Source organism: Echiichthys vipera, assembly GCF_963691815.1.
Source record: "Echiichthys vipera genome assembly, chromosome: 11".
NCBI lineage: Eukaryota > Metazoa > Chordata > Actinopteri > Perciformes > Trachinidae > Echiichthys > Echiichthys vipera.
Genome location: NC_139836.1, coordinates 31,464,448 through 31,608,626, shown reverse-complemented (window position 1 = coordinate 31,608,626; position 144,179 = coordinate 31,464,448). Strand labels below are relative to the sequence as shown.

Genomic DNA, 144,179 nt, shown 5'->3' with positions numbered 1-144,179 from the left:
AACCCTCATTTACAGCCTTTTCAGGCTCTGAAACGCTTAAAGCCACGTTCGCATGGAAGCGACTGTAACTCCGGTTCAGAAGCTTTCCCATACAAATCTCCCAGTAATACAGGTGCAAGGCAGCCTAACCATGAAGAATATGTGGTTGATTTCACTTTTCAATAGCATTTGGCCGATTTACACGTGAAATGTCGTTTCCAGCCTTAAGGAGCAGTTAAAGGCTTCAAAACCCTCATTTACAGCCTTTTCAGGCTCTGAAACGCTTAAAGCCACGTTCGCATGGAAGCGACTGTAACTCCGGTTCAGAAGCTTTCCCATACAAATCTCCCAGTAATACAGGTGCAAGGCAGCCTAACCATGAAGAATATGTGGTTGATTTCACTTTTCAATAGCATTTGGCCGATTTACACGTGAAATGTCGTTTCCAGCCTTAAGGAGCAGTTAAAGGCTTCAAAACCCTCATTTACAGCCTTTTCAGGCTCTGAAACGCTTAAAGCCACGTTCGCATGGAAGCGACTGTAACTCCGGTTCAGAAGCTTTCCCATACAAATCTCCCAGTAATACAGGTGCAAGGCAGCCTAACCATGAAGAATATGTGGTTGATTTCACTTTTCAATAGCATTTGGTCGATTTACACGTGAAATGTCTTTTCCAGCCTTAAGGAGCAGTTAAAGGCTTCAAAACCCTCATTTACAGCCTTTTCAGGCTCTGAAACGCTTAAAGCCACGTTCGCATGGAAGCGACTGTAACTCCAGTTCAGAAGCTTTCCCGTACAAATCTCCCAGTAATACAGGTGCAAGGCAGCCTAACCATGAAGAATATGTGGTTGATTTCACTTTTCAATAGCATTTGGCCGATTTACACGTGAAATGTCGTTTCCAGCCTTAAGGAGCAGTTAAAGGCTTCAAAACCCTCATTTACAGCCTTTTCAGGCTCTGAAACGCTTAAAGCCACCTTCGCATGGAAGCGACTGTAACTCCGGTTCAGAAGCTTTCCCATACAAATCTCCCAGTAATACAGGTGCAAGGCAGCCTAACCATGAAGAATATGTGGTTGATTTCACTTTTCAATAGCATTTGGCCGATTTACACGTGAAATATTGTTTCCAGCCTTGAGGAGCAGTTAAAGGCTTCAAAACCCTCATTTACAGCCTTTTCAGGCTCTGAAACGCTTAAAGCCACGTTCGCATGGAAGCGACTGTAACTCCGGTTCAGAAGCTTTCCCATACAAATCTCCCAGTAATACAGGTGCAAGGCAGCCTAACCATGAAGAATATGTGGTTGATTTCACTTTTCAATAGCATTTGGCCGATTTACACGTGAAATGTCGTTTCCAGCCTTAAGGAGCAGTTAAAGGCTTCAAAACCCTCATTTACAGCCTTTTCAGGCTCTGAAACGCTTAAAGCCACGTTCGCATGGAAGCGACTGTAGCTCTGGTTCAGAAGCTTTCCCAACCAAATCTCCCAGTAATACAGGTGCAAGGCAGCCTAACCATGAAGAATATGTGGTTGATTTCACTTTTCAATAGCATTTGGCCGATTTACACATGAAATGTAGTTTCCAGCCTTAAGGAGCAGTTAAAGGCTTCAAAACCCTCATTTACAGCCTTTTCAGGCTCTGACACGCTTAAAGCCACCTTCGCATGGAAGCGACTGTAACTCCGGTTCAGAAGCTTTCCCATACAAATCTCCCAGTAATACAGGTGCAAGGCAGCCTAACCATGAAGAATATGTGGTTGATTTCACTTTTCAATAGCATTTGGCCGATTTACACGTGAAATGTCGTTTCCAGCCTTAAGGAGCCGTTAAAGGCTTCAAAACCCTCATTTACAGCCTTTTCAGGCTCTGAAACGCTTAAAGCCACGTTCGCATGGAAGCGACTGTAACTCCGGTTCAGAAGCTTTCCCATACAAATCTCCCAGTAATACAGGTGCAAGGCAGCCTAACCATGAAGAATATGTGGTTGATTTCACCTTTCAGTAGCATTTGGCCGATTTACACGTGAAATGTCGTTTCCAGCCTTAAGGAGCAGTTAAAGGCTTCAAAACCCTCATTTACAGCCTTTTCAGGCTCTGAAACGCTTAAAGCCATGTTCGCATGGAAGCGACTGTGACTCCGATTCAGAAGCTTTCCCATACAAATCTCCCAGTAATACAGGTGCAAGGCAGCCTAACCATGAAGAATATGTGGTTGATTTCACTTTTTAATAGCATTTGGCCAATTTACACGTGAAATATTGTTTCCAGCCTTAAGGAGCAGTTAAAGGCTTCAAAACCCTCATTTACAGCCTTTTCAGGCTCTGAAACGCTTAAAGCCACGTTCGCATGGAAGCGACTGTAACTCCGGTTCAGAAGCTTTCCCATACAAATCTCCCAGTAATACAGGTGCAAGGCAGCCTAACCATGAAGAATATGTGGTTGATTTCACTTTTCAATAGCATTTGGCCGATTTACACGTGAAATGTCGTTTCCAGCCTTAAGGAGCAGTTAAAGGCTTCAAAACCCTCATTTACAGCCTTTTCAGGCTCTGAAACGCTTAAAGCCACGTTCGCATGGAAGCGACTGTAACTCCGGTTCAGAAGCTTTCCCATACAAATCTCCCAGTAATACAGGTGCCAGGCAGCCTAACCATGAAGAATATGTGGTTGATTTCACTTTTCAATAGCATTTGGCCGATTTACACGTGAAATGTCGTTTTCAGCCTTAAGGAGCAGTTAAAGGCTTCAAAACCCTCATTTACAGCCTTTTCAGGCTCTGAAACGCTTAAAGCCACGTTCGCATGGAAGCGACTGTAACTCCGGTTCAGAAGCTTTCCCATACAAATCTCCCAGTAATACAGGTGCAAGGCAGCCTAACCATGAAGAATATGTGGTTGATTTCACTTTTCAATAGCATTTGGCCGATTTACACGTGAAATGTCGTTTCCAGCCTTAAGGAGCAGTTAAAGGCTTCAAAACCCTCATTTACAGCCTTTTCAGGCTCTGAAACGCTTAAAGCCACGTTCGCATGGAAGCGACTGTAACTCCGGTTCAGAAGCTTTCCCATACAAATCTCCCAGTAATACAGGTGCAAGGCAGCCTAACCATGAAGAATATGTGGTTGATTTCACTTTTCAATAGCATTTGGCCGATTTACACGTGAAATGTCGTTTCCAGCCTTAAGGAGCAGTTAAAGGCTTCAAAACCCTCATTTACAGCCTTTTCAGGCTCTGAAACGCTTAAAGCCACGTTCGCATGGAAGCGACTGTAACTCCGGTTCAGAAGCTTTCCCATACAAATCTCCCAGTAATACAGGTGCAAGGCAGCCTAACCATGAAGAATATGTGGTTGATTTCACTTTTCAATAGCATTTGGCCGATTTACACGTGAAATGTCGTTTCCAGCCTTAAGGAGCAGTTAAAGGCTTCAAAACCCTCATTTACAGCCTTTTCAGGCTCTGAAACGCTTAAAGCCACCTTCGCATGGAAGCGACTGTAACTCCGGTTCAGAAGCTTTCCCATACAAATCTCCCAGTAATACAGGTGCAAGGCAGCCTAACCATGAAGAATATGTGGTTGATTTCACTTTTCAATAGCATTTGGCCGATTTACACGTGAAATATTGTTTCCAGCCTTGAGGAGCAGTTAAAGGCTTCAAAACCCTCATTTACAGCCTTTTCAGGCTCTGAAACGCTTAAAGCCACGTTCGCATGGAAGCGACTGTAACTCCGGTTCAGAAGCTTTCCCATACAAATCTCCCAGTAATACAGGTGCAAGGCAGCCTAACCATGAAGAATATGTGGTTGATTTCACTTTTCAATAGCATTTGGCCGATTTACACGTGAAATGTCGTTTCCAGCCTTAAGGAGCAGTTAAAGGCTTCAAAACCCTCATTTACAGCCTTTTCAGGCTCTGAAACGCTTAAAGCCACGTTCGCATGGAAGCGACTGTAACTCCGGTTCAGAAGCTTTCCCATACAAATCTCCCAGTAATACAGGTGCAAGGCAGCCTAACCATGAAGAATATGTGGTTGATTTCACTTTTCAATAGCATTTGGCCGATTTACACATGAAATGTAGTTTCCAGCCTTAAGGAGCAGTTAAAGGCTTCAAAACCCTCATTTACAGCCTTTTCAGGCTCTGACACGCTTAAAGCCACCTTCGCATGGAAGCGACTGTAACTCCGGTTCAGAAGCTTTCCCATACAAATCTCCCAGTAATACAGGTGCAAGGCAGCCTAACCATGAAGAATATGTGGTTGATTTCACTTTTCAATAGCATTTGGCCGATTTACACGTGAAATGTCGTTTCCAGCCTTAAGGAGCCGTTAAAGGCTTCAAAACCCTCATTTACAGCCTTTTCAGGCTCTGAAACGCTTAAAGCCACGTTCGCATGGAAGCGACTGTAACTCCGGTTCAGAAGCTTTCCCATACAAATCTCCCAGTAATACAGGTGCAAGGCAGCCTAACCATGAAGAATATGTGGTTGATTTCACCTTTCAGTAGCATTTGGCCGATTTACACGTGAAATGTCGTTTCCAGCCTTAAGGAGCAGTTAAAGGCTTCAAAACCCTCATTTACAGCCTTTTCAGGCTCTGAAACGCTTAAAGCCATGTTCGCATGGAAGCGACTGTGACTCCGATTCAGAAGCTTTCCCATACAAATCTCCCAGTAATACAGGTGCAAGGCAGCCTAACCATGAAGAATATGTGGTTGATTTCACTTTTTAATAGCATTTGGCCAATTTACACGTGAAATGTCGTTTCCAGCCTTAAGGAGCAGTTAAAGGCTTCAAAACCCTCATTTACAGCCTCTTTAGGCTCTGAAACGCTTAAAGCCACGTTCGCATGGAAGCGACTGTAACTCCGGTTCAGAAGCTTTCCCATACAAATCTCCCAGTAATTACAGGTGCTAGGCAGCCTAACCATGAAGAATATGTGGTTGTTTTCACTTTTCAATAGCATTTGGCCGATTTACACGTGAAATGTCGTTTCCAGCCTTAAGGAGCAGTTAAAGGCTTCAAAACCCTCATTTACAGCCTTTTCAGGCTCTGAAACGCTTAAAGCCACGTTCGCATGGAAGCGACTGTAACTCCGGTTCAGAAGCTTTCCCATACAAATCTCCCAGTAATACAGGTGCCAGGCAGCCTAACCATGAAGAATATGTGGTTGATTTAACTTTTCAATAGCATTTGGCCGATTTACACGTGAAATGTCGTTTCCAGCCTTAAGGAGCAGTTAAAGGCTTCAAAACCCTCATTTACAGCCTTTTCAGGCTCTGAAACGCTTAAAGCCACGTTCGCATGGAAGCGACTGTAACTCCGGTTCAGAAGCTTTCCCATACAAATCTCCCAGTAATACAGGTGCAAGGCAGCCTAACCATGAAGAATATGTGGTTGATTTCACTTTTCAATAGCATTGGCCGATTTACACGTGAAATGTCGTTTCCAGCCTTAAGGAGCAGTTAAAGGCTTCAAAACCCTCATTTACAGCCTTTTCAGGCTCTGAAACGCTTAAAGCCACGTTCGCATGGAAGCGACTGTAACTCCGGTTCAGAAGCTTTCCCATACAAATCTCCCAGTAATACAGGTGCAAGGCAGCCTAACCATGAAGACTATGTGGTTGATTTCACTTTTCAATAGCATTTGGCCGATTTACACGTGAAATGTCGTTTCCAGCCTTAAGGAGCAGTTAAAGGCTTCAAAACCCTCATTTACAGCCTTTTCAGGCTCTGAAACGCTTAAAGCCACGTTCGCATGGAAGCGACTGTAACTCCGGTTCAGAAGCTTTCCCATACAAATCTCCCAGTAATACAGGTGCAAGGCAGCCTAACCATGAAGAATATGTGGTTGATTTCACTTTTCAATAGCATTTGGCCGATTTACACGTGAAATGTCGTTTCCAGCCTTAAGGAGCAGTTAAAGGCTTCAAAACCCTCATTTACAGCCTTTTCAGGCTCTGAACGCTTAAAGCCACGTTCGCATGGAAGCGACTGTAACTCCGGTTCAGAAGCTTTCCCATACAAATCTCCCAGTAATACAGGTGCAAGGCAGCCTAACCATGAAGAATATGTGGTTGATTTCACTTTTCAATAGCATTTGGCCGATTTACACGTGAAATGTCGTTTCCAGCCTTAAGGAGCAGTTAAAGGCTTCAAAACCCTCATTTACAGCCTTTTCAGGCTCTGAAACGCTTAAAGCCACGTTCGCATGGAAGCGACTGTAACTCCGGTTCAGAAGCTTTCCCATACAAATCTCCCAGTAATACAGGTGCAAGGCAGCCTAACCGTGAAGAAGATGTGGTCGATTTCACTTTTCAATAGCATTTGGCCGATTTACACGTGAAATGTCGTTTCCAGCCTTAAGGAGCAGTTAAAGGCTTCAAAACCCTCATTTACAGCCTTTTCAGGCTCTGAAACGCTTAAAGCCACATTCGCATGGAAGCGACTGTAACTCCGGTTCAGAAGCTTTCCCATACAAATCTCCCAGTAATACAGGTGCAAGGCAGCCTAACCATGAAGAATATGTGGTTGATTTCACTTTTCAATAGCATTTGGCCGATTTACACGTGAAATGTCGTTTCCAGCCTTAAGGAGCAGTTAAAGGCTTCAAAACCCTCATTTACAGCCTTTTCAGGCTCTGAAACGCTTAAAGCCACATTCGCATGGAAGCGACTGTAACTCCGGTTCAGAAGCTTTCCCATACAAGTCTCCCAGTAATACAGGTGCAAGGCAGCCTAACCGTGAAGAATATGTGGTTGATTTCACTTTTCAATAGCATTTGGCCGATTTACACGTGAAATGTCGTTTCCAGCTTTAAGGAGCAGTTAAAGGCTTCAAAACCCTCATTTACAGCCTTTTCAGGCTCTGAAACGCTTAAAGCCACGTTCGTATGGAAGCGACTGTAACTCCGGTTCAGAAGCTTTCCCATACAAGACTCCCAGTAATACAGGTGCAAGGCAGCCTAACCATGAAGATTATGTGGTTGATTTCACTTTTCAATAGCATTTGGCCGATTTACATGTGAAATGTCGTTTCCAGCCTTAAGGAGCAGTTAAAGGCTTCAAAACCCTCATTTACAGCCTTTTCAGGCTCTGAAACGCTTAAAGCCACGTTCGCATGGAAGCGACTGTAACTCCGGTTCAGAAGCTTTCCCATACAAATCTCCCAGTTATACAGGTGCAAGGCAGCCTAACCATGAAGAATATGTGGTTGATTTCACTTTTCAATAGCATTTGGTCGATTTACACGTGAAATGTCGTTTCCAGCCTTAAGGAGCAGTTAAAGGCTTCAAAACCCTCATTTACAGCCTTTTCAGGCTCTGAAACGCTTAAAGCCATGTTCACATGGAAGCGACTGTAACTCCGGCTCAGAAGCTTTCCCATACAAATCTCCCAGTAATACAGGTGCAAGGCAGCCTAACCATGAAGAATATGTGGTTGATTTCACTTTTCAATAGCATTTGGCCGATTTACACGTGAAATGTCGTTTCCAGCCTTAAGGAGAAGTTAAAGGCTTCAAAACCCTCATTTACAGCCTTTTCAGGCTCTGAAACGCTTAAAGCCACGTTCGCATGGAAGCGACTGTAACTCCGGTTCAGAAGCTTTCCCATACAAATCTCCCAGTAATACAGGTGCAAGGCAGCCTAACCATGAAGAATATGTGGTTGATTTCACTTTTCAATAGCATTTGGCCGATTTACACGTGAAATGTCGTTTCCAGCCTTAAGGAGCAGTTAAAGGCTTCAAAACCCTCATTTACAGCCTTTTCAGGCTCTGAAACGCTTAAAGCCACGTTCGCATGGAAGCGACTGTAACTCCGGTTCAGAAGCTTTCCCATACAAATCTCCCAGTAATACAGATGCAAGGCAGCCTAACCATGAAGAATATGTGGTTGATTTCACTTTTCAATAGCATTTGGCCGATTTACACGTGAAATGTCGTTTCCAGCCTTAAGGAGCAGTTAAAGGCTTCAAAACCCTCATTTACAGCCTTTTCAGGCTCTGAAACGCTTAAAGCCACTTTCGCATGGAAGCGACTGTAACTCTGGTTCAGAAGCTTTCCCATACAAATCTCCCAGTAATACAGATGCAAGGCAGCCTAACCATGAAGAATATGTGGTTGATTTCACTTTTCAATAGCATTTGGCCGATTTACACGTGAAATGTCGTTTCCAGCCTTAAGGAGCAGTTAAAGACTTCAAAACCCTCATTTACAGTCTTTTCAGGCTCTGAAACGCTTAAAGCCATTTTCGCATGGAAGCGACTGTAACTCCGGTTCAGAAGCTTTCCCATACAAATCTCCCAGTAATACAGGTGCAAGGCAGCCTAACCGTGAAGAATATGTGGTTGATTTCACTTTTCAATAGCATTTGGCCGATTTACATGTGAAATGTCGTTTCCAGCCTTAAGGAGCAGTTAAAGGCGTCAAAACCCTCATTTACAGCCTTTTCAGGCTCTGAAACGCTTAAAGCCACGTTCGCATGGAAGCAACTGTAACTCCGGTTCAGAAGCTTTCCCATACAAATCTCCCAGTAATACAGGTGCAAGGCAGCCTAACCATGAAGAGTATGTGGTTGATTTCACTTTTCAATAGCATTTGGCCGATTTACATGTGAAATGTCGTTTCCAGCCTTAAGGAGCAGTTAAAGGCTTCAAAACCCTCATTTACAGCCTTTTCAGGCTCTGAAACGCTTAAAGCCACGTTCGCATGGAAGCGACTGTAACTCCGGTTCAGAAGCTTTCCCATACAAATCTCCCAGTTATACAGGTGCAAGGCAGCCTAACCATGAAGAATATGTGGTTGATTTCACTTTTCAATAGCATTTGGTCGATTTACACGTGAAATGTCTTTTCCAGCCTTAAGGAGCAGTTAAAGGCTTCAAAACCCTCATTTACAGCCTTTTCAGGCTCTGAAACGCTCAAAGCCATGTTCGCATGGAAGCGACTGTAACTCCGGCTCAGAAGCTTTCCCATACAAATCTCCCAGTAATACAGGTGCAAGGCAGCCTAACCATGAAGAGTATGTGGTTGATTTCACTTTTCAATAGCATTTGGCCGATTTACACGTGAAATGTCGTTTCCAGCCTTAAGGAGCAGTTAAAGGCTTCAAAACCCTCATTTACAGCCTTTTCAGGCTCTGAAACGCTTAAAGCCACGTTCGCATGGAAGCAACTGTAACTCCAGTTCAGAAGCTTTCCCGTACAAATCTCCCAGTAATACAGGTGCAAGGCAGCCTAACCATGAAGAATATGTGGTTGATTTCACTTTTCAATAGCATTTGGCCGATTTACACGTGAAATGTCGTTTCCAGCCTTAAGGAGCAGTTAAAGGCTTCAAAACCCTCATTTACAGCCTTTTCAGGCTCTGAAACGCTTAAAGCCACGTTCGCATGGAAGCGACTGTAACTCCGGTTCAGAAGCTTTCCCATACAAATCTCCCAGTAATACAGGTGCAAGGCAGCCTAACCATGAAGAATATGTGGTTGATTTCACTTTTCAATAGCATTTGGCCGATTTACACGTGAAATGTCGTTTCCAGCCTTAAGGAGCAGTTAAAGGCTTCAAAACCCTCATTTACAGCCTTTTCAGGCTCTGAAACACTTAAAGCCACGTTCGCATGGAAGCGACTGTAACTCCGGTTCAGAAGCTTTCCCATACAAATCTCCCAGTAATACAGGTGCCAGGCAGCCTAACCATGAAGAATATGTGGTTGATTTCACTTTTCAATAGCATTTGGCCGATTTACACGTGAAATGTCGTTTCCAGCCTTAAGGAGCAGTTAAAGGCTTCAAAACCCTCATTTACAGCCTTTTCAGGCTCTGAAACGCTTAAAGCCACGTTCGCATGGAAGCGACTGTAACTCCGGTTCAGAAGCTTTCCCATACAAATCTCCCAGTAATACAGGTGCAAGGCAGCCTAACCATGAAGAATATGTGGTTGATTTCACTTTTCAATAGCATTTGGCCGATTTACACGTGAAATGTCGTTTCCAGCCTTAAGGAGCAGTTAAAGGCTTCAAAACCCTCATTTACAGCCTTTTCAGGCTCTGAAACGCTTAAAGCCACGTTCGCATGGAAGCGACTGTAACTCCGGTTCAGAAGCTTTCCCATACAAATCTCCCAGTAATACAGGTGCAAGGCAGCCTAACCATGAAGAATATGTGGTTGATTTCACTTTTCAATAGCATTTGGCCGATTTACACGTGAAATGTCGTTTCCAGCCTTAAGGAGCAGTTAAAGGCTTCAAAACCCTCATTTACAGCCTTTTCAGGCTCTGAAACGCTTAAAGCCACGTTCGCATGGAAGCGACTGTAACTCCGGTTCAGAAGCTTTCCCATACAAATCTCCCAGTAATACAGGTGCAAGGCAGCCTAACCATGAAGAATATGTGGTTGATTTCACTTTTCAATAGCATTTGGTCGATTTACACGTGAAATGTCTTTTCCAGCCTTAAGGAGCAGTTAAAGGCTTCAAAACCCTCATTTACAGCCTTTTCAGGCTCTGAAACGCTCATTGCCACGTTCGCATGGAAGCGACTGTAACTCCGGCTCAGAAGCTTTCCCATACAAATCTCCCAGTAATACAGGTGCAAGGCAGCCTAACCATGAAGAGTATGTGGTTGATTTCACTTTTCAATAGCATTTGGCCGATTTACACGTGAAATGTCGTTTCCAGCCTTAAGGAGCAGTTAAAGGCTTCAAAACCCTCATTTACAGCCTTTTCAGGCACTGAAACGCTTAAAGCCACGTTCGCATGGAAGCGACTGTAACTCCAGTTCAGAAGCTTTCCCGTACAAATCTCCCAGTAATACAGGTGCAAGGCAGCCTAACCATGAAGAATATGTGGTTGATTTCACTTTTCAATAGCATTTGGCCGATTTACACGTGAAATGTCGTTTCCAGCCTTAAGGAGCAGTTAAAGGCTTCAAAACCCTCATTTACAGCCTTTTCAGGCTCTGAAACGCTCATTGCCACGTTCGCATGGAAGCGACTGTAACTCCGGCTCAGAAGCTTTCCCATACAAATCTCCCAGTAATACAGGTGCAAGGCAGCCTAACCATGAAGAGTATGTGGTTGATTTCACTTTTCAATAGCATTTGGCCGATTTACACGTGAAATGTCGTTTCCAGCCTTAAGGAGCAGTTAAAGGCTTCAAAACCCTCATTTACAGCCTTTTCAGGCACTGAAACGCTTAAAGCCACGTTCGCATGGAAGCGACTGTAACTCCAGTTCAGAAGCTTTCCCGTACAAATCTCCCAGTAATACAGGTGCAAGGCAGCCTAACCATGAAGAATATGTGGTTGATTTCACTTTTCAATAGCATTTGGCCGATTTACACGTGAAATGTCGTTTCCAGCCTTAAGGAGCAGTTAAAGGCTTCAAAACCCTCATTTACAGCCTTTTCAGGCTCTGAAACGCTTAAAGCCACGTTCGCATGGAAGCGACTGTAACTCCGGTTCAGAAGCTTTCCCATACAAATCTCCCAGTAATACAGGTGCAAGGCAGCCTAACCATGAAGAATATGTGGTTGATTTCACTTTTCAATAGCATTTGGCCGATTTACACGTGAAATGTCGTTTCCAGCCTTAAGAAGCAGTTAAAGGCTTCAAAACCCTCATTTACAGCCTTTTCAGGCTCTGAAACGCTTAAAGCTACGTTCGCATGGAAGCGACTGTAACTCCGGTTCAGAAGCTTTCCCATACAAATCTCCCAGTAATACAGGTGCCAGGCAGCCTAACCATGAAGAATATGTGGTTGATTTCACTTTTCAATAGCATTTGGCCGATTTACACGTGAAATGTCGTTTCCAGCCTTAAGGAGCAGTTAAAGGCTTCAAAACCCTCATTTACAGCCTTTTCAGGCTCTGAAACGCTTAAAGCCACGTTCGCATGGAAGCGACTGTAACTCCGGTTCAGAAGCTTTCCCATACAAATCTCCCAGTAATACAGGTGCAAGGCAGCCTAACCATGAAGAATATGTGGTTGATTTCACTTTTCAATAGCATTTGGCCGATTTACACGTGAAATGTCGTTTCCAGCCTTAAGGAGCAGTTAAAGGCTTCAAAACCCTCATTTACAGCCTTTTCAGGCTCTGAAACGCTTAAAGCCACGTTCGCATGGAAGCGACTGTAACTCCGGTTCAGAAGCTTTCCCATACAAATCTCCCAGTAATACAGGTGCAAGGCAGCCTAACCATGAAGAATATGTGGTTGATTTCACTTTTCAATAGCATTTGGCCGATTTACACGTGAAATGTCGTTTCCAGCCTTAAGGAGCAGTTAAAGGCTTCAAAACCCTCATTTACAGCCTTTTCAGGCTCTGAAACGCTTAAAGCCACGTTCGCATGGAAGCGACTGTAACTCCGGTTCAGAAGCTTTCCCATACAAATCTCCCAGTAATACAGGTGCAAGGCAGCCTAACCATGAAGAATATGTGGTTGATTTCACTTTTCAATAGCATTTGGCCGATTTACACGTGAAATGTCGTTTCCAGCCTTAAGGAGCAGTTAAAGGCTTCAAAACCCTCATTTACAGCCTTTTCAGGCTCTGAAACGCTTAAAGCCACCTTCGCATGGAAGCGACTGTAACTCCGGTTCAGAAGCTTTCCCATACAAATCTCCCAGTAATACAGGTGCAAGGCAGCCTAACCATGAAGAATATGTGGTTGATTTCACTTTTCAATAGCATTTGGCCGATTTACACGTGAAATATTGTTTCCAGCCTTGAGGAGCAGTTAAAGGCTTCAAAACCCTCATTTACAGCCTTTTCAGGCTCTGAAACGCTTAAAGCCACGTTCGCATGGAAGTGACTGTAACTCCGGTTCAGAAGCTTTCCCATACAAATCTCCCAGTAATACAGGTGCAAGGCAGCCTAACCATGAAGAATATGTGGTTGATTTCACTTTTCAATAGCATTTGGCCGATTTACACGTGAAATGTCGTTTCCAGCCTTAAGGAGAAGTTAAAGGCTTCAAAACCCTCATTTACAGCCTTTTCAGGCTCTGAAACGCTTAAAGCCACGTTCGCATGGAAGCGACTGTGACTCCGGTTCAGAAGCTTTCCCATACAAATCTCCCAGTAATACAGGTGCAAGGCAGCCTAACCATGAAGAATATGTGGTTGATTTCACTTTTTAATAGCATTTGGCCAATTTACACGTGAAATGTCGTTTCCAGCCTTAACGAGCAGTTAAAGGCTTCAAAACCCTCATTTACAGCCTCTTCAGGCTCTGAAACGCTTAAAGCCACGTTCGCATGGAAGCGACTGTAACTCCGGTTCAGAAGCTTTCCCATACAAATCTCCCAGTAATTACAGGTGCAAGGCAGCCTAACCATGAAGAATATGTGGTTGATTTCACTTTTCAATAGCATTTGGCCGATTTACACGTGAAATGTCGTTTCCAGCCTTAAGGAGCAGTTAAAGGCTTCAAAACCCTCATTTACAGCCTTTTCAGGCTCTGAAACACTTAAAGCCACGTTCGCATGGAAGCGACTGTAACTCCGGTTCAGAAGCTTTCCCATACAAATCTCCCAGTAATACAGGTGCCAGGCAGCCTAACCATGAAGAATATGTGGTTGATTTAACTTTTCAATAGCATTTGGCCGATTTACACGTGAAATGTCGTTTCCAGCCTTAAGGAGCAGTTAAAGGCTTCAAAACCCTCATTTACAGCCTTTTCAGGCTCTGAAACGCTTAAAGCCACGTTCGCATGGAAGCGACTGTAACTCCGGTTCAGAAGCTTTCCCATACAAATCTCCCAGTAATACAGGTGCAAGGCAGCCTAACCATGAAGAATATGTGGTTGATTTCACTTTTCAATAGCATTGGCCGATTTACACGTGAAATGTCGTTTCCAGCCTTAAGGAGCAGTTAAAGGCTTCAAAACCCTCATTTACAGCCTTTTCAGGCTCTGAAACGCTTAAAGCCACGTTCGCATGGAAGCGACTGTAACTCCGGTTCAGAAGCTTTCCCATACAAATCTCCCAGTAATACAGGTGCAAGGCAGCCTAACCATGAAGAATATGTGGTTGATTTCACTTTTCAATAGCATTTGGCCGATTTACACGTGAAATGTCGTTTCCAGCCTTAAGGAGCAGTTAAAGGCTTCAAAACCCTCATTTACAGCCTTTTCAGGCTCTGAAACGCTGAAAGCCACGTTCGCATGGAAGCGACTGTAACTCAGGTTCAGAAGCTTTCCCATACAAATCTCCCAGTAATACAGGTGCAAGGCAGCCTAACCATGAAGAATAAGTGGTTGATTTCACTTTTCAATAGCATTTGGCCGATTTACACGTGAAATGTCGTTTCCAGCCTTAAGGAGCAGTTAAAGGCTTCAAAACCCTCATTTACAGCCTTTTCAGGCTCTGAAACGCTTAAAGCCACGTTCGCATGGAAGCGACTGTAACTCCGGTTCAGAAGCTTTCCCATACAAATCTCCCAGTAATTACAGGTGCAAGGCAGCCTAACCGTGAAGAATATGTGGTTGATTTCACTTTTCAATAGCATTTGGCCGATTTACACGTGAAATGTCGTTTCCAGCCTTAAGGAGCAGTTAGAGGCTTCAAAACCCTCTGCAATCAATCGTAAGTTCTAACACTTAACTTTGCCTTTCTGGTAGCTATGCTATTTGGGCCTATAGCTATCTGCTATGTCCTCTCAGCTGGTGCTATCTGTTGCACTCCCCTGCTGTCTGGCTAAACTTACGTCTACCAAGAATTTGAACTGCACAACGTTTGATTCAAAATGGCGATCAGGTTTTAAAATGGCGGGCCTCCAAGCCACAACTTTCAACATTCGTTTGATTCACAGCATGTATTTGCACAATTCTATCTTGCTGTTTTTCCTCTAAATTTGGATCACAGCTGAGTCACATTAACATTTCTACTCGGAACTGTGAAAGCCAGCTGCTCAACATGCGGAGGAGGAGAGGAGGTGGAGGTTGGGGTGGGGGGTGGAGGAGGAAAGGAGGTGGAGGTTGGGGCAGCGGATGAAACAGGCATCAGGTGAAGAACTAATTCTTCTTCTGGTCCTGGTCCTGGCCCGTCTCCAGACTGGTCCGAAGGAAGGGCTGGTGTGTCTGCTAGTGGCCCAGGTACAGCTGGTGATATACCAGCTATTTGTGGAAGAAGCAACTCTGCAAATTAATAAATAAATGAATATCAAGGAAAAATAGGGTGAGGGGAGGCTGGCAGACCCAACCCCGCAACCAAACACGTTAACATTTGTGCATCCCAAAGGCATCAAACATGTGTTCGTAAAAACTAAATGAATGCACTTAATTTGAGATGACTTACTTTCTATTTAAAAAAAAAAATCATCTCACCTCATCTCATCTTCATCCGCTTATCCGGGGTCGGGTCCCAGGGGCAGCAGCTTTAGCAGGGGACCCTAAACTTCCCTTTCCCGGGCCACATTAACCAGCTCTAACTGGGGGATCCCGAGGCATTCCCAGGCCAGTGTGGAGATGTAATCTCTCCACCTAGTCCTGGGTCTTCCCCAAGGCCTCCTCCCATCTGGACGTGCCTGGAACACCTCCAGCGGCTCTACTCCAAGTTCCTCACAGATGGCTGAACTTCTCACCCTATCTCTAAGGGAGACTCCAGCCACCCTCCTGACAAAACCCATTTTGGCCGCTTGTACCCGCGACCTCGTTCTTTCGGTCATGACCCAGCTTTCATGACCATAGGTGAGGGTAGGAACGAAGATTGACCAGTAGATCGAGAGTTTTGCCTTACGGCCCAGCTCTCTTTTTGTCACAACGGTGCGGTAGAGCAACTGCAACACCGCCCCCGCTGCTCCGATTCTCCGGCCAAACTCACGCTCCATCGTCCCCTCACTCGTGACCATGATCCCGAGATACTTGAACTCCTTCACTTGGGGTAAGGACTCATTCCCTACCTGGAGTAAGCAATCCACCGGTTTCCTGCTGAGAGCCATGGCCTCAGATTTAGAGGTGCTGATCCTCATCCCAGCCGTTTCACACTCGGCTGCAAACCGATCCAGTGAGTGCTAAAGGTCACTGACCGACGATGCCATCAGGACCACATCATCTGCAAAAAGCAGAGACGAGATCCTCAGCCCTCCGAACTGCAACCCCTCCCCACCACGACTACGCCTCGATATCCTGTCCATGAAAATCCCGAACAGGATTGGTGACAAAGCGCACCCCTGGCGGAGGCCAACCCCCACCGGGAACGAATCCGGCTTACTGCAGAGGATCCGGAGAAAGCTCTCGCTTTGGGTGTACAGAGATTGGATAGCCCGCAGAAGTGACCCCCTCACCCCATACTCCCGCAGCCCCTCCCACAGCATCTCCTGAGGGACCCAGTCATATGCCTTCTCCAGATCCACAAAACACATGTAGACTGGATGGGCATACTCCCAAGCCCCTTCAGGATCCTTGCGAGAGTGAAGAGCTGGTCCGTTGTTCCACGTCCAGGACGGAATCGGCATTATTCCTCTTCAATCTGAGGTTCAACTATAAGACGAACCCTCCTTTCCAGCACCTTGGAGTAGACTTTACCAGGGAGGCTGAGTAGTGTGATACCCCTGTAATTGGCACACACCTTCTGGTCCCCCTTTTTAAACAGAGGAACCGCCACCCCAGTCTGCCATTCCCTTGGCACTGTCCCAGACTTCCACGCAATGTTGAAGAGACGTGTCAACCAAGACAGCCCCTCCAAACCCAAAGCTTTCAGCATTTCTGGACGAATCTCATCAATCCCTGGGGCTTTGCCACTGTGGAGTTGTTTGACTACCTCAGTGACTTCCACCAGAGATATTGACAATGATTCCCCATCAGCCTCCAGCTCTGCCTCTACAGAAGAGGGCGTATTAGTCGGATTAAGGAGTTCCTCAAAGTGCTCCTTCCACCGCCCGTTTACCTTATCCGATGAGGTCACCAGCGTCCCGTCCTTACTGTAAACAGCTTGGACGGAGTACTTTTAGGTGTAGTAGTAATCTTAGCTGGTGTTGTAAATTGTTCTGGAAGTATTATTTTACCTTTCCCAAATCCATGCTGTATGGCTCTGCCTTTTGTTTCGCATTTTTATGCTTTCCTGTGTTAGACGCTTAAATGGGTTTGCACATTTATTATTTATCTGAGAATGCTTGCAGATGGCACAGAGTGTTTAATTTTTCAAGATTCAAGATTCAAGAAGCTTTATTTATCCCGAGGGAAATTATAGTGCAACAGTTTCAATACAAAGGTGGGAAAGGATCAGAGTAACAATAAGCATAAAAACATAAATCAAATAAAATAAGGTAACATAAAATAAATCAAACAATTAACTAAGCGTGACAGAGTTCAAAAGACAATATGGTTGAGCGTAGGTATATACAATATACAACAATACGCAGCGTGCCGTTTAGCAGCATACTGAAATAAAATAAGTACAAACTAAATAAACTAAATAAGTGGTAACAGTGTTATAAATGTAGCAGCATTTCCTACAGAACTAAGTGATTGTATGGCACAGTGAAGTGTAGCAGCAGTAAGTTACAATACCACAAGATAAAGTGATGTAGTGGTGATATAAAGTGACAGTGGAGTGTAGCAGCCTTTCTCAACGGAGTAAGTTACAGTCAGTTACAGTGAAGTACAGTGTAGCAGCATTTTACAGAGATAAGTTACAGTAAACCACAGTAAAGAGTAGCAGCAGTAAGTTACAGTACCCCTACATAAGTGATGTAGTGGTGGTATAAAGTGACAGTGTAAAGTAAAGCAGCATTTCTCACTTAAGTAAGTGACAGTACAACTGTGTAAAGTGGTGCAGTGATGATATAAAGTGACAAAGTGACATTTTCAGGATACAGTGTCTCCACTGTTCCTTACCGGGGGGAGATGAATTATAAAGTTTGATGGCCACCGGAAGAAAAGACTTCCTCCGGCGTTCAGTAATGGTGGAGAGGGTGAGAGATGTTGTCCAGGATGCTGTGCAGTTTAGACAGCATCCGCCTCTCAGACACCGCCACCAAAGAGTCCAGTTTGACCCCCAGGACGGAGCCAGCCTTCCTGATGATCTTACTGATCCTCTTTGCGTCTGCTGCCCTCAGTCTGCTGCCCCAGCACACAACAGCAAAGAAGATGGCACTGGCTACCACCGACTGATAGAACATCCTCAGCATGGTCCAGTCTGTTGTCCAGGTATACTCCAAGGTATTTGTTATCCTGGACAACACCCACAGTCACACCGTTGATGGAGATGGGTGTGGGGGCAGATTTACTCCTGCTGAAATCCACCACTAGCTCCTTAGTCTTGGTGGCGTTTAGAATCAGGTGATAGCTGCACACCAGTCGACGAAGGAGTCCACAACACCCCAGTATTCCTCCTCCTTTGCCTTGTAGGTGCAACCGATGATTGTTCATTTCTTGATTACAAACATTTCTTTATTGATTAAGAACAGTTCCCTGTGGAGCTCCAGTGCTGCTGACCAAAGTGTCAGACACTCCGTCCTGCAGTCTGACGTACTGTGGTCGACCCGTCAAGTAATCCGTAATCCAGGAAACCAGGGGAGGGTCCACCTGCATCTCCATCAGCTTACGTCCCAGCAGAGCAGGCCGGATGGTATTGAACGCACTGGAGAAGTCCATGAACAAGATTCTCACTGTGGTTCCCGCTCTGTCCAGGTGGGCGCAGGCACGGTTGAGCAGGAAGATGATAGCGTCCTCCACACCTAGTCTTGGCTGGTAGGCAAACTGTAGAGGGTCCAGTGATGAGCTGACCAAGGGTCGAAGAAGTGAAAGAACCAGCCTCTCCAGGGACTTCATCAGGTGCGACGTCAGCGCCACCGGTCTGTAGTCTTCGGAGGCGCTGGGACGCACCTTCTTTGGTACTGGTACCAGGCAGGATGTCTTCCACAGAACAGGGACCTTCTCAAGACTCAGGCTGAGGTTGTAGATGTACTGCAGTACTCCACACAGCTGGGTCGCACATGCTTTGAGGACCCTCGGGCTGACACCGTCGGGACCTGCTGTAGCCAGTGATGCTCATCATGCCGCTCCACACGTCCTTTAAATTGTTCTGCTGGAGTTTGTGCTCCAGCTTCCTCCTGTAGGTGTCTTTGCCCTGTTGAATCCTCTCCTTCAGCTCCCTCTGGACCTGCCTCATCTGCTCTCTGTCCCCTTCTCTGAAGGCCCTCTTCTTCTCATTCAGCAGGACCTTGATGTCTCTGGTGACCCACGGCTTGTTCTTTGGGAAACAGCGTACAGTCACTGTAAGAACAACGCTGTCCACACAGAAATTGATATACTCTGTTATGCAGTCCGTGAGATCATCAAGGTCCTCTCCGTGTGAATTACAGAGCAAATCCCAGTCAGTAAGTTCAAAGCAGCCCTGTAAAGCTTCATCGGTCTCCTGTGACCATCTCCTCACAGTCCTGGTGGTCACACGAAGCCGCTGGACTTGGGGCTTATACAGGGGCTGCAGGTGGATGAGGTTGTGGTCTGATCTTCCAAGAGGAGGAAGGGCAGTGGAGCTGTAAGCCTCCTTAACATTAGCATACAGCAGGTCCAGTGTCTTGTTTTCCCTGGTGGGACAGTCCACAATTTGCTTGAAAGTGGGCAGTGTTGCAGCCAGAGTGATGTGGTTGAACTCCCCTGATATTGCAATGAATGCGTCTGGGTGCCGTATCTAAAGTCCCGCGACGACGGTGTGGATGACGTCACTCGCGCGCGCCGCGTTTGCAGTCGGAGGAATGTAAACAACCAGAACGATCACGTGTGAAAACTCCCTCTGCAAATAATATGGCCTCAGACTCACAGCAAGCAGCTCAATGTCCGGGCTGCACACACGCTCCTTTACAGTAACGTGTCCAGGATGACACCACTTGTTGTCAATAAGAATAGCAAGTCCCCCACCTTTCCTCTTGCCACTCTCACGGTGACTCCTGTCCGCCCGAACAGTCTGAAAGCCGTCCACAGTTACGTTAGAGTCGGGAATGTCCTCATGGAGCCACGTCTCCATGAAACACAGCACACTGAGTCTTCACCAGGCCCGCCAACTCGTCCATCTTATTAGCCAGCGACCTCACGTTCCCCATGGTGATGGAAGGGAGAGATGGATTGTATCTCCTCTTCTTTTCTCGTTGTTTACGTCCAGCCTTACATCCCCTGTACCTTCTCCTCAGTTCTGTGGGGATTTCAGGCCTCTCCCGCATTAGCGCCGTTGGTGCTAGCGACAACAGCTGTTCACAAGTGTAAACAATGGAGCCGCCGCATTGTTGCGTCCAGACGGAGACGCGGTCGGCAAAAATAGTCCCAAGAATGAGACAAACGGACAAAAAACATGTAAGAAAGTTAACGAACATAGTTGGCTAAGGTTAGCATGACGACTTACAGGAAAAAGCACTTATAAAAAGACAGTAAAATAAGATAAAATAGCAAAAAGTGCGGAAAGGAGAGAGAGCAACTGTTGCTGGCTGCCGCTTTACACAGCGCAGGAACCGCCCAGCATCATACTCATCTGTTTTAGACTGGTGGATCCCTGTCCGCGACTGGATTGCCTTTTCCTCTTCTCCGACTCCTTCTTTCTGTGGAATCTCGCTTATCGGTACCTGGCTTGGTACGGTTCTGCTCTCCACAGTCATCCACCTCTGAACACACAGGAATGTCAGAGTCAGTTTTCGAACTTTTCTCATCTCCCACTTTTGCCGTTGGGTTCCCTTAATCCTTGATTTGTGTTTTTGTGCATTGGTTCAGATGATACCACGTGGTGCTCCCTTCGACCTGGACAGCTGTCGGCGTGGCCCTGACCACCTGGTATGGTCCTTCCCAACGCGGTTGATGCCACTTCCTCCGGAACACCTTGATCAACACAAACTCCTGGTTTTACTGGCCACTCCACCTTCTGCTCCAGGCTCTCCTCTCGTGCTTTTTCCTGTGTGTAGATAGTTTTATGGATGATAGTTAGATATTTCATATATGCCTTCAGCTCATTTTGCAAAAGGACCTCTTAGCTGCGGTGCTGGCATAGGTCGACCTGTTAGCATTTCATGTGGTGTTAAATTAGTTATTCTATGCGTTTGCATGAGATAGCTCATTAGTGCTAGTGGCAAAGCCTCTACCCATTCAGCTTAGTGGCGGCACAGATTTTGTTTAGCTTAGCCTTCAGGGTTCCATTTACTCGCTCAACCATTTCTTTGCTTTGCGGATGATACACTGCTCCTAAACTGTTGTAGGATACCCTTTGCAACTTTCTGCACAAACGCAGAACCATTGTCAGAGCTGATTTCTGACAGAATCCCAAATCGCGGGATTACTTCTCTTATCAGAAACTTGACAACAGTCTCAGCACTTAAGTCTTTTGATGGTGTAGCTTTAACCCATCTGCTGAATCTGTCGATTATCACAAGCATGTATCTTTTGCCTTGAACTGATTTTATCATATCGACATAGTCCATAACTAGATGTTTAAATGGACCTTCTGGTACTGGAATATGTCCAACAGGTGTTTTCACACCTTTCTACACATTATTTTGAGCACATATTTCACATTGGTTTAACACCTCGTTCACCATTGCTTGCATATAAGGTGACCAGTAACTTTGTTGTCGAAGTTTCTTCATCACCTCCCCCCCTTGCAGAGTTATATAGACTGTGCACTTCATGGAAATTAACATGGACAACAACGTCACTGGGGCCACCAACAAACCGTCTTGTGACCTCCATAACCCTTGTTCACTAATTGCCGGCCTCACAGGTAGGTCTCCTATTTTTTCCAGAACTTTGTACATGGTGGACTCCCACTTGTCCGCAAGCTTGTGTTTACTCCGGAACCTCAGGTTTTTCACTAACACTTGATCTCCTTCCTCTAGCGTCGACTCTCGCACTGTCTTGTCAAAGCGGCGCTTGTTCCTGTCAGCAACTGTTTGTGAGTTCCGAGTGGCGGTCTGATAACTCTCCTCGAGGAGTGCTTTCAGGTGTTTGACATACTGAGAATGGGATTTGGGAGAGCCATATTTTACAGGTAAGGAGAAGGCAATGTCCACAGGTAATCGAGGTTGTCGTCCAAACATCAATTCGTATAGACTGAACCCTGTGACATCGCTCTTGGTGCAGTTATAGTCATGGGTAAGTGGTTTTACAAAATCTTGCCAATTACTTTTTTTTTGTCCCTTAAAGTTCCCAACATGCCTAACAGGGTCCGATTAAACCTTTCTAGGGTTCTTTAAGGAGTTCGGACTCGAAATCCCTGCCCTGATCACTCAGTAGCTGCTCGGGGAAGCTGTAGTGCACGAAGAACTGCTCACAAAGAGTTTTGGCGACCATTGTTGCCTTCTGGTACTTGGTCATGTGGCGACCGCATATTTGGTAAAATGGTCTGTGATGACCAATATCTTTGGTAGTAGCGACAAGTAGTCAAAGCACACCAATTCCGTGGAGCTTTCTGGTTGCGTCTTCCTTCTGACACAACGGCCACACGACTTAATCTTTTTTTCCACGTCCACAGCCAATTTCGGCCAATAGAACCTTGTTCTAAACAAGTCCAGGGTTCTCTCCAGACCCATGTGTCCCATATCCTCATGTAAGGACTTGAGAATGGTAGCACGAAGAGACTTTTGGGCAACGAACTGGTAAGTTACATCTCCAGATTGACGTGTTCTGTACAAAAGACCATTTCTCATTTCCAACCTTTTCCTTTCCTTGAGCATCAGCTTGAGCTCCAGAGAGTCAGGAATGAGGCTGGCCTCATCTCCGTCCTCCAAGACTTGGATAACCTGTCTAATGATCGGGTCGGACCTTTGATGTTGCTGAAGTTCCTCTGGACTGTAGGTAGGTATGGTAGAAGAGCCTCACACATCATCATTTCCGTAGGTGTCTGGAATTGCAACAGGATGGATAGCGAGGGACTCAACCAAGGTGATGGAAGGTATGTCAGAGTCTGCCTCGTTAAGAAGACGGTGTTGACACAAGACAGCGACTGCGTCTACAGGTTAGTCTTGTTGGTCAGAAGATGTGGAAAGATGGTGTGAAGTGAATCTTTTGATTCACTCTTTCTCCTCAAGAGAAGACTGCCACCATCATACCTGTGCCCAAAAAACCCACAATCTCAACCCTCAATGATTACCGCCCTGTTGCACTGACTCCAATCATGATGAAGTGCTTCGAGAGGCTGGTGAAGGACCACATCATCTCCAAACTCCCCTCCTCTTTTGACCCGCTCCAGTTTGCTTACCGCTCCAATCGCTCCACAGAGGACGCCATCTCCTCTACACTCCACCTGAGCCTGGATCATCTGGAGAGGAATAACACCCACGTGCGTATGCTGTTTCTGGACTTCAGCTCAGCATTTAACACGATCATCCCCCAGCATCTGGTGAGCAAACTGGCCCCCCTTGGACTCAACACCCCCCTTTGTAACTGGCTGCTAGATTTCCTCACAGACAGGTCGGCAGAAACACCTCCAGCATCATCTCCCTCAGCACAGGCTCCCCCCAGGGCTGTGTCCTGAGCCCACTGCTCTTCACCCTGATGACCCATGACTGCCGTGCCAGGTTCAGCACGAACCACATCATTAAGTATGCGGACGACACGACAGTGGTGGGCCTCATCAGGGACAACGACGAACTGGCCTACAGAGAGGAGGTGAAACATCTGGTGGACTGGTGTGACATGAACAATTTGATCCTGAATGTCAACAAAACAAAAGAGATCGTCGTTGACTTCAGGAAAAAACAGCCCAGTCACACCCCCCTCCTCATCAACAACGCCGCAGTGGAGCGGGTCAGTAGCACCATATTCCTGGGGGTGCAGATCACAGACACTTTGACCTGGTCCCTTCACACCTCTGCTCTCGTGAAGAGAGCACAGCAGCGTCTGCACTTTCTGCGTCAGAAAGACTGAGACTCAGACTGGAAACGTGTAGAAAGAGTGGTGAGAACAGCGGAGGGTATCATCTGTACAGCTCTTCCTGCTATCCACGAGACTGCACGCAGACGCTGCCTGACCAGGGCAGAGTCCATCATCAAGGACCCCTCTCACCCCCATCATGTTCTGTTCTCCCTGCTGCCCTCTGGTAAGAGGTTCAGCAGCTTCAAGAGCAGAACATCCAGACTCCACAACAGCTTCATCCCCCACGCAATAAGACTTTTAAACTCCAAATAACCCCCCCCACACACACACACACACACACACACACACACTCACTTGTCACTTTACTGGACACTGCGTCACTTTACTTGGACACTATGCACTACCTCATTCCATTCTGTTACTCTCTGTTTATATTCACTGTTCACTGTTTATTTATTATTAAGTAAATAACATAATATAATATTATACTTAATATTCTGCTGCTAATGCTCACTTCAAACAGCTGTCAACTCTGTCAACTTAGATGCTATATTATATTTTATTTTATTTTATATTTTATTTTATTTTATATTTTATTTGTTGTAGATATGTCTATATCTTGCCTCCTTTTATATTTTATACTTACCTTTTATATTGTATATTTTTTGGTGGTTTCTGGAGCCTTGCAACGGAATTTCGTTTGTATACATGGAAATGTGTGTGAATAACAATAAAGTTTGTCTAAGTCAAAAAAAAAAAAGAGATTCAGGATCGTCGGCCAAACTGTCATGCGGCCATCTTGAGAGGCAGTCGGCGTCCTGGTTGCTCTTCCCAGCACGGTATTTAATGTTGAAGTTAAAGGTCGAAAGAGCTGCTAGCCAGCAATAGCGGGCAGCGTCTAGTTTGGCGGACTTAAGAACATAAGTCAACGGATTATTGTCCGTTATGAGAGTGAATGCATTTCCATGAAGGTAGTCATGGAATTTCTCTACAATCGACTACTTGAGAGCGAGGAATTCAAGCTTCTAGGCGGGATATCGCTTTTCACTGGATGAAAGACCTCTGCTTGCATAAGCAATGACTCGCATTTCGCCTTCGGGTTCTTGGTACGGGACGGCCCCTAGACCGGAAATGCTAGCGTCTGTGTGGAGCTTGTATGCTAGTTTTGGGTCTGCGAAACCAAGGACAGGTGCGGATGTGAGTTTTTCAATGATGGCGTCAAATGCCTTTTGACAATCTGGCATCCACCGTTCGTTGAAGGTTTTTTTGGGGTTGACGTACCCCCCTGGGCCAGGTGTTCTGGGACCCTTACGATAAGGTGGCTAGCCGCCGGTGAGGTCATTCAAGGGTTTGACTGTTTTGAATACTCACAAACAAAGCGGCTGTAATACCCCGCGAAGCCCAAGAAGGATTTGAGCTCGCTGAAGGTTTGGGGTCTAGGCCAGATGCGGAGAGCACTGACCTTGTCTGGGTCAGTCTCTACCCCTCTGCTCGAAACAATGTGGCCTAGATACCGCACCAAGCTTTGGAAGAAATGGTATTTCCTTGGCAAGAATTTCAGGCCATTTTCTCTCAGCTGCTGGAGGACGTGCTTGAGCCGGATTACAAGCTCCTCTAACGTGCGGGAAAACACGAATGATGTGATCTAAAAATACCAGTACTTCCTCCAGATTAATGGAACCCATGACCCTCTCCATTAACCGCTAGAAGGTACTGGGGGCATTTGTGATGCCTTGGGGCATGCGATTGAATTCGTAAAACCCCAACGGACAAACAAAAGCGGTCTTTGGACTATCAGGTTCCTCCATCTCTTTTTGGTAATATTCAGATTTTAGATCCATTACGGAAAACCATTTAGATCCAGCGGGAACTGAAAAGGCTTCCTCAAGATTGGGCAATGCGTATGAGTCTCTGATTGTCCGTAAATGTAGTTTACGATAATCAATGCAAAGACGGACCTCTCTATTTTTTTTTACGGACTACTACAGTTGTGGAAGCGTAAGGGAACTTGGTCTCACGAATCACTCCTGCATCTAGCAGTGTACAAAAATGCTTTCTCACAGCTCTTAGTCATTTGGGTGGATTGGTCAGGGTCTTTGTTTGAATGGTGTGTCGCCTTCAGATTTATGTGGTGTTTTACTTTGGTTGCATGCCCAAAATCAGTCTCGCTGCAGGCAAAAACATCACAGTACTCATACAAACTGCATGTTACTCTGTCCTTCCACTCTTTTGAAAGGGGCGAATCACCAAAGTCAATGATGAAGCTTGACTGGTCTGGTTCCTTGGCTGGTTTGGGAATGCCAGCACAGCATTTCACATGGTCTGAGGGTTTGTTTGAGTCAGGTAAGAAGAAGAAGAAGAAGAATTCCTTTATTAGTCCCGCGAATGGGGAAATTCAATTTTTTCACTCTATTATTTTTTTCATTTTACACACACACAGGCCCGAAATACACACACATGCTCAGACAGGACCTATATACATGCAACCAATGGAGAGATGTTAAAGCGAGGGGGCTGCAAGTGACCGGCGCCCCGAGCAGTTGGGGGTTCGGTGCCTTGCTCAACAGCACTTCGGCAGTGCCCAGGAGATGAACTGGCACCTCTCCAGCCACCAGTCCACACTCCATTCATGGTCCACACAGGGACTCGAATCAGCAACCCTCCGGTTCCCAGCCCAGTCACCTATGGACTGAGCTACTACCGCCCGTAGTAGTCATGGATCTCTTTGGGTGTGTGAAGCTAAGCAATGACACAGTTTGAAGGATGTGTGACATCATGCTCATTCTCATCCATACCAATAGCTTGTGAGGATGTCGGCGGAGCAAGGTGACGAGGCAGCACTCCACAAACACCCCACCAGGTAAGGCAGAGGACTAAGCTCGTCGACCATAACACAGTCACTGTGGGTGTCAACATTCACATACCCTTCTAAACAGACTCTCTTGAGCAGGTAAGACCTGCTGCACTTTACCTTTAAGCTTTGCTAACCCTATTCTCCCTGTAGCGTTAACTTTGTTTCTAAGCTTGAGTACACGAATGATTTGCCTATAACCATACACAGAGGACAAGTCACTTGGGTTTTTGTCAATACAATGCTCTGCATATAAAATGTCTAGTGCATTTGTACCAATGAGTACAGGTAAGGTTGAAATTTTGGGCTCAGCTTCAACAAATTCTCTGGGAAACTTGAGAGTGATGGGTACATAGCCTAAATAGGGGACATTTGACCGTTAGGACCCTCAACATCCAGGGCTTGGAAGGGCTGGATGGGGTGCTCTGACAGGTGAGTTTTAGAAAAAGAAGCGGTCACTGTGGTCACCTGGGACCCTGAATCTAGGAGACACCTAGTGTTAACTCCTGACACACTGACATCTGCTACACATTTCTGTCCTACAAGAACCAAGGGGAGCTTAGCTTGGGGGGCTACTTTGTGTGAGCGAATTAATGTTTTTGTCCTAAGTTTTGGGTTGAGACTGTCATTCTCAGTTCCAGTTCCTGGTTGTCCCTCAGCAGGATCTGCATTCAGTTTAAACTCTGTTCCCAGGCTTCTTGTTTTTGCTTTAGCTCTATGCGCTTCTTTTCAACTAATTCAGGGTTTGCTTCATTGTTGCAGGAAGGCGCGATATGGCCATCCCCGCCACACCTGAAGCAGTACCACGGGCGGGGTACTGTTGGTAAGCTTTGACTCTGGAGAAAGCGATGGATTTTCTTCAGCAGGGGCTTTGGGCTTAGCCTTTTGTTTCTTTCCTGGCTTTTCAGACACTTGGCTTGAGCTCAGGGATGCTTTTAAAGAAGCTAGTTGGGCTTGTAGCTTCGACATTTGTTTTTCAAGCTTCCGTGAGTCAGGGGGTAGCCGTTGCTTCATCGCCATCAGTGGCGTAGTCCTCCACTGAGAGTGTGCTTGTCGTTACTTTTGTTCTGTTAGCCCCAAAGTGTTGCTTCATCCTGCTGGACTTAGCAGCTTGTCTGTCCTCCTCAGAGCGCACTGAAAGGAGTAACTCTGAGAAGGGAGGAGGGTTATTCTTCTTCTGTTCAAGCTGAAGACTGATAAGTAGACCATTATTCCAGCAGCCTCTATAGAACTGCTTAAGCAGCTGGCGGTAAGAATCAATAGCAGTGATAGTGGAGAGGAAGATCACTGTTCTTGATGACATGCTCAACGCCACCAAGACTAAGGAGCTAGTGGTGGATTTCCGCAGGAGTAAATCTGCCCCCACACCCATCTCCATCAACGGCGTGACTGTGGATGTTGTCCAGGATTACAAATATCTTGGAGTATACCTGGACAACAAACCGGACTTTTCCAAGAACACTGAGGCTGTTTACAAGAAGGGCCAGAGTGGTCTCTATTTCCTGAGGAGGCTCCGGTCATTCAACGTATGTAACACCATGCTGAGGATGTTCTACCAGTCAGTGGTAGCCAGTGCCATCTTCTTTGCTGTTGTGGGCTGGGGCAGCAGACTGAGGGCAGCAGACGCAAGGAGGATCAGTAAGATCATCAGGAAGGCTGGCTCCGTCCTGGGGGTCAAACTGGACTCTTTGGTGGCGACGTCTGAGAGGCGGATGTTGTCTAAACTGCACAGCATCCTGGACAATAACTCTCACCCTCTCCACCAGCTGCTGACCTCCAGCAGAAGCACCTTCAGCCACAGACTCATTCTCCCCCGGTGTAATACTAAACGCTGGAGGAAGTCTTTTCTTCCGGCGGCCATCAAACTTTATAATTCATCTCCCCCCAGTCAGGTAAGGAACAGTGGAGACACTGTATCCTGAAAATGTCACTTTGTCACTTTATACCATCACTGCACCACTTTATTCAGTTGTACTGTCACTTAGTTTAGTAAGTAATGCTGTTATACTACACTGTCACTTTATACCACCACTACATCACTTATTTGTGGTACTGTAACTTACTGCTGCTACACTTTACACTGTCTCTTTATATCACCACTACATCACTTTATTTATTTATTAATGGTACTGTAACTATCTGCTGATACACTTACTGTGCTTTAGGACATGCTGCTACATTTCACTGTGGTTTACTGTAACTGACTTAAGTACGAAATGCTGCTACACTCCACTGTTCCATACTGTCACTTAGTTCTGTAGGAAATGCTGTTACATTTTTAACATTTTTAACACTTATAACTTATCGCTCCTTCTCACTTATCTAGTTTGTACTTATTTTATTTCAATCTGATGCTAAACTGCACAGCGCGTATTGTTGTATATTGTATATACCTACGCTTAACCACGACGTCTGTTGCACTCTGTCACACTTGGTTCATTGCTTGATTTATCTGACGTTAGCTTTATTTTGATTTGATTTATGTTTATGCTTATTGTTACTCTGATCCTTTTCCGCCTTTGTATTGAAACTGTTGAATGGAAGTAAGATGGCGCCGCGGATGGCTACCTCGATTTGTTGGTACGCTTTGTTTTGTCTTGTTTTGTTTGTAAACAGTGTTTTTTGTCTGGATTCACGGCTGTCTTTCACCAGAGAACAGCTCATGAACAATCCGGTAACAACTCCACAGGATTTGTTTCCCGAATTTCTGTCTCCCACATCGGTTCTGGTGAACTTTTTAGTCCAAGGTGCCCTCGCCTTTACAACTTTACGCCGTCGCAGGGGGAAACGAGCCGGTGCGCTCGTGCGCCTTCGCCAGAGGGGAAGATGCACACCGCTACCTGGAATATTTCTCTCTAACGTGCGCTCACTGGGCAATAAAATGGACGGACTTCAGCTCCTGTTGAGGAGAGACAAGGACTTTAATTCATCCTCTGTTTTGTGCTTCACCGAGTCATGGCTGTGTGAGAACATCCCGGACTCTGCGCTACAGCTGGATGGATTCCAGCTTCACCGAGCGGACCGTGACACGCTGCTCTCAAAGGGTGGAGGTATTTGTTTCTACATCAACAGCGGCTGGTGCAACGACGTAACGGTGATACAACGGCACTGTTCTCCCCTCCTGGAAACTTTTATTATTAATTGCATTCTACTCCCCACGTGAGTTCGTTTCCTTCATTCTGGTCGGTGTTTACATTCCACCGGAGGCCAACGTGCAGGACGCACAGCGCGCGCTCGCCGACCAGATACTGGAAGTGGAGCGGACCAACCCGGACTCCTTAGTTATTGTCCTCGGGGATTTTAACAAAGGTAACCTCAGTCACGAATTGCCCAAATACAGACTTACAGAGTTTATTAAATGTGCAACCAGGGAGGGGAACACTCTGGATCACTGTTACGCAACAGTCAGTAACGCTTATCACGCTGTCACCCGCGCTGCACTGGGACACTCTGACCACAACATGGTCCACCTGATTCCTGCCTACAGACAAAGACTAAAACTCTCTAAACCTGTGGTGAGGACATCAAAGAAGTGGACCAGTGAAGCTGCAGAGGACTTAAAGGCGTGTCTGGACTGTACTGACTGGGATGTTTTCAGGACTGCTTCCACCAGTCTGGATGAGTACACAGAAGCTGTGACCTCATACATCAGCTTCTGTGAGGACTGCTGTGTACCAACACGCACCAGGGTGACTTATAACAATGACAAGCCCTGGTTCACACCCAGACTGCGACAGTTGAGGTCTGACAAGGAAAGGGCTTTCAAAAGTGGCAACAGAGCAGAGTACAAAGAGGCCAAGTACAGGTTTAGCAGGGCGGTGAGGGACGCTAAACAGCTGTACTCCAAGAAGCTACAACATCAGTTCTCCTCTAACGACTCTGCCTCTGTCTGGAGGGGGCTCAGGCAGATCACCAACTACAAGCCAAGAGCCCCCTCTGCTACTAACAATCAACGACTTGCCAACAACCTCAACGACTTCTACTGTCGCTTTGAAGATCACCTGGAGAGTACTCACACCACCCCCCACCATACTACCCACCAGCTCCAGCCCATCAGCCCTTCTCCCCCCACCACCACAATAGAGACTGTAAACCTCCTACCACCACAGCTGCCCCTCCCCACCCCCCCTCCACCGACACCTCTGTCTGTCCTTGAGAGACACGTTAACAGCCTCTTCAAGAGACAGAACCCCCGCAAAGCTGCTGGGCCAGATTCCGTGTCGCCATCCTGCCTGAAGCACTGTGCAGACCAGCTATGTCCTCTGTTCACGGACATCTTCAACACCTCCCTGGAGACATGCCGTGTGCCAGCTTGCTTCAAGGCCTCCACCATCATACCAGTCCCCAAAAAACCAGGACCCACCGGATTAAACGATTACAGACCTGTCGCCCTGACCTCTGTGGTCATGAAATCCTTTGAGCGCCTGGTTTTGTCCCACCTCAAATCCATCACAGATTCACTCCTGGACCCCCTGCAGTTTGCCTACAGAGCCAACAGGTCTGTAGACGATGCTGTTAACATGGCTACACACTTCATCCTCCAGCATCTGGACTCTGCCGGATCCTACGTCAGGATCCTGTTTGTGGAATTCAGCTCTGCATTCAACACAATCATCCCGGCTCGTCTGCAGGACAAGCTGTCTCAACTCAACGTGCCAGACTCCACCTGCAGGCGGATCACTGACTTCCTGACTGACAGGAAGCAGCACGTGAGGCTGGGAAGCCTCACCTCGGACTCCAGGACGATCAGCACCGGCTCTCGGCAGGGCTGTGTTCTTTCTCCCCTGCTCTTCTCCCTGTACACTAACAACTGCACCTCCAGTCACCAGTCCGTCAAGCTCCTTAAGTTTGCGGATGACAGCACCCTCATTGGACTCATCTCTGGTGGGGATGAGTCTGCCTACAGATGGGAGATCGACCAACTGGTGTCTTGGTGCAGGGAGAACAACCTGGAGCTAAATGCTTCAAAAACAGTGGAGATGACTATAGACTTCAGAAAGAGCACAGCCCCACCCTCCCCCATCATCCTGTTTGACTCTCCAGTGGACACTGTGGAGTCCTTCCGCTTCCTGGGAACCATCATCTCCCAGGACCTCAGGTGGGAGCCAAACATCAGCTCCCTCATCAAGAAGGCTCAGCAGAGGATGTACTTCCTGAGGCAGCTGAAGAAGTTCAATCAACCACGGACAATGCTGGTCCACTTCTACACTGCCATCATCGAGTCCATCCTCACCTCCTCCATCACCGTCTGGTACGCTGCTGCCTCTGCCAAGGACAGGCGCAGACTGCAGCGTATCATACGTTCTGCAGAAAAGGTGATTGGCTGCAACCTCCCTTCTCTCCCAGAACTCTACTCTTCCAGGACCCTGAGGAGAGCAGGGAAGATAGCTGCTGATCCCTCCCACCCTGGACACTACCTGTTTGAACCTCTCCCCTATGGCCGGAGGCTGCGGTCCATCAGGACCAAAACCACCCGCCACAATAACAGTTTCTTCCCCTCTGCCATCAGGCTTTGGAATTCTGCTAAAGACACTTAACGGTCATTCGTTATATTAACGACATCTGGAACTCATACGTTATATTAACGTACCCAAATCACAGGTGTTATATTAACACCCCCCCCCCCTTTTTTTTTTTCACTGGACACTTTAACTTGCACATTACCACCTGCACTGGTCATACAAATACAGTCACTTATATTTCATGTATATAATGCCATATGTTTAGTTTTGCTTGTGTTCATGTTTATATTTATGTAGGCACTGTCAAATCAAGTCAAATTCCTTGCAATGAAAATTGTCTGGCAATAAACCTGATTCTGATTCTGATTCTGATTCTGAATAATTTCCCTCGGGATAAATAAAGCTTCTTGAATCTTGAATCTTGAATCTTGAACCACTACTTTTTGTATGACTGGAGTGGAGAGATGCTCGGAAGGTAAGTACTGGGTCGGGTTTCTTAGTGGGGATGATACCGCTGCACCTACCTCAGGTGAGGGTGTACTACGTTCAGTAAAATGGGCGTCACCTATATTGATAGGGTTTACAGCGGCTGTGTGTATGGGAATAGCATGCTGAGTTTTTTGATTCATTTCTGATGTTTCTGGTTCAGCTGTTTCAGGTTTTGTGGACTCTTGAATCCTAGCTAGCTCATCTAGCTAAACCTTTTCAAAATCTGCTCCACTAAGCTGGGCGATACCCTTCAGTTCACTTAGGTAGATCTGATTAAAGTGGAACCTCTGTTTGCTGTGTACAGCTCTGACAAGAGCTCAATGTGGTGGGCAATGCCCAGACTACTGGAGGGTCTATCAACAGGTAAGTTATCTTTAAGATGCTCTACAGCTGCACCTGAACTATATTCCACTATTGCGGTGTTCTGGAACTTAGCTTCTCTTCTGGTAACGTTAACTATCCTCTCAATTGTACCATACTGTCCCAAGTACTCAAATACTTCATTGTCTACCTCAAAACCAGTTACACCACTAACTAGCAGTGAATTAGGTACTTTAACATTTTCCCTTGTAACTGTATCCGTGTTGTATTTTGTATCACAATGTAAATTTATGTAAATTAAGTGGTATCACAGAAAAAATGCAACAAAATATCACACTGCTCAACTTCACTTTCAAGAATTAAACCAACTGGCTGGCTCGCCAAATTTTTTGTAACACCTCTAACCTCAATATTAGAAAGAAACCACATTCTCTAGGTTCAGAAAGTTGGGCTCCAAGTGGAAATTGAACAAAGATGATTTATTGCATCCAAACAATATAATTTCGCTGCACAAGGAATAGAAAACCCCCAAAAAACAAACTAGCGCTCTTTAATAAAAATTAAAAATAAAACAACTTCTGTATCAGAAGGGATAAAGTTCAGTTATGTGGTTGGTGTGTGTGTGTTTGTCAGTTCTTCTACTACCCGGGTAGATTTTGTGGTGAACGATCTCTCGAGTTCAGTGAGTAGAGGTCTGTCTTCGGAGTGGATCCCGTTCTCCGTTCTGTCGATCGCCTGGCTCCCCACTGAACCGGCAGGTTCAGAATTCTTGCTGATCAATCCCTGATCCAGTAGAAATAAAACCAGTCTACACACAAGGGGCCTCATTTATCAATCTTGCATGAAAACGGGCAACGCCCCTAAATATTCCTGGTTCAGAGGCCTCGCCCACTGAGGTCAAACATGGAGAGAAGGAACGCAGGTTAGAAAAGAAACTTTTCCGACACACAGATCGGCATCCTGACATCCGAGATGGAGCAAAATTAAGATGTGCTTTTTGACTTAAGAGTGGAATAAAGGGGGCCCATAAAAACGCTGTATGGAAAAGAATAACGGAGGCAGTCAACCCGAAGCAGCGCGCCACTGTGACCTGAGTGCGCATGTGCGCACTGTTGGACAGGTGTTGGGCTACATCCCAACACCTGTCCAACAATTCAGTACATACACAGTTTAAATCATTATAAATGCTAGTGTACACACTCATAGTAGAGTTATTTTAACGCAACTATTCCTTATGAACTTAATTTTAACATAAATAGACTTAATTTTCTTATTAAACAGTATTTATATTTTTAAACCGCTTTTTAAATTGGATATTTATCTTTTAACTTCAATATATTTATCTTTTTCTTTTAACTTTTTAAACCATAAATTAATTTTATTAATTCACTCTTTTACTCATGAGTACTTAAATAACCACAATGAAATAATTTACAATTTGCACACAAAACAGTACACTAGTGTAACATTTTTGTAACTTATTATTATATCCCATATATTTCTCTCATTCAACACGGTGGTGGCCCAGCTTGGCCGGCTACACCATTAGCAGCTATACTGCCCACATGACAGGCTACCTGGCGAGCATAGCGGAGCTATCCGCGATTAGCATTAGCGCGGCCATTACCGATCTTTTTAAGGTCCTTTCTCCCACATAACACAATGATAGAACAATACCAAAGTGGATAAAGACATTGGACAATAAATCCGACTGGTTTTATTAAAGAGTTTCAGTAAGCAATATCTTCACATGAGCTAATTTCAACAGGCTAACACAGAAGAGTTGTCGTGCATGTAGCCTACTGACTATATTAGCTAACTAACTTAGATTGGTTCACGTGATAGCATAAAATAAGGTAATACACAACACCATGCAAACATGACAAGATGTACCTTGATTGGTCAACCTGGAGTCAAAGAATGGAAACAATACCAAGTATGGATGCTACAGCATCACATGGTAGGGGACATGGGGCAACACTGTCTTATTTTTCTCACGGCTCTGGGTCTATCCATCTCGTGTCCTGCGAGCATGAAGCATGCCTATCAAGAAGTAATAAAAGTTTGAATGATATGATATGGTGATTATATTTTGGTCTCACTTCAGCCTCCTACTGCTTATCTTGATGAACCAATGCCCAAAATCAAATAGTGTAAATGGGCAGATTTTCTTGAAATTTAGTTCAAATTTACTAATACATTTTGATAGAAACCCAGCTATAGAGGGTACTCATTTGACAGAATTTTGGCATACAAGTAGGCTTTATCTCTGGCTTAACAGGGACACTTCAAAATATATATATTTAAATTTCATATATTTATTCACAAGAACACCTCTCCGGGAACCATCACCTTATCGTGGTGGAGAGGTTTGTGTGTCCCTGTGAACCTGAGGGCTGTGTTGTCTGGAGCCTAGTGCTCTTGGTAGGGTCTCCCATGGCAAAGTGGTCTCAGGCGAGGTGTCGGACTAAGAATGGTTCACAAAGACTCAATGGACATACAACGAAGAGGAAGAGAGACCCTGCCAGGCCCAGACGGAGGGCTCGCCGGCGAGCGCCTGGTGGCCGGGTTTGCCACGGAGCCCGGCCGGGCACAGCCCGAAAAAGTGACGTGGCACCTCCCTCCTCTCCATCCTGTGGGCCCACCACTCTCCGGAGGAACCACTTGGGTCAGGTGCGCTGCTGCACGGGTGGCAGTGAAGGTGAGGGGCCTCGACGGACCAGACACGGGCAGCAGGAGCTGGCTCTTGGGACATGGAATGTCACCTCTCTGTCGTGGAAGGAGCCGGAGCTTGTGCGGGAGGTGGAGCGCTACCAGTTAGATCTGGTGGGGCTTACCTCCACACACAGTCTCGGTTCTGGAACCGTACTCCTGGATAGGGGTTGGACACTATTCTTCTCTGGAGTTGCCCAGGGTGTGAGGCGCTGGGCAGTTGTGGGTATACTCAGAAATCCCCGGCTGAGCGCCGCGGTGTTGGAGTTCACCCCGGTGGACGAGAGGGTCGCAAACCATTCTACATCTCAGGAGGGAGGAACGGGGAACGGTCCAACCTGTTTACAGTAAAGATGGGACGCTGGTGACCTCAGCCGATGAGGTAATCGGGCGGTGGAAGGAACACTTTGAGGAACTCCTTAATCTGACTAACACGCCCTCTTTTGTAGAGGCAGAGCTGGAGGCTGATGGGGAATCATTGTCAATATCCCTGGCGGAAGTCACTGAGGTAGTCAAACAACTCCACAGTGGCAAAGCCCCAGGGGTTGATGAGATTCGTCCAGAAATGCTGAAAGCTTTGGGTTGTGAGGGGCTGTCTTGGTTGACACGCCTCTTCAACATTGCGTGGAAGTCTGGGACAGTGCCAAGGGAGTGGCAGACCGGGGTGGTGGTTCCTCTTTTTAAAAAGGGGGACCAGAGGGTGTGTGCCAATTACAGGGGTATCACACTACTCAGCCTCCCTGGTAAAGTCTACTCCAAGGTGCTGGAAAGGAGGGTTCGTCCTATAGTCGAACCTCAGATTGAAGAGGAACAATGTGGATTCCGTCCTGGACGTGGAACAACGGACCAGCTCTTCATTCTCGCAAGGCTCCTGGAGGGGGCCTGGGAGTATGCTCATCCAGTCTACATGTGTTTTGTGGATCTGGAGAAGGCATATGACCGGGTTCCTCGGGAGATACTATGGGAGGTGCTGCGGGAGTATGGGGTGAGGGGGTCACTTCTGTGGGCCATCCAATCTCTGTACACCAAAAGCGAGAGCTGTGTCCGGATCCTCGGGAGTAAGTCGGATTTGTTTCCGGTGGGGGTTGGCCTCCGCCAGGGGTGCGCTTTGTCACCAATCCTGTTTGTGATTTTCATGGACAGGATATCAAGGCGTAGTCGTGGTGGGGAGGGGTTGCAGTTCGGTGGGCTGAGGATCTCGTCCCTGCTTTTCGCAGATGATGTGGTCCTGATGGCATCGTCGGTCAGTGACCTTCAGCACTCACTGGATCGGTTCGCAGCCGAGTGTGAAACGGCTGGGATGAGGATCAGCATCTCTAAATCTGAGGCCATGGCTCTTAGCAGGAAACCGGTGGATGCTTACTCCAGGTAGGGAATGAGTCCTTACCCCAAGTGAGGGAGTTCAAGTACCTCGGGATCATGTTCACAAGTGAGGGGACGATGGAGCGTGAGTTTGGCCGGAGAATCGGAGCAGCGGGGGCGGTGTTGCAGTCGCACTACCGCACCGTTGTGACGAAAAGAGAGCTGAGCCCGAAGGCAAAGCTCTCGATCTACCGGTCAATCTTCGTTCCTACCCTCACCTATGGACATGAAAGCTGGGTCATGACCGAAAGAACAAGGTCGCGGGTACAAGCGGCCGAAATGGGTTTTCTCAGGAGGGTGGCTGGAGTCTCCCTTAGAGATAGGGTGAGAAGTTCAGCCATCCGTGAGGAACTCAGAGTAGAGCCGCTGCCCCTTAGCGTTGAAAGGAGCCAGTTGAGGTGGTTCGGGCATCTAGTAAGGATGCCCCCTGGGCGCCTCCCTAGGGAGGTGTTCCAGGCACATCCAGCTGGGAGGAGGCCTCGGAGAAGAGCCAGGACTAGGTGGAGAGATTATATCTCCACACTGGCCTGGGAACGCCTCGGGATCCCCCAGTTAGAGCTGGTTAATGTGGCCCAGGAGAGGGAAGTTTGGGGTCCCCTGCTAAAGCTGCTGCCCCCGCGACCCGACCCCAGATAAGCGGATGAAGATGAGATGAGATGAGATTCAAGAACAAGGCAAATTAGTCAACATTGTGCCAATGTTGGCCAGCTTGCTAATTTTCAACTGTAACCCTTTGCCATGTTATTATGAGCAACAGCAAACAGCAAGACATTAGTAGGCCCTATAGATTAAAATGCACAGACAGGAAAAGTAATTAATTTATCAACAATATCCACATATATACATGTAGTTATATATATAAGTAAGCAACACAAAGCAACAAAACACAGCCAAGCAATTAAGATTATAGTCTATTTTTGACACATGCAGCCATGGAGAGCAGCAATAAGCAATGAGACATAATTAAATACAACGACCACGATGGAGATGTTGATAAATGTTGATAATATTTCTAAATACATTTTTTTTTCTCCCAAATCATTCATGGGTGTTTGAACTTTGTTGCACGTCATTGCACGTGTGATGTGTCAAGAACACTTGACTGTGGCTTCAGGGGTTAATAGCCATTAGTAACAACAAGTGTGTCAACATTACCACCGACAGCCCTTCATGTAGCTCTGTCTTTCTTTGAATTTGTCTGTGAAAACAAACTTGAGGTGAATAATTTGGGGGTTTAACCCCCCCCCCCAAGTGTGACAGAGTTGGTTCAGTCCAGTTTCCAGCAAATCCAAGATGGCGGCCTGAGTATCGATGTGCTGAAGTTCACTTTTCACTCTAAATGCTGAAGCGAGTTCTCCTATATTGCTCCTGTCGGGCTGGTGTCTGTTGAAAGGAACACTGGTAAGTCTGAAATCACTGGAATATTTCATATTTAGTGACACTGGCTCAAAGTTGAAGTCCATTTTTTCCGCGGAGTCCAGTGAGGACTTAGCTGCCGTAGCCTCAGCAGTTACAGTGAGCTGTAACGGTGCTCCAGTTAAACCAGTTGTCACTGGGAACCTCTCTGCTCGGCTGGGCAGCATGTGTGTCAGCAGCAGCAGCAGCAGCAGCACAGAGGGACCAGGACATGAAGTATGTTCGAAGGTGATGTTTGTTCTGTTAACATTAGCTCTGTCTGGTGACTGCTGCTCCACACAGTTAGCGTTAGCTGCTAGCATGCTAGCTGGAATTCCCAGCTGCTGGCTGTGGAAATAGTTTCCCTTCACATCATCTGTCACTGTGGTGTTCTAACATCCAGATGTGACCTAAATGGTTTCTTTATTAACAGCTGTGTTCATCTGTGTGTGGTGCTGCACCATATTTCCATCAGTATAACGTTAATGTTAGATCTGAGCGAACGACGTTGTTGTGGTGCCTCTCAGGAGGTGTGTGTGTGTGTGTGTGTGTGTGTGTGTGTGTGTGTGTGTGTGTGTGTGTGTGTGTGTGTGTGTGTGTGTGTGTGTGTGTGTGTGTGTGTGTGTGTGTGTGTGTGTGTGTGTGTGTGTGTGTGTGTGTGTGTGTGTGTGTGTGTGTGTGTGTGTGTGTGTGTGTGTGTGTGTGTGTCCAGTACAACCATTGGTTGTAACCAAGGCACGCACTAACATTATATACAGACATGGTTGTGGCAGGTAGTTGATGTTAAAACATTAACATAAAATGTTTGCAAAAGTATTTAGTTAATAAGACGTAAAGAGATGTGCTAACTGATTAGCCGAGGCTACATTACTACGAGGTACAAGCTAACGCTACGCCTACAGCACATATGCTACATAAAATAAGGCATTATTGCAACAGATGTGTCCTCGAGCCATCCCAAACATCAGGTAACATGTATTTCATTATGACAGATAAAAAAATAAATAGTTAAAACGTTTGGATGTTCGGTACATATCACTCACTCACCTTCAACCGCTTATCAAGGATCGGGTCGTGGGTTTGTTCATATGAATCAAAAATGACCTTGAATTAATAGCTGTACCATAGCTGTCTCGTCTTTGCAGTTTTGTTTGAGAAAATGTGTCAGTCATAGGGATGAGTACGAGCCGTTAATTCTAAGATTGAGTGGTCACATCAATTCCTCGAAGTACTCGTTTTTCCGAATCTAATTTTAGAGCGCAACATTTCCACCACTCTAGTGAGTAATATGTAATATGTATCTGAATTTAAGGTAGAGCGGATCGTCCTCCATTTGAGAGATTGGTGGTTCGATCCCCGGCTCCTCAGGTCCGCATGTCAAAACACTGAACCCCGAATTGCTCCTTGTGCTGCGCATGGATGTGGTGTGAATGGTTAGTTTAGATGGTATGTAGGTGTCCACTGCCATCAGTGTGACTGTCTGTGTGAATGGGGGAATGTGACAGTGTAAAACGCCTTGAGTAGTCAGAAGACTAGCAAGGTGCTATATAAGTACAGGTCCAATGTTAAAAATTTCAGTATTACAAATTCAGATGCAAAATTATGTATAGAATCCAATGTTATTAGTTAAAAGTAAAAAAAATCACATAAAATAATTCAACAGCCCAAATTGAGCTGCAAAATTGTTTAAAATTCAGTGATGACATCCAGGGAACAAAGGAAGAGCAATCGATTCCAGAGAGCGGTGACAAGAGTGGCTGCTAGTTGGCTTATTCCAACACAAACTATGTAGTAAAGGTAATGATGTATGATCCTCCATGCTTTTTTGCTACACTGGTTAGTTTCCAATTCAAAGTGAAGTTTAAAGTTGGAGTCAGTCAAACTGAACCTTGCCTCGAGCAGCAGACTGCCGGTATTGTCTCTGACTCATCAGCCGACCGGGGAAGTGAGCCACTAAGGGGGTCTCTTGCAGTGGGAGCCCTTATAGATGAATCTGGCAAAGTGGTGTCTCCCTCCCGTATGCACGCGATTGAATGGGAGCTGTCATAAGAGTACCTTTTCTACTTTTACCTGTACTTTTTATGCAGCATTACTTTTGACAAGGATGTCTAGGGAAGTCGGGAAAAACCTGTGCAATTCTCGGCTGCTCCAACAGCAGTGATAGTTCTCTAATGTGAGCTAGCTAAGCAGTGTTAGCTTAGCTGACATTACTTTTTCACTGGTTTAAACTAGGAAACCACATGTTGTTCATTGTGAGATTGACGAGTGTTAACCAAAACTGAGCATGCTGTTGCTGTTGGGAACAAACTCCCCTCTGTTAATATACTTGATCGGAAACATCTTGGTCCTCTGCGTGCCCAGGGGATCTTGGTCCTCTGCGTGCCCAGGGGATAGATGTAGACCGTATGGCCTCAGACAGGGGCATTCTTCATGAAGTAAAGGTTTCTGTAGTTCACATTCAGTTTTGAAATGACAGCTCCCATTCAAGCGTGCGCATACTGGAGGGAGACACTACCACAGTAATGGCAGTGCCGCTAGATAGGGAACCACAGAAACGGCTTGCTGGATTCGTCTATACCCCTACTATGAGCAGAGGCTGTGCTCAGTCTCTCTCATCAGATTCACAAACATTTTACCGAGGATTTTCAAGCCGCATCCCGTATCTACTGTGGTGGATTTGATTGTATGAATGTAGTATGCACCTTAACAGCTGCTGCTCTTAGTAGAGGTATAACGGCTCCCACTGATGACAGTACCTAGGGCTGCTGTGAGCATCTGCGGCTGCTGTCAGGTTCAGTGCTCTACTCATAAGTGGGACCAGAGAAGCAGATCTGCTCCTGTCCGCAGCAGTTAACAGGAGTCTTCCGCAGCCTGCTGGAGCTCCGGCTGCAGTTTAAGGAGCTTTTTTGTCTTCCTCCTCCACCGGCGAGAGACCCCCCATAGCAGCTCGCTTCCCCAGTCCCACCGATGAGTCACAGCCAATATCGACAGTCTGCTGCACGAAAGCATGTTGGATCATAGATATTACGCTTATATCTGTATTTTTGTGGTAACTAGCAGCCACTCTTTTTCACAGATCTCTGTCAGTAGTATCTGGTATTGATTGCCCTTCCTTGGTTCCCTGGATGTCAACACTGAATTGTATACACTGAATTTTGCAGCTGAATTTGAGCTGTTGAATTTTCTACCTTTGAATTTATAACATTGAATTTTAGACATTGTATTTTGTGTCTGAATTTGGTATAATGAAATTTTTAACTTCATTTTTTTAATGTTGTATTATTTAGCCCTGAATTCTCTAACCTTGAATTTCTGAACATTGAAAAATAGAGTTAAATTCAGAGTCTAATCATTCAGATACATATTTTCAATGCATATACAGTATGCAGTGCTAGAAATTCAATAGCTTTTTAATTTCAAAATCCGATGACAGATTTACTTCCACACACACACACACACAAAAAAATCCAGTGCCCTTGTACCAATCAAGTTTATGTAAAATGGGGACTACTCAAGGAATCGATCACTCATGCCCATCCCAAGTCAGTCAGGTTTTGAACATTAAGTGTTTCCCCTCATGACTGTATAATGAATGGACGGAGTGACCTGGTTTGAAAATGGAAACCAACGCGGAATTGCCTTTAGCCTGTATTCTAGCGATCGGCTGGCAGGGGGCGATACGTGGGTTGCAATCAAGTCAACGGTGAAAATGACCTACTTCTTCTCACTTGCTCCATGGCTACAATAAGCCGATTACTGAGGTTTTTATTGTCTCTATCGTTAGTCTGAAGCCTTCTACAATACTAGACGATAAAGCAGGGGATACATTAGGGCGTGGCTTACTTATGATTGACAGGTCTCAAAGAGAGAGAGAGCTTCTCTATCAAACCTAACGTTACAGCAGCCGTGGAAACCTACAGCTGTGATGTTGTTCTTCGGTGTTCGCAGTTTTTCAGTTTAACCGGTTGAACTAAAGACACTCCAAGCAGTCGGCTGTTCAATTTATCCGGTAAGTAATGTAACATATTATTTTAAACCTTATGTCTCGCTAACCAAACTTAGCATGCCAGCTAATATCACAGTTAACATGAATGTATGTGGTTCACCAAGCTAGCGCTAATGTTACCTGATACTAGCTCTATATGTAGCTTCATAATTTATGTGCTAGTAGCTGCTTGTTGTAGGTAATTCTTGCATAGTTGTGCTACTTCTCTGTGACGATACGCTGTTGTAAGTTTCATTTTAATTTTTTGCAAATTAAAATGAGCATGTGTAGCCTGACTCTGTCACATCTATATGATGTAATCAAGTGCTTAAACAAATGTATATGTATTTTCACGTCTTAAATAAACAAACAACTTCAGGCTGATGCAGTAGTTGGTGAGGAGGATCAGTTCTTCGTAGACTGATGCATTATAATGCACTAATCACACAGTTAATGTATCAATACTTCTTGGTGAATGTGGCTGGAATGTAAAAACTAACATCCAGTAACTTTTGAGGTATCTCTTTATTTTATATGGTAAAATGTATTTATTTTATTTTGTTTGTCTTTTTGCTACATCTGTAAAGGGTCTCCACACAGAGAAAAGTGAGTGACATTTTCCAACAGATGGAAGAGCTCATCTGTGGAGGGGCATATTCGGTCATCTGGTTGTGAAGAAGGGAGACTGCATGGGCAACGTTATTAGTTTTTAAATGTGTGGTGATGATGAATGGATTGTCATTTATACGTCATTCTACAACACAAGGTTGCACAACCAAATGCAAGTTCTTATTCCTTTATGCTACACAAAAGAAAATATTTTTATGGTGCAGGAGGATCATTATCATTTCACTGATGCTCACTATTTACCAATGATGTTGAGTGCTTTAAGGGCGTACTCACACTGTCCTTCCGTACCGCGACCCGGGCTTTAGGGTACTTGTCCCCCCTCCCTCTCCCCCCCGCGCCCCAGCCCCGTTTGTACTCACACTGCCAGGGCCGGCCAATGCTTCTTGCTGTCCATACGCCATCACGCAACACGTCACACGCATTGATCGCGTGTGTGTGGCTTTGTTTACAAATCTTTCCACAGACCTCGGAGTTTTTGTGCGTCTTGTCGACTGTTTTTGAATATTTTCATCCGACCAAATCTGCAGTAAACACTCCACCTCCGCATCACATCACCGTGAACCTTTCACCCCCATTGTTGTTGTTGTTAAATGTCTGCGCACGGTCCGTCCTTCTATTTTCTATGTCCGAACAGGCAGACATAACGCTACTGCCGTAGGGCTCGTGCTCGTGCTCGTACACGTGCGCACGCTCGTGCTCGTACATGTGCAAACGGCTCCGCTAAAACCCACCTCTTTCAAGCGGGCCGTGGACGGCCCGCTGGCCACAGTTATGCGCGGAACGGGTGCACTCACACTGCTTAAAGGTACTAGACTTTAGCTGAAAATCCGGTTTTGGCCCCGGCCAAAAGGACAGTGTGAGTACGCCCTAAATCACCCACTGCAGTTTTTGCAATTTATTTATTATTCTCTGTCCTTAATGTGCACAATACTGTTATTTCACTCTACAGTTATTGTAATTGGAAAATGTGATACATGATAAGGCTACACGGTGGTGTAGTGGTTAGCACTGTCGCCTCACAGCAAGAAGGTTCCAGTTTTGCATCCCGACTGGGGCCTTTCTGTGTGGAGTTTGCATGTTCTCACCGTGTCTGCGTGGTTTTCCTCCGGGTTGTCCGGTTTTCCCATGATCCAAAAGACATGCACGTGTTAGGTTAATTGATGACTTTAAAATTGCCCGTAGGTGTGAATGGTTGTCTGTCTCTGTACGTCTCTATGTGCCCTGCGATAGACTGGCGTCCTGTCCAGGGTGTACCCCGCCTCCAGGGTCCAGGGTGTACCCTGCCTCATGCCCGAAGATGAATGAATGAATATATGATGATCATAGTTTTCTATTTTCCTGCTGTGATTTAACGGTACTGAGTGTATTCTCCAGGAACTACAGAATAATCTGCTTCGTTATTACAAATTTACCATTGTAACTAAGCCTGTGAATGTTCTCATTTGTCCAAGTCATCTATATCCCCAAAGTAATTTCAGTCAAAGGCAACTGGACTTGGTTATTTGTCTAGGAAGACGTTTCACCTCATCCAAGAGGCTTCTTCAGTTCATGTACGCAGCTTCACATTTGTGAAAGGTTAAATAACTGACTCTCTACACCAGTTAGTTGGTCCTCCACTGTTTAATCTTGCACTTGAACCCCTGGCTGATAGTATAAAACAGCTTAACACCATTAAAGGCATCACAATTGGTAACATTGAATGTAAAATATCATTATGCGGATGATTGCTTGAATGTAAAATATCATTATGCGGATGATTGCTTGAATTCTTTTGTCTGACACCGTTCATCCATCCCTCCACTCCTCTCACTAGTTAAGTATTTTGGTAGTTAGTCTGGATACTCCATTAATTGGAGGAAAAGTTATTTTACGCCTCTCACTTCTAATCTGAATCCTCTTTTTCTTAAATCTCTGCCCTTTGAAATTGCCAAAGACCAGTTCTCTTACCTGGGTCTGTCTATTGCAGTAAACTCTATGCATTTAATCAAAAACAATTTTGACGTCCAGGTTGAAAGCTTAAGAGAAATATTGATATTTGGAGGTCTTTGCCACTTTCTCTCATAGGGCGGGTTAAGCCATGAAAATGGTGTCGCTCCCTAGGTTTATGTATTTGTTTCAAAATGTTCCTAATTTTCTTCTATCGTCATTCTTTAAAATACTTGACTCTATAACTATGCCTTTTATATGGGGATATAAAACTCATCATATTTCCGAGGCTCATTTACAAAATCCCAAGAAAAAAGGTGGTTTTGCATTTTCTAATTTTTTGGTCAACCAATGCCAGAGCTTTCATTTTCTGGCAGGATCAGCTCCCTCAACATAGTAAGCTTTGAGTTACACCTAAGGGCGCACTCACACTGTCCGCCCCTACCGTGCCCCGGGCTTTAGGGTACTTGTCCCCCCCCCCCTCCCTCTCCCCCGCCGGCCAGGCCCTTTTGTACTCACACTGCCTGGGCCTCGCGCATGCTTCTTGTCTGTCCATACGTCATCACGGCGTAACACGTCACACGCATTGATTGACATCATCGCGATGCGTCGCTTTGTTTACAAATCTTTCCATAGACCTCTGAGTTTTTGTGCGTCTTGTCCGACTGTTTTTGAATATTTTCATCTGACCAAATCTGCAGTAAACACTCCACCCCCGCATCACACTAACGTGAACCTTTCACTGCCATTGTTGTTGTTGTTAAATGTCCGCACATGGTCCGTCTTTTTTTTTTTTTTTATATGTCCGAACAGGCGCACATAGAATGACGTCAGAGCCGCCGTAGGCCTCGTGCTCGTACTCGTACATAAATCCTAGCATGGAGCACTCCTTTTTTGCTATAATGAAACAAAAGCCAGGATCTAAACACCTTGTTTCAATATTGGTATCATTGTTTTCCAAAATTTCAGTTTAGTCAACAAACCATATTAAGTCTGCATGGAAGGCAGATCTATGTACGGAGCTGTCTGATGAGGTGTGGAAAGAAGGGTTGGTAAAGATTCACTTATGTTCAACTAATGCCAGGTTGCAGCTGATCCAATATAAAATCATGCATAGCAGTGTTTCCCCTACCATTATCTTAGGGGGGGTACCTAATATAATGGTAGGAAAATAGGAACATTTTGAAACATACATAAACCTAGGCAGCAACACCATTTGTATGGCTTAACCAGCCCTATGAGAGAAAGTGGCAAAGACCTCCAATAATCAATATTTCTCTTAAGCTTTTCAACCTGGACGTCAAAATTGTTTTTGAATAAATGCATAGAGTTTACTGAAATAGACAGACCCAGTTAAGAGAACTGGTATTTGGCAATTTCAAAGGGCAGAGATTTAAGAAAAAGAGGATTCAGATTAGAAGTGAGAGGCATAAATTAACTTTTCCTCCAATTAATGGAGTATCCAGACTAACTACCAAAATACTTAACTAGTGCGAGGAGTGGAGGGATGGATGAACGGGGGTCAGACAAAAGAAATTCAAGCAATCATCTGCATAATGATATTTTACATTCAATGTTACCAATTGTGATGCCTTTAATGGTGTTAAGCTGTTTTATACTAATAGCCAGGGGTTCAAGTGCAAGATTAAACAGTGGATGACCAACTAACTGGTGTAGAGAGTCAGGTATTTAACCTTTCACAAATGTTAAGCTGCGTACATGAACTGAAAAAGCCTCTTGGATGAGAGGTGAAATGTCTTCCTAGACAAATAACCAAGTCCAGTTGCTTTTGACTGAAATTACTTTGGGGATATCGATGACCTGAACAAATGAGAACATTCACAGGCTTAGTTACAATGGTAAATTTGTAATAACCAAGCAAGATTATTCTGTAGTTCGTGGAGAATACACTCAGTACTGTTAAATCACAGCAGGAAAACAGAAAACTATGATCATCATATATTACATTTTTCAATTACAATAACTGTAGATATGAATAACAGTATTGTGCATGGCACCCTCCCCCCCCCCCCTTGAAAGTCAAGTAAATTCTGTTTAATCGTATTTTCTGAATAGCGTCAGATCACAACAGAAGTAATTTAAGGATCCCTTTCCTATAGAACAGCTCTATACCATGTCTTTTTAGTAAACAAACAAAATAGCCTTATGTTATTTATCTTATCTGCACGACAGCATGTAAATTCTGTCTCTACATGGTTGCGTGTTTACAATTCTCAGAAAACTCCAACATCGTTGGAGATTCACTTGTTCAAAGATCGTTTGTTAAATTGTTTGGGAAGAGGCTCCACTCGTAACGGTAAAAAACGAAACTGAAACTTATCAGAGATCCTTTATTATTTTGTATGAAAAGATGATAAACAACTAAAACAGACTTAAACAAACAGAAATCCTTTCTTTATTTTGCTGTGCTTGAAACTGAAAAGGGATTTTTGATAAAACTTTGGACTGTTTCAGTAGGAGAACAGTATTTGGACCTTTTCGACAATTATTTAAAAGACATTTTATGATGCCAGGTGTAGGTAATTGCACAATTCACTGATTTAAACTGAGTTTGCATTGATCTGATTATTGCTTGTATAATTGTGATTCTTCCGTGAATTTAAAGTGAATGTAAAGTATTTTTCTGCCTGTGTGAGTTTGCTTGTCTGTCTGTTTTGATTGTCTATCTCCTGTTTTGGTTTTGTTTGTTGTCGTTTTTTTTTTTTTTTTAAACGGTTTGGCTTGTGATTTTGGATTCATTTTTCATTTTTTTGTTTTTGTTTTTGAATGTAATAAAAATCTAATAATAGAATTGTCTTATTCTCTACTTTTACGCCAGATGATGTTTGACAGCTGAATTCAGTTGCAGCTGTACTACACACATCACTGTTTTCCTATAGTGAAAATCACAATGAATTAACAATGGAGGGTTTCATATTGTCTTCTGAATTTAGACCCTGCATGAGAATGAAAATGTCAAATTTAAAAGTTGACACTGAATGCTTGCCATGTTCTGTCATGTTTATGTCATGAAGGGTAAGTTTGAGTTTAGTCTGACAACATGAAAATATCTGCTGTGTCTTGTCCTTGCCATATTCTGTGGATTCCAGTGTTTCCCATACATAGACCAATGTGTGACGCAGCACCACAGAATCAACACCAATTGATTCTGGGTTTGCCCGCCCTTTTCAACCAACCCAACTACATTTCGGATCACAAAAAAATTATTACTATACTGTATAATGCTATTTAAGTGTTTTAAAGACCCCTGATAAGCGGTTGAAGATGAGATGAGATAAACAACGTGTTTTTGGCTAATTCACAAAAAATTGATATATTTGCAATCAAGCAGCGCCGCATCCAGCATATATATTTCTCTCTCTCTCTCTCTCTCTCTCTCTCTCTCTCTCTCTCTCTCTCTCTCTCTCTCTCTCTCTCTCTCTCTCTCTCTCTCTCTCTCTCTCTCTCTCTCTCTCTCTCCTCTCTCTCTCTCTCTCTCTCTCTCTCTCTCTCTCTCTCTCTCTCTCTCTCTCTCTTCTCTCTCTCTCTCTCTCTCTCTCTCTCTCTCTCTCTCTCTCCTTTTACCTCACTGCAGCCTGCGGGGCCCGTCAGTCTGTTGCTGTGGTGTGTGCGCACAGTTTCACTTTCTGGTTGGTTTTGAAATCTGAGCTAGGGATGTAACGATGCATCACAAGACAGTTAAAATCCATTAAAATGCGTGAAGATTCAAATTGGTTGAGATGAAAAATTAATCTACTATCTACTTTTGACTTTGTGAATGTTCTACGTCAGTTGGCTCATTAAATAGAGGTGCTAAGATGGTGCAGTCAACCAGGTCGCACTGGTCTGTTTTATCAGAGGTTTTAACTTGGTTTTGTCTTTTGGAAATAAAAGAAGTTGTGTATCTTTATTCACTGATTTCCTGTCCTAAGCGCTGTTAGTGATGCAGGCTGGCATCGGAGCGGAGGAAGTTATTACGTAGTTCATTTCAGGAATGCCTCAGTAAGCTATGTAGGCTAGTCTGTGTGTGTGGAGGTGAAGAGAGACGGCGGATAAACTCAGAGCAGACAGCTGTAGCTGGTGATGGTTGGAGCAGAGAAGCAATTAGCAGTTAAGTTGTTACGTTTTAGTAAATGTTTCAAATTTCCTGACGCTGGTTTGTTTCTGTAAACAGCACCTCTGCTACCAGAATGGTATTAATCATGTGTACAGGGAATATGAATAACCTGAGTTCTCTGTGCTCAACACCATATCCTGAATATGATCATAAGCCTCAAACTGGATATTCATGTCCATGTAAACGCACTCATTTGTGAATGTGCAGAGATCTCAGCTTCTGAAAATATGCTGATATTCCTTTGAAAATATATATACAGTATATGTTCAGTTTAACTTTTAGAAAGAAAATGAAATTTGCATTGTTTTGCAGTTTATACCTCAGAAATAATCATTATTTCATTTGAAAAAGAAAAAAGGAGAGAATAGCCTATATATTTTTTAGATTTTATCAGTTTTCGTTAAAAACACTGTATTGTGAACTCAGTATTGTAAACTGAAACCAAATGTGAGTTCAGTCAGTGTATTCTTCCCTACTGATCAGGGTTTAGGTTATAGGGTGTTTGGGCCAGCCAGTGTTATTTTCCCTCTTTTTGTCAGTCACGTGGCCTGGTTAAAGATTATCTAAACAAATACGATAATAAAGGAAAAGAAAAGGCAACGGTGTCCGTCTGAGCCCCCCAAATCCGGACCAGGAGCCCGGCAAAAAGAGATGTCCATACGGCCCTGCACCACACATTGCTACCTGGTCTGTGGGAAACACTGGATTCTGTTCAAGCTGCACTCTAAACTCTACTAAATGCTGGTCAGGATTGTTTGTCTTCATTCTTTGCAACCACACACACTCACACACACACACACACACACACACACACAAGTGGTGAACTGGCATCTCCTAGTAGAGAATGGAAACTTGATTTAGTGATAGTTTTGGAAGTAATTTAACTTACCAGACAGAGAAAGACAGCAGGCATATCAGCATGAAAGAAGTGAAACCTAAGGTTAGCGTTTTGGTTGTAATGTGATATCATTTAGTGTTGTGCAATCGTAGTGTATGATACTACACAGCAGACTAAACTGGACATCAACCTGAGAAAGCTGTGTGATGACACTTTCAGTACACTCATGTCATATGCACCTCTCTGTATAACATGGGTCTTGGGGAGTGGTGTACCATGCTGACTCTTTCCACCTACAATTTTGAGCTTTCTTCCCCCTTTAATCCTCCGATATGGCAAATGGCTGCACCAAAAGTTTCTGAATGCTGCTCTCTTCTTAGCTACAACCAACCCCCTCAGTCCCTGAGTCACAGTCACATTACTTCTAACATGAACATGACCTTGAGAGGCAGTGAATACCTTCCAGAGATTATATGAACCACTGTATAGTGTTTGGTGTCTGATAAGGCTTTGAAGTCATTGATTTGTTACTCAAACTGGATTTCCAGATTGTACTTCATCGTCTCACTGCTACATGAAACATGCACACACCAAATCACCTGTTTCTGTTACACATTTAAGGCAGGAAAAGTTTCCGGGGACTTAGTAAATCTGCATTCTCAAACTAGTCTAGTGTGGAAAAGCTCTGAGTTCACAGTTCTCTGTGGAACTTCAGTGAAGTTGATGTTTTAAGAATAGACCAGGCCTCTAGCTTACTGGGTAAAACACATGCCCCATATAGGCTGAGGACCGGACGCAGCACGGGGAACAATTAGGGGACCGGTGTCTAGCCCAAGCACATACCATTGTGTGTTTATGAGAGAGACAGCTCTAAAGAATGGCAAAGTAATGTCTACCCCCAAAATCATTTTCCCATGCACTTTTATGTGATACAATGGGGACTGGGCTCAGAAGAGCAATCTTATTATAAATGACAGATATCAGTCTCTTATGTTGTACGTTGAGAGCCTGGAATTGGTCCATCTCAGCTTCAGGGGGGCGGTTTCGGAAAATGTGGGAATTGCTTTTGGATAAAATGTCTCATTTGAAGGTACCGAAAAAAGTGGCTATTAGGCAGGCTGTATTTTTCTGACATAAATAAAAAGGACTCAAAACACCTTGTCATACGGTCATTAAGCGTTTTGAGACCCTTATCTGAACATATGCAGAATGTAGGGTCGGTGCAGGAAGAGAGAAACGTATAGTTATTCAAAACTGCGGCAAGGATCGAAGCCCTTTGCAAGCCATACTGCTTCCTGAACTGGATCTAAATTCTAATGGTATTAACGACCACCAGATTAGATGAGACCTTGTGGGCAGTTATGGGGAGCTGTGAGCAAATCGTAGAGTGAAAAAAACAGGAGGAAGATGCTATCTCAGTATTAGCCCATGGTGGGCAGACGTCTGCAACTCCACCGTGGAGCCAATATTAAAGTTTATTAATGTTGCAAGCCCAGAAGTAGTGGCGGAAATTAGGGAGTGCTAGTCCCCCTTCAGGTTTAGGGAGTTGAAGAATTTTTGTTTCTTGATACGGGCTGGTTTATTCTGCCAAATAAAGGCGTTAAGTTGTTGGTCTAGATTAGTAAAAAAGGATTTGTTCAGACAAATTGGGAGATGCTGAAAAAGATACAGAAACTTTGGTAAAATTAACATCTTAATAAGATTAACCCGGCCTGCAAGGGACAGGGGGAGTCTGACTTGCATTTATCTAATATTGGCTGGAAGTTCTTTTGAAAAAGGTTGTCGAAGGTGCTGGTGATAAACCCCCCAAATACTTGAACCCCTCGTCGGCTGTTTTAAAGGGGAATATGGATTGTGGGAGTTATCTCGCCAGGTTCTTGACAAAAAATAACTCACTCTTCTGAATTTTCAAGTTATACCCTGATAGGTGCCCAAACTGATCCAGAATTGATAAAACTGGAGGGAGGGAGGATGGGAGGTTTGAAATAAATAAGAGAAAGGTCATCAGCATAAAAGGAAAGCTTGTGGACTAGACCAAAACGAGTGATGCCTTCAAACTCATTCTGGTTTCTTAGCCAGATGGCTAATGGCTCGATGGCTATGTTGAACACCAAGTGTGAGAGCGGATAAGTGTGGTCCCTCTTTTGACAGGGAAATATGCTGAGCCGACATTAACCCAAGAAATACAATTAGGATCAAGGCCAGATTTCTCCAAAACACAAAATAGGAAGCCCCACGCCACCTGGTTGAAGGCTTACTCTGCATCTAGCGCCGCCATGATATCAGGAGTGTCCGATACATGTGAGAATATGATGTTGAGCAGCCTTCTGGTGTTGAAGAATGGATGTCTCCCTAATATGAAGCTGGTCTGGTCTAGCAAAATGACTGATGACATCACACTTTGGAGGCGGAGTGTGAGGACCTTAGAAAGGATCTTACAATCTACGTTTAAAAGTGAGACTGGTCTTTAGGTGCCAGTCCAAGGGATCACTGCAGAAATTGGGCTGCATTCAGAAGAATATAGTGCGGTGTAAAAATCAGAAAAGGTTATTATTGATAATCACAGGAGGCCTTATCTCCCTGCTCAAAAAAGCTTTGTTTGGATTGTCCAAGCTGGCTCTCAACTTCACATGTCATTAAGAGGCTGTGTTCCAAATGCAGTAGTAGCTGTTTCTTTTGTGTGTGTGTGTGTGGGGGGGGGGGGGGGGTGGAGAGGTGGAGTAAGTTCCATCAAGCTTTACCAGTTCTTCCGCAATTTCTACCAGCCTAGCCCGTTCAGCCCGTTTCATTTGAGAAATATACGATATCAACTGCAGTAGAATTAACGCTTCCCACAGAGTGCCTCTGCTGACGTCAGGGGTGTCATTAAACTCTATGTAATGGCGGATTTGAGTCGCAACAGAATCTTTAAAAGACAGTAAGTGTGAGCTGAACCTCCATGGTGAACGTGGAATTGCATCCCGTGGAAAACTGTCAACTGTGGCATTAGCATTTTCAGAAGTGACTATTGGGTGATATTCACATGCATTCACACACTCAAGGAGGTGTTTGTTGACTAAAAAGAAATCAATTCTGGAGAATATGTGGTGTATATGGGGAAAAAAGGAGAAAGCTTTACCATGAGGAATTCTTACCTCCAAGGATCTCAAATTCCCAACTGTGATGCATATGTTTTTTACTATATGTGTGCTCATTTGGATAGTGTAGTCTGTTTAGGAGAAGACTTGTCAAGAGTCTCATCCTGCACCAGATTGAAGTCCCCACCCATGATAATGCGGTCACTGTCAGCTTTTTGGATTTTTGCAAATAGCCTTGTCAAAAACTGTTCATCGTCCCAGGTGGGCGCATAAACCAAAACTAAGACCACCAGTGTTGGGTTCTGAAGTGTGCCCGAAACTATGATATAATGGCCGTCAGTATCTAGGATTATATTTGTCGGCTCAAACAGGACCCATTTATGAGTGATGATAGCTGCCCCTCTAACTCTATCTGGAAATTTGGAATGGAATAAGTGGCATCCACGCCCCCTTAATTTTGGGGTTTCCGCTGATTTGAGATGTGTTTCCTAAAGAAACATCACATCCCCCTTAAGGTGCTGTAACCATAGACATATAAAGAGTAGATGCCGCATCGAACGTTGGGCCGCGAGAAATGCGGCCGCCATCTTGGATCGGTCATCCTACCAGATAAGTTCTATGAGTGACTCGTTGAGCCTCTGAGTTGAGCAGCAGAAGGAACAAGATGCCAGAGCACTGTGCAGCGTATTCCTGCTCTAATCTAATATTACAATATTACAATTCATAATCAGTATGGTACAGTACAATTTTAAACAATTATACATAAATCCATGCATTTTTGAATGTTATAGTGAGTCCCTCAGGCTGTGGCAGGTAGATACATATTTAGATGCCAGAGGAGCTGCTGTCCCTTATTTTATTATTATTATCTTGTCACAGTAGAGGCGTGGAGATTAGCCTCTGTGGGAATGTTAGTTAATTCACCCCCCGGCCAGATGTGTGTGTGCAAGCCTGTGTAGATATGAAAGGAGAAGCAGGGAGGAGAGGGGTTGTCGTACATGTGGTCTAGTGTAAATGGATTGCACATTTCCAGCAGTAGGTCAGCGGAGGATGTGCTGTGGTTTCATGAGAGGAAGACACTTCAGAGACAGTTCATCTCAGGTCACCTCAGATATTCTCAGTTTTGTTTTTTTAAATATTGAACATGACATTGAGATGAATTATGAGATAATTTTTCATGTCATGTCACTTTTTTTTTTAAAGTTTAGACTATCAAAGGAGAAGTGGCAGAATCTGATCAATATCCTTAGCTGTGAAACTGTTTCATCAAACAGGAGCAACATGATGTGGGGTTTATTATAAAGAATGAATCAGAGATTTACGAGCCAAGCGTGAACATGTATTTCCACTCTGTGCCCGATATTCTCACAGCTGAACTAAATGTTCCATACATTTTTACTTGGTTCTCCACATCTCCACTTAAAGCAGGACGAACGTCACATGTTTGTAAACCAGAGCTGATGAGTCCAGGCTTTTTTTAGTTCAGTTGTACCACAGAAGTTGAAACAGTATGAAAAGGAAAAATCATAAATTTATTTAACTAAGGAAAAATCTTAAATCGTTTGTATAATTTAAAATGGATATTACTGACCTATGCCCCGTGTTTTTGTTTGCACATTAAATACAATTACTACATAATTAAAATATGTAATAAAGAAGACATTCACATAATTAGACCTTGCCTAAAAACAAAGGACACAGTCATTTTAGATACTATACAAAGTACTCCTACAACATCACTGTCTTTACCAATTAGAGCTACACTCTACACTTGGTAATTTTGCAAGAACAAAACAGTGTGAAAATGATCGATTTAACAAAATTTTATATATATTTTTATACCACACACACTCGCTCAAATGTGGACCCTCCCTCTCCTCTCCACTACCACGACTATGCGACTGGCAGAGCATGGATCATTTCTGAATATTTATAAACATATAGGGTTCGGCTCTTGGTTTCTTTTTAGTGCTTTAAATGAAAGTGTGTCTGTTTGACTTGTATTTAGATGTGTCCAAAATGTCATCTCTCTCTCTTTGACCTAATTGTATTGATACTCTTGATTTATATGTATTTTAATTTTCTCTGAGTGTGTGTGTGTGTGTGTGTGTGTGCGTGTGTTTGTGTGTGTGTGTGTGTGAGAGAGAGAGAGAGAAAGAGAGAGAGTGAGTGAGAGAGAGATTTATGTATTCATGTATGAAATATAGCCTATTAATACTCTATAAATGATTTCTATTGTTGTGTTTATATTTATAGTGTTTGCAAAACACCTATCATACATCACATATATCATATATCAGAATATTCTATTACTGTTAATCCCACTGTGAATATTAAAATACGCTGAACCGTGTCCTGTCCTTACACTGAGTGGAGCGGGCGACCGGGCCAAGATGGCGGCTCCACCGCTCGTCAGCGCCAATAGGCCCAACGTTCGATGAGGCGTCTACTCTTTATGTCTATGGCTGTAACTGTGTCAGGACCTTACAGATTTGGATCGCGTTGATCATTCCCTTGGTATTCCAGGAAATCAGACCTTAAAGTCTGCTTTAGTAAAGCCCTTGGCCAAACAGTGAGCCAGCATATTTCAGATAACCTTGTGGTGGTGTGTGATAAACATCCAAAACAAACACGGTCCAGCTTTACTTCGAGCGTTGAAATGGATGCTTTGAGATCGATGGAGAGGGCTTTGAACTTGGCGGAGAGGGCTACATGGTGCTCCTCCAAGAGGTTAGTAATGGCCGCCATGTTAATCTTGCCGCCTGCCATCACCCCTCTGGTCTTTAACAGTCTGTCTGGCCGCATGCGTCGGCATATTGCCGTGGTGTTTCCGTCAAACGAGACAAATATTACTATTGTAGTGACTTTCGGCGTCCTGAAACGTACAAATTATCAAAACTTGCGGGAGCAAAACTAGATCCGTGTCTACTCAATCTCAACCAAACCGGAAGTCCACTTTGGTTGCTTTTGATGTACCTCCTATGAGGTCTATGTGTGGAAATATTTCATAACCTTAAGAAACACAAACAAAATATTTCTCTCACCCTGCGAGTCATGTAACAAGTATGTTTGAGGCGGTTTGTTTTGTGAGTCGTCCTGCCACGCACATGGAGCGCAGAGAAGAGCTGTAATAATGTCAGTGAGAACTGACATTAAGCCTTGTATCCAAATATGCCTCATATGTTCAGCAGGGAGTTGTTGTACAAGATAGATATCTAGTTTGCAAAGTGTGGCATCTTCAAGCAAGTGCAAAGTGTCCAACACTGAATGTGTTCCAACATATTGGAGATAACCAACAGATTCACTAGTTCACTTTTTGGATGATTGTCAGTTGAGGTCATGGGTTCTATTTTTTCATGACATAGCATGTTCTACATTTACTCTACCAGTTTGTCTCTCTCTCTCTCACACACACACACACACACACACACACACACACACACACACACACACACACACACACACACACACACATTTTTATAAGGACAAAATATTGCTTCAATTAAAATGACTCCTCATCTTTAACCGCTTATCCGGGGTCGGGTCGCGGGGGCAGCAGCTTTAGCAGGGGACCCCAAACTTCTCTTTCCCGGGCCACCTTAACCAGCTCTAACTGGGGGATCCTGAGGCGTTCCCAGGCCAGTGTAGAGATATAATCTCTCCACCTAGTCCTGGGTGTTCCCCGAGGCCTCCTCCCAGCTGGACGTACCTGGAACACCTCCCTAGGGGGCATCCTTACTTGATGCCCGTACCACCTCAACTGGCTCCTTTCAACGCAAAGGAGCAGCGGCTCTACTCCGAGTTTCTCACAGATGGCTGAACTTCTCACCCTATCTCTAAGGGAGACTCCAGCCATCCTCCTGAGGAAACCCATTCCGGCGGCTTGTACCCGTGACCTTGTTCTTTCCGTCATGACCCAGCTTTCATGACCATAGGTGAGGGTAGGAACGAAGATTGATCGGTAGATTGAGAGCTTTGCCATTGGCTCAGCTCTCTTTTCGTCACAACGGTGCGGTAGAGCAACTGCAACACCGCCCCCACTGCTCCGATTCTCCGGCCAAACTCAAGCTCCATCGTCCCCTCACTCGTGAACATCATCCCGAGGTACTTGAACTCCTTCACTTGGGGTAAGGACTCATTCCCTACCTGGAGTAAGCAATCCACCGGTTTCCTGCTGAGAGCCATGGCCTCAGATTTAGAGGTTCTGATCCTCATCCCAGCTGTTTCACACTCTGCTGCGAACCGATCCAGTGAGTGCTGAAGGTCACTGACCGACGATGCCATCAGGACCACGCCATCTGCAAAAAGCAGAGACAAGATGCTCAGCCCACTGAACTGCAACCCCTCCCCACCACGACTACGCCTCGATATCCTGTCCATGAAAATCACAAACAGGATTGGTGACAAAGCGCAACCCCGGCAGAGGCCAACCCCCACCGGGAACGAATCCGACTTACTGCCCAGGATCCGGACACAGCTCTCGCTTTGGGTGTACAGAGATTGGATGGCCCACAGAATTGACCCCCTCACCCCATACTCCCGCAGCACCTCCCACAGTATCTACCGAGGGACCCGGTCATATGCCTTCTCCAGATCCACAAAACACATGTAGACTGGATGTGCATACTCCCAGGCCCCCTCCAGGATCCTTGCGAGAGTGAAGAGCTGGTCCGTTGTTCCACGTCCAGGACGGAATCAGCATTGTTCCTCTTCAATCTGGGGTTCGACTATAGGACGAACCCTCCTTTCCAGCACCTTGAAGTAGACTATACCAGGGCGGCTAAGTATTGTGATACCCCTGTAATTGGCACACACCCTCTGGTCCCCCTTTTTAAACAGAGAATCCACCACCCCAGTCTGCCCCTCCCTTGGCACTGTCCCAGACTTCCACACAGTCTCTCTTCAATTAAAATGTGCTGATTTTAAATGTGTGTGCTTTTTTTCTAATCCTAAAAAACAGTTCTGGAATGTTGGCATTGAGGACATCTCAAGCAATATTAAAATGTATCCGACCAAACCGTAGATCTCCACTGTCAGAACGTCAGAAGTACGTTAAACTGGATTTCATTGTTGAGAGCTGCTTATAGCTGCTATGCAAGCAACCATTTGCTATCTTGTTACATAGTCATAAGTATGGACATAACATCTACACATGAAGATAATATGGACATTAATAATAATAATAATCTGTACTGCTCGATCGCTTCCGAGGCTATAGTGCGATCTCAGCCGCACACACACACACACACTCACACTCACACTCACAAACTCACTCACTCACTCACTCACTCACTCACTCACTCACTCACTCACTCACTCTCTCTGTAGTGAGAGTTATTTTCTCCTTATCTGGCCTGTTTAGTTACAACTGCAGATGTATTTAGTAGGGGTGGAACGGTTGTTTTTTTCTATTTCTTTTAGATTCTAAAAATACCATGTATCAGATTTGTAGCCTGAAAATTAAAAAAAATGTAATCCGATATTCTTAAGGACATGTCATGCAATCATGCAAAAACTGAAATAATGAGGCAGCTTGTTTAGGGATTGTAACAATCTTAAATGAAAGTGAAGTGAGATTTTGAAACAGTAGGGGAGACATTGCTACATTTACGTGTTTATGTATTTAGTTGGCAAAAAGGTAAACATTTGTTTGCCTTCACTTTTACATTATCAAATCTTAGATAAAATGAAAAAGAAAATAGGTTTTCTTTAACTAAAATACACACAAACAGCAAACACTGAACTGACTGAATAAAGGCTACATCAGGGTTATTCAATTCATTTGGAATTCAGGCCGGTTGACAAAAATTATCCAAAATGAGGGGCTGTAAAAATATGAGCATCACATTAATGGATATTGTAAAACAATGCAGTGATATAGAAGTACATACAGTATATTGTCTTTATTTTATCAATGTAAATAGTAGTCATTACCTCAAAGTGCAACAAGCTTGTCAAAAAACAATCCTTGTCGAATGAACAAACCTGTTAACCAGATGTTTTCACTCAGTTATTGGACTAAAGTACAAGTTTGAGGCTCTTGTCCTTTACTTGAGTATTTTATTTACATGCTACTTTATACTTCTACTCCTCTACAAATCAGTGGAAATATTCTACTTTTTACTCCACTACATTTATCTGATTACTTCAGTTACTAGTTATTTTACCACCAAAAATTAACGTAACATAAATGCAGAGTAGCAGGATTTTTTATCAACTTCTCCTCTTTAAACGCAGACATGGCTGCAGAGTAAACACAGGCTTCACAGAGACAGAAACAAAAACTTCTCTGGTGAACTGACTTTTTTTTCAGAGTAGAAAGAGACATTGATGTAGTGATTGAACCACAGATTTAACCAGACTGAAACGAACAAACAGAGCAGAGCTTAGTGAGTTGTTGCCAAGAGGATTCGAAAACCCACGAAGAAGAGCGCAGCGGGAGCGTGCGTAGCAGGAGCATTGTGGTCGAGTGCCTACCTGCGTACCAAACGGGACGGATTTTTTCAGTAAACCGTTCCACCCCTAGTATTTAGGTTTTGTAGCGAAATGAGGATGTCTTGTTTAGATAATTCATCATTTCAACTTCATAATCAGCTGTACTATGTCCATCGTGGCACTTTAAATGCATGCTACAGGACTAAAATAGAAACCTGGCATCTGACAGAAGTGCAGTTACAAATGGTGCGCACAGCGTCGCTCACTACACCCCCTGCTTGGTGTGCTGGTAGGACAAGCCGTTAACGTTAAGGATTTTTCGGATATAAACAGCTGCTGTGTCAGACCATCTGTCAGCTCGGTCCACTTTCCCGCTGCTGACACGAATGAACAAGTGCACTGCTTGACTTTTTTAAAAACATTTTCGAAAAATTTTAAACCAGATCATAGGTGTTTCGGTACCCAACCCTAGTGTGAATATGCAGTTACCTGGATGTAACCCCAGTTCTATGAGGACATGCTGAAGCTTCAATTTTTATATAGAAAGAAGCCTGACATGTTTTATGTGTCCAATAATAAAGTACCTATTTAATTATCGTAAAAAACATGAAACTGGCGGTTACTAACTCTAAGAATGAATGATATTATATTTACTAATTAACCTATATTATTGAATACACGCATGTCTATAACCTAATTTTCATTCCTGATTGTAGCCAATAAATTTAAATTTAAATATTTTTTTTTCTTTCTCAAGATGTGTTCCCTTACATTGCCAATTAGTGTAGTACTGAAGATCGGTCTTGGTCTCTAGGCCATTTTTTAGGTTCTTGGTCCCGTCTTGGTATCAAGGGCATTTTTGCTCGGTCTTGTCTCAGTCTCGGACAGGGCGGACTCGGATTTTTTGAACGAGACTGGCCGAAACCAATGCCTAACTGATAAGAGCGAAAAATAACCCTCTCAAAAACAGAAAATAATAACTTAAAATCGTTTTAAGTGTAACTATTTCCCACAGTTGCAGCTGTTACCTGCCCGGTGTCAGTGTGACAGTGACTGACACACCCCCTGCGCACAGTGTGAGACAAGACGGCAGGAGGAAAGCGGCTGTGAGATGTTGGCCAACTCGGCCATAATTAAATTTGGTTTTACACACCACAAGGAGTTTATTTGTCAAGGTAAACGAAAACACTCGACAGTGTGCAAATTCTGCAATGCTCTGCTCACCGAAACAGCTGGGACGACGTTGACTTTTTACTGTCACTTCGAAAGGAAGCATAAAGACAGGTAAGCTAATACCAGTTACGATGCTAAATTTAACATTAGCGACATGTTATATCAAAAGTCTTGGTAAATTTCAACTCCCCCAGAGACAATAAGCGAAATAAGCTCAACTCTGTCCAAGGTCGTTTTAGGCATTTATTTGCTAATTTTCAAAGCATCGACTATATTAGCCTACAGCTAGCCAAAGTTAGCTTGCTATTGTTAGCTCACATGGCATTGTTTTTTTTTACTCACTCACATGGCGTTGTTGTCAAATATAGGATAACAGAACAACAACGATGAAATGGGCCATATTTCTTCTAAGAAAAGGTGTGTTACACACACAAGACTTTGTCCAGTCAAACTGGAGTTGTGTGTTAACTTAGTATAGAAAGAATAACCATTGAGGAATAATGTATAGGTACAATATTAAACAGGGAACATTAATGGTTTGAAACACATTGTTTCAAAAGAAGTATAGCTTACAAGCTTACAATAGCATTTAGCTTCATAAACAAATTGCACATTAAATGTGTTTTCATTATGTGTATTATTTACAATTAGATTTTTGAACGAATATATGGCAGATCATTTTAACAGTCAAAGAAAATAGACAAACTAGAGTGACAGACACCTCAGTTAAATAGTTAAACATTTGTTTGATTAATGTATATATAAAAGCTTTATTGAATATACTCAAAACATGGTAAGTAATTCTAATGCATGAAGTTTAAAAGCAGTAATTAAAAGTGATATTTAATTTCATTTTTGAATCTAGTGTACTTTTAAGTGGAGAAATAACATTTAAAAAAAAAAGAATTTGCACATCAATTAGGCAACTTGACAGACTTTGACACCTTTCCTCTCTGCACAACTTAAACCATTATTTCTGAGAATACTCTCTTGGTGTTTGTTTCACCTTATTATTTTATTTTTTCCTGAATTTAAGATTCCTGGACTACAAGGCAGGACAACAGACAGATTCTACACAGCCAACTGTCCCATCCTCTGCCCAGAAACTGCAGCTCTACAGTCTGCAGTCCCCATGGCAGCAAGCCATCAGTGAGGCCGTTATCAAAGATTTGATAATTGGGTGTTGTCTGCTGCTGTACCTTGTGGAAAATGAACATTTTAAACCCTTTCTTGAGACTGTGGATTACAAGTACACACCAATCTCAAGAAGAACAATTGCTGAAAAATATATACCAGCTTTGGTAAAGCATGTTAAGGAGACTGTTTTGGAGAAGCTGAAGAAAAAATCAATAGTGTCCTTAACTAATGACATTTGGTCTGATCACAGGCTTTGCTCCTTCCTTGGAATAACAGCTCATTTGTGTAGCAAGTCAAAGGATTGCCATGCCCTCGAATCCTACTTGCTGGACTATAGACGTTTTCCAGGCAAACAGTCAAGAGCGAATTTCCTCTACCTTTAAGGAGATCACTGAAGAATATGGTATCCGTCAGAAGATCAGTTATATTGTTAGACAATGCTGCTAATATTAAGTGTGCTTTAAAGTTTGCATGCCCCAATGGCAGTCAGATGACAGCGAGAGTGAGGAGGAAAACCATGATAAGCACCTGTGGGAGGACATGAATCCTGTGGAAGACACAGAGCCACCCTGGTTATCAGGTGAACGTATTCCTTGTTTTGCTCACTCCCTGCAATTAGTTGTGAATGATGGCATGAATGAAGTTAGAGCTATCTCTCGCGCCATTGCCAAAACATGCTTCTCAACTCTGTTGCACAGCAGCTCACTGTTCAGAGACAAGTTTGAGGCTGCATCAGACTCTACTTGGATACCAGTTGCAGGCCCTTACAACACTGGATCGTAAAGCTCTGGCTGGAATGTGTAGCAAGGATTATGAAGAAGTGGTATTCAGCACTCGTGAGTGAGACTAGCTCAAGGACTAGACTTCAATTCTTGCACCATTCTCAGAGGCAGCACACCTGACAGAGGGAGAAAAAAGCAGTTATCATTAGCATGGTGGTACTAACTGTTCTGGACTTGCATACACATCTTGTGAAGATGGAGGAGACACAAATACAGTGCCGGCCTATAGTAAAGGCTCTTCATCAGTCTCTGATGAGAAGATTCAGTGGAATCTTTGCCAAAACAGACATTACCGAAGACAGTGGGGAAGAAGTGCCGTTAAGCCACAATGTGTACTTTTTGGCAACAATGCTTGACCCACAATTTGGATTAAACTGGATGGATCTGGATGTTACAAATGGGAAAAATGTACCCGCTACCAAGAGCTTCAGAGAAGATCTGAAGAAAATACTGACAGGTAGGCTAGACACACATACATTTGACATCGAGAGAAAAATTCTGAATTAGCCTTGTAGCCTTTATTAGGTTTTTAATTTCATATTGTAAAAGTCTAATATAGTCTTTGTAGTTCACCTTTAGGAAATAAGCTTGTTCTAAACAACATATTGTTAAGTTAATTATTTGATACCTGCTGACACTGTATCACTTTGTCTTTCTATCAAATTCAGTAGTGTTCTTTCATTTGCTTGTATTTTTCAGACACTTTGATCTCTGAGGCTGAGAACTTGATGGACAGTGAAGGTGAAGAGTGCGGAGCCGGAGCCACAGAAGAAGAAAGAAGAAGAATTACTTTATTTATCCCGCACGGGGAAATTGAATTTTTTCACTTACACACACAGGCCCGAAATACACACATGGACCTATACATGCAATTAAGGAGAGATGGAGAGATGTTAGAGCGAGGGGGCTGCCAGTGACCAGCGCCCCGAGCAGTTGGCGGTTAGGTGCCTTGCTCAACAGCACCTCGGCAGTGCCAAGGAGATGAAGTGGCACCTCTCCAGCCACCAGTCCACGCTCCATACATGGTCCAGACAGGGACTTGAACCAGCGGTTCCCAGCCAAGTCACCTATGGACTGAGCTACTGCCGCCCCAGATGGAGATCCATCCAGTGATTCACCTACAGTCAAATGCCCACGCCTTCTTACTCGCTACAAAGCTCTCAAAAAGCGCAGCTCAGGCCAGGGTTCAAGCATCAGAACACAGATAAGCAAATACTTTGATGCCATCCAGGACACTGACAATGCACTTGCACTGATTGTGGTCTTTTGTTACCACATTATGTTCAGGCTTGGCATGACATCATTTTTAGTTAAACTGTTCCTGATTAATTAATGTTGTAATTTCATGAAGGAAAAACCAATGTTCAGGAATGTTAGCAAAAAATACCTTACCTGTATATAATGCCAGCTTTTTCACACAGCTCAATTAATTAAGCTGGTACCGACTCTTTACTTTTTCCATTCTTTCTCTCTGAAATTAAAGGTTTATTGTGACTTGTCAGGTCAATTCAGTTTTGATAATATGAACTTTTTCACGACAAGTTTGCTTTGGTTTGAGATTTGTTTCATTCATTGGGCTGCAGCACAAAGATTGTTTTTGTTCGTTGCATTTATTTAAAAGCAAGCTTAAATAAAAAAAGCTCACATTTTGTTGTTTTGTTATAATTTTCCTATGATATACAGTTCATGGTCTTGTCTTGGTATCTACCTCTAAAAGTCTTGGTCTTGTCTCGGTCTGAACCTCTAAATGTCTTGGCCTTGTCTCGGTCTCGGTACTCTCTGGTCTCGGTAATGTCTTGGTCTCGGTTGGGGCGATCTTGACTACAACACTATTGCCAATACAATGAAAAAGAGGTAGATCACACTGCATTCTGTGTATCCCTTTTAATTTTTTAATATTTGTGATTTAATAGCGTTATCGCAAATAAGACAAAATACAGTGCTATCAATTTTAGGTGAGATCAGCCACCCCAAATTGTATTTCCATTAGATTTGAAGATACTTTATCCAACGGATCAACGTGTTGGTCATGGAGAAGATTTAACCTGATTAAAGCAAAAGGAAAGGCCTTGAGGTTCACCCCAATCAATGGGAGTTATACACTCTGGATCATGACTTTACTAATAATTTTTCCGACTGTCTGGAAGGGTTTGCACAATAAATCAAATATTAATCTCAATCACAGTTTTAGTTGAACTTGATCATCTGGGATATTGCTGTTTAAAATGCTTCAACCAAAGAAAATGCTGCTGCAAATCAAATGTGTTTTCTACGCTAACTGCCAGCCACCATGGAGTGTTCTACATGGTTTGGCTTCATGCTTGAAGAGCACCCTGCAGCAGCAGCAGCCTGTAAAAAACAGGAATGCTTGAATGTTGCTGCTGCAATCCAGAGTACAAGAGTAATTAACAACAGAGAGCTGATGAGCAAAACCAAATGTCTGGAGCAGAAGGCAATGAGCTTGTACCTCAAAACAGATCATCGTCCGTTTGGAAATATTTCGTATTTAGATCAAATTATGTTAATCGCCTGAGGTCGACGCTCACGCTCGCACGTCCTAGTGTTGTTTTTTTACTGTTTGTATCAACATTTTACTGATTATACAGCGTACAAACATGATCTATATATTGCCAGAGACGGCAGACTCTCCTCTTCCGCATTCTTTTACTACAAGGTCATAGGTCACTCACACGGGCAATTAGAAGACAGGAAAGAGCACTTGTTACTGGCATCACAATGTGTGGTTGGTGGGCCGTGGTGTCCGTTATGATTTTCTGCTAAACTAACTAATAGACACTCAGAAAATCACTAAAGACGTATCCACTACCGTCAGAAAGTTAGTCTGATCCTTTTACTACATCCTGACGCTGGCAGCAGATCGCAACAGTGGAAAACACAGGCGCCGTTCTTGAACTGATTTGGCCAAGCTGCAACAAGGATTACGGTGCTTCTGTGCAAGAGGGTTGATTCCTCCGACAGAGGGGAACAATAGAGATTCATTTGAAGATGAGTTAGTGTTTTTACTTCACAAAAACAATGCGTAATTCCGACCAGATTGGCCAAAGTGTGCCTCTGTGCGCAATGCGTAAATTGGTCTGTATATCAATAGTCATGAACTTTGTTTGATTAAATTGACTGTCCATTAGTAAAGTATTACTCTGTAATAGTTATATAGTTTTGTATTATTGATAAGTGAGCTTTGGTGTCAAACTGATCCAGTAAAGGGCCACTGTGACTGCAGGTTTTCATTCCAACCAAGCAAGAACACACCTGACTTGGAATGAAAACCTGCAGCCACAGCAACCCTCTACTGTATCAGTTTGACACCCCTGGTCTAGATGAATGTATATGTTTTGGCCACTAGTTTAGCACACTGTTCATAGAATTGCATTTCTTTTTTTGTATGTGATTTTTATACTGAATGTAACAGGACCATCATTTGGGCCAAAGAATCTCTTCACACAGACAAATTTGGGCACCACTGTACATAAAGCTGAATTTATGAACATTTCCATATAAAACACTTTGGTATTATGTTATATGCAAGTAGTAGGGGAAACATTTACAAAAGTATGCAAAATCGAGAAAATAGCCTTAGACCTCAGAGGGTTAGGCAAGAACAAATCTTATGCGAAGAGTGCACAAAAGTTGAGTCATCTCTGCAAAGCAATACTTATTCAACCACCTGAAAAAAACAGCACAAACTGCAGTATGATGAATGCCTGGAGGCCAGGAAGAATGTTGTCCCCATATCCATCCAGCTATAAAAGAAAATTTGGCCAATGGTATGAATCCATTGAGGACCAGTTTTATTTACATGTTGACTTGTACATTAGCAGGAATGTAGTGCCTTGAAAAAGTATTTGTGCCCCTTGAACTTTTTCACATTTTGTCACTTGACAACCACAAACTTAAATATATTTTAATGAGATTTTATGTGATAGTAGACCATCACAAACAAAAAACACATACTTGTGAAGTGGAACAAAAATGATTACAAAAATTTAAGCAAATAAAAATCTGAAAAGTGTGGTGTGCATTTGTATTCAGCCCCCCTGTTTTAATGCTTTGTAGAGCCACTCTAGTCTTTTGGGGTATGTCTCTACCAGCTTTGCGCATCTAGAGACTGAATTTTTTGCCCATTCTTCTTTGCAAAGTATCTCAAGCTCAACAAGATTGGATGAAGAGCTTCTGTGAACAGAAACTCTTGCCACAGATGCTCAATGGGATTTAGGTCTTGACTTTGACTGGGCCAATTATAACACATGAATATTCTTTGATCTAAACCAGGGGTGTCAAACTGATCCAGTAAAGGGCCGTGTGGCTGCAGGTTTTCATTCCAACCAAGCAAGAACACACCTGACTCGTGTTACTCAATCACCTGAACTGTCTTTACACAGTTGATTTGTTGGACCAGGTGTGTTTTTGATTGGTTGGAATGAAAGCCTACAGCCACCCTTTTACTGGATCAGTTTGACACCCATGAAAACCATTCAATTGTAGCTCTGGCTGTAAGTTTAGGGTCATTGTCTTGCTGGAAGGTGAATCTCCTTCCCAGTCTCAAGTCTTTTGCAGCCTCTAACAGGTTTTCTTCCTGGATTGCCCTGTATTTAGCTCCATCCATCCTCCCATCGACTCTGACCAGCTTCCCTGTCCCTGCTGAAGAAAAATGAGTTCCTTGGTCTTCATGATGCTCTTTGTTGACTAGTGTTCTCTAACAAAGCACTGAGGTTTTCGCAGAACAGTTATATTTATACTGATACTAAATTACACACAGGTGGACTATTAATACAATTAGGTGACTTCTGAAGGCAACTGATTGCACTGCATTTTATTTAGGGGTATCAGAGTAGAGGGGGCTGAATACAAAAGCACATCAAACTTTTCAGATTTTTATTGGCTTAAAGTTTTATGTATCATTTTTGTTCCACTACACAATTATGTGTTACTTTGTGTTGGTCTATCACATAGAATATCAATAAAATACATTTAAGTTTGTGGTTGTAGAGTGACCAAATGTGAAAAAATTCAAGGGGTATGAATACTTTTTCAAGGCACTGTAACACCACATGGAGGTGAATTCATGTGTTAATTTAAATGTGAAAGTGCAATACAAATGCATACGTCCTAAAATCAATGAATAATCTTGATCCCAATATTGATAAAAAATAAATGTGATTACCATTCTGTCTATAAAGGCGCAGCCCCTATTGAGAAATACTAAAGTCACACTGGAGGATATAAAATGAATAGTCTTTCATAGTATTATGGTTATTTCGTATAGACTATTTATTTAAATAAAATATTATGATTTATATCGTAATCGAGATATGAAATTATGTATACCTGGATAGAAGATTTTGGCCATATTGTCCAGCTCTACTGGATCATTTGGCATAAGTAACACAACTTTCTGTTTAATGTGAAAGCAGTCAAAGCATTTTACTGTGCACATTTCTTTTTGTGTAACTGTAATATAATCACAGTTTAGTGGCACTGAATAAGGAGGTGACTATAATAAGCGGATTTCCCCTCTGTGACAGTCCCCTCTCTGATGCCTAGCTTGTTCATCTCTGCTCTTGAGGGGAGACACTATTAGTGCTGAGCTGTAGGACCAGGCCCACTTCTGTACTGAGAGCATACTGATGTCTGAGATAACACTTGATAATTATAAAGAGCAAGGCCCTGGGGTGCTTATCACAAAGAGGTAGTGTTTGTGTATGAGGGCGGGGCTTTTAATACCGTTTCCTACGCTACACATGTGGACTAAAACCAGCCACCGACACAAACATAGACTGTGTTTGACTACAAAGAGACAACAGCAATTACGGCTGTGCCGTCAGTCTGACACAGCACTGTGAAAGTGAAACAGTTCTAAATATACCATCGGCTATTATCAAAGAAAGATATGAACAAAACTAATTTATGCTAGAACACAAAATACTTTTAATAAGACACCCCTGTCAGAAATCAGAAATCACTCAGTTACCGGCTGCCTTGACCGCGAGCAGCACTGGACCTACGTGCACCCGTGGCTGCCTTTGACAGGTGCTCGTCGCCCAGAAAGAAAGGTTTTTTACGTTCACAGTGCAATTTAAAAATAATAAATGGGTTAGTCTAACTTTTCTCTCCACAGTCAAACAACGTAATTTGTGTCACAATTCCCGCTAGAACAGCTGCTTCTGTGAATGTAAGTAAACGAACCAAAGCACATGCCGCGTTGTCACATACCATTTTTCCATATCTGACTGCGATATTTAAATATCATTAATGCAACAAATATTTAAACATTGGTTTAATTTTTGCTGCAAGTTTTGCAGCTTGCTGTCCCTTTTTTAAAAAGTGGTTGTCACTGATGGCCAAGAACTGGTTGCCAATTTCTCCATTTCTTTTGTGGAGGACTTTGTAATGGAAATACAAAATATTAAGAATCATTAGAACATGTGTTTTATTTGTGTGCTTGCCAATCTGAAATTTTACCAAGTGACTATTTCTTCTTAAAACTGGCAAACCGGCCCCCCTCAGTCACTTAAGTGGGATGTCCTTTCATTACTGGATGATGTGTTGTTTTACCCTCTAATCTAGTTCACTTTTACCCAGTTGTCTTGTGCAGAGATGTGTGAGTGAGTGCATACCTGTTGGAAGCTTGTATGAACTAGTAGGGAGGAAAATCTTTGCGTAGACAATAATGGTCATAAATCACATAATATCACTAAACAACTGTTATACTAATAATGAACACTTACAATCACCAAAATGTGAATTGCAAAGCTAGCAAGCTAGATTTTTGTCAATGTACAGACCCAAACCAACATTGAATTAATCCTACTAAAAAGTATTGTATTCTGAAAAACTGTCATTCCATTTGATTTGATCAGAAAATATTGGGGTATTGTGTAAAATGTAAATAAAAACATGAAACTATGATTTGCAAATTCTTTTCAACCTCAATTGAATACATTACGTAGACAAGATATTTAATGTTCAGACTGATAAACTTTATTGTTTTTGAATTTGATCCCTGCAACACATTGCAAAAAAGCTGGTAAATGGGCATGTTACCACTGTGTTACATCACCTTTCACACTCGTTTTGGGAGCTGAGGACACTAATTGTTCATCATTCTTGCTTGATGTACATCTTCAGTTACTCAACAGACCGGGATCTCCGTTGTATTTTGCTCTTCATAATGCGACACACATTCTGGACTGCAGCAGACTAGTGTTATTTCTGAAAACGTTGAGTATGGTGTCCTGTTGGATTCTGTTATGTTATGCACTGTGAGTGACAGGTTACTGTGCCTTTAAGGTTTACAGCGGGAATGTACGACAGTGTCCTCAATTGGTGGCCCCCGGGCCAGATCTGGTCCGCAAAGGAATATTTCCTGGCTCTTTTGAGTTGAAGCCTGTGTGAAAAAGTAATTCATGGCCGCTGTCCTCTCTCGTATCTATCTCAGCGCAACTGTCTCCGGCGCGCTGGGAGACCTGCCCCACGCGCAGCCACAATGTTCTGCACGCTCCCGCTACGCTCTTCCTTGAGGGTTTCCGAATCCTCTTGGCAACAACCCGCAAGTTCTGCTCTGTTGTTATTCTTGCAATCGTTTCTGTCTGGTTAAATCATGGTTACATCACCACTGCAATGTCTCTTTCTACTCTAAAAAAAAAAAAGGATGACAGAGAAACCCAGCAATTCACCAGTGAATGGACAGATTCATTGTTTATTATAATTGTCACTGTGAAGCCTGTGTTTACTCGGCAACTAGTGTATATCGGTGTGTTTAACTTGATAAAGCATTATAAGAAAAATCATGCTAACTTCCAAACCCCATTCCCACTGAACTGTAAAAAATACTGTATGTATGTTAATTCTTGTCAGTCATTTTTTTGATGAATAAACTAACATTTCATATCTGCTTGTAAGCCTGGTAAAGTAACAAGTAACTGAAGTCTCAGATAAATGTAGTTGAGTAAAAAGTAGAATATTTCCACTGATTTGTAGTAGAGTGGAAGTATAAAGTAGTATAAAAAAAATACTAAAGTAAAGAGCCTTAAACTTGTCCTTTAGTCCAATAATTGAGTGAAAACCTCTCTTATGCTTAACAATTTTTTTTTAGTATTTCTCAATTCTCAGTGAAATAAAAGTGTTATTAACAGATAAAATTATACTTGTAGGCTAGTAGCTGCCTTATTTCTCAGAATCCTGACCATTTCAGAAGTTACAACTGTACAAAAGTAATACTGCAAAACTGGTATTTTTCCTTTTATAATTTTTAATACAATATAATATTTTAGTGTATAGTGTATTTTAAAATATCTTTTATCCTGAAATTCAACTGTGAAGCTACCTCATGTATTGAGGCTGACCGTCGTCATCGCGGTGGTCGTGGGTTTGACTCCACCCATCCATTCCTCTCTGTCATATAAATAAAAAAGGCTTGAATGGCACTCTTGCTGGAATATAATCTTTAAAAAAAAATCTCAAGGGGGAATTGTTGGGTCAATGTCATAACAATCATAAATAAGTCATAGTGTGTTGTTTACCTACTCTGTAAGGTGTCCTGAGATAACTTTTGTTATGACATGGAACTGTAAATAAAATGGAATCGATTTTAATTGGAAACTGAAAACCAGGGACGGCCAGTGGCACAGCGGTTAGAGCAGTTGCCCCATGTAAAGAGGCTGAAGGTCCTCAAGGAAGCGGCTGTGGGTTCGACTCCAACCTGTAGCCCTTTATTGCATGTCTCCCCCTCTCTTTCTCACCCCATTTCCTGTCTGTTCTTTATAATAAAGGCTTGAAAAAACTGCCCAAAAAATAATCTCAAAAAAAGGAAAAATCTGAAAACAAAACAAAAACAACAAACATATTTGTAGCAATTTAATGATGTCCATATCAACTGGTGTGCTCTTGTAGTTAAAAAAAAGTTCATATTTTATCCTCTCTCTGCAAGTAAGAAAGAATGGCAGCATTGGCTTTACTTTCAAGACCCGGAAGCTACGTTCATCTTTATTGTACAGTTTATGGTGTAAGAAACAGAACACATTGTAATCCAAATGCAAATGATTGTCCAGACCAAATTTCACACTGAATACTTGTGACTCAAGTGCCAGCAGGTTTAGGTGGAATATCGGAAATCATTCCCAGATAAAGAAACGATACAATGAACACAAAGTGAAGAGAGTATGGTAGCTAGCTGTGTCCTGTTTGTGCGTGTGTGTACTGGGATATCCAGGGCCATGGTAATATAAAATCTATAAGGGAAAGTGTGTGTTAGTACGCCTGTGATTATTCTCATTTGTCCAGATCATCGTTATCCCCAAAGAAATTTAAGTCAAAAGCAACTGGACTTGGTTGTTTGTCTAGGAAGACGTTTCACCTTTCATCCAAGAGGCTTCATCAGTTCATTTACGCATCTGATCAGGCTGGGAATGATCCAAACGTCTGGTGTGGAGAACTAGTTATTTAACCTCTAGTGAGGGCGTTCACAAGGCCGATGATGTCAACAGACGTTGGAGTGACAGTCGTTGGTGGGAAGTTGGTAGTTTGCCTTTCTTAAACTGTGATGTCCATATGGAGAATGACAGGAGCCTCCACATTGAGGTATACAGAGAACCCTCTCACACAGACCAATATCTACTGTTTGACTCTAACCACCCCCTGGAACACAAGTTTGGGGTTATTAGCACCCTGCAACAAAGAGCTGATAACGTACCCACCAGCTCACAGGCCCAAGGGGAACAACACAAGCACTTGAGAGGAGCTGGACTTTTGTGAAAATGGCAGCTGCTTCCAGAAAGAAAACTGAAGTGGTTGAGAGAAAATCAAAACAAGAGAAACAACATAGTCATCCCATATGTGGCTGGGGTAGCAGAGAAACTCAGGAGGATCTTCAACAAAAACTGCATCCCTGTGTATTTCAAACCCAGTAACACACTCAGACAGAGACTAGTACATCCCAAGGACCGAAAACCGCGCACCCACAAAAGCAAGCTGGTTTATGCTTCCCAATGCAATGAGGAATGCAAAGATATCTACATTGGAGAAACAAAACAACCACGGCATAAACGCATGGCCTAACAGAGGAGAGCTAACTCCCCAGGCCTAGACTCTGCTGTCAACTTACATCTCAAGGAGAAAGCCCACTCCTTTGAGGACAACCATGTCCAGATCCTGGACAGAGAGCATCGATGGTTTAAAAGAGTAGTAAAAGAAGCCATCTATGTAAAAGTAGAGAAACCATCACTAAACAGAGGAGGAGTTCTAACACCACTTATCTCTAATTTACAATGCTGCCCTTTCATCCCTTCCCAGGAGATTCAACAATCTAATCTCAAAGAACAATTGATCACAAAAGCCTCCTGTGACTCCAACGACTGCCGTTATAACCTAGTAGAGCACTAATGAAGTCGAAATCAACTTCCCACCAACGACTATCACTCCAACGACTGCCGTTAGGACTTGGGGCACAAAGTGTTCCAGTGACATCATCGCCCTTGTGAATGCCCTCACTAGCGGTTAAATAACTGGTTCTCCACACAGGACATTTGGACCAATCCCAGCCTGGTCAGATGCATAAATGAACTGATGAAGCCTCTTAGATGAGAGGTGAAACGTCTTCCTAGACAAACAACCAAGTCCAGTTGCTTTTGACTTAAATTTCTTTGGGGATAACATGTGTTAGTGCAGTTTATGAATCAGTAATGGGCTTGAGGATAGCAGTGCATTATTAATATCACTATTCAATCTGTTCTTTGGATGCACTGTATTGTTCACATGCTATGCATTGTTTGTTTTTAGTGTATTATACTTAGAAACCAGCAGGCACACTTTGACTCCGGATTCACGTTCAGCTTGTGAACATTTCTTTAGCAGAACTGTGGTCATAACAGGTATTAGCTTCAGCCGTACAAACACATCACCAATTCTCCATCTCAGGAACAGACATGGAGCAGGTAACATCGTACAAGTACCTCGGTGTGAACCTTGACACTGAGTTACTGTACAAAAAAATATGAGTAGACTCTACTTCCTTTGTAAACTCAGGTCTTTTGACATCTGCTAGTGGTGCAACAGATCATCATTCTTCCGTGATCCATTCGGATCAATATCTTTGGTTCGGCACACACGTGATCCATGGATTGATCTATAATAAAAAAATGTTCTGTACATGTTCAGTCCACACACTTGTTTAGAGCAGCGTGGTCATGGCAAGCAGAGGAACGGAGGAGCTTGAACGGAGGAGCTTGAACGGAGGCACTTGAACGGAGGCACTTGAATGCCCTGCGTCATTTAAATCCCCTGTATGGGAGCATTTTGGCTTCCCTGTCAAGTATAATGATGAAGGAAAGAGGTTAGTGGACAAAATCGTGACGGTGTGTAGGCACTGTGGCACAGGAAAAGCCAGAAGGCAGGAGTATGGCACACGAAAAGCCATATGGCACTGGAAACACATTGGCATGGCCACGCATTTGAAGCAACTTCACCCTGGTGTTTCAATGACTGGAGTGAAAATTAAGGCTGCTCAGAAACCGGTAATCACCACTGCATTTAGGCAGCCCCTTGCTGCACAATCCAACCCGGCTACAAGCATCCCAAACGCGGTGTGTTATAGCTACAGACATGAGGCCATATTCGGTTGTGCAAAACAAGGGCTTTAAACATGTGCTGAAAGTGCTTGAGCCACGTTAAGACATCCTGTTGCACACCCACTTAAACGAAAAAGTTGTACCAGATCTTTTTGAGCAGGAGAAGAAAAAGTTGTGCATGAGTATCTTCTGTTGCGCTCATGACAGACAGGTGGACGTCGGGGGGTGCAGAGCTATGTGACGATAACAGCTCACTTCATCACAGCAGAATGGGGGATGAGAAGTTCGGTGCTCCAGACACGCCCCCTCTACGAGAGTCACACAGGCACTCATCTTGCACAGGTACTGACACAAGCAGTGGAGGAATGGATGATGAAGAGGCCCAGTACTAATATCCCAGTAACAACTGATAATGGCAAAAATCAAATAAATGCAGTGAATGAGGCAGGACAGGGTCCACAGATAGGGTGCTTTGCACGTGTAGTGAATTTGGCATCACAGAAGCGAAGTTGATTTTATATATTTGAATTTAACAAGTGTTAATAAACAAAAGACAAACTTATGTTTATTTGTCTTGTCATTTTTTATTTTTTTTTAGCTGTTCTGAAATATGTTCCGATCCTTGATTCTGATCACAGAAAAGATCTGAACCGGGAGTTTTTTGATTGGTTACGCCCCTAACATCTGCAACAGGACGCTCCAAATGTTTTATCAGTTCGTAGTGGCAAGCACCATCTTCTTTGCAGCAGTGTGCTGGGGTGCGGTAATAAAGGGGGAAGACTTTTAGACCTCCAGACCTGTGCATTCCAGCTGACCATATTTTTTTAATGAATAAATGTTGTGTGAGTGCCTAGGGTGTTTTTATTGCTACAAATTTTATTGTTTATAAGACAAGTGATAGTATATATGACTAATAGTTATAATAGTAGCAGGAAGCATCATGCCGGACAACGGCAGCAGGCACCACCACGATCGGCAGAGACCTGCGAGACGACAAAGCACAAACAACTCCGGGGAAGAAGTTGAATTAGTAACATGCATTGATGAGACATGAATGATACAGAGAGGAGAGAAGCTCAGTGTATCAGGAAAAGTATTATCCCCTGGCAGACTAGGCCTATAGCAGCATCATTAAGCAGAAAAAAACATCTTAAAAAAATTACAACATAGCTAAGGGCTTGTAGGCCCTAGCTGTAAGCTTTATCAAAAAGGAAAGTTTTAAGTTTACTCTTAAATATGGGGACAGTGTCTGCCTCCAGAATAACACTTGGGAGTTGGTTCCAGAGGAGAAGAGCTTGGTAGATTTTACTTTTGGAGACTCTAGGAATGACTAGTAGCCCTTCATTCTCAGATCGCAGCAATCTAGTCGGGTAATACGGTACTATGAGCTCTTTAAAATACGACAGAGCCTGACCAATAAGAGCTTTGTAGGTAAGGAGAAGGATTCTAAATTCTATTCTAGATTTTACAGGTAGCCAGTGCAAAGAAGCTAAGACAGGAGAAATATGTTCTCTTCAATTTTTTTACTTAGTACTCCAGCTGCAGCATTTTGGACCAACTGGAGACTCTTAACAGACTTATTGGAGCAGCCTGATAATAAGGAGTTGCAATAGTCCAGCCTAGAAGTAATAAATGCTTGGACTTGTTTTCTGCATCTTTCTGAGACACAATGTTCCTAACTTTCGCAATATTACGCAGTACTTGTCGTTAATTTTATGTGAGAATCGAAGGCCATATCCTGATAAAAAATAACACCCAGATTCCTTACTGTGGGGCTGGAGGACAACACAACATCATTCAGAGTAACAATTTCTTTAGCTATTGAGTTTCAGAGGCTTTTGGGGCCAAGTACAATAACTTTTTTTCTGAGTTTAACATCAGAAAATTGCAGGTCATCAAGCTTTTTATTTCCTTAATGCACATTTGAAGTTTAGTAAACTGATTGGTTTCTTCTGGTTTGATCGACAAATATAATTGTGTATTATCAGCATAACAATGAAAATTGATGGAGTGCTTCCTTATAATATTTCCTAAGGGAAGCATATATAAGGTGAATAGAATCGGTCCAAGGACAGAACCCTGTGGGAGTCCGTGACTAACTTAAATGTGCATGGAGGATTTGTCATTAATATGTACAAACTGAGATCTATCTGATAAATACGACTTAAGAAGAAGAAAGAAAATATCTGCGTCCACACGAACCAGTGAAAACAGCTGAAAACGCTGTAATACATATGCCGGGCCTTGGTGTGGCGCTGTAACTGCCACAGAAATACACCAACACGGAGAAGAAGACACGGAGCTCCGCTGTTGTGTAGAATCATAATACAAACACCGGAGAGTTTGTCGCCTTTGGCGACTTTCCAAATCCTCATCCATCCTAGGGAGAAATTTGTCGACTTTTTCTGGTGTTATTGGAGACTTGGTGGTGGGGTTTTGGACTCTGATGTAGACACTGATGCACGAAACACTCTGTAGTAACTGATCTCAACGAGCAGCGGGTGCTGCTGTAAGCCCTTTCCCGTCCCAAAGCACTCACAGGCGGGCACTGTCTCGCTACTTTTTGTGACCTTCTTGGCCATTTTAATTCACAAAAAGCTACTACCGACGAATTTAGCGTCGTATTAAGACCATCAGGGAAAAGGGAGAAATATATGGTCGGCCTAAGACATTCCCATGCATGTGGCTCAGAGTACAGTACAGTTCAGTTTATGGGTCCGTGTCTCTCTCCACACAGCAGCGCTGTTCTTGTTATTTGACGCCGCGGGGGTTAGAGGTCCGAAGTGTGGAGATGACGGCATCGTTAACAAAGTATGCATTTTCGCCATCCAGACGACAACGCCCCAGGGAGCTTTCCTAAATATTCCCACTCTGAGACCAGGTTACAGAAAATACCGTTTACAGCAGGGCTGCCCAATCCTGCTCCTGGAGGGCCACTATCCTGCATGTTTTAGGTTTCTCCCTGCTCTTACGGTCTAACGCTTTTCAAACCTGTGACAAGCTTCAGCTGCTTGATAATGAGCACATCATTAGATTCAGGTGTGTTGGAGCAGAGAGAAACCTAAAACATGCAGGACAGTGGCCCTCAAGGAGCAGGGTTGGGCAGCCCTGGTTTACAGGCTCCGATAACGCCAGCTGCGTGTGGATGGCCGGCCTAACCGGTATTAAAAATGTACATTTACATGAAAACGCATTCTTGTGTGGACACCACCTAAGTAAAACATGTACAGAGACTAGTCCTTTGTCTGAAGCTATTAGAAGGTCGTTAGTAATTTTTACCAGTGCTGTCTCAGTGCTATGATTCACTCTAAATCCTGACAGGAAGTCCTCAAATAACTCATTATGTAAAAAGTCACACAGCTGATTGGCGACTAATTTCTTGAGGATTTTACAGAGAAAGGGAAGGTTAGATATAGGTCTATAGTTGGCTAGTACTTCAGGATCAAGACTGGGCTTTTTAAGAAGAGGTTTAATTACAGCTACTTTAAAAGACTGTGGTACATAACCTGCTGATAAAGACATATTAATCATATCAAATACAGTGTGCTAACTAAAGGTAACACTTCTTTAAGTAACCTAGTTGGAATAGAGTCTAGGAGACAAGTAGAAGGCTTTGATGCCGAAATAGTAGAGGTTAATTTGTTAAGGTCAACTGTAGAAAGTCAGCCCAAGTATACGTACAGTTGTTTCTAAGGTTCCTGGGTTTGAAGAAAAATGAATGCCAAGCGTGTTGATTTTGTCTGTAATAGTTAGAATTTTATCATTAAAGAAGGTCATGAAGTCGTTACTACTGTTATAGGATTGCATTGCTCAATAGAGCTGGGGCTCTCTGTCAGCCTGGCTACAGTGCTGAAAAGAAATCTAGGATTGTTCTTATTCTCCTCTATTAAAGATTAGTAATAGGCTGCTCTGGCATTATGGAGGGCCTTCCTATATGAAATATATATATTTCTTGCCAAACTAAACGAGATTCCTCCAATTTAGTGGAGCGCTATTTACTTTTTTGAGATACTTTTTTTAATTAACTGGTTTGTGAGTTATACCACGGAGCTAACTTCCTCTGTTTCATTATCATCTTTTTTAAAGGAGCAACAGAGTCAAGTGTTGTTCGTAGTGAGCCTGCAACACTGTCAACAAGGTGATGGTAATGGACTTGTACTTATATAGCGCCTTTCTAGTCTACTCAAGGCGCTTCACAGTGTTTGTCACATTCACCCATTCACACAGACATTCACACTGATGGCAGTGGACTTCTACATACCATCTAATCTGATCTAACCATTCACACCACATTTACACACCCATGCGCAGCACGGGGAGCAATTCAGGGTTCAGTGTCTTGCCCAAGGACACTTCGACATGTGGACCGGGGGGAGATGGGGATCGAACCACCAATCTCTCGAACAGAGGACGACCAAGCCACAGCCGCCCCAATGATGATCAAGTGATCAATTTCAGAGAAACTAACGTTAATACAGGAATCTTGAATATTAGGATAAGGCATTAAATCAAATGCAGATGGAATAGCTTCCTTAAATTTAGTTACAGCACTATTAGATAAACATCTGTTGTAGAAACTTTTGCCCAGAGGTGGGTAGTAATATGAATTCAAAAGTTATTGAATAATGGTCTGATAAAATAGGATTCTGTGAAAAAACTATTAAGTCATTGATTTCCACACCATAAGCCAAAACAAGAGTGTGATTAAAACAGTGAGTAGGTTTATGTACACTCTGACTAAAACCAATCATATCTAATAGAGAAATAAACTACTACTACTAAGGCTGCTATTATCAACGTCCACGTGAATATTGAAATCTCCTACAATGATTACTTAGATTTAGGGACTAAATTTGACAGAAACTCTGAGAATTCAGATAGAAATTTAGAGGATGGAACGGGAGCACGGTACACTATAACAAGTATAATTGGCTGCACAGTTTTACAGGTTGAATGTGAAAGACAAAGAACAATACTTTCAAATTAATTATAATTCAGTTTAGGTTTAGGGTTGATTAATAGGCCTGAGTCATAAATAGCTGCAACGCCTCCTCCTCGACCACTGCCTTGAGGAATATGAGTATTAATATGACTGGGAGGAGTGGATTCATTTGGGCTAACATATTCTTCATGACACAGCCAGGTTTCAGTCAGACAGAGTAAATCAATATGGTTATCTGATATCAGCTCATTTACTAATACAGCTTAAGATGACAGAGATCTGATGTTTAAAAGTCTACATTTTATTTTCTGATTTTGTTGCATTATCGCAGATTTTGTGTTGATTTGTATCAAGTTTTTCTGTGTAGCTCCTCTGTTGTGAGTCAGTGGAGAAACATCTGCCCATTACTGGTAATGGGCAGTTTTTTAGACTGAGAACCCAAAAGTAGCAGTCAGGGGATTTGGTTCCAAATTTGTGTTGAGGGCCTGTTTGAGGGTTTGGAATATATTGTACCAAAATTCAGCAAGCTTCAGGTACGTCTAGAACATGTGTGCGTGGTTGGCTGAGGACTGCTTACAACAGTTACAAGAACTACTGTGACTAGGGTATATCTAAGCCAATTTAACGTTGGTAAAATGGGCTCCATGAAGCACCTCCCACTGTAATAGGCCGTGCCTGGCACAGATCGAGGATGAGTGGTTTTTTAAATGTTCGTCCACTGGACCATCCTTTTCCCACGCACTTTTAGGTGATACAGTGGGGACTGAGCTCAGTAGAGCAATCTTATTATTGTAAATGACAGATATCAGTTGTTTGTGTTGTACGTTGAGAGACATCTCAACTTCAGGGGGGCGGTTCGGAAAATGTGGGAATTGCTTTTGGATAAAATGCCTCATTTGAAGGTACCAAAAAAATGGCAATCAAGCAGACTGTATTTGTTGGACATAGATGCAAAGGACGTAAAAACACCTTCGTCATACAGGTCATTAAGCGTTTTGAGGCCCTTATCTGACCATGTGTGAAACGTAGGATCGGTACATGAAGGGAGAAGCGCATAGTTATTCAAAACTGGGGCAAGGGTCGAAGCCCTGTGCAAGCCGTGCTGCTTCCTGAACTGGATCCAGATTTTAATGGTATTGCATTTATCTAACAACAGCTGGAAGTTCTTTTGAAAAAGGTTCCTGAAGGAGCTGGTGATAAACGCCCAAATACTTGAACCCCTTGTCAGCTGTTTTACAGGGATATATGTACTGTGGGATTGATCTTGCCAAACTGTTGACAAAAAAAAGCTCACTCTTCTGAATATTCGATGTATACCTTGATAGGTGCCCAAACTGATCCAGAATTGATAAAACTGGGGGGAGGGAGAATGTGGGGTATGAAATTAATAAGAGAAGGTCATCGCCATATAGAGAGAGTTTGTGGACAAGACCAAAACGAGTGATGCCTTCAAACTCATTCTGGGTTCTAAGCCAGGTGGTTAACGGCTCAGTGGCTATGTTGAACAACAAGGGTGAGAGCGGACAGCCCTGCCTGGTCCCACCTTAGAGAGGGAAATATGCTGAACAGACACTGTTAGAGAGGTAGAGGGGGTTACATACAGAAGCTTAACCCAAGAAATAAAATTAGAATCAAAGCTAAATTTCCCCAAAAAGGAAAAATAGAAAACCCCACTCCACCCGGTCGTAGGCTCTCTGCATCTAGTGCCACTACAACCTCAGGAGTGTCCGACCCAGGTGAGAATATGATGTTGAGCAGCCTTCTTGTGTTGTAGAATAGATGTCTTCCTAATATGAAGCCTGTCTGGTCTAGTGAAATTATTGATGACATCACACTTTGGAGATGGAGGATGAGGACTAGGGGTGGAATGGTTTATTAAAAAAAGTCCCGTTCGGTACGCTTGTCACAGTTCGGTAAACATGTTTACGGTTCGGTACACACAACAAACAGAAGCTTGATGCACTTTGAGGCCTATGACTAATATTTACATTGATAAAATAAAGACAATATACTGTATGCATGCCTATGTCGCTGTAGTGTTTTACAATATCCATTAATGTGATGCTTATATTTTTTTGGCCCCTCATTTTGGATCATTTTTGTCAACCGACCTCAATTCCTAATTAATTGGATAACCCTGATGTAGCCTATTTCAGTCAGTTCAGTGATTGCTGTTTGTGCGTATTTTAGTGAAAGAAAACCTATTTTCTTCATTTTTTCTAATAATAATAATGTAAAAGTGTTTATATTCTTACCTAGAAGGCAAACAATTGTTTACCTTTTTTACAAATAAATATATAAATGTAGCAATGTGTCCACTACTGTTTCAAAATCTCACTTCACTTTCATTTAAGATTGTTACAATTATCCCTTAGCAAGCTGCCTTATTATTTCAGTTTTTGCATGATTTGCATTTTTTTAATTATTAGTCTACAGATCTGATACATGGTATTTTTAGAATCTAAAAGAAATAGAAAAAAACAACCAAACCGAACCGAAAAAAACGTGACCCCAAAACCGTGATATGAACCGAAGATTGGATTTTGTGAACCGTTCCACCCCTATTGGACACATAATTAGATTTTTTACTTTTTATCAAATAATGAGTTATTATTTGTACTTATTTAACCAAAAAGGTTTCATGTCCATATAAATCTTGAACTACTCCAACTGTCTGTCAGCTATCTCCAAATAACTAGCTTCAAGTATACTGTAGAAGGCCTTGCTTGTCTTCATCTCATGTTGACAGCTTCCATTTTGCTCAAACTGTTTTACCAACATTTGTCTCTCTCTCTCTTTCTCTGTCTCTCTCTCCCCCTCCCTCCCTCCTGCAGGTATTTTCCTGATTTGGATTAGAAGGTTTTCAGATCTGCAGTGTTTTCCAGGTGAGACCTGAGCCATTTTCACATTTGACCTCCGGACAATGTCACGAAAAATTAGGTCCAGACATAGTCCAGAGTTCCCCTTTCACACATGTAGCACACAGCAACAGCTTCTCTGTGAAAGACTCAATCCAAATGTCTGGTCTTCACTGCACTTGCAGACTCGCAGACTTTGCAGGCTGTTCAGATCCACACTTTATTCAGCCCACAAGGGGCCTTAAGTGGACTTTCTACAGACTTCTAGCAAGTCTGCTCGGGGTGCAGACTTCCCCAGATTTTATTGATTTAATTGCCCACAATCAAGGATTAAAATTAACGATGTCCCGTTGTCCCGGGGTCCTGGGGTCGTTATTAATTGTCATTGGGTGGATCACTATTCTCTCTCGGGTTAACCTCGGGACTAAGAGAGTGTTGTGGGCACTGACTTAATATTTCTTGTTTAAGTTTTCAACACTTTCTGCAAACCAGAACAGGTTTGCGGTCGGTGGAATAAATGGAAAAAGGACTGAGCTTCCTTCAATTGGCTGGCATGCTCCACAACCATAAGGATGCGCAGGTCTCGGGGCGGAAAGCTTTTAGTGGCTAATGATGCCAGTTTAAGCTAGAAAGCTAGGAAACTGTGGGAACTGCGATTTTAAATAACTACGTCAGATACTACGTCAGATTGATACTTTAACCTTCCACACATTCTTCCCTCTGATATTATTATGTTAAGATATTCCATCACTTTCATCTTATTATATACAGTAGACTCTAGTAGTAACTGGTAAGCAGATTAGCATTGTCTGCTAGCTAGCTAACGTAACACAAATACACTGATGAAACAAGGTAACAACACACCTAAACTGTATACTCACCACACCGAGATTGTTGATTATCATACTCGACTATTCTGGTTATGGTGGTAAAAGCAAATTATCCACAAGTTATCCAACAACAACAAAACAGGTAGACTGTCCAAGTTTACATTAGCGGGGATAGCCAGCTCTAAATCTATCTATGTTATCGTTATTTTGGTTTAAAACAAACCTCTGATACTTTAATTTGCTGGTTCAATGTCCTCATGACAAATTCACCTCACAAAATGCAGTCACTAAATGGTGGAGCAGACGCAGAAGGTCACGTAGACTGAGGGTGTTGGTCGGTTGTCATCTTGAATAGAATAGAATAGCCTTTATTGTCATTGTGTTGCATACAACAAAATTGTGCAACTCCTTTTGGTGCATTAAACAAACAAACAATAAGAACAATTAAAAACAATATAAGCAAATCTAGTCTGGAAATAAATATATTATTCTATCAACATAATGTATTGATGTAAAAGATATTTGGGAGGATTCGGGATGGTTCAAAATGTTTTTCGGGACGATTCCGGGACGGTAATGAAAAAAGTTAGTTTTAACCCCTGCCCACAATTCACTACAATATCGACGTGACATAGTGTTTCCAGTTACTGAATCAAAAAAACAGAACAAACTTATTATGAATTTGCAAAACAATCACTGAATGAAGAATAGGCTGTAGAAGTGCTGAAGTGAAAGCTGTGTACATGATTGTAGTTGTCATTCAACATTTCCAAAGCAAGAGTGATACAGACTTGAGGCCCATATATCAGCGGCTCTGCAGTCTTTTGCCTTCACACAATTGACATGCTGACAGTGAACACGGACAGAAGTCCGCATGGGCTCAGCTCGCAAATTTAGAGGGTGGACATTTGGATTGAGCCTTTGGCGCGTTCTCACTTACTGGAAATACTTTTCGACTCAATGTTGATTGAAATACTTACTTCTTCCCTGTTGTCCTCCTGCACCTCCTTCATCTTGCTCTGCTCCCCACTTCTTTCCTCCTCTTACTCTTCTCTATCCTCATCTTTTAGGGGTCTTTCTGGGATGTCCAGGCTAGGTGGCCTGAGGGGGATCAGTCCTGAAACACAGACCAAAGAAAGAGAGAACTGACCAAGCAGCAAATTTGGATCTGATATTCAGGACACTTGGTCCTCAGACAGAGATCACCTTTGCTGGTGTTAGCTTTTATTCCACCAACTTCCATTTCTCCCTCTTGTCCCCTAGTATTTGACATTCCATCCATCAATTAATCATCTCTCCTTCCCTCTATCCCATTTTCAGTCAGTCATCTGAGAGTATGTTTTGCGCCGCAAAGCTAGAAGTGGAGAGCAGGTAATGGATGATGCTGGCCATGGTGACCTAGTGTAAATGGCTATTCCTCAGCACAGCTCAGTGCTGGTATCTACTGCTCAGTCTTCCTCCGTCACTCCCCGCTCCTCTCACACCTACTCCACATCTCTGCTCTCCTTCCCTGTTCACCGTTACTGCTTGCTTCCCAGTCCTGCCTCTCCCCCACCATGGTAGGTGCAGGCTGGAAGCTACTGCGAGGTGTCCGCCAGCTTGAGCTTCACCGTCTCATCCTGGCACTCATCATCTTCTGCTTACTGTCCATGGCCTTTTTAGCTTACTACGTCTCCAACAGCCCCAAAATCAAGGAGGCCCCCCCCTTACCCTTTAGTGACTGTGGTGGAGGAGGGGGCATGTCGATGGGAGTGAGTACTGGGGCTGCTGGAGGAGGGCCAGGTGTCCAGAGGGCGCCTCTTTTCCTTCCCCAGCGCCAAGGCAGACTAAGACAGGTAAAGGCGATGGACAATTCCAGGACAGAGCCCGTAGTTCTGGTCTTTGTAGAGAGCATCTACTCCCAGCTGGGCCAGGAGATTGTAGCCATATTAGAGTCTAGCCGCTTCCACTATCGGACAGAGATTGCTCCTGGTAAAGGAGACATGCCCACATTGACGGAGAATAACCATGGACGCTACACACTGATCATCTATGAAAATGTGTTGAAATATGTAAATCTGGATGCATGGAACCGTGACTTGCTGGACAAGTACTGTGCTGAGTATGGAGTAGGTGTCATTGGCTTTTTCAAAGCTAATGAAAACTCTCTTCTCAGTGCACAGCTCAAAGGTTTCCCCCTCTTTCTACACTCACACCTTGGACTCAGGGACTACCGTATCAACCCAAATGCTCCTCTACTCTACATCACCAAGCCAAACCAGGTGGAGCAGGGCTTTTTACCAGGGGATGACTGGACCATTTTCCAGTCCAACCACTCTACTTATGAACCAGTGCTTCTGGCCAGCACCAAGTCCTCTGAGGCATTGGACCATTTTGGACCTAGCCCGTTGCGGGCCCTCCACGCCACAGTGGTCCAAGACTTGGGGCTCCACGATGGCATTCAAAGAGTTCTATTTGGGAACAATCTCAACTACTGGCTTCATAAATTAGTGTTTGTAGACTCCATTGCCTACCTGACAGGAAAGAGACTGTGTTTGTCCTTGGACCGCCACATCCTGGTGGACGTGGATGATATATTCGTTGGCAAGGAGGGAACCCGTATGAAGGTGTCAGATGTGGAGGTGGGTGAGCTTAAGTCACACAAGACATTAACTGTAGTTACTTTGCGTAGTGGTTGATTGTGGCATGTTAGCACACATTCATATTGGAGGTCAGAGAGGTTTAGAGTGTTTTCCAAAGGAAGAAAGTTACTCGCACACTGTCAGAGTAGTTATTAAAGGGTTATTTCAGAAGTTATGTTTTTAGGATGCAAATGCCCAGTGACTATTGTTGTTATTGCTGATGCCCTTAAAACAGTTGTAATTTATATTTTTAGAATATAAATATTAAATGACCATGTAGCACCATGTGCTTTGTAACTGTCAATATCTTATTACGATGTGCTACTTTGACAGATGGCCCATTAAGCCATCAGGCTAATGCATACATTAATGTTTTAGCGTTACAACGTTCAACAAAGTTGGTGTTCCATGTGGAATACTCCTATGGGAGCCAGCTTCAAGTGGCTATTAGATGAACTGCAGTTTTTGATACCTCCACTTTAGCTTCTTTTCTCAGACCAGGAGGTTGCCGCTTGGTGGAAACTGAGTGGTGAAGCTCTGTTGTCAGACCATCTCTTCAGCATGTGAATGCACCACCAGAAAGGATTCACAGAACACTTAATTTTCAATTTTAACACCAATTAAAACCCTCTTAATGAAAACCAGTGTAGACATGCGTTTCAGTATGATGCGTTAGCTACTGTATGCTGAACAAGTTTCATTCTTTGTAAGTTGAGTGCTATTGCAATAAACATAAGTGAAAAGTGAAATGGTCACCATGTGGGGTATAACAACTACATTGCAAGGCTTCACCAACACTTAGCTGAGGAAACCATGTGTAACCAGTCTAAAGCAGCAGCTGGATTGAGATTGAGACTGATTGAGAGAATAGAGACATAGAGTTTTGCCTCTAAGATGACTGTGAGATATAATTTATGATGGTTATTTGCTGGCTTTGAGAACAGTTTAGTCTGTTTTTGGCTTGGTTTTACATAGCCAATGCTTTTTTTTATCTCTAGTCAAATTGTATTCCCAACACTCTTCCGACTTGGTGGCCAGTTCAGAATTGTTTTACTGTGAAGGCCCAAGTGGGGCACTTATGCAGGAGTTGCATGAAGTATGCTTGTACACACACATACACATGTAGGAATCTTTGAATGTAGACTGTGGTTTCTGAAGAGCTCAAAAACATGTAAATTGTTACAGCATATGTGGTTATCATTTCAAAACTAAGTAATCAAGCCACTGTCAGTAAGTGTGAGGTGTATTTTATTCTTTCACAGGCATTGCTCAACACTCAAAATAAGCTGAGAGGCCTGGTTCCTAATTTCACCTTCAATTTGGGATTTTCTGGAAAGTTCTATCACACAGGTATGGAACTTGTGACACTATTGTATCAAGAAAGCTTTCTCTTACAGTAGCCCCAATTATGGCCATCATATCTGCTTTTAACACAACAATCTTTCATTGGAATTGTTTGGTTGTAAGAGTTTTTTTTTTTTTTTAGCCTTCAGAACTGTAGAAATACTCACCACTACCTGACATGTATTTATCCAGTTTATCCTGTTCCAATCTGACAGTCATCCTTTCTACAAATTCAGATCTTCATCTCTCACTGTGTGGAACTAAGAGTCAAATGCAGAAAATGTATGTGTGCACATGCTTTTATGTGTGTTTTTAGGCACTGATGAAGAGGATCGGGGAGATGACATGCTGCTGCAACACAGGATGGACTTCTGGTGGTTTCCTCACATGTGGAGCCACATGCAGCCTCACCTCTTTCACAATGTCAGCGTCTTGGCTGAGCAGATGAGGCTCAACAAGGTCTTTGCTCAGGTAAGCAGCACTAATACATTGCTGATATTACCAGTGTCCGTGTGTACGGCAACATGGAGATTCGAAGGATTGTTTAGCTGCGTGGTCACAAAAACAGTCTTATGTGGCATTCACCTCCAATCAGGCAAAAACGCCAGTCCTTCATGTGGATGTGGGTAGTGTGTTTATGCTGCAGTGATGGGAACTGGGAGGCCAGGAGAAAATTCAGTGGCTCTGCAGTAAAAAGTTAAAACTGATGTAACCTGCCAGCGATCAGGCGAGCGGGGAACACAATGGAGACATAGATGGACCGTTTAAAGCTGCTGTAGGAAAAAAGATTTGACAGAGTTGTTTTAGACATTTGTAGAAACTCCTACGTGTGCCACCTCATTTTCCCTCATGCTGACATCTCCTAACACCTTCCTCTCTCTAGGAACATGGCATCCCAACAGATATGGGCTATGCGGTGGCTCCGCATCACTCTGGGGTGTACCCAGTTCATAACCAGCTCTATGAGGCCTGGAAGTCTGTATGGAGCATCAAGGTGACCAGCACTGAGGAATATCCTCATCTGAGACCAGCTCGATACCGCCGTGGCTTCATCCACAATGGGATCCAGGTCAGTCACAGTCTTCCGTTTGTATTTGTGGATTTACCTAAATAACAGTAACATTATTTCTGAAAATCACTTTGAGCAATTCAGATGTACATTTTGGATTCCTTGAGCACATCAAATTAAATTTCATTGCCCTCCAATTCATTGCCCTTTCATTTCATTCTATTAAACTCAGCAGATAGGGACATGGAAAGAACAACAGCTGCGAAAAGGCACAAGGCCGAATTGGTATTGCGAGCGGAGGAGCGATGCTGAAGCACATGAAGAAGAGCGCTGCAGAGCCTGCTTGCGCGCCTGCTTGCGCGCCTGCTTGCGCGCCTGCTTGCGCGCCTGCTTGCGCGCCTGCTTGCCGAGTTATCACATGAAGAAGAGCGGAGGGGGGGCGTGTGTGTATTATGTCTCTAAGCACTGCTGTATTTTGAGAATGTGTTGCACAGAGATGCGCGAGAGGACGGTAGTAAACATCGGCCAGTACGGCCAGGAATCACTTTTCTACATAGGCTTCAACTCAAAGGGCCAGTAAATACTCCCTTACGGGCCACCAATTTAATAGCCCCTACCATACACTATAGACCATAATATCACTGTGATGGCAAGGGAACTCCGCCCCGCTCCAAGTAGGGAGAGACGGAGAGAAACACACACACACACCGCTCAGAGTAGGGAGAGAGAAACAAACACACACCCTGCTCAGAGTAGGGCTAACTCCTACAACACTACACGGAACCACGGAACAACGTCGGCATTAGTTAATCCTATGACCAGTGTTCGTAACAGCTACATAGAGAAATACATAGAGACACAATGGCAGCAGTTTGGAGACGAGGCATTCGGCATTCATGTTTACATTTGGACCCACAAACTAGCTTAGGTATAGTTTCAAGCAAAACACATACAGAGCATGCATTTGGCAGTAGCAAGTGTATGGCAATATTTCAGCTAAGTTTTAAACATTTCAAAGATGCTTTGAAAGTTTAAAACTTACCGTTGTCTTGAAGAGCAGGCTTCAGTACTCTACTAGTGAGGGAGTGGCTCTGCATGGTCTGCAAGTGACCTGCAGCGTCTCCAGCAATACGGAGCTGTCTGTGGACGCCTGTCTGTGAATAATGCTGGAAAAAACTATCTGCGAACGCAGCAGGCCGCATCGGCTGGTACGATACACGCAAAAAACTCCAATGTATCTACCTTAGGGAAGTGAGCGATCGGGGTGTCCATTCCAGGCACGCGTCCATTGGCGCGAGCGTAAGAAACGGGGCTGTCTTTGAAAAATCGCCCCGCCTCCCCCGGACCCCCAGGGGACCCGGGAAAAATAGGGGGGGCGGTCAAAGGACGGGGGGTCCGCGCCAAATTGGAACGGAGTCTCTGGGCCTCCGGGGGGCCCCGCAAACGGCCCCCGAAGTCGGGGTACTTTTCGCAGTACCGCCGCTTGTCTGCCAGTCGGCGCTGGACTGCGACGTATTGCCATTGTACGCCCATGCAAACGTGCTGCCAAAGGGCCAAAAATATACGCCCCGTCCAATCGCCACACGTTTGGTCCAAACGGGAGCGTGCCACGAACGGGACCCCGTCCCAAAGTGTTGCCATTGGGCCAAAAATATCCGCCCTGTCCAATTGTCACACGTTTATACAAATGGGAGCGTGCCACGAACGGGACCCCGTCCCAAAGTGTTGCCATTGTACGCCCATGCAAACGTGCTGCCATTGGGCCAAAAATATCCGCCCTGCCCAATCGTCACACGTTTATAGAAAGGGGAACGTGCCACGATTGGGACCCCGGCTCATAACACCCCGGGGCACTGCTCCAGGAGGCTGAGATCCACGTGGCGCACTCCTACCTAACTGGGGAGCGAGGGGTATCAATGCCAGCCCCGTGCTCCTCATTGTTTCTGAGTTAAGCTATATTCATACTTGATTTACCGTTTTGACCGGGGTCAAAAGGGGGACAGCTTTGGAGTAGGAGGCTGATACTACCATATGTTGTAAAGGCCCATTGGATGAATATACACTGTGAATTACAGCCTCGTAGCGCCACGTCTCGAGGTAAAAAGGGTCCATTTCAGTTAAAATCAGGTGTCCACATATTAATGGCCAGTTCGAGGGTGTCACTTCGCCATACGTTTAAACAGGTCCCGAGCCTGGGGTGGACACCCTTATGCATAAATTTCATATATCTCCCCAGGGCATTGCTCCAGGAGGCTGAGATTGACATGGAACACTCCTAGGTAACTGAGGAGCAACAGGTACCAATATCAGCCCCGTGCTCCTCATTGTTTCTGAGTTACACTGTATTCATACTTGATTTACTGTTTTGACCGGGGTCAAAAGGGGGACAGCTTTGGAGTAGGAGGCTGATACTCACATATGTTGTAAAGGCCCCTTGGATGAATATACACTGTGAATTTCAGCCTCGTAGCGCCAAGTCTTGGGGTAAAAGGGGCAAATTTCAGTTAAAATCAGGTGTCCACATATTAATGGCCATTTCGAGGGCGTCACTTCGCCATACGTTTAAACAGGTTCCAAGCGTCGGGTGGACACTTTCTGCATAAAATGATTATATCTCACCAGGGCATTGACCAAAAAGGCTGAAATTCACGAGGCACACACCTGGAGACCCAGGGAACAACATATTTCAATCCCAGCTCTGAACTCCTCAGCGTTTCTGAGATAATGCAACTGCAAGCATGTGTATATGAGTGTATGTGTATGTGTGAGTGTGTGTATGTGTATATGTGAGTGTGTGTATGTGTATCCATGTGTATGTGTATATGTGAGTGTGTGTATGTGTATGTATGTGTATATGTGAGTGTGTGTATGTGTGTATGTGTGTATGTGTATATGTGAGTGTGTGTATGTGTATGTGTGTGCATGTGTATGTGTGAGTGTGTGTATGTATATGTGTGTATGTGAGTGAGTGTATGTGTCTGTGTATGTGTATGTGTGTGCATGTGTATGTGTATGTGTGTGCATGTGTATGTGTATGATGATTAAGACATGACCAGCGGGGTGTCACGGAGCTCATGTATCCGCCTCATGAGGCCCTAAAGTCGGATATAGTAAGGATGAGTCCGGCCTCTTTGCCCTGGAGGCCCACTTCCAGCACTCTGAATAACATTGAGTGTATGGTAAATGGACAGCGGGGTGTCACGGAGCTCATGTATCCGCCTCATGAGGCCCTATATTCGGACACCTTCTGGATGAGTCCGGCCTCTTGCCCTGGAGGCCCACTTCCAACACTCTGAATAACATTGAGTGTATGGTAAATGGACAGCGGGGTGTCACGGAGCTCATGTATCCGCCTCATGAGGCCCTATATTCGGACACGTTCTGGATGAGTCTGGCCTCTTTGCCCTGGAGGCCCACTTCCAACACTCTGAATAACATTGAGTGTATGGTAAATGGACAGCGGGGTGTCACGGAGCTCATGTATCCGCCTCATGAGGCCCTATATTCGGACACCTTCTGGATGAGTCCGGCCTCTTGCCCTGGAGGCCCACTTCCAACACTCTGAATAACATTGAGTGTATGGTAAATGGACAGCGGGGTGTCACGGAGCTCATGTATCCGCCTCATGAGGCCCTATATTCGGACACCTTCTGGATGAGTCCGGCCTCTTGCCCTGGAGGTCCACCTCAAAAATAAAGGTTGTCCAATCTGCTCCAGGTTTTCAGGGATGATAGCAGACCAAGGGTGGATACCGTTCCCCAAATATCAGCCTCCTAGCTATCACCAATCTCAAGATATAGTCATACCATGGCCACATTACAGGGCAACTGTATCTCCCAAGTGCCAACTAATTAAGAGATGGCACTGTAATATGTGTGTTCTGGGGTCCCCAGGAGTATCCCCTGTTAATTTCAGCCCTACAGACCCTTTCCCTGGCATCCTGAGGTACCGGGCTCACCTGGCCTCAACTAAATTTGAACCGCGCGAAGGGAACGATTTTAAGCTGTTCGCCCTTCGACTCGGTGCGAAACACTTAGAAGAAATTCGGACTTCTGTCCACTTCTGGCACGTCGTGCGGCATTTGGACACAGGGCCAATTAAGTGTCTTTTTTGGCCTCATTTCTCCCTGTTAGCCCAAATCGTGCATATTTCAACTGATAATGATAGAGCAGGATCCCATGATAGATATATTGAAGCCTCAAGCCCCTGGGACTCACCGTTTGGCCAGGGGAGAGGAGTAAGGGTAAAATCCCAATGGCAACACCTTTGCCATTCTAAAAACCAAAACTTCTTGGTCCAATTTGAGGGGGTTCCCAGGGTCCCAGGGCCCCCAGATTTGGGGCAAACACTCATCTTGGGCCCCAGTTTAAGAATCTAGAAGATGGGAACTGCAGGTGCTCCGGAAACCGTTTTCACCCCTTTTGACTTATTATCACCAGAAGGGTCTAAACCTTATAGGATCTGAGACCATCCCGAAAGCTTGGGCCATGACAGGTCACTTTGCTTTCTGAAAGAGCTACGGCCTTGAGCTTGACATATGTCATAAAAGGGCTGGAATGGAGCACATATGAGTTGGTTTGAGGTCTCCAGGTGCTTCTGAGCCTCCGTGGGGGGTCGCCAAAGCCCCCAAAAAATGGATTTTCACATTGTCATAACTCAGCCCTAGAAGCTCAGAATGATGTGAAACTTGGACTGGTTACTCAACTGACAGCCGCAAATGAGTACCTAGAGCATTGAATCTCCAACTCTTTTCCTTCCTAGCCAGGTTGCATCTGGCCTACTTAGCAATGTCCTATTGAAACGCCGTCAACACCAGCTACTCCTGAGCTCCAGCTGATACTCTGGTATGATTTTGGAGTCTTAATTCAGTTCAGAACTGAAATTGTTACAACTATCTATACTGACCATACGACTCTCAATTCAAACGTGTTGCCATTGTACACACCTTGGCCCAATGGCAACATGTCGCGTTAGGCCCCGAATCCGACCTTTTGAGCCTTAAGAGGCCCTTTGAGCAGAAGACAGTAAGCTGTGAGGCTGAAACTCACAGCATGTATTCAGAAAGACCATATGCATGTGCCATTAGAGATACAGCTCCCTCCTCCTTTGCTTTACCCATTTTTCAACATGTTTTGTACTGTAACTATGAGACGGTAGGGAGGAGAGAGCTGATATTGATACATGATGTTCCTTGATTGGACAGGAGTGTACACTGTCAATATCAGCTCGATTGGTCAATCCATTGGGTAGATATGAAGGGTGTCAACTTCAGGCACCCTGGTCCCCATTCAAACGTATGGCGGGTGGGCCAAAGGAAACGACCTTTTGACCAATTAGGGGTCAATTGAGTGTCTTGACAGTGGGCTGTGAGGCTGAAATTCACAGGATATGTTCATCAAGAACTGGGAAACAACATATTAGAGTTACAGATCTCTACTACCTTGTTTAAGCACTGCCCCAGTATAATTTACACTATAACTCAGAGATGCTTAAGAGGAGGGAGCTGAGATTGATACACCGTGGTCCTCAGTTACCCAGGAGTGTTCAGTGTGAAGTTCAGCCCCGCATCTCACTGCGTTTGGGAGATAAGTGGCTATAAAGGGAGGGGGTCACAGCAGGGTCTGTGTTGGTCCAAGGAGGTTGAGAATTCGTATTCCTCATGTGTACCCCATGGCTATCAAGTGTGCCAAATTTGAAGCCGATCGGACGTTGTTAAAATTTTCACTCTGAGGTGGAATCGGCCTCCTGAGGCCCAATCTGAGGATTTGGTCAAAATCGAAGGTCGTCCAATCTGCTTCAAATTTACAGGGCTGAACGCTCACCCAGGGGGGGTGCCTCCTTCCGAATATCAGAACCCTAGCACGCACCAGCCCTGAGATAGAGCCCTGTCCTTTCCCCACACCCTCAATGTTAAACTGTGTTAAACAGTGCCTGGATGTGACACTATGCATATCTCCCAAGTGCCGGGTACCCGAGAGCTGAGATTGATATAGCATGGTCCCCTAGACGCCAGGAGAGTACCATATCGATTTCAGACTGATAACCCAATGCCCTAGGCAGATGTGACCACTGAAAGTGACAATGTCCAATCGCCGCACGCTTCCAATTGAAACGTATGGAGATTGGACACCACCCAACTGGCCATAAATATGTGGACACCTGATTTTCTGAGAAATTGGCATTTTCACCCACAAGGCATTGGGCTATCAGGCTGAAACTCACAGGGTATAACCCACCCACCGGGCTCTACAACATATGTGAAGCCCAGCTCCAAAGTCAAACGTTTTGACCCTCAAACTGACTGTTTTGTCCGTGGACATCAGGTGAAAATCCAAAGTGCTAAGGAGTACAGGCCTGAAATCGATTCCCCCTTATTCCTGGGTTACCCAAGAGTGTGCAGTGTGAACCTTGGCCTTGAATATCTTTGCTCTTGGGAGATAGGGACCCTGTCACTTTGTCACACCCTAGTGTTACAACGTGTCCAGAGTGGGACGGCGTCCCATTTCCCACACCCTAGTAACGCAACGTGTCCAGAGTGGGACGGCGTCCCATTTCCCACACCTTCCATGATAAAACGTTTGTGAAGCTGACACACTTGAGGGGGCCATTGCTTGGCCTGTGTGGGGCCTAGGGGGCTGGGAATTCGTATTCCAAGTGTGTGTCCCACGCCCATCAAATGTGCCAAGTTTGAAGCAAATCGGACGATGCCCAAATTTCGACTTTGAGGCGAAATTGGCCTTCTGAGGCCAAATCCAGAAATTTGGTCAAAATCGAAGTTCGTCCAATCTGCTTCAAATTTTCAGGGCTGAATGCTTACCCAGAGGGGGTGCCTCTTCCAGAATATCAGAGCCCTACCACCCACCCAGAGCTATCTCCAAAGGGACAAGTACCCAAGAGCTGGCATTGATACCACAGGGTCCCTGGGGCTCCAGGAGAGTGTCCTATACGTTTCAGACTCATAACCCAACTCCATGGTGGTGTACCTGCAGTTCAGCCATTTAGAAAGGGGCTATAGGTCTGAAATTAACAGTGCACATCCCTGTAGTCCCAGAGACAAAGAAATGGGTGGGTGCCGGCCCTTTTCCCACACCCTAGTTACACAATGTGTCCAGAGTGGGACGGCGTCCCATTTCCCACACCTTCAATGATAAAACGTGTGTGAAGCTGACACATTTGAGGGGGCCATTGCTTGGCCTGTGTGGGGCCTAGGGGGCTGGGAATTCGTATTCTAAGTGTGTGTCCCTGGCCCATCAAATGTGCCAAATTTGAAGCAAATCGGACGATGTCCAAATTTCGACTTTGAGGCGAAATTGGCCTTCTGAGGCCAAATCCAGAAATTTGGTCAAAATCGAAGTTCGTCCAATCTGCTTCAAATTTTCAGGGCTGAATGCTTACCCAGAGGGGGTGCCTCTCCCAGAATATCAGAGCCCTACCACCCACCCAGAGCTATCTCCAAAGGGACAAGTACCCAAGAGCTGGCATTGATACCACAGGGTCCCTGGGGGTCCAGGAGAGTGTCCTATACGTTTCAGACTCATAACCCAACTCCATGGTGGTGTACCTGCAGTTCAGCCATTTAGAAAGGGGTTATAGGTCTGAAATTAACAGTGCACATCCCTGTGGTCCCAGAGACAAAGAAATGGTGAGTGCCGGCCCTCTAATGGGTGATCTATTTTGGAACCTTTGGAAGAAGTCAGGGGTTGAGATATGTTGTTGACTGGGCCTTTGGGAGTATGACCTGTTCATTTCAGCTTTCAGGCATATACCCTGTTAATTTCAGCCTTTTGGCATAGTAGCCTGTTAATTTCATCTTTTGGGCACATACCCCTGGTACATATCGCAAAAACCCTCTCCCCTACCCAACACACACACACCCTGAAGGTGTCGGATGGTTTTCCTGGCCCACGGGTTTAGCCCTAGGTAGAGGCTGAAAAATAACACAAGTGTCACAAAAAGTGTCATTTGGCAATACCTTTGGATGGGCATCATGTGACCCCAATGGCGGGAAATACGAAAAATAAGTGTCCAATGGCAGTACCTGTTGAACCCAGTCCAATGGCAATACTTCGAATTTTTTGGCCCAATGGCAATACCCTGGTCCCCCTAGTCCGTGCCAGTACGCCAGCGCCCCCCGGCGGATTTTTCCCGCCGGCGCAGGCTCGTCCCACTCTACACACCCTCAGACAGGGACATTGTCACAAAATTTTCGAGCGCATGTCCATTGTCACTACGTTGGGACAATGGCAATACGCTACCATTCACCAACGTGCCTGAATAGGGAGGACTTCCCTAATCTGTCTAAGACTATTGTCTTAGACTATTGTCTAAGACTATTGTCCTTGACATCTTGTTTCTGTCCACATTCAGTTTATTTGTTTGGTAAAAGTTCGCACCTTTTTGGATTTGATTTTAACCCATGTCGTCCACACATTTGAACTAATGGGTCGGTGTTATTCCTTTGAAGGAGTTCAAAGCCTTTTCCTCTACCTCCTCCGTGTATAGATTTGCCACAATAGGGGATACTAGTGAACTCATGGCACAGCTGTGTTTTTGTCTTTAAAATTTGCCATTAAATTGGAAATATGTGTTCAGGCACAAATCCAGAAGTTGGCAAATGTGGTCTGGTTTGAGATTTCTTCGGTTGTGTAAGGAGTTGTCCTGTGTGAGCTGCTCTCTTACTTTGGACAGCGCCCCCATGGTTGGAATACAGGTGAACCGGGAAGTCACGTCATAGGATACCATGGTTTCATCTGGAACCATTTTTAAGTCTTGGACTTTGTTCACAAAGTCTATGGAGTTTTGGATGTGGTGTGGGGTGTTACCCACCAGTGGTGCCAGGATATTGGCTATGTGCTTGGCAATGTTCTAAGTGACCAAGTATATGCTGCTGACAATGGGCCTGAGCAGGGACCCTTCTTTATGGATTTTTGGGAGTCCATCTAAGCAGGGGATCGTGTCCTGGGGATAAAGTCTGTAATATTGTGATTTGTCAATAACCCCTTCTTTTCACTGAGTAGTGCAGAGATATTTGTCTGGTAATCAGTTGTATTGAGAACAACTGTGCATCTACCCTTGTCTGCTGGAAGGATTGTGATGTTGTAGTCTTAGCTCATAGCTGTTACTGCTTTTCTCTCCTCGATGGTGAGGTTGGATGGGGGGACCTTAGCTTGAGACAACATTGCTGACACTTTAAACCTTAGCTCAGTTCCGGTTAGGTTTTTTTTCTTTATCGCAGATTCTGTAGCTTTGATCAAATCCACTATGGGTAACTCGTTTGGTGTCATGGAAAAGTTCAAGCCCTTGGCTAAGACCTCCTCTGGGTGGATAAGATCTCTGTCCGACAAATTCTTAACTCATCTGTTATGTGTTTCTTTCTGTGCTGGAGTGTCAGTTGTTTTCCTCCAAGTGAGTATAGTATACAGCAGCTTACAAAAACACAAGGGAGGTATAAAAAAATACAGTATAAGATAACCAATAAACTTCTAGCTAAATAAATACAGAAAGTGTTAAAAAAACAGTAAACAATAAACTAACTAAAGTTAAATATATATGAAATAGATGTAACAATACAGGTAAATTAAAATCCATGGAACATGAAATCGGATAAGTTAAAAGTATAGAAAATGTGAAGATAAAATATGTATGACTGTATATGAGAGAAATGAGCAGTAAAATTAAATGATTGCACTTAAGTGGTGGATTAAGTGTCCAGGTATGTATTAGTAGATTATTAATTGTTTTGTTAACATTAATATTTGTGAGAATAAACTCCATACCATGCAAATATTGCGTAGGAGATACAGCCTACACATATTATGGCTTGAATAGGTTAGTCGCTGTATTAAATGTGAATTAGCTCGACTCGTTAAAATTTAGGATTTATTTTACCTCGAAGTAGGGCACGACATCAAAATAAGACAGGATGTTTATTAAACTTTGGTGAAGGTTTAATACCTGTTAGCAACTTAAAGTAATTGATTGTTTAAATTTTATCAGTCTCTTCTCAAACGCGTTAGTTCGTACCACAGCCTTATCAGGGACCATCAGTTTCTGCACAGAAGGGAAGACTCTCACGACGTAAAGTTATAAACATTTATTTGGTTAACTAACAAGGATAATACAGAATAGTGCAATACTGAGTAGTTGAGTGACAAAGGGTTAAATGTGGATATAAAAAGTTTAAGACTAGAGTAGTTCAGACCTAAAGGCTGGTTTATAATATTACTGGCGGGCTTAAACTGGCTCTAATTAGCCTTTCAACAGAACCCGGGTCAGAACTTAACTATCACCAACGTTTCATAACCAGGAGTTGTAGTCAAAGACCAACCTTACTTTGCCGTTTATACTACAGTCGCCCGGGCATCACACAGTACCGATGCAGGTTCCGTAGGTCCGAGTCCCGGTGCTTGACGGACCTGTGGCTCTCTGTAGACTGGGTCAACTGCGCAGTTGGATCAGTGGGACTTTTTCCTACACGTCCCGGCTTGGATTCCGGCCCTTCAGGTGGCTTGCTCTGTTGTTTGGTGGTGGTCAGAAAAAAGTTCTGACCGGTTCTGTTGGGCTGGTGTCGCGCAGAATTCAATGCAGTTTGCCGGCTGGATAAAATGCAAAGACAGCACGAGGGGTTTTACTATACTTATAAAAAGATAAAAACGTATCGTAGAAAACGTATAAAGTCACGCGATAAAAAAAATGATTAATAAACGAAAATACTTTAACAAGAAAACAAAATTTAAAGTAATTTTTCTTGCCAACTCTTGAGCAACAAAGTTGAACAAAAGAAAAACTAAAACGGAAGACAACTGAATAGATAGGTGCGCAGCAAAAGCAGAAGAGAGGGAGACGAAGTTAGAGCAGAGTAAGAGAAAAGTAAACAGAGTAAGAGAGAGAGAGAGCTCTGTGGCGACCCTTTATCCCCCCCCGGGGGGGGCGCAAGGAGGTCTTGGGCTGCCCAACCCTCTGCGTTTGGAGCGAATGAACTGCTTTATATTCCAGCATTCTAACAGGGAAGATTAAACTATCTCTGGGTGATTTTCCGTTATTAATCTTTCTGATATCCAATTTAACCAAAATCTTTAGACAGGCAGTTTTAACAGATAACCTTACTGAGTGAAGGGAAGTATTATTAAAACACAGAATATTCAGGAATTAGACAGAGACTTTGCACTTCTGAAACCACATAAACATAATCACAAACAAGATACAAATAATGCATACAAAGTTACACATTTGAAATAATGTCTTTGAACAGCCAGTTGCGATGAAACAGCGAACTTTAACTGTTTTTCCAACTTTTTTTTAACACATGAGTTTTAAGGAGAAGTTCTGTTTCTTGTCCTTATCACTGGGTGTCACTCCGTCTCCTGGGTGAGAGACCGACCCTTAAGTTCAAATTGCGGTCAGATTTGACTTTGATTTAGGATAAAAGGTCCTCCCTCCTGGGATCTGATGTCCTGGAGCTCTGGGTTTTAATTACCCTAGTAGGGGTTGAGGTTGTAAAACACCTTATCTCACTTGAAACAAGAATAAAAACGTCTTATCTCACACTCCCCTCCTGTGACGCTTAGCAGATGGTCAGAAGGGAGGATCAGGAATGTGTGTCCCAAAAAGGAGCAATTCACCTCAAGGTTCCTACAATTGTTTTATAATAACAGAACATATTTATGCGTTATGAGTTTTTTTTCTAAGATATCTTCATTTGAATTTACGATCTTACATCTTATTGCGGGGTTTTGCACTGCAGAGAGAATCCATCAAACAGCTGTTTGTGTATTAATTGTAAGAATGGCTTTTATGAATTCTTCATATGATTAATGAAGGGGAATACTTGATCTATTTTACAAAATGATCTTGGTTTCACTGTTTCTTTCTTTTCATCGTTCTGCCGTCGGTGTCGCCGCTTCCTCATTCCTCCCGTTTGTTTGCGTACGCCTGGTTCAGAGTCATATTTTTTTATATTCATACATGTTACAGCTGCAAAGTGAGAACAGACCCTCCAGTTCCACATTAGGAAAATAAATGTGTTGCAGGTTCAGTTGGTAATGAACTTTATTAATGGACAAGGGACAGGCAAAAGGAGAGACGAAGCCAGGCAGCGAGTCGAGGAGCCGTTGCAGGGACTCATCAAAGAGCTGGAGGGACTAGACAAAGGTTGTGGTCAGGGACAGAAGGCTGAGGTGATATCCAGGGAGACAGCAGAACAGGATAGTCAGGGGCAGGCAGTGTCGAATCCGCTGGAGAGTCTTGCATGAGAGGTGAGAACAATCTGGCAGAGAGTGAATGGTGAGTAGAGTCTATCTACTGAGTTAATTGGTGATCAGAGGCGGCTGAGTGCAACAGATGAGATAAGCTGGCCTAATGAGTGGCAGATTGATAGGGGAAGGACCGGTGGAAAAGTACTGGGAGATGAGGTGAATGAGATGAAGGGAGGTCAGACCTTGACAGAATTTGAATATGGCCTTTATGCATGTCAAACAGGAGCAAATACTGAAGTTCAAATGAGGTTTTACCAATAGCAGTCTTTTTACACTTGAAAAACCTGCAAACTGTAGATATACTTGATGAATAAATTAGTTTTGCACTGCTCACAGATGCCTACTGACACATCATAGAGTGCTGGTTCAGTTCTGTGGCAGTACAATCAGGCATTTGAGAGTTTCCCAAGCAAATAAACAAAGGAATTACTAGAAGGGCACTCAGAGGGCGCAGACCAATGCTAAGGCTGGCTAACCCCCTGGCTAATTACTGAGTTAAATGTCACCAGTTTGTAAAAATGTCCACAAAGAACACATTAATATGAATACACTTCAAACAACTAATGATCTTCTTGTGTGTTTTAGGTGTTGCCCAGGCAGACCTGTGGTCTGTTCACCCATACAATCTTCTATAATGAATACCCAGGAGGCTCAAGAGAGCTGGACAAGAGCATCAGAGGAGGAGAACTCTTCCTCACGGTCCTTCTAAACCCTGTAAGAACCATTATCTTTAGCTGTTTTCTTCTACCATTTATTTGTTACTTTAAGCTACCTGTTTAAACTTCTCTGCTGGCTTGCAAACTTTTTTTTATTAGTTGAGCTAATCCACAATCAGTCAAGTGAAGAGCACTTGAATTACAACATGATGAAAGATAAGTATGGTTTTTTGCCCAACATCGCCAAAAATCAACTCTATCAACGCTTCCGACGCAGCGAGGGGAATTGTAAATGAGACAATGTAGAGACAGAAATGACATGCCGTCATCTGAATAAGATAAACATAAGGCTAGGTATAGACCTGTTCTATAGGAAAGGTATCCTTTATGGATATCCTTTATCCTTCTTAAATTATTTTTGTTGTGATGTTGCGATGATGGGTATACGACCCCTGAAAATTGTTAGTGAGATGAGATGTGACACTACAAGGCTCCGGAGTGTGACAGTCACTTGAGAGGCTTGACAACATCATGACTACTTCACCACAAATCGACGTGGAATTAAATTCAGTCAACAACTATTGAGTGATACGGACAAGAGCTGCTCATTAACCTTATCTTCCAGAAATGCGTATTAACTCCAACTGATTATTGAAGCTTATGCTGAAGAACTAAAACAATAATAAGTAGAACCTGTGCATGTTCTCATTTGTCCAGGTCATCGTTATCCTCAAAGCAATTTCGGTCAAAAGCAACTGGACTTGGTTATTTGTCTAGGAAGACGTTTCACCCCTAATCCAAGAGGCTTCATCAGTTAATGTACGCATCTGACCAGGCTGGGACTGGTCCAACTAACTGGTGTGGAGATCCAGGTATTTAACCTCTCACAAGGGCAATGATGTCACTGAAACCCTTTTGTGCTCCAAGTGCCAACGACTGTTGTTAGAGTGGCAGTCGTTGGTGGGAAGTTGGTTTCGGCTTCGTTAGTGCTCTATTGAGCCTTGACGACAGTCATTGGAGTCACATGGGGCCATTTGTGAACAGTTGTTCTTTGAGGTTAGATTGTTGAATCTCCTGGGAACGGATGAAAGGGCAGCATTGTAAATTGGAGATAAGTGGTGTCTCAGACCTCCTCCTCTGTTTAGCGATGGTTTCTCTACTTATGGATAGATCGCTTCTTTTACACCTCTTTCAAACCATCTGTACTCTCTGTCCAGGATTTGGACATTGTTGTCCTCAAAGGAGTGGGCTTTCTCCTTGAGATGTAAGTAGACAGCAGTGTCCAGGCCTGAGGAGTTAGCTCTCCTGTGTTGGGCCATGCGTTTATGCAGTGGTTGTTTTGTTTCTCCCCCTTCTTTTTGTAGTTGTTGTAGACACTCTATAACCTTCTTTTTGTAACCGCTGGTAGGGTCCCATTTCAGAGTTTCATAAGTGTTAGAATCACTGAGTAGTGCAGAGATCTTTGCCTGATAATCAGTTGTATTGAGAACAACTGTGCATCTACCCTTGTCTGCTGGAAGGATTGTGATGCTGTGGTCTTTGCTTCCACTCTAACGACAGTCTTGGAGCACAAAGAGTTTCAGTGACATCATCGCCTTTGTGAGAGGTTAAATACCTGGATCTCCAGACCAGTTAGTTGGACCAGTCCCAGCCTGGTCAGATGCATACATGAACTGATGAAGCCTCTTGGATGAGAGGTGAAACGTCTTCCTAGACAAATAACCAAGTCCAGTTGCTTTTGACCAAAATTGCATTGATAATAATAATTAGACAATTAGACAGTATAGTTGTTTTTAGAGGTTTGTGTGAATTAAAAAGTGATTGTTTTTCTGCTAAATTTATCTTTGAAAATAGATCTTGATCAGATAATTTTTCACTTGTGGCCACCATTTTTCTACGTGAAAACACTGCTGTCTGTTGAGCTTATAGTTGGTCATTATCCAGCCTACACACCTTCTGGTTTGAGCTCAAGGACTTGTTGCTCTGACAACAGCTCCAGGCAGATGTTAAACTAACTTGTAAAGTATATTGTGCTCTCTCAATCCAGATCAGTATCTTCATGACACACCTGTCTAACTATGGCAACGATCGTCTGGGTCTGTACACCTTTGAGTCTTTGGTGAAGTTTGTCCAGTGTTGGACCAACCTAAGGCTGCAGACGTTGCCCCCTGTCCGGCTCGCTGAGAAATACTTCCAAATCTTCCCTGAGGAGAGAGACCCACTCTGGCAGGTCAGAATACTGATTTTGTTTTGGAGAGCTCACAAACTTTACAAACAGATGTTTGAGTTGAATCTTAAAGACATTTTACTATTTTGATAAGTACTTCTGTGCGGCGTCCTTTGCACAGGCACAAAGCAGGGTATGCCACTTCACACATCCCTCATGTTGTTTTGCCGGAGTTTATTCTCCAGCTTTCTCCTATATCTGTCTTTAGCCTCCTTGACTTTAAGTTTGAGTACCCCTTGCACTCTCCTCACCTCATCACGGTTGCCATCTCTCAACACTCTCTTCTTTTTACTCAGGATGGCCTTAATGTCCTTAGTGAACCAAGGTTAGTTATTAGCGTAGCAGGTTACAGTCCGAGCTGGTACATTGCAGTCCACTCAAAAATGAATGTAGTCCGTGATGCACTCAGTATGTCCTCCCTGTGCGGCTCACAAAGTGCAGGCCAGTCAGTCACTTCAAAGCAGCCCCGCAGTATCTAAGAGAGTGCTCACACTGTCCTCCCGGACCACGACCTGGACTTTAGGGTACTTGTCCCCCCTCCCTCTCCCCCCCGCGCCCCAGCCCCGTTTGTACTCACACTGCCAGGGCCGGCCAATGCTTCTTCTGTCCATACGCCATCACGCCGTAACACGTCACATGCATTGATCGCGTGTGTGTGGCTTTGTTTACAAATCTTTCCACAGACCTCTGAGTTTTTGTGCGTCTTGTCGACTGTTTTTGAATATTTTCATCCGACCAAATCTGCAGTAAACACTCCACCTCGCACCACACCAACGTGAACCTTTCACCGCCATTGTTGTTGTTGTTAAATGTCCGTGCATGGTCCGTCCTTCTATTTACATGTCCGAACAGGCGGACTTAACGCTACTGCCGTAGGGCTCGTGCACGTGCGCACGCTCGTGCTCGTACATGTGCAAACGGCTCCGCTAAAACCCACCTCTTTGAAGGGGGCCGTGGACGGTCCGCTGGCCGCAGTTGAGCGCGGAGCGGGTGTACTCACATGGCTTAAAGGTACTAGACTTTAGCTGAAAAAACGGTTTTGGCCGCGGCCAAGAGGACAATGTGAGCGTGCTCCCGCTTGAAAGAGGTGGGCTTTAGCGGAGCCGTTTGCACATGTACGAGCACGAGCGTGCGCACGTGTGCGAGCACGTGCACGAGCCCTACGGCAGTAGCGTTAAGTCCGCCTGTTCGGACATGTTAATAGAAGGACGGACCATGCACGGACATTTAACAACAACAACAATGGCGGTGAAAGGTTCATGTTGGTGTGATGCGGAGGTGGAGTGTTAACTGCAGATTTGGTCGATGAAAAGATTCAAAATCAGTCGACAAGACGCACAAAAACTCAGAGGTCTGTGGAAAGATTTGTAAACAAAGCCACACACACGCGATCAATGCGTGTGACGTGTTACGGCGTGATGGCGTATGGACAGCAAGAAGCATTGGCCGGCCCTGGCAGTGTGAGTACAAACGGGGCTGGGGCGCGGGGGGAGAGGGAGGGGGGACAAGTACCCTAAAGTCCGGGTCGCGGTCCGGAAGGACAGTGTGAGTACGCTCAAAGAAGCCTCCTCAGACCAACTCCTCACAGTCCGTGTTGTCAAAGGCTTCCTCTTCACCAGAGGTGAACCAGGTTATGATCTGACCTGCCCAGGGTGGGGAGAGAAGGGGAGATGTATTCATCCTTAATGTTAGCATACATCAGGTCCAGAGTCCTCTCCTGTCTGGTAGGACAGCTTACGTATTGTTGGAAGGTCGGCAGAACCCTATCCACGGTGTTGTGCTTAAAGTCTCCCAACGTAATGATTAGGGCACTGGGATGTTGAGTCTGGAGTCTGGAGTCTGGAGATGGTGATGTGTATGTTGCTGCAGGCAGATGTCGGGTTTGCAGAGGGAGGGACGTACAGAACAACAGTGATGACATGCGGGATCTCTCTAGGAAGATGGTATGGACGGAGTCCAACAGCCAGCAGTTTAATACCCAGGCTACAGAGCTGTTCTTTTAATGGTGATATGACCAGGACTACACCATCTGCTTTTTACTAGAATGGCAAGCCCCCCTCCTTTCCACTTACTGCTCTCAGTGCTATCCCGGTCAGCCCGAATTGTGTGGAAGCCATCCACATAGACGTTCTGGTCCGTAATGTCCCTGTGCGGCCATGTGTCCGGGAAACACATCAGACTGCACACACGGTACTCCGGGTGGCTCTGCGTTAGCGCCATCAGTTCATCCATTTTGTTGTAGATGGACTGTACATTTCCCATAACAACAGAGGGGAGACACAGCTTAAATCGTCTCCTCTCCATAAGCCCGTCCCGTCTCGACCCTCCTCTATTGCCCCGACGTTGCTTTCCACCTCTGCATCCCCGGTGGGTTTTTTTCCAGAGTTTGGGTGGAATGTCAGCTGGTCTGGCCACTATGCCAGCAGGCATTAGTGCGATCAGCTGTTCTCCAGAGTAAACAAAGGCAGGGTGTCCCGGTGGAAGTGGCATTGTTAAAAATTGTGAAAAAAAAGAAGGTAACCTCATTGTAGAGGGCAGAACTTCACAGAAGTTAGGAAGAAGAAACAGAAAGAACAAAAAGAGAATAAAAGTTAAAGTTTAAAAAAGCGAACCCAAAGGCTGGAGCAGTAACAGGCAGCATGCAACTTCTTTGCATGCGCACTAGAAGAGTTTTTGAGTCTTGATGTGAAATATCTTTCAGAACCCTTGTCATGACAAGAGACACAAGGATATCTGGTCTAAAGAAAAGACCTGTGACCGACTCCCCAAGTTCCTCGTCATTGGACCACAGAAAACAGGTACCACACTCTATCTACTTTTTCAACTTCATATTTTTCTATATTATGTCTCTCTTCATTATTATAAATGTCTTTACTGAAGGCACTACAGCACTTCATTCATTCCTGAGCCTCCACCCAGCAGTCACCAGCTCCTTCCCCAGCCCCACCACCTTTGAGGAAATCCAATTCTTCAGTGGAGCAAATTATGAAAACGGGATTGACTGGTAAATACAGAACTACCACATACTTCAGAAAGTCCTCAATACTTAGGTACTGCTTAAATATATGTCTTTAAATGTCTTATTTAAAAAGGTTCAGTTTTGCTGAACTGGTTCCTGCAAGGGCTTAAATGCTAAAAATACTCACATGACACATACACTGCACTAAAAGTGTTAGGGTAATCAGAGAAATCATTCCTCCTCCCCATACTGGCAGTGAAGTCATCTTTCGTTTTCAGGTAGTGACACACCAAGCTGACAGTCGGCTGTCGGTCAAAGTTGAGTGTCTGTCCAGTTAGATTTTTGTGGTGTGCCGCTCACCCTTTTTGGCAGTTTTTCAGCCAATTCAGCATGTTAAATCAGCGGGGGAGCAGGTAGAACCCATCTGTGAGGGAAATCATTCTGTTTGTCACTTCAGTTCCCCGTGCTCAAATGTCTTTTCTGTTTGGTCCCCTAACAAACAGTCTTGCTGATACAGGTACCACCACACCCTGCCATTTACTCACATGGTCCAGTATGTTCTCCCAAAACGAGTAGACCAGTTTACATGAAGTAGTTTTGAAGGGGTGAAAAAAATCTGTGAACTATCAATCTCCCCTTCACCTCACATGTGTTTCCCCGTATTTGATAAGTCATTTAACCAGTCCTCCTAACTCAAATCACACCCTAGGTCTTTCTGTAAAATGATCCTCAGATTTTTATACACATCTTCTCGTATACCATTAAATATCTTGTAGAATATGGCTGCTCTGTGTGTTATACTAGGTAGGTCCAAAACTTCAATCAGTGTATTCTTGTTGTGACTAAATTTACCCTTTGGGATACAGTCTCTTAAATATTTCCAGAAATTACCTTTATATTCCAGATTATATTCTTGCATTATATCAGAAGTATGGCTGGGTTGTACCATAGAGAGGCTTAAGGCGATTTAAGTGAGAAATACCATATATCTTATGAGTTTCTCTCCAGGCTGCTTTAGAATAAAACAACACTGGGTTTGAAAAAGAATTAGGTCGTAACACCATGTGAGAGGACTTTCAGAGGTTCAGTTCATGATGATGATTTCAATGTTTTATCATTCTAGACATTTCAAATGATAGATTATATAATCTTACATTAAGTAGACCCATATCTCTTATTTCCCGCTGACCACATGTCCTTTATATTAATCCTTGGTCTCTTTTTTTTTTTAACTTATTGAAACTTTTCATACAACAATTACGTTGTCAGGGTTTACACACTTCTCAAAGCAATCCTACTCATAGCAGTGACCTTATTGTCCAGGGGTGATGGTTGTGTCCTCTTGCCGTATTTTATAATCTGTCCATTTATCCCATTTCTCCTGAAATTGTGTCTCTTGTAGCCTTAGTTAATGTGTAATTTTTTCCATTGCAAATATTTCTTCCACAGTGCTCGCCCACTGCTCCACAGTCAGTGATTCTGCTTTATACCATAGCCTTGTTTATTGCTTTCTTACTTGCAGATAGCAGAACTTTAAAAAGATACTCATCCTCTTTTTGTATTATATCTTGTGTCAAATGACCCAACTAAAGTATCTTACAAGATTTGGGTATTTTTCTTAACCCTATAAAGCCTGACCCATGAAAAAATAGTCAGAAAATTCTAATTTTTTGGGACTGAAATGTTTATTATACCCTCAAACAAAATCCCAATTTTTTTTGCCACATCATTTTGTTTATGATATATTTTTTGTATCACATTTGATACATGGGGTTGTTTTGGCAACTTTTTGTTCACAACTTATGTTAATTTTAGATACAAAAACAGATTTTTCCGACAACATTTTGACAATATAGAACATTTCAGGTAGTTTTTCTCATGTTTCTGTTTACATTAAACTTTTTATAGCCTTTTTATTTCATGTTGTGGTAGACACAAAAACATTTTCGGTCCTTGTTCAGGCAAAGATGCACCTTACACTTCTCACAGTACACATGTGAGAAATGATTGCCGGTGCAGTGCTTGCATCTCTAACGGGTTTCTCATGTTGGAAAATGATCAGTGCCATCCCTTCTCACATCAAGGGGCACACTGCAGCCTAGCCTTTTACGGGGTGATGTTGGAGTCACTTCTGGAGAAGATAGTGGTCTGAGTTTGGCCTTTCCAGCCCTTGATAGAGAAGTGCCAACCAAAGCCTGAAACTTTGACAGTGCCATGGGTTTCATCTGGGGCTTTAGCTCTTTCTGGTCCCTTCTGTAGAGGTTCCACACATTGATGACAGCCACTGTAACAGTGTGCCACCAGATGTACATGTACCATCTTCGTGATCTGAAGCTGAACATGTAAAGTGCAGACAGCATATCAAGGAGATCAGCACCTCCTTTGAACTTGTTGTATGTTTCAACAATGGCTGGTCTGGGAACCATTATGTAAGTTTTGGAATTGCGATCCCAGCGTTTCACATTTCCCACAGGTTCAATTCCACCAAAAGAGGAAATCATCTTAATACCCCATTTGTGAGGAACTGTTCTTGCATGGCCTGAGCTTCCACAAATTATCTTTCTTTGCATCATCAGACACACTGAGGTTGTCCTGAAAGTCAAGCAGTGTCAGCAATTTCAAAAACTGATCTCGAGACATCACATTACAAACTGTAGGGAGCTTTGTCTCCATCCCATATGCATGTACAGTACATGCCTAGAACCTGCTCTATCTCTTTGAAAGTTGTGTTTACTGACCTACCCTCTTTTTGTAGTCTGTACAGGTTTGTTTGTTCTGTAGTTTTCATCAGTGACAAACAGTTTGAAACACATGTACGGTCTCCCGTCACACCTGTCATCTTTGCCTTCCTCAACACATGCAATGAAATCGACTGATTGATATTTATTTTTCTCCACATAAAATGTAATTTAAGATGGCATTTCAGCCATTAATTAGAATAATAAATAAATAAAATTGTGTTCAGGGTAAATCACCTTATATACCTACAGTATCAAATTTGATACACTCATTTCTAACACGATTTAACTCTAATATAAAGAATTAATTATTAAATAATTATGCATTGTTTCAATGCAGAAGATATTTATCATGAAAAATGAGTAAGACATTTTTTTTTATTCCTACCGTAAGTTCTTGAAAATGAGTAAATGTTTTCCTGAAAAAGGTGTGTGGCTGATCTGATGACAGCAGCCATTTTGAAAAGGTCAAAAAAAGCCCCTCCAATGACTGCATTGGAATGATAATCCACTAGGGGGCAGAGTACAGGTATCAAGTCGTATACAACACATTTTTAAGGAAAGTATTGATAATGTTGATAAAATGGAGCTCTCAGAAACTAGCGTAGCAAATATGATACAAATGGTTTTATAGGCCATATTTCATCCCAATATCCTATTATCTTTTGACAAGACCATAGACTGTGTAATGAATGAACAGAGCTACGGTGATGTCACTCATAGGTTTGCGAACCTCCAAAAAGAAACCTACTCGGACGCTGCCAAAAAAAAATTTCTATGTGGATGGGGTGCTGCCATCCTTAAGTTGTGCAACCGTAGACAGGAAAGGGAGGAGCTTGGGGGGACGAAGAGTGCATCGATTGGATCCTGGGTTGGACCCCACAAGCGGTCCATGTGCATGCCCACTTCTTTCGGCAACCATACGTATCTGAGCCGCTGCTGCTGCTAACAACATTAGCTTGGATAATTGGAGGTAAGCTGTACAGCTAACTCAACCCTCATTACTGTAGTAGTACTACGTTTGGTAAACATGAAAAATAACCATTGACCTTGTGTTGTTATTGAAGCTGAAGTTACACTGTGTAAGCTGTCACTGTCGTTGCTTGACGGGATAACGTGAATAATGGAACGATAATGGCATTATATTACATTATTATAATATTACCTTCTGTATGATAATGACGTGCTGTTTGTTCAAGACTCAGGATATCAGCAGATGGATGAGCTAAATTAACTAGTTTACACCACAGAATACTTTCTGAGTACAGCTCAGCATTATGTGTGTTAAGAATTAACGTTTGTACACTTTTTACAAGTCCTTTCAACTGCATTATTAATATTGTTAATGACATTAAAAATATTTAATTAATAAGCCATTGATGTTAATATTTTGTTTCAGGAGTAAAAACAGCGTGACAGTCACCATGGCATGTAAACCCGCTCTATGTGAGTAATAAGTGAGTAATATTGTGAGTAGAAATTACATTTCTATTCAATGTAAAATAGTACAGTAGGTGTTTAATTTTATTTTTTACAACAAAGGCTTTTCCTCTACAGCCTACCATATGATCCATTTCTCAACATTAGAATTTTTTTCTGTCCATCCAGCCAGTGTGTGGATTATAGGAGACTATGTCTGGTGATGGGCTGACAGAGCTACAGAGAACAGGGGAACAGCCTTGGCATTGAGGGAGCTGACATACTGCATATTTTTTTATTTACTGTATGCATTATTACATACAGTAAATACACCTGAATGTAAATTTTGCACTGAATTAATTATTATTTATTACATTCTTCTGTACACATTCACGTATTATCTTTACAGGGTTTACATGGATAATATAATTGTTGAAATGCATTCAGATTTTAATGTGCAATAAAAGTTCTTATGAAGGTCTTGCCAAAGGTTTGTTGATGTTTTTTATGGTGCAGATCTGGTATGAATTTTAACATTAGCACCATGTACAATATTGTAATCAGACAAGATAAAAGTTTTTGACACAACTTGTAATCCGTTAGAAGGCTCTTTATACAGTATGTTAGCTGTTATTAATAACCAAGCAAGAGTATTCTGTAGTTCATGTTAATACACAGCGGAAAAACAGAAAACTAGGATCATGTATTACATTTTTCAATTACAATAACTGTAGATATGAATAAAAGCATTGTGCGCATTAACGACAGAGAATAATAAATAAATTGCAACAACTGCAGTGGGTGATTTAAAGAGCTCACAACATTAACAGAGCGTGGTGAGCATAAGTGATTTGGTGATGATCCTCCTTTAGAATAAAAATGTTTTCTCTTGTGTAGCATAAAGTGAATAAAATTTTCATTTGGTCGTGCAACCCTGTGTTGTGGAAAGACGTATAAATCCATCCATTCATCATCACCCCACATTTGAGAACTAAAAATGTTGTCCATGCAGTCTTCTCTACAACCAGATGGATGACACCAAATATGCCCCTCCACAGATGAGCTCTTCCTTCTGTTGGCACTGTCACTCACTTTTCTCTGTGTGGAGACCCTTTACAGATGTAGCAAAAAGACAAACAAAATAAAATACATAAATTATTATACCATATAAAATAAATAGATACCTCAAACGTTACCAGATGTTAGTTTTTACATTCACCACTAAGTATTGATACATTTACTGTGTGATCAGTGCATCATAATGCAACTGTCTACCTTCTTGTCTAAGAAGAACTGATCCTCCTCAGAGTGTGCAATGCACAGAAGGATGCTGAAACAGAGGAAGTTAGCTCCGTGGTATAACTCACAAACCTGTGAATTAAAACAAGTATCGCGAAAATTAGAAAGTATATGGCGCTCTACTAAATTGGAGGAATCTTGCTTAGCTTGGCATGAAAGTCTAAAAACATATAGGAAGGCCCTCCGTAATGCCAGAGCAGCCTATTACTTATCTTTAATAGAGGAGAACAAGAACAATCCAAGATTTCTTTTCAGCACGGTAGCCAGGCTGACAGAGAGCAACAGCTCTATTGAGCCATGCATTCCTTTAACCCTCAGTAGTAACGACTTCATGACCTTCTTTAATGACAAAATTATAACTATTAGAGACAATATCAACTCGCTTGGCACAGATTTTTCTTCAAACCCAGGAACCAACTGTACAGCCTGATATGTTCTTGGATTGCTTTTCTACAGTTGACCTTAACAAATGAACATGTACTATTTCAGCATCAAAGCCCTCTACTTGTCTCCTAGACTCAATCCCAACTAGGTTACTTAAAGAAGTGTTACCTATAGTTAGCACTCCTGTATTAGATATGGTTAACATGTCTTTATCAGCAGGTTATGTACCACAGTCTTTTAAAGTAGCTGTAATTAAACCTCTTCTTAAAAAGCCCAGTTCTGATCCAGAGGTACTAGCCAACTATAGACCTATATCTAACCTTCCTTTTCTCTCTAAGATCCTCGAGATATTAGTCGCCAATCAGCTGTGCAACTTTTTACATAATAATGAGTTATTTGAGGACTTTTAGTCATGATTTAGAATGAATCATAGCACTGAGACAGCACTGGTAAAAATTACTAACTACCTTTTAATAGCTTCAGACAAAGGACTTGTCTCTGTACTTGTCTTACTAGATCTTAGTGCTGCGGTCGACACTATTGACCATCACATCCTGCTACAGAGACTGGAGCATCTAATTGGCATTAAAGGAACCGTACTGAGCTGGTTTAAGTCATATTTATCAGATAGATCTCAGTTTGTACATGTTAATGACAAATCCTCCATTCACACTAAAGTTAGCCACAGAGTCTCACAGGGTTCTGTCCTTGGACCGATTCTATTCACCTTATATATGCTTCCCTTAGGAAATATTATAAGGAAGCACTCCATAAACTTTCATTGTTATGCTGATGATACACAATTATATTTGTCGATCAAACCAGATGAAACCCATCAGTTAGATAAACTTCAAATGTGCATTAAGGAAATAAAAGCTGGGATAATACTTTTCCAGATACTCTGAGCTTCTCTCCTCTCTGTCTGTATCATTCATGTCTCATCAATGCATGTTACTAATTGTACTTCTTCCCCAGAGTTGTTTCATTTGTCGTCTCGCAGGTCTCTGCTGATCGTGGTGGTGCCTGCTGCCATGGTCCTGCATGACGCTTCCTGCTACTATTATAATTTATAATCTTAGCTGTGCTTGTTTCTACTATTCTGCTGTATTAACTGCTATAACATATAAGTCATATTCACATTACTATAGATATTATTATAGTTACTGGAAGTGTGTCTGTCTTTGTGTCTGTCTTTGTCTCTCTCTGTCCATCTGTGTGTCTTTTCTCTCTCCTTTTCTTCCTTCCCAACCGGTCAAGACAGATGGCCGTCCTCCACAGAGCTGGGTCTGTCTGACGGTCCTGCCTGTAATAGGGAAGGTTTTCGTTGCCACCGTACTCTACGGGGGAATTGTTGGGTCTATGTTTATCATAAATAAGTCATAGAGTGTGGTCTTTACCTAGTTTGTAAAGTGTCCTGAGATAACTGTTGTTATGATTTGGCACTATAAATAAAATTGAATTGAATTGAATTGAATATGCATCTGCTATTAAACGGAACTTGCTTATGTTTATTTATTCAAAATTTATATACATTTTTTTAAGCACTTGAATACATCATATAGATGTGACAGATTCACAGAAATAACTTACTTACTTACTAACAGCGTATATTCACAGAGAATTAGCAAAACTATACAAGAGTTACCGACAACAAGCAGCTATTAGCACATAAATGATGAGGCTAATATCAGGTTACATTAGCGCTAGCTTGATGAAGATTGCGCATCCATTTTAACGTGATATTAGCTGACATAGTAAGTTTGGTTAGCCAGAGATAAGGCTTAAATTAATATGTAACATTTGTTACCGGTTAAACTGAAAACTGCGCCACCGAAGAACAACATCACGGCTGATGTAGCGTCAAGATCTCCGAGACCTGTCAGTCACAAGTAAGCCACAGCCCCAATGCATCCCATGCTTAATCGTCTATTTGACTCAAACTGGGGCCGAATTTGAAAAAATTGACTTGAATTCAACCGGATGTCTTCTGCAACCCATGTATCGCCCCCTAGCGGCCACTGGCTAGTATACAGGCTTAAGGAACTTCCGCATTGGTTTCCTTTTTCCAGCCTTCTCAGACAGTTCACAGCCCTCCCAGTTGATCCTTAGCTTCATTTGTGTTATTCTTCATTCAGTCGTGGTAAATATCATTACTTCTTTCAATATCGGGAGTTATTTCCTCTCACACAGGTGCAGAACATGTGTGCTAGTTGGCCATTGAATGTAGTCTTCGTGGTGTGTTCAAGTGTAACTATTTGGGTGAGACACAAACGACACAACCGTCAGGCAACACAACTGTCACCCTTTAAAGTTGGGTTGGTGTGTCCCAGCCTTTAGTACAATATTTGTGCTAACATGCTGACTCGCAGTGGAGGGATATCTCCTTGTAGTCTCATGCAGTATTATCGCCAGGAAGCTACATGCGATTGCAATTTAAGACTAAATTAATTAAACCTGAAAAAAAAAAAACCTCAAGCATAAAGTCAAATTTTCAAAACAACAGTGATAAAGGCCTGGATTGACCAGGACATTGAGTCCAGGACCTAAACCCAATCCAGAATCTGTGTCACTGCTGTTGCTCACAAAGCCTGTGGCTTGTGGTGCTCAAAGAGCCAACAACCATTATTTCCAATAATCATGACCCGGTTACTCAAGATAATCCACAGACCTGTTGAGTAGTTTCATGCAGGAACTTTTTTCTTCACCCACCAACTGTATTACTGAACAGAAGGAAGTGTACTCATGAACTAGAGGCTTGTGCTCTTGACTGCGTAAACATTAATGGTCTTCTCATATGACCTGTAACATTAGCTGGCAAGTATTGTATTGAGTATTTTGATGTCCAAACTAACCAAATCATATTCTAAAGACTTAAGAAAGTAAACTTCGGGACAGATCCTTGCGAAAATCGCATGATACTCGTTTACATTTTTTTAAATTATTAAAGTGAGGATAATGATGTAAAAATGATCATTCTTCCAATATCTTGAATCATATCACAATTGCATCAGTCAAAATAAATGCAATTAGATATTTTTCTCATGCAGCTCTAGTTTGTGGAGATCTGTTTTCTGTTTATTCTGTAATTCAGAAGGTGACACAATAAAACAATAATATTGGGATATGAATACTTTTTAAGGCATTAGCTAACTTATTTTCTTTGTGACCATCAGGTACATGGACTTCTTTCCATTCCCTTCCAATGTCAGCACAGATTTCATGTTTGAAAAGAGTGCCAACTACTTTGACACAGAGATTGTACCTAAGAGAGCTGCAGCCCTGCTTCCCAGAGCCAAAATCCTGGCAGTGCTCATCAACCCGTCTGACAGGGCTTACTCCTGGTACCAGGTGAGAACCATCACAGAGTCACTGTATTTACATGCAGTTTAAAAACCTGATTACAATCGTGTTAAGAGCATACTTAGGTTTCTCAAACACCATGTAAACACCATACACCGGGTAAAATTGGAGTTCTCATACCCATGTTAGCATACCTAGATAACTCCTTTAGTAACCGAGTTTTACTTAAGTTCGAACTCAAGTTCGTACTATTGCCATATTGATGACCCCAGATCAGCCACTGAATATTTACGTGTTAGCCCTTTCCAACCTTCGCGTCAGGCGGCGCTGTGGTAACCCCCCCCCCCCGATCTGCGTCGCTATGCAGTATAAAACATGCTCCACAGCCACGCCAGTCCTTTTTGCTTATTCAGCTGCTGCTGCTGCTGACAGGCAAGAGCTAGCTAGTGCCGCTACTAGCTTGTTGCCAATACCTCAGTTCGCACTCTCCCACAGATATTAAAAAAACGAAGGATTTCAAACAGTGTGCATGTGGCTCCTACATGACAGCAGGAGATGGACACACACGCTGTGTTCAGTTGGGTTGGAAACACGCTGAAACGGCCCTTTCCGTTCCCGAACTTTTGCGTTAACTGCTTGGGGCTTCATGTGACCGCACTGCAACGTTGGGCTAAACTGTTAGGATAACCACGATCCTGCACTGTACTGCTGCCCAGCCTACAGGCGGTCGTGCGGACATCGACCACAATGGCGACCTCATGCCTCTGCCCGCCAAGCCGGCTCCGTGCCACAGCTCACCAGGTCGTTCTCTGCAGCACTGCTAGGACGACCAGGAGATGCGGTACGCACAGCACGCAGAGCTGCGGTACTTCGATACGTCCCAGTGGTCGTCAAAGGCAGACGAGGATGAAGTTGGCGAAGATGCGGGAGAGGCGCCGGAGGAGCTGCTCAAGAAGCCCGCTTCCACTTCTGTTCTTTCCAGTGCTTACTACACCGCCCTCTTCCCGTGCTGGATGATCTGACGAAGGAGGTAAAGTTTTCCTGGGCCTCACCCCATAAAACAATATCCCCGTCCAGCAGTTCGCCCCGTTCTCATCCCTTGACACAGAGCCGGAGCTGGGCTATTTGTCCATGCCACCCCTGTAGGATCCCGTGGCGGCTTACCTGTGTCCTTCCCTAACAGCAGCTAAGCCCCAGCTGCCGTAGAAGACGTGCAGTGTGACGGAGAACCTGGCGGTAAAAAGTAACAAGTCCAAGGGTCAACCTGCAATGCTGCTCAACAACATCTGCCTGCTGCAGGTTTATCAGGCGCACCTGCTGCCTAGAAGGAGATGCAACTCCGGAAGACTATGTGGAGCTGCGCAAGGCGATTGACCTCTGCCTCAACATGGCGAAAGCGGCAGCTCAAAATGCTGGCCGTGTAATTGGTTTCTCCGGAGTCACGCACAGACACCTGTGGCTGATCCTCACCCATATCTCCGAGAAGGAGAAGGTCCGCCTCTTGGATGCTCCAGTCACAACTTCAGGTCTTTTCGGCCCGGTTGTCGAGTCGGTGACCCACAAATTCGAGCGGCAAGAGAAGGAGAAGGTGGCCATTCAGAGCCTCATGCCCAGGAGAGCCCGCTCCCCGCAGCAGAAAACCCGGGGATAGCTCCAGCTCCTCCTGCCGAAATTCCTCCTCTCAGAGAGGCCGCTATGCAGCGTCTCAGTCCCGGGACGCAGTACCTAAACCCGCCGAAGCCTCTCCTTCAGGTGGTGAATACAACATGGCAGAAAGCTGAGGACCTGATTTCAGGATGGGGGATTATGGTATCGGACTGTCCACTCAACCTCTGATTACCATAAAGAAAGGGCTTGTGTCAGACAGTTCAGTGCTAGCGAAAGTTACGCAATTTGTCACAAAGCACTCACACACACTCCCTCTCCCCTGTTTCTCCCCCACAACAACCCGAAGCTGAATGTAGCCCGGTCTGCGTCTCCCACAGTAACACAGTGCATCTCCTGCCCAGTTTCACAAGCAACCATCAGAGAGATTTACACAGAAATGAGCCTGAAGCCTCATGGGCCAGGACTTTTCTTCATCAATCAATCATGAACTTGAAGCTTCTGAAGCAGGGCTTTTTTATCAAAACGGGAGCCCGGACCTGAAGCCAGAGATAAGGTCAGGTCAGGTCAGAATCAGAATCAGAAATAATTTAATAATCCTAGGGGGGAATTGTTTTTGTTTCAAACTCTAGCTTTACAAACAAAATATTTAATTCAATTCAATTCAATTCAATTTTATTTATAGTGTCGAATCATAACAAAAGTTATCTCAGGACACTTTACAGAGTAGGTAAAGACCACACTCAATGACTTATTTATGATTTACATAGACCCAACAATTCCTCTGTAGAGTACAGTGGCAACGAAAACCTTCCCTATAACAGGCAGGAACGTCAGACAGACCCAGCTCTGTGGAGGACGGCCATCTGTCTTGACCGGTTGGGGAGGAAGAAAAGGAGAGAGAAAGAGAGAAAAGACACACAGATGGACAGAGAGAGACAGACAGACACACTTCCAGAGATGCAAGCAAAGCCTAACAGTAACTATAATATTTATAGTAATGTGAATATAACGTATATGTTAAGGCAGTTAATACAACAGAATAGTAGAAACAAGCACAGCTAAGGTGACAGAATATGAAAATGATAATAATTATGGTGGCAAACATGATCAATGATGAGTAGTGGCAATAGCAGCTACGATACAGCTACAAATTTTATATTTTATTAAACTAGTGATAGTATATATGAGTAACAGTGATAATAGCAGCAGTAAGCGTCATGTAGGACCACGGCAACAAGCACCACCACAACAACAATATTATACAGATAACTACTTGTACATATTTGTAAAGATCGGTTCTCTCATCAGATTCCTGTCACACAGCTGTCCTTGCAGGTGACAAGCCCCCCCACACACACACACACACACAATTTACAGCCACAACTCCTGGCATGTGTCAGCCATTGAAAGGGCACGTGCACAGTGAAATGGTTAGCGCACTCCCTGGGAAAAAAGGTTATGCACTGCAGTTTCGTCGGCCACCAACGGGGTTCGCTGGTATCACACAAACGACTTTGTCAGGGCAGACAACTTTCATTCTACACCAGGAGATTCTGTCTTTGCTACAGAAAAGGCAATTCGGTCCGTGACAGAGAAGGAAGCAAACTGTTTTTTTTCCAGTTATTTCCTGGTTCCCAAGAAAGACAGCAGGGCTCTGCGCCCAATATTAGACTTGAGACCAGTAAACGCAACATTACAGAAACTCCCTGACGCACCGCCGCCTATTCCAATCAATACGACCGGGAGCTTGGTTCACCTCAGATTTAAAAGACGCCAATTTCCACATTTTAATAGTCGAGAGACACAGGAAATACCTGAGGTTTGCATTTCAAAACAAAAGTTACAAGTTTTGTGTACTACCGTTCTCTCCTCCCGTTCGTACAAACAAGCCTTGTTGACACCCGTCAGAAAGCTGAGTGGGTGTCTAATGGCCTTTGGAGCATGTTTTCTACCGCGTAGCGATGCAGATCGCGGGGGCGGTTCCACAGCGCTGCCTAAAGCCAGGTGGAGACACCTGGTTGGTTGGAAAGGGCTTACTAGGGGTGACCCTGAATAGTCGACGATTCGCTCTGAGAAGCCTGATTCAACTGCCAATCTCATAGTCGAATCGTCGCAAAATGTCCATGAAACAATGGATTATTACATTCTGGCTCTGGGGGTGCTGCATGTCTGATTTGACATATAGATGCTTGGTTTCTCCCAAGAAACCATGATAAATAGCCTCTTTGGGTATAAATATAAGCCTATTAATAAAAATTGTTGTTAAAAATGGGAAACTAACTTGCTTTTGATCTATCTCCTTAATGTAACCCTCTCCCTCGTAGACTAAGTTGCACTATCCAGGATCTGGCACCGTCGGAGTGCATCTTGGCTGGGCTTTAAATCTATCTGGGCGCCAGAAATACAACATTCTGCTACTCTTTAATCAGCAGCATCATTTACTTTGAATATTTGCGCTCAATCCAAAAAAGTCTGACACAGCGCCGTGAAAGTGAAACTACAGTTCTAAATATACCCTCAGCTATTGTCAAATAAGATGCCCCTATCAGAAATCACATCTCTCAGTAACCCTCTGCCTGACACTGGACTCATGAGCAAAAAACAAAAAAACGGATTTGACGATTAGTCTACTTTAGGCAAGACGTGACCAATCAGATTCGACTATGAAAATTTTTAGTCGGGACACCCCTAGGGCTAACACGTAAATATTCAGTGGCTGATCTGGGATCAGAAATATGGCAATAGTACGAACTCTTGTTCTCAACCAGGGTTGTAGCACAACCCAAACGTTCTCTTGCATGTAAACGCTTTATGTGGATTATTATCGAGTTTCTCGTCTCTGCATGTGCCGGGGTTAGAACTCCCCCTACCCAATCCGCGGCACTGGCTTTTAAACTGGAAATAGAATAAACCAGGAAGCAACGGCGCCTAAAAACAATGGAGCGTTTCCTTAAAACCTAGGGATGATTTCGCCATGGCAAGTAACATCACTACCAAGAAGACCAGTTTCTGCCATAATTGTATCCAAAAGTCGGCCGTTTTCCCCCCACTTGTGATTTTGACAAAGATGAACACTGCCCCCCGGGGACAAATAAAGTTTTTTTGAATTGGGGAAATAAAGCCGTATTTCAACCAACTGTATGTTGACGGAGCGTCTCCTACTGTCCCTGAGATTGAGTTACTCCTGTCATTTTCCCATTCAACTCGCTCTCATGTATACGTAGGGAACTTCGATAATCCGGCCATTTTCAGGTTACTGATGTGCATGACACACACACATCAATAGGCGTTTCACACTGTATAAATTAAGTGTGTGTGTGTGTGTGTGGGTGTGGGTGTGTGGGTGTGTGTGTGTGTGTGTGTGTGTGTGTGTGTGTGTGTGTGTGTGTGTGTGTGTGTGTGTGTGTGTGTGTGTGTGTGTGTGTGTGTGTGTGTGTGTGTGTGTGTGTGTGTGTGTGTGTGTGTGTGTGTGTGTGTGTGTCTCCACAGCACCAGAGGGCCCACCAGGACCCTGCAGCCCTCAACAACACTTTCCATGCAGTGGTGACAGCAGGGCCCTCTGCCCCCAGGGACCTGCTGGCCCTTCAGAGACGCTGCCTTAATCCCGGGTCCTACGCTCCTCACCTGGAGCGCTGGCTGCAGCACTACCAGCCCAACCAGGTAACGCACACTGCAGCACTGATCCGGTCTACTTAATTGTCACAGTCAACAGCTGGTTTCCAGATAGTTTGACATAATGTGTCAAATTAGACAAGATGAACGGAATGCATGCTAATGAAAAGAAAACTTATTTTCGGGGGACAGCTCGCCATCAAATCAAATAACGTACTGTACATGGATAACTTTCATTGCTCTGATGTCTCCAACATGTACTGGGCTCTGTTGCTCACTGCAGTCCACTTATAGACTCTACACTTTAGATATGACAGAATATTGAGAGGAAAGCTGAGGAACCTGGGGGGTTTTGTTGCTATGCCAGTTAAGGATATATTATTAACTTAAATGGACTCAAAGCAGGTCTAAGAATTCACAATTCACGTTTCATTTTATTGCAAATGTATATCAGTCATAGGTTATCGACCTCCTTGATAACTATTAATTGGTATCAGCCCTGGAAAAAAATATATCGGTTGAATCCTATTATATACACCATATTTCTTTATTTGACTGAGGAGGACTAGTTTGGGCCAAACATTCTTCTCCAGAAGTGGAAGCAATGAGAAATGAGAGGGTCCTTCTCAGCTTTTGTAGTTGCATGGAAGCAGCTGTAGTTCCTTGTGTCACCCTAATATCATCTGCCACAATGCCACTGTGTGTTGTAGTTGCACATTGTGGATGGGGCCCTGCTGCGGTCCAACCCGGCACTCGTGATGGAGGGAATCCAGAAATTCCTCAGTGTCACTCCCATCTTCAACTACACTCAGGCTCTAACGTTTGTAACACACTCACGCACACACAAAAAAATATACGACCACACCTATACACACTTTTAATCTAGCAAATCTGTATCCTTAAAGGAACCGTTCAACATGTAGTTTAAAGGCTAAAAACAACTTAACAGAGATATGTGAAGGTTGTTACATGAACACACTGTGTGTCTGCGCTACAGGTACGATGACAGTAAAGGTTTCTGGTGTCAGCGAGTGGAAGGAGGTCGACCCAAATGTCTGGGGAAGAGTAAAGGCAGGAAGTACCCAGAGATGGGTCCTGAGGTACAGCTACATTTCACTTGTTCATCACCTTGTACAAAATACAACATGTAATGGATCAATTTGTTTTATTATAACTTTATACAGTAAAACTACACTTAAACACTACAACAACACAATTTTAGGAAATGACTAAGCCTGTTTAAAAATTAAACATGAGCAACTCGTTAAGGTGTGTGTGTGTGTGTGTGCGTGTGTGTGTGTGTGTGTGTGTGTGTGTGTGTGTGTGTGTGTGTGTGTGTGTGTGTGTGTGTGTGTGTGTGTGTGTGTGTGTGTGTGTGTGTGTGTGTGCGTGCGCAGTCGCATGCCTTTCTGGCAGAGTACTATCGGGAGCACAACATGGAGCTGCTGCATCTACTGAATCGGTTGGGCCAACCACTGCCGTCCTGGCTCCGCCAAGAACTCCAGGGCACAAGCTGGAGTTGAGGCAATAAGCTTACACACACATACACACACTCACAAACAGACACAACATAGAAAAGCCCGGACTGGAGTCTGAGGATGACTTGAGGACACTTGGCTCTGGTTTAAAATGGACTACCCGATCTGGAATCAACAGCAGCACACACTCAAAGAGCTACAATGTTTTAGCTGAAGTTACTGGTGCTTCTGTGCCCTGGAAAAAAAAGACAGTACAACGTGATCACTGTCAGAGAACGATTCCAGTGAACTCTCCCTCCAACTACTCATTCTATGCCTACCTTGTGTGAGCACTGGGCAGCCTCAGTCACTGTGTGTTGGACGGGGGTGGCTGCCACTGAATACACCGGTTAGCTGTGGATCCAGAGGACTGGGTGACCAGCGGGTTTAGGGCATAAAGAACCGGTCAGACAGCCTTAATGTGAGGAGAGAAACCGTGTGGATGTGGAGTGTGTGACTGGATACAGGACAAATATGCACAGACACACACGTCTCATCTCACCACAAGAATGATTGTAAATCCTTTTCAAAAGCAGCTGTATATCTTGGGTTTGAGGGGCAGGTTGGAAACAAAGTGTCCATAAGCCTGAAGCAGCCCGACAGACAGATGGTCAACATGTTGGTCCAGATTTCTCTCTTCCACACACAAATCTAACATCACAGCAGATGGGTTGCTGTGTTCAGTTTTATACTCACAGTTTTCCTGTCTGTTCACTGTAGGGACATTTTAAAATGGATTTAGTCCATGTGATGACAGGTCAATTTAAATATCATGTGTTTAGATTTGGTACCTGACTAAAACCCAAGTGTGGTCCAGGCCCCACTCTAACATCCTGTCAGTGAGCAGCTTCATTATTATTCACTAAAGTCAAAAGTCTACCTTTATTTTTAATTGTTTTTATTCTGTTTGTGTCCTCTAAAATGTCTGACATTGACTATAGTCACTTGTGTCTGAGCAAGCAATTTTGTCCGGATTCAGGACGACAAAACTATAGTTACAGTTTGCAGAGCTCTAAGCTTGCGCCTGCCTCTGGAGCTCCGTCCTCCACCTGTGGTGCTCTGCCATGGGCCCTCAAGGCTCTGTGAGACGGCTATCCGCCACAGGGGCTCCACTGCACCGCTACCTTCTGTACGAAGCCGTCTCAAACCATCCTGTTTCGAGAAAAGAGTAGATGTGCTTCCAGCCCCTTACTCTCCATGTAAAAAAAACATGTTAAACAAAAATGTGTCTGGAGGAGGATGTAAGGTTTCCTTCAATGCTAGCTCTAAATTTTACATATACTATATACTGTAGTTTTAAAAAAAATAAACCAGCCATGTTTAACAAATGGAGGGAACCAAACAACAAACTGCTGCTCAAAGGTTGTGCTGTATGCAGGGCTGCACAGAATGTCCCTTTGTACATTCAAAGTCTCTATTGAGGTTTACGTTTGAAGGTTTGAATATCTGTCATCCATATTTTATGACGTCATCATCCTGAAGAAAAAAAACCTTAAACGAAATCCTCGATTTTCTCTTTATTGGAGTTATTGGAAATGTTTGGATCACATGAGCCTGAATCAATCATACACAGCCACTACTGGAATCTACAAATAGTATAATACTGTACAGTATCAGTGTTGCAAAACATAAACTGACACTGTGCACAAATGCAATCTGTAAAAGGAAAGAATACACATGCAAAATATGAATGTCAACATTATGAAACTTCAAACTATTGAGTACAGCCCTAGTTGTACGACTGTATTTTAAGTTATTTGAGCAATGTGACTTTTAATGTTTTCATACCTCTGGAGCAAAACATGAACATCAGGTTTCTCTTCATCTCTGAACAGTATAATGTAATATATCATTTATTTATGAGTGGGTTTTATTGGGCATCCAGTGTTGAGGTAAAACAGTTAGCTTATGGCTGGAGGCTTTGTCCATGCAACAGCTGCTGAGACTCATGGGTATGGATGGGCATTAATAAGAATTTATTGATACCGATTCTGGTATTGATTCTGCTTGTTGGTCCTATTCTTTATCAATTCCTTTAATGATTCCTAAATCGTTTACTGTGTGAAAAAACACAACTGTTTTATTGTCTGTGTGAACACAGTGTAGATGAAATGAGAGAATATCACTACAGCTTTCTTTTTTATTTAGATTTTCTTAGTCAAAGGAAAATTCTGCTAATCCTGCCTGCATGGAGCTGATGTTATTGTAATGGCACACTTTGGACCGTTTCTTCCTCTCCACCATTACTCCTTCTTGTTGCAAATTTTCAACAGCGTAGACACGACATTGACATTTTTTTGCAATGAACTATAAGAAAAACACACCAGCATCAATAAAGATTAGCTCGGAGGCATATGACTCTTTCCAATTCCAATGTTGTTAGTGGTTCTTGATTCCCATCCCTACTTCTTGGTACTGTAGTATGAGCTGGCCAGACAACAAAGTTCAAATATGTATAAGAGACACAGTTTACATCAAAGGGATATTCAAGTGATTCGGTATTGCATTTCTTTTATATTCTAATATTCTTTGTGTCTGGTTAATAACCCCGCCTTTCAAACTTCACGTTCTATTTCTATTCTCCAAGCGGAACTAACCAATGACATCATCAGGGTTATTTTCTCAGACGTGACAAAGCTCCTCCAGAGCCATTGTCAGGGTCCAGACCTTAGAATCTGTCCACTTCTTCTGGCGTCATGACATCGAAGTGCGCTTTATCAACTGAAAGAACAGTCGTGCCAATGTGTGCTGGTGGAGGATTGCCGACTAGCCAATCAGCATCATTGGCAGGAGGAATTCAGCTTCACTATTGTGAAGCTGTGTATTTACATATAAAGCACTCACTGGCCAATCACAACAAAGTTAGTTAAACTTGTGCTTAGGGGTTAGCCTACTGCATCACTGCCATAAAGGCTTTTGTTGTGGAAAGCCTAGAAGAGCTACACTGTTCAATTATTTCATCCCCATTCAAGTTAGCATAGCGCTGAACCAAAAGGGAGTAAACTTGGCCCTGAAGTCTCTTGTAATTGGTTAGGGCAAATCTGATTCCCTCCCCCTTTGAAATTAGTTAAGAATGCAGACAATGTCAGATTGAAGATGGAAACGGAGTGAAACTAGACAAAACCAGGAGCGCAGAAGACATGTTCCAACAGTTTAAACCATGACTGGCACATTGACCTCCACATGAATAATACAGAGTGAACTTAACCAACGTGGACAGTGGTTAACAGTGTTATTTTGTCTAAAGTGTTCTTTTTATTTATGTTGTCATCAATCAAGAAGGGTTTTCACCATTCTTATAGTGATGACTAGTAAAGCAGCTTCACAGTGATCCTGACATGATGTGGTCAAGGAGGCAGTCCTGGACCAGAGCCATTTCAAACCTACTGTGGGTCTGTTTTTGACTGTGGGGCTGGAGAGACCCAACACAGAATGCTAACCACGTCTCACACACACACTTGTCTCCATCCGGGGAGAGTAACCCACGACAGGACCGGATAACCAACATGGGAGCCAGTATGGAGACAGCTGCTGTCTTGTTCTGTTTGTTTTGTATAAATGTCAAAAAGGCCAACACTGTATAATCTCGAATAAACACATTGAGAGGTTGTAAATTGTCTTTTTTTTTTTTAAATGTTTTACCTTCATCCAACAGGCTCATAAAAAACACCTACAGGACACATGTTATTAAAGAAAGCTTTAAACACATAATCTGTAAGATGTTCCTCTTGTTAATCGTCTTTTAAGTTCCTATCTATCAAAGAGTGAGTTCAAACAATGGTGATTGATCATATGACCCACCAATGAAAGCACTTGTTGCCTCTTTGATGAGTATTCACATCTGTGTGTCTGTGGAGACATTCCCCCTCTAAATGTAAATACACCACCATGTTAGTGACTCTGCTGACAGCTGTTGGTCTGCTGGTGGAGATCGTCACTGCCGGTTATGCTGTGTTCACTTGTAATCGGGAACTTCAACTATTGAGTCAGGCTTGTAGTAAGGACATAAGTGTAATAGGAACATGTATTTGTATGTATGTAAGACGGGTACATATAGAGAGGTGTATGTGTTTCAATAAAGTTAACAAAAGAGGAAAAAAAGTCAACACGCATAGTGACCATGAACGTGACAAGATTGAGGCTCTGATAGAACAGGCTCACCTGCAGTTACATCTTACCGCTACAGAGGCCGCTAGAAACAAGGTATCTCAAATGTAATGGATTTTAGAAGTAAATGGAGGACAACATACAGTGAGTTGATCCACTATTGGACTGGACATGCTGAAGTGTTACAATGACTGCAATTGCGTAATTTCCTGTGCTTGCAGCTATTTATGAGTCAGGCCTATAAATCAAGCCTAAACCTGAACTAAATTGTAGCGGACCCTTGGCGTCAACAAAATGAAGGGGAGAGATTCTGACGGGTGCTTAATTTTTATTGTTTGCTGTAGCACCGTGAAAACTATGAAAAGTAAATACAGAAAGAAAATAAAGAGGTTAGATTAAACGAATAAAACATTTGATTTACAATTTCCAAATCCTCAATACAATCATTTCCCTGAATGGGTTCAACCACCCGTCCCAACTGCCACTGGTTTCTGGGGAGAAAGTCATCCTTGATGATGACAACATCATTAACTTTTAGGTTGCGTCGAGGCACATGCCACTTCTGCCGTGTAGAAATATTCAAGAGGTATTCCTTCTTCCATCGACTCCAAAACTGTTCAATCAAATATTGCACTCGTTGCCACCGTTTTGTTGCATACATGTCTTCCCTTAAAAATTTCCCAGGGGGTGGGAGAGCAACCTTTGACTTTATCAGGATGAGATGGTTGGGCGTCAAGGGCTCCAGTGATGTGGGATCATTGATTCCATCTGTATTCAGTGGGTGACTGTTAACAATGGCCATAGCTTCATAGAACAAAGTTCGAAGTGAAGCATCATCTAGTCTACCAGGACAGAGAGAAAGAGTGGCCCTCAACACATTTCTAACGGTTCGGATTTGGGGTTCCCAAACACCACCGGCATGACTTGCTGCAGGAGCGTTGAAGATGAACTCACATTGTTTATCAGCCAGGTAAACCTCGAGTTGAGTGATGTCACACTGTTTGAGTGCCTCTCTGAGCTCATTCTTGGCTCCCACAAAATTTGTTCCCTGGTCACAATGGAGTTGACGTACTGCTCCTCTGAGGCTAATGAAACACCTTAAAGCATTGATAAATGTGTCTGTCGACAGATCCTCCAACATTTCAATGTTAACAGCTCGGGAAGAGAGGCAAGTTAGGATCAATCCATACCTCTTATATTCTTTGCGTACTCTCTTGATGATGAACGGGCCAAACACATCCATACCACAGTGTGTGAATGGTGCTAATACCTCAACTCGTTCCCTCGGAAGCTCAGCCATACGCTGCTCCTCTACTGGGCGTCGGAGTTTCCTACACCTCACACAGTTGTATATCAACTTGGTGACAGATTTGCTCCCACCAATAAGCCAAAACCCATTGGCTCTGAGCTCCATTTGAGTTTGACTTCGACCTTGATGGCAAATTCTGTCATGATAATGGGACAGAATGAGCTTGGTAATGTGAGAGGTTTTTGGAAGGATGACTGGGTGTTTTAGTTCTTGACTGAGAGATGATTGCTTTAGCCTCCCACCAATTTGAAGTAAGCCCTTATCCACAATAGGATCAAAGCGGAAAAGAGGACTGGAACTAGGGAGACTACCTCCTCTTTCAAGGGTTTTTATCTCTTGGGGAAATGCTTGCTGCTGAGCGAGTTTAATGACCACCTCAGCTGCTCTCTCTCGTTCTTCAACAGTCACATGATTACCTTGATGTCCTCGCTTGGATGCTAGCCTCTTAATTCTTGCAACAACCTTAAGGAGCCTTATCCAAGATGAAAATCGGCTCAAACTGCTGAGCATGTTGTTCGAGTCACTGGTGGTGGTAGTGGCTACATTCACTTGAACTGCTCTAACTGCAGGGACACCCACCAGCAGTTCAGTAGAAAAGTTAGGTCTAGGTTTCACTTCTTGCTCCCACAGGAATTTGGGTCCTGACATCCAGCTTGTTGAGGAGATGCCAGAGACATGAAGGCCTCTAGAGGCATGGTCGGCTGGGTTTTCTGATGTATCAACATAATGCCATTGACCAGGATCTGTTTTTTCCTTTATCACTTCGAGGCGATTTGCGACAAACACGTGAAACCTTCTTGAGTCATTATGGATGTATGCCAACACAACTTGAGAGTCTGTCCAAAAGAACTCCTCATCGATTTTCATTTCCAGTTCAGTTTTCAACATGGCACTTGTTCTGGCAGAGACTACAGCAGCAGAAAGTTCCAGTCTTGGAATGCTCGTAATTTTTGTAGGCGCTACTCTTGCCTTGGCCATCACAAGGCTACAGTAGATTTCATGTCTGTCGTTGATCTATCATACATAGGAACATGCACCATAACCAACATTACTGGCATCTGAGAAGTGGTGCAGTTCCGTCCTCATGATGTCACCAAAGTTTTGTAGGTGATAGCATCTGGGTATCTTGACTTCTTTCAGTTTCTGGAGACGACCTTTCCACTCCTTCCACCGTGAGTATACATCCTCAGGAAGGGGCTCATCCCATCCCTCACCCATGCGACACAATTCCTGTAAAATGCACTTTCCACGTAAGGCGAAAGGGGAGACAAAGCCCAGTGGATCATACACGGAGGCAACGACTGAAAGTATACCACGGCGAGTAGAAAGTTGGTCCTTGAAGTTGACATTGAAACTGAAGGTGTCATGTTCTATTGACCACTGAATGCCAAGCGCGCACCCCACTGATAGAATAGAATAGAATAGCCTTTATTGTCATTGCATTTGCATACAACGAAATTGGAGTGCTACTCCCCCTTGGTACATTTTTAGAAAAATAATATATAATAAAACAATAAGCAAAGTATAATATAAGCAATAAACAAACAATATAGTATAAACAATATAATAATGTGAACGGTATAAACAGATGGGAACAGTATAAACAGATGGGGAACAGTATAAACAGATGGGGAACAGTATAAACAGATGGGTGGAGAACAGAAACTATACTAAAATAAAATATGTATATTTATGGTGGAGCATGTTATTGCACAAGAGTTTTAAAGTGGCTTTTTCAGTTTAAAGTGGCTTTGTTAAGTTATTTAGATTCTAAATTTTAAATCTGATCAATGTGATCAATATTTGTTACATTTGAGGTAGTTTGTTTCGTTGTTTTATTTTTTGTTATTTATTTTTGTGGTGTTCAGTTGGAGGTTGTTTACTGAACACCACGTCGTCAGTCTGTTTACCTCGTCCCTGTAGTCGGACTCGTCTCCCCCTGAGATGAGCCCAACCACTGTGGTGTCGTCGGCAAACTTGATGAAGGTGTTTGAGAGATGGGTCGGGGAGCGGTCGTGTGTGTATAGGGTGAATAGAAGGGGACTCAATACACATCCCTGTGGAGAGCCTGTGCTGAGGGTGATCGCAGTGGAGATGTGAGGGCCAAGTCTGACAGACTGTGGTCGGTTTGTCAGGAAGTCTTTAATCCAGTGGCAGATGGGGGTGGAGAGGCCCAGGTGAGAGAGTTTCATCACCAGGATCTCTGGGATGATGTGGTTGAATGCTGAGCTGAAGTCCAGGAAGAGCATCCTCACGTAGCTCCCCCTGTGCTCCAGGTGGCTCAGCGTGGTGTGGAGTGCTGTGGTGATGGCGTCCTTGGTGGATCTGTTTGCCCTGTAGGCAAACTGATGGGGATCCAGAGTGGGAGGCAGACAGGCCCTGATGTGCTGAGAGACCAGTCTTTCAAAGCACTTCATGACTACAGGCGTGATTGCAATGGGTCTGTAGTCATTGGGGCTCTCCACTGCAGTCTTCTTGGAGACGGGGATGATTGTGGAGGCTTTGAGGCAGGGTGGTATGGTGGCCTGTGCCAGGGACTGGTTAAAAATCCTTGTGAAGACTCCAGTCAGTTGGTCCGCGCACGCTCTGAGCACCTTGCCAGGTACTCCGTCGGGGCCGGCCGCCTTCCTGGGGTTCACTGTCCTTAGCACTCGTCCCAATTCATGTTCCTGAAATGACAGTGTGGCGGTGCTGGAGGGAGGTGGGAGTGGTGTGGCTGCTGAGGACCTGTCTGTCTCGAAGCGGGCAAAGAAGAGATTGAGCTCCTCTGCCAGCGAGGCGTCATCTTTTCTTTGATGTCACATCTAGGCCGAGATCATGGGATTTAGTGGTTGTCGCCCTTTCTGAGGGATCAACACAGCTGAGAACTTCTTGCCTGTTTGAGTTAAACTTATGCAAATGAAAGTCTCCCTTTTTACACAAGCTGAGCTTCAACAATCAAGTCCTTGGCTTGTTTGATTGAAGGAACACTGGTCAGGCCATCATCTACATAAAAGTTCTTCTCAACAAAAGCTGAGGCTGAAGAATGAGCAAATTTATATTGCTGTGCTAAATACTTCAGGCCGGGATGAGTCAGCACCAAAAAGGTGAACTGCCATCTGATATTCCTGGGGTTCTGTTTCCAAATCTCCATGCTCCCACCAGAGAAACCTCAGATAGTTCCGTACTCTAGGTGGAACAAAAAACTGATGAAACATCCTTTCAATGTCACATACCACTGGCACAGCTTCCTTTCGGAAACGACAAAGGACTCCTACCAGTAAGTTAATGAGGTCTGGACCAGTCAGGAGAGTGTCATTGAGGGACACTCCATGGAACTTTGCTGAACAGTCAAAAACCACCCTCAACTTGTCTGGTTTTTGCGGGTGGTATACACCGTGATGAGGTATGTACCACACAATCTCTCCCTCAGCCATGGGAGGGGCTGGCTCTGCATCGCCTCTGCTGATAATTTCCTCCATAAAGGTCTTATAGTGATCATAATACTGCTTATTGTTCTTCAGTTTCTTCCTTAAATGTTGCAGACGAACAGTGGCAAGCCTTTTGTTATTTGGCAATAAGGGCAAAGTGCCACTCTTAAAGGGGAGGGGGAGCTCGTAATGCCCATCTTCTCTCTGCTTTATGTTGTCGCTAAGGTGTTGGATGAAGCGGACATCGTCTTGTGATACATACTTGTCTTCATATCCCCTAATTAAAATCTGACTCAAGAATTTTAAGAATGTCGGCAGCTAATGGCATTGGCATTTCCTTCACTGCAACTCTATGTACAAAGCTCTGGCTTCCCGGTCTGTCAAGATGGGGATACGATGATCCTGTTATACTCCACCCAAGCTCGGTTCTCTGTGCGAAGGGCTCATTTTCATCACCTCTGATGACATCCAGAGGTACTAATGCTAATGGACAATCATATCTGATCAACAATCCCACTTCGCAGTCTTGCAGTGGTGAGAGTTTGTCAGCCAGATGTCTCAGGTGTGGCCACTGCAGCGCTGTCTTGTCAGTTGGGATATGAGATCTTTCTACTGGGATAAAATCCCTAGAGTAAGCCTTAAATAGCTGAACATGAGTTTCAGAGTGGATTCCTCTAATTTGCAAACCTTGTGCAATCTTGCTTGATATGATAGTGTTGACAGCCGTCATTGTGCTTAACTTCAATTGAACAGATGATGCCTTCACGTTAAGTTCCTTGAGCAAATCTTCCAAAATAAAGGTCGAATCACTCTGTGTATCAAGTAAAGCATAGGTGAGAAGCTCTCTGCGTTGCTCCTTCACTGATGACAAAAATACAGGTACAATATTAGAGGTGGAGGAAGAACTTTGAGTGACGGTATGGGACAATACATTGTGGACTTCCTGACTTCTGCCATCTTCTGTGGAAGTAAGATTTTGCGCCAAGGCTGCCATGGATGCGTTTCCCTTCTCTTCATGCAGGCAGGTTGGATGGCGCCGCCCACATGTACTGCATGTGTGTCGCCTTTTGCAGTCCTTTGTGAAATGCCCCTTCCACAGGCAGCTAAAGCAAAGTTGGTTTTCTCAAAAGAATGCCCTTTTGTCTTCAATGGGTCATTCTGCAAAGGTGGGGCACTTAGCTACGCCATAGGTTTCATCCTCGCAGACTGGGCAAGGTGGTTTTGATTTAAAATAAGCCGTTCTATGCATACCAGTAGAAGAATTATTAGACAGGGTGCTAGTATTCAGAGTATGTGCTCTTTTAGGTACTCTGTCATCCATGGCTTTGGAGTTCATCAGAAATGGGGAGGCGATGGGATTGCATGCTATCCGGGCTTCCTTTTGCATGAAATCTGTAAAATTTGAAAAGCTTGGATATTCACCAGATGCGTCCAACTCATCAACAACAATCCTACTCCATCGGCGCACGATCCAGTCTGGTAATTTCTTCAGTAATTTATGGTTTTCCTGACAATCATTTAAGATGGCTAATCCTCTAACATTGGGGATTGGCCTCAGCACAGCCTTTTAAGAAGCCTGCAAGTTCTCTGAGGGCTGGAGGGTCACTTCCACTGATTTTGGGCCATTTCATAAGCTTGTCCCGAAAGGCCTTTTGAACGATGAAAGGATTTCCATATCTTTCCTGCAACAATGTCAAAGCGCTGTTATAGGCATCTTCAGAATTCCTATAAAAGAATCCTTCCACAGCCTTGCATGCTTCTCCTGCAAGATAGTGTTTAAGATAAAGCATCTTTTCACAAACTGGGAGGGGCTTCTGATCAATAAGGGCCATAAAGGAAATCTCCCAGTCAATAAATTTTAAAGGGTCACCTGCGAATGTTATCAGTTCAGGGGGAGACAGCCTGCTTACACTTACGCTTGCAATGGCTTGGGCTAGATTGGCTGTGTCTTGACTTGTTGTTTCAGGAGGTGTCTGAGCTTGGAATGGCACAGCCCGTGGGTTAAGTGAATAGCTGGACTCCACTTTTTGGTGCAGAGAGAGGATCTCAGCCGGCTCACCCTCTTCTCCATGATTCTGCACACTGCCTTCAAAATTTTTATAGGCTCTCACCCGGGCAGCTGCCACTTCCACCTAATTTTCAGCTTCTAGCTGTCTTAGACTCAACTTCTCTTCTTCTCGTTTTAAGTGCATTTCAGCCTCCTTCTGTTTTTTTTCTGCCAACATTTTTGCTTCACTCTGTTTCCATTCATTTTCCATTTTGCACGATTTTGTTTGTTGAGCTTGAATCTTTTGCATTGCCTTTGCCCTTTCCAGTTTTACTGCGAGCTCTGCTTCAGCCTCGGCTCGTTTGCTAGAGACTGTGGAGAGAGCAGAATGGATTGAGGGTGTCTCGGTTTTCTGCTTTGCCTTTTCCAGTTTTAGTGAAGGCTCTGCTTTGGCCTCAGCTTGTTTGGAATGAGTAGAGGAATGGACTGAGGACGCCTCTGAAATTACTGTCTCTGTGTTGGTGTATCCAAAAATGGAGCCATGATAATTTTTGTTTAGGGTCTCCCTCACCCTCTCTTTCTCCAATTCGTCATTAAACGCCTCTTCAATAGTTTCCTATCTTTTACACACAATGTCACAGATCTCAGCTGTGAGGGAGATGCAGGCATCCATTTTCTTAGTAATTTCTGGGGTGGAAACGCAGTTGTTCACACACTGTGTCATGTTTGGTTTTTATGGTTTGTTGGATGTTATCAAGGTCATCTAGTGCACAAAATGCCTTCAGTTTCGTTCTGGAGTCCCTTGCTGTTTGTTTCCAAAAGTTGTATGCCTTCCTGAAGTCTTTCTTATATTGTTTAGCCTTCTCTTCCCACAACTCTCGGCCCTTATCTCTTAAAGTTCTTTCACGGGAGCTGGACCTGGATGGTTGACCCTTGATTTTATCCACCCCATGTGATTTAAGTGACATTTTGAGTGTTTGTTTTGTTTTGTTATTTTTTTTGTTTGTTTTCTAAGGTTGTGTTCAGAATTAGGCCATGGTCCTTTTAGTTCACAAAGTAGCACGTTCACAAAGTTCTTGACAAAAATATATCAAACTGTGACCAAAATTAACACACAATTGCTATCAGCATCAAAGGTTATATTGCACTTTACCCTTTCAGCCTTTTCATTTAAAAGGACATTGTAAATGTATCATTCAGGGATGGAAAATACGTGGGCTACTGTAACCTTTACCAAACATTTAACTCTTAACCCCTGATAACCAACTTATGGGTTTATTTCTTGACATTTAATTCAAAGAAGACATGAAGTGTGTTGCTCCATTTTCTTGCTATCTCCCGTTTCTTTATTGATTCAGTCCAGTGTCTCTCACTGCATTTGCTGTACCTTTAATGGTTGGGCATTGTTCCTTTACTGATGTTGTCCATGTGCGAAGGTTGTAGGCTGCGTCGGCGGCTGATGTCGGGTGACATAGGAGAATGGCTCGGACGTGATGGTCGAATTTTCACTGTAGTGGACCCTTGGCGTCAACAAAATGAGGCGGAGAGATTCTGACGGGTGCTTTAGCACCGTGAAAACTATGAAAATTAAATACAGAAAGAAAATAAAGAGGTTAGATTAAGCACATGAAACATTTGATTTACAATTTCCAAATCCTCAATACAATCGCCCCCATTCAGTAATAAAATACAAAAGAGATACATTTATTAGAAAATGTTTACAGTCATTGTTAAAACTTGATCAACCAAAAATAAATCTAGACACCCCGAGGATAAAAGTAATTGCCCAAAATTTGAGTTTCACATACCTCATTCCACTTCACCAAGGGAGCTAATTGTTTGTATGTTGGAGGTGCTGTTTGGAAAGCCATCTGCCTCCTAATAACAATAAACAAACTTAAGACAGACTGCAGCAACCTAATCAACATGAAGATGGTATGTGATTACAATACATGGATCAAATCAAACATACTGACACAAACAATCCAGACGAAGAAAAGGCCCAGCGGAGACAATGGAGAAGGCGATTGAGATGCGCACAGGTGAAGATACGCCTTTTATACCTTGCTAGAACTGGCCACTAGTTGGCAGTCGTGGATCATTCACATGCTCCACAAACTGGGCTGAGGTGACAGCCTAAAACAATGTATTGTTCTTTACATAAATTATAATTCATTTGAAAGTCTTGTTCTTAGTCTTTCACATTCAACCTGGAAAACTGTGCAGCCAATCATACTAGTTATAGTGTACCACGCTCCTGGTCCATACTCTGAATTTCTATCAAAATTCTCAGAGTTTCTGTCAAATTTAGTCCTTAAATCTGATAAAGTAATCATTGTAGGAGATTATAATATTCATGTGGACGATAATGACAGCCTTAGTACTGTGTTTATCTTTTTATTAGATTCAATTAAAATTTGTGGTGGGACACAATTAAAAAAATGAATCTAATTACTTAGGGCACACTCACACTGTCCTTCCGCAAGGGGCCAAAACAGGTTTTTCGGGTAGAGCCAAGTGCGTTTGAGTGCAACCGCTCCGCGTCTAGCTGTGGCCAGTTTGCCGTCCACAGCCCTTTTGAGAGAGGTGGGCTTTTGTAGAGCGCGTTTGCACATGTACGAGCACGAGCGTGCACACGTGTACGAGCACGACGCCTACGGCGGCTCTCACGTCATTTTATGTGCGCCTGTTCGGACATAGAAAAAAAAAACAAGACGGACCATGTGCGGACATTTAACAACACTCCTTCTGGAGCAGGGACAGGGAGGCCATGAAGGCAGCAGAGCAGGAGGTGAAACACTGTGTGAGGGAAGCTAAGGACAGCTATAGGAGAAAGGTTGAGGAGAAATGAGGGAGAAAAACAGAGGGAGGTCTAAGAAGGTGTGAGGACCATTACAGGTCACAACACAAAGATCAGAGCTACAGGGGGGGACAACGGAGAGGGCGAACAAGCTGAATGACTTCTTCAACAGGTTTAACCAGCCCTTGCCCCCACCCCCACCCTCACTGCAGACATCTCTCCTTCTTCCTTCTACACCCCTCCCCCCTGACACCACAACACCCCCTCCTCCTCCTCCACCTCAAGACAATCCCGCCTCACATCACCACAGACCAGGTCAGAGGACAGCTGTGGAAGCTCCAGCCCAGGAAAGCAGCAGGCCCGGATAAAGTGTGTCTGAGACTACTGAAGACCTGTGCTGCAGAACTGGGGGAACCACTCCAACGGACCTTCAACCTTAGCCTGCAGCTACGAAGAGTGCCTACCCTCAAGAAGACATCCTGCATCATTCCCGTTCCCAAGAAGAACAGGCCCAGCAAGCTGAATGACTTCCGACCGGTGGCACTCACTTCACACCTGATGAAGACGTTGGAGCTGCTCTTCCTCAGCCTCCTCAGACCCCAGGTACAACACGCCCAGGACCGCCTGCAGTTTGCGTACCAGCCAGATGTTGGTGTGGAGGATGCCATCCTCTATATGCTGCACCGAGTCCACTCCCATCTGGAGGGAAGCGGCACAGCAGGGATTCTCTTCTTAGGGCGCACTCACACTGTCCGTCTGTACCGTGTCCCGGGCTTTAGGGTATCTGTCTCCCCCTCCCTCTGCCCCCGGGCGCCAGGCCCGTTTGTACTCACACTGCCTGGGCCTCGCGTGAATGCTTCTTGCCTGTCTATACATCATCAAGCCGTAACACGTCACACACATTGATGACGTCATCGCGATGCGTCGCTTTGTTTACAAATCTTTCCATAGACCTCGGAATTTTTGTGCGTCTTGTCTAACTGTTTTTGAATATTTTCATCGGACCAAATCTGCAGTAAACACCTCCGCATCACACCAACGTGAACCTTTCGCCGCCATTGTTTTAAATGTCCGCGCATTGTCCGTCTTTATTTTTTTTTTCTATGTACGAACAGGCGCACATAAAATGAAGTCCTTAACACGTGTCAAAAAGCATGTTTGAAAGTTATGGCAGGCCTACTGTGCCACAATTTCGCGCGTGACTTTGCGCGTCCTGCAACAAGTTCTGACCGACTTTGCGCATCCCGGAACGCGCTCTGACCGACTTTCAAACGCGCTTTTGGACGCGTGGAAGGAAGCGTTAAGTACTCCTCTAGGACGCGTTGCATATTAAACAGTCAGATGCTAATGATCTCCTCCCCTCGATTTTCTCAGCCAATAGATTTGAACTGCTTTCCACCTATCATATGTCAGGGAAAACCGACCACATCAGTCGATGCCAAATCTCCTTTGGGCAGATCTTTGTTCAAATACTACTATTACAGACTACTACAGGACTACTTGTTTATGGTGTTTGTTTAGTGTTTAGTGTGCTTGAAAAAAAATCACATATCTAACATTTGTGGACATTTTGTGTTGTGTTTAAAGATATTTTATTATATTTTTGCTATTTATGTCTTCTTGACAGTAGTATGGAAAGAGTGTCAGTTTGTGACGCAGTTCCCTACTGAGGTGCAGCTTCAAATCCCACTTAATGCATCACTCTTCCACGCTGTCTGTTATGCTGGTAATAATATAATATATGTACGTAACGTACAGTAATCATCTTCAATTTGTTGAAATGTAACAGTCGTAATGTTGAAAGTTTAAATCTTAAAATGTTCAAAGTTTCCCCTTAAAAAATAATAAGAAATATGTGGAAAGAGGTTTGACATTTGACATTATTATGGGTAATTAGTGTTTTTTAAACAAGAAATGTGAATATCATCTTGATCTTGTCTCGTCTTCTCTTTTGATTATGGTAGATATGAGTTACAGAGAGGTGTGTGCAAGTGTTTTCTATACATTATTTTCTTAAGTATTTGAACAAAAAATCTGAATGCAGTATGTGGACTAAAATACTAAAGTAAAACACAACTTGACATAATTATTATTAAAATGACACATAGTTGTAAATGAATGAATCCTGTTGTTAATCAAACAGTCTTAACAGGGAGCACATATATCTGGATGGACCACAAATGATGAAGGGCAGCTGGATATAAAGTGAATGCATGTTTCCCCAGCACCAGTTACTATCAGTGCAGTGTGAGGTCATGCAAACTACCAGAGTGGACATGTCTCAACAATGGGCAGAAGTGCACAAACATGTGCAAATTACAAACCTGTGCCAACCAATGCAGTGAGGAAGAGCCCCCCTGCACACCTGACAGACTCAGATGTAGATGATGATGTTGATTAAAAAAATTAGGGCCTTTCATAAATGACCCTCTGTGCACTATGATATTCAGTGACATTTTAACATTTCTTCTGTTCTCCTCTGTTATGCCACCTGTGATTAGCAATGTTGTTATTTTTAAGCTGATTTTGTTCTGCTTAATTATGCTGCTATAGGCCTAGTCTGCCGGGGGATAATACTTTTCCAGATACTCTGAGCTTCTCTCCTCTCTGTTTGTTTTCATTCATGTCTCATCAATGCATGTTACTAATTCAGCTTCTTCCCCGGAGTTGTTTGTGCTTTGTCGTCTCGCAGGTCTCTGCTGATCGTGGTGGTGCCTGCTGCCGTGGTCCTTCATGACGCTTCTTGCTACTATTATAATCTATAACCTTAGCTGTGCTTGTTTCTACTATTCTGCTGTATTAACTGCCATAACATATAAGTCATATTCACATTACTATAGATATTATTATACTTACTGTAAGTGTGTCTGTCTCTGTCTTTGTGTCTGTCTTTGTCTTTCTCTGTCCATCTGTCCGTCTTTTCTCTCTTTCTCTCTCCTTTTCTTCCTCCCCAACCGGTCAATACAGATGGCCGTCCTCCACAGAGCTGGGTCTGTCTGACGTTCCTGCTTGTAATAGGGAAGGTTTTCGTTGCCACCGTACTCTACGGGGGAATTGTTGGGTCTTCGTTTATCATAGAGTGTTGTCTTTACCTAGTCTGTAAAGTGTCCTGAGATAACTTCTGTTATGATTTGCCACTATAAATAAGATTGAATTAAATTGAATTAAACTGTGATTTGGCTTGTGCTGAATTTATAATGCATTGTTAATCTGTTATATGTTCTGCTTCACACAGGATGATTGTACAGAGTGTATACATCCGTATACTTTGTTTTCATCTCATTTTGTTGGAGATGTCTTCTTGCCCTGCCCCAGACGGGATGATGATTCCATAATTTAGTGTCATATTAAAGTTGGCTTGTTATGCTGCTTTTAGTTGGTAATTATTTCCTGTGTCTGTAAACAGTCTGCTGTGCTGTCAATGACGTCTGAGTTGCCATCTATCTATCTATCTATCTATCTATCTATCTATCTATCTATCTATCTATCTATCTATCTATCTATCTATCTATCTATCTATCTATCTATCTATCTATCTATCTGTATAGACATATATATGTTTCTCTTTCTCCATTTATATACATTTAATATATATATATTTATGTATCTATAATGTATGAAATATTATCATAAGTGTTCTTTTCATGCATATAATCAAAAGTGTTTTGCTCCAAAGAGTTGGGTCCAAAGTATGTGCCAGCATGTCTGCGGTGGAAATCTTGAGTGGAAGATATAACAGGTATATAACTGGTTAGTGATTAACTGTTTGAAGCTTGTTGAGCAAAGACCACCTGTGGCCTTGTGGAAACCTTGAGTGGAAGATATAACAGGTATATAACTGGTTAATGATTATTCATGTACTCTTTTGTAACTGGTTAAATGATTATTCATGTACTCTTTAATAAAAAGACACGGAGGGGAGCAGATGTCAGAAGAAAATTGCAGAGGGACAAGCCAGGCAGAGCTTGTTGACCTCCTCTCTTCTCCGTGTCGACACGTAAAAAGTCTCTGGTCTCTGACTTGTGATTGAAAGGGGTTACTTTTGTATAGGAAGTAACCAGGAAGTCTCTGAGTGTTGTTTTGTCAAGACAACAGAAAACATTATTGACATTTTGGTCCTTCGAGCCGGATCTCAACACTGCAGAAAAAAGGGTGACTGACGGGACGGCTGCAGAGACATTGCACAGCGAGGTCTGGCGGAAAAACCTGCCGCTGGACAAAGACCACCTTTCAACGTGGCCAGACGGACCCCTCATCCATCCTTTAAACGCAGCGAACGAGATCCGAGCCAGGAAAGGGGAGACATTCATCACGAAAAGGTCAGAGACTAAAGAGAACAGGGAGCAGGGGTCTACACAGTAGATATCTAAAAAAGTGTGCATGGTTGTAGATCTACAAAGTGGGTGTGTGAATGATTGTTGTATGAAAAGGAATTTGGTCTGTTCAGCAGTATTTGGGCCTGAAACCTAACGGTGTAAACAGAAAGCCTATTTGCTAGCTGTAATAGATTAAATTGCATTAAGGACATTAGGTGAAGGGACTAGGGATCTAAAACGCAGATTTATTCCTGGGATAGAACCCCCAGACTGGGTCCGCAAGGAACAATAAGTTCTTTGTAGAAGCTTGACACAGTGGGAATTATCTGCGGTCCTTGAGAAATTTCCCTGAGTCCTGGATCACGCAGTAACGTGATGCAATGGGATCAAACAGTTCATGTTGTAGTAAGCCAGTAATTCTGGAGGGAGACGCTAAATTTATGGATGACCACTGTCCAGGGTCTGCAAAATATCTGAATAAATGGAAACAAAAATATGACTTTACAGGAGGATTACATCCCATGGACTGTCTCAAAGTAGTTCAAAGATTTGAAATAAAAGCTGAAAAAGTAACCGTAAATAAGAAGAAAAATCAAAAAGTAGGAGCTTTTGTACTGGCAGACGGAACTGAAGTGCTCCTCTCCACAGCTTTAAAAGGAGGAGGGAAAAATTACAAAAATAACAAAAGTCAATATAACCAAAAAGAAGGAGCAGAAAAGCAAAAGGACGTAGATGAGAGAAGATGTTTTTTATGTCACAAAAGGGGTCATATAGCAAGAAATTGCAAAAACAGAAAGCGGAAAGAATCAGAAAGTGAAGAAGAAACATGACTAGAGAAAAAAGAAGAAGAGCTCTTAAAGGAGTTAGATCTGAGAGAAGCAATTGGTAAGTATGACGAAAAGAAGATAGCAGCAGAAGCGCATGACTTATTAGAAGAGGCAGTAAAAGAATGGAATGAAACAGACCCAGACGCAGCTCGGCTAAAAATAGCCGACCTGTGCCTGGCTCTGGAAGATGTAGACCCCGCAATACGACCCGAAATAACATTACTAATGAATGGTTTTCCTACTGTTTTTCTCTGCGATACTGGTGCAGAGAGGACGGTAGTAAAAGGTGCAAAGCATTTGAAAATTTCGTCCCAAACAATTAGAGTAAAATCAGCTAATGGAACGATCAAAACAAACGCCGTCAGCCAGCCTGTACATCTGTGCCATGAGGATTTACCTGAAGATGGCGTAGATTTACAACTGGTTATCGCCCCTGACTGCCCACATAATTTACTGGGGAGAGATGCTTTGGTATGTTTGGAACTAGGGGTAATTCCTACATCTTCAGGACGACTTAAAGTGGCAAAAATGCCCTTAGTGGAAACTATAATGGTGTATGAATCGATCTCTGCCCCACAATATTACTGGACATTGGACCTCCCAGAGGAGGGGCCAGCAGCTGTTTCTAAGCAGCTCTTAAAAATGACAGAAGCTTGAGTAGAACCAAGGCATACAACTATGCCCCCTGGGGATCTACATGTGACATTACGTTACAAGTACTCCCCAGGGCCAGACCCACTATATGACAAAGCTGTGCAGAAATTAGGTCCTCAAAAGTGTACATTGATGCAACTTTACTGGAGAGATTCGACCTCTTTCTGTACAGCAGACATAACAAATGATGCATTATATTTAATGCAGGGTGGATGCACACCACATGTGTCTTTGACTAAATCCTCAAAGCAAACATGGAAAGGTTTGGGTAATGAAGCAAGACGAGTAAAAGCAGCTCACATCTGGACAAATACAACCGATCCTAAAGTTCAATATAATAAGGATACGTAGTATTATCGTCAAAAACTACTACTCCAAACGTCCATTTGAACGAACCAAACACATGAGAAGCAAAAGTGTTCTCTCTCAAAAAAAGCAGGAATTATAATTCCGTGCCCAGATTCACCCTGTAATACACCTATTTTTCCTGTCCGGAAGGCCGCGCCATCAATTTCTTGGCTGATACAGGACCTAAGATCAATTAATGCTGCAGTACAACAAAGGGCACCAAACGTCCCCAATCCACACACATTGCTTAATTCTATGGATCCAAATGCAAAGTATTTTTCGGTCATAGACCTAAGCAATGCGTTCTGGTCAATTCCAATACATAAAGATAGCCAACATTGGTTTGCATTTACGTTTAAAAACAAAAGATATACGTTCACAAGGCTAGCACAAGGCTATTGTGAAAGTCCCACAATTTTTGCTGAAGCAATTGCCGAATGTCTAGCAGACTTCAATCCCCCTAGAGGGAGCCAAATCCTCTCATATGTAGATGATATCATAATAAACTCCACAACAAAAGAGGATTGTAAAGAAGACACGTTATCTTTACTCAAATTTCTTGCAGAAACTGGCAACAAAGTGAGTAAAAGTAAATTACAATTGTGGAAACAAGAAGTGAAATACCTAGGTCACACGTTGACCCAAAATGGCAAAACAGTAAATCAAGAAAGAAAAACAGCCATTTTGTCTGCACCAAGACCAATAACAAAAAGGCACATGATGTCCTTCTTAGGGCTTTGCAACTACTGCCGAACGTGGGTAATGGATTATGCAGAAGTAACAAGACCTCTGCTTGATCTCATTTACTCTACACCTATGGCACTAACAGATAAAATAATTTGGACAGAAACGGCAGAAAAAGCATTTTGTAACATAGAACAAATGCTGGCAGGAACAACGGTACTTGCCTTACCAAACTATGATAAACATTTTATCCAAACTGTGGACTGTAAAAATGGATTTATGATGTCAGTGTTATTAAAATTACATGGGCAAAAGCACAAACCATTAGCCTACTATTCAACACAACTGGACCCAGTGGCTAGAGCATCCCCGCCTTGTGTTCAGGCTGTGATCGCAGCAGCAATGGCTGTACAGGCCTCTGCGGAAGTAGTATTATTTCACCCAATAACACTACAAGTGCCACATGCTGTAGCAGCCCTGTTATTACAAAAAAAAAAGACCTTTCTATCACCTGCAAGACATCTGTCATGCATGACTACACTTCTGTCGCAACCACATCTCAATATAGAAAGGAGCACGACATTAAATCCAGCTACGCTGATACCAGTATCAATAGATGGCACTAAACATGATTGTCTGCATGAAACACAGTTAGTGTATAAACCAAGTCCTGACTTATTAGACACACCCTTGACACATGGCCATGTAGTATTTGTTGATGGTTCTGCACGTAAGAATGCACAAGGACAAAATTGTGTAGGCTACGCTGTAACAACTATAGATAAATGTCTAAAAACAGGGAAATTACCATCTAATTTAACGGCACAGGCCGTAGTAGCATTATAGTAGCATTAACTGAAGCATGTAAATTATTTCAAAATAAGGATGTAACAATTTACACAGATAGCCAATTTGCATATGGAGCAGTACATTTATTTTGCCAACAGTGGAAACTTAGAGGTTTTAAAACTTCAACAGGGAAACCAATAACACATGATAAGTTATTACAAGAATTTTTAAAAGCTATAATGTTACTAAAATCTATTGCAGTGTGCAAGTGTGGTGCCCACACAAGAAGAAAAGATATGGTTTCAATCGGCAATGCAATGGCAGACAAAGAAGCTAAATTAGCCGCACATCCTGTTTTGCATGTTTCAACTTCTCAAAATACACCAGTGACGTGTGACATATTACGAGAAAGACAACAACAAGCACCACAAATAGAGAAATCAATGTGGCAGAAAAAAGGAGCTACAAAAATAAATGATATTTATATTGGACCTGATGGTAAACCCTGGTTACCTCGATCGCTGTTCAAATGAGCTTCAATAATGAGCCATGGGCGTTGCCATGCCTCAAACGGGGGGATGACAGACTTAGTGAACAGCTACTATACTACTTATGGGTTAATACATATTCAAAAAAAAAAATTGTAATCAATGTTTAACATGCATTAAACATAACTCACAAGGACAACATCGTCCAAAATGAGGTGCATTTCCAAAACCAGAGTATCCTTTTGAAGAAATACATATGGATTTCATAAAACTAAACAAAAGCAAAGGTGTAGAATACTGTTTGGTTATAATAGATGCCTTTTCCAAATGGGTGGAAATGTTTCCATGTGCTAACCCTGATGCCATCACAGTAGCGAAAGCTATATGTAAATGAATAGTCCCAACCTTTGGGATACCAAAAAGAATACGATCAGATAATGGCTCACATTTTGTAAACGAAACAATAAATAAAATAGGAAAAAACCTAAAAATAGACTTGAAATACCATAGTGCTTATCACCCGGCCTCACCTGGACTTGTTCAGAGATTCAATGGCACAATTAAAAATAAGCTAACCAAATGCATGAACGAAACTGGAAGACCATGGCCTGAATGTGTTGATTTAGTACAACTAAGTTTACACATTATGCCTACAGGCGGATGTAAATTGACTCCTTTTGAAACACTATATGGTAGACCATATTATTTACCTGACTTTCATTTAAAAATAAAAGATGAGCCTGACTCTGAGAAGACATTGGCAGACTATATGAGACAAACGCTGAGCCATAGAAAGTGTAAAGAAACCAATAATCTGCCTGATTTTCCTATATGCCCCCAGGAGGACAAAACTA

At 43.4% G+C, this 144,179-nt stretch overlaps 1 protein-coding gene across 1 annotated transcript; it reads left to right on the top strand.

Annotated features, from left to right (window-relative positions):
- The first annotated feature begins 38,233 nt into the window (after window positions 1-38,233).
- Window positions 38,234-125,198, top strand: ndst2a (N-deacetylase/N-sulfotransferase (heparan glucosaminyl) 2a). Its single transcript, XM_083923071.1, has 15 exons — window positions 38,234-38,353; window positions 81,806-81,856; window positions 83,730-85,280; window positions 86,543-86,630; window positions 86,941-87,095; window positions 87,508-87,693; window positions 100,473-100,601; window positions 102,591-102,773; window positions 105,472-105,568; window positions 105,651-105,774; window positions 114,743-114,917; window positions 119,967-120,137; window positions 120,800-120,909; window positions 121,087-121,189; window positions 121,487-125,198. The coding sequence occupies exons 3-15, from the start codon at window positions 84,216-84,218 to the stop codon at window positions 121,610-121,612; spliced, it is 2,712 nt and encodes a 903-aa protein (XP_083779197.1). The 5' UTR covers window positions 38,234-38,353; window positions 81,806-81,856; window positions 83,730-84,215; the 3' UTR covers window positions 121,613-125,198.
- The last annotated feature ends 18,981 nt before the right edge of the window (window positions 125,199-144,179 follow it).

Coding starts and splice junctions, on each gene's coding strand:
- ndst2a (XM_083923071.1), top strand. CDS start 84,216: ATGGTAGGTGCAGGCTGGAAGCTACTGCGAGGTGTCCGCCAGCTTGAG. Junction 102,774..105,471: donor AGAGAGACCCACTCTGGCAG/GTCAGAATACTG, acceptor AATATCTTTCAG/AACCCTTGTCATGACAAGAG. Junction 121,190..121,486: donor ACCCAGAGATGGGTCCTGAG/GTACAGCTACAT, acceptor GTGCGTGCGCAG/TCGCATGCCTTTCTGGCAGA.